At 34.6% G+C, this 144179-nt stretch overlaps 1 protein-coding gene across 2 annotated transcripts; it reads right to left on the bottom strand.

Annotated features, from left to right (window-relative positions):
• Positions 1 to 28463: 28463 nt before the first annotated feature.
• Positions 28464 to 124892, bottom strand: PCDH17 (protocadherin 17). Of its 2 annotated transcripts, none has more exons than XM_081215093.1 (4): positions 121218 to 124892; positions 88866 to 88924; positions 88560 to 88732; positions 28464 to 33187 (listed from the first exon to the last, which is right to left on the bottom strand). In XM_081215093.1, the coding sequence occupies exons 1-4, from the start codon at positions 123786 to 123788 to the stop codon at positions 32505 to 32507; spliced, it is 3486 nt and encodes a 1161-aa protein (XP_081071219.1). In that variant the 5' UTR covers positions 123789 to 124892; the 3' UTR covers positions 28464 to 32504. The 2 variants fall into 2 exon arrangements, with proteins under 2 accessions (XP_081071219.1, XP_081071220.1); XM_081215094.1 differs by lacking the exon at positions 28464 to 33187 and adding an exon at positions 67601 to 67917.
• Positions 124893 to 144179: the final 19287 nt, after the last annotated feature.

Below are 144179 nucleotides of genomic sequence, written 5' to 3'. Positions count from 1 at the left end.
TATGTATTTCTTTAATCTATTTTCTATTTATCCATGAATATTTAGCTTCAATGCTATTTGATTCAGACAGGATACCATAAGATTTCCCTTATGTATGGGTGCGTGTATAAGGAGAAATGGCTGACAAATGTCTCCTTAATAAGGTTATGTGGAAGATAATTCAAGAACATTTGAAGATAATGATCAGAAAATTCTTATGTTCTTTTTTCTAGATGAGGTTTCCTGTGTAATACATGGTAAATATTAAGTGTGAGTTGTCCACTAGCTAAATTAAATACATGTATGAAACCCAAATTTCAGGATTTGTTAATTATTGCTAAAAGATCTTGAATTTCCAATGCAAATTCCAGTGGGTTGATTACATTATGAATCCAGGATTCCCTGACTAAAAAGTGACCACATGTCACTGACCATTGCTTGTACCTAAGAGAAAGAGATCATGGATCAACTCATTATCTTCCACACTTTTTGGAAATGTTAGCTTACTCTTCCTGCCAGTTTTTAGCCACAATTCCATTAAAATATTTCTGTGCAATTTATATCATAAATTAAATCATATAAAAGGTGACAGCAGTGTTATTTCACATCTTGATGCCATGTAAAGATGATCTATGTGAAGATGAGGGTAAAGATCGGGGTATATTTTGATAAGTGTTTCTGACACAATTAATGGTGCCAATTTTTTTTTGAATGGTACATGTTTTTTTCTTTTTTAGATTTAAAAATTTTTAATTCTAGATCTGTTTCCTTCATGTTCTGTTGCTCTATTGCAGTCCTAGTCAGCCAGCTCTCTGCACTGACCCTGGGTAGATAGCCTTTGAAAACTGGGAGGTGCAAGGAGAGGGTTAAAATTTAGGATTTCCCTGGTGGCGCAGTGGTTGAGAGTCCGCCTGCCAATGCAGGGGACACGGCTTTGTGCCCCAGTCCAAGAAGATCCCAAATGGTGTGAAGCGGCTGGGCCCATGAGCCATGGCCGCTGAGCCTGAGCGTCCGGAGCCTGTACTCCGCAACGGGAGAGGCCACAGCAGTGAGAGGCCCACATACCGCACAAAAACAAACAAACAAAAAAACAACTTAGAATTTCAAAAAGACTTCAGAGAAATGGTGTACTTCTAATCAGTGTTGAATAGCACTCCTGAATGTCTCCTGGCCCTTTACAACAGTATTCATTTGACTTTTGATGTACTTTTTTTCTGTCTTCTCTACTTCCCTCTTTACTGCCATCTGCCATGTTGGTTATAAGTGTATGTTTTAATCAATCTGTTTCTTTTCCACATTCCTGGTGTTGACATTTCTCACTGTGATCCATGCTGACCTTCTTACTACCTGTATCTTCTGCCACAGAACCCTTATTTCTCATATAAAGATAAGCCATCCATTTGCTCTGATTCAACCCAAAGAAAGATTCTTGGGAATGCTTACAGAAGCCAGTGGGAAAAATATGTGAGCATCCTGCTTACGGTTTTGTTCCACAGTTATAATAGTTGTCTTGCTAAAATTTTGACTTTGCTCATGTTTTAAAATCTTTACAAAAATGTTAGGATGAATTAAAAGCAAGAGGGAGGAAGTGAGATCATTAGGATGACTCCTATATGATAGTATTCTTAGTTCAACTGCAGATTATTTTGTATGTAAAAATTCAACAATGGTCATTGAAATAATACATAAAATTTCAGTTCACTGTTTAACTGTACATTGATGTTTTGGGACTTTATCCACAGTTTAAAATACATGAGCCTAAAGCAGCCTTTTGCCAGGAAAAATAATTAAGTGTGAAAAATTGCATTTGTAAACTGAAAAAAAATGTAAAGTATTCTTCTTTCTTTATTTGCAGGGGAGCACTGGTAAAAATTTGTACTAGAGATTTACCCTCTTATATTATTTTTCCAGCATGATCTTTTAGCCATGATCTTTCAATTGTATAATGTGGCAATTTTTAATAAGGTAATTCAACTATTAGAATGTGCAATCTGGGGGCTCTTTTGATTTTCTTTCAACAGTTTAAACAACTCTGTAGGCAATGGTATTACCTTTACCATCTCCTCACTAGTTTGAAATCTAAAAAAACAAACAAAAAAGAAAAAAGCAGAATTTTTACACCACAATGGTAAGGTGTGGTAAAGAAACCAATGCAGAAAGCTGAATGAGTTCTCACATGTGCCAAAATATAATATTATTTGAGCCAATGTAACTCAAGCAGACCATAATAACCTGTTGAGGTTAGAAAAGCTCATGCCAAAAACGGATGATTTCCCTAGAGCCAATCAAAATGATGGAAACATTGGTGCAAAATCACAGCTGAGCAGGTTTAGTCCTCTCTTCACTGGCTACAGATGGCATGTAATTTAGGAATGCCCATTTGGTGAAATTTACCAGTTCCTCTAGAGATCACACATATGGGTTTGCATTTAAAAAGAAATTGCACCACGAATAGCTTTTTAAACAACAGATGTATGTATTGACAGTAAAAGGATGTCCAAAAAGTAAAGTATGTCCACATAAGAGAAAAAAAAGAGCGTATACTATACTTTATAGCACTGTAAGTGGCCTTTTAACTTTAAAAAAAAACAGAAAATAATTATGAAATCAATGCATACAATGCTTGCCAAGGCATGAATTAGACGGGAGATTCTGTCTTACACTATGTTACTTTCCAGTATTTTACTCCTTTTTTTCCACACCTTTGTATATTACAACCATACTCTTAAATCCCCAAAGAATACTGAAGTACCTTAAGAGGAGTTTTGAGATCTGTGAGTCAATCTGTGCTCTCTGCTTCTCACAGCGCTGTTGTCTGTAGTTGTTGTTTGTTTGTTTCTTACAGGAATTCATAATGGATCTGTGAAAACCCCAACATCATTTAAAAATTGAATGCACGTGTGTAAGCGTACACAAAGGGAGATACTTTTTGCAGATGTGTGTACTAGTTAGTAAAGGATGTCATTACAAGTTGTGAGGTTTCCAATTGCCTGTCCTTTATTGTTTCCTTTAAAGAAGAAATTAATTGTGTGAAATTGCCTTGCTGGTAAAGTGATACCAGGTTGCAATGTCAGCATTGACCTAATCTAGCAGTAAAACAGGCAATCACATACTCAGTGAACACTCGTAGAAATATTTGATTTCAGAAGTGTGCAAGACCAAAGTTTCCCTGGAGAAACATGCACATAATTTCCATTCTTGTATTCAAAGGTAGTCCTGTTGTGGATTTCTCCCGTACAGTGTAAGTCTTTGTTTTTATTGAAGGATAATGCTTTGTACCTCACAGTACAGTCCCATATGCAAGGAAACTACAATTAAAAGTTTAGGTATGGACATCAGGCATTTGACACTGTTTCTTTTTTTTTTTTTTTTTTCTTTCCCGGTACGCGGGCCTCTCACTGTTGTGGCCTCTCCCATTGCAGAGCACAGGCTCCGGACGCACAGGCTCAGTGGCCATGGCTCACGGGCCCAGCAGCTCCGCGGCATGTGGGATCTTCCCAGACCGGGGCACGAACCCGTGACCCCTGCATCGGCAGGCGGACTCTCAACCACTGCGCCACCAGGGAAGCCCTGACACTGTTTCTTGATTGAATAAAACACAGTGTTACTTTTCTCTCATTCTCTAATGCAATGATGCCCTGGAATACTAACAGCTATGCAAATGATGACATTAACAGGAAGATACTATTTTTCTGGCTGCTTATGACTAGCATCAGGTGAAAAATTGTGGGAGATTGAATTGCTTTTGTTTAGGAAGCAAAGGAAAATTAAATCGCTTGTACAAAGGGATGAACAGATGCAGATTAGTATTCAAATATTTATGTCACCATTAAATGGATGCAGTGAGGATGCAAAATATGGAATACCCATAAAGTACATATTCAAATAAGGGAACTGGTGTTATCATGAATCTTCTTCTATATTCAGCTTTAGTTTTGAACTGGATATTTACAAAGAAACTACAGCATTGCCCAAGCTGTATTAAATTTGTGTATTAAATTAATTCAAGTGTTTTTTTTTTATTTCACATAACTGATGATATTAGAAGTATAAATGATCATATATATTACATATATAACCATAAATGCATTTGATTATTGTATTCCCACAGTGTGCTAACTGCCACTGTACAATTAGACAAAGAGCTCTGACTTTAGAAATTTAGTTTGAGAAAACAAAGAAAATAAATTCAGGCTTTCACAAAATTATCAATTGTTTTCATTAGAAATGGAATAACTTATGTGTGATTTCCTGTATACAAGAATGTGCATTAAAGACAATTTTGAAGGAAGAGGGTGTCTACAGAGAGGAAGCAAACAAATTTCCAGGTGTACAGAAACCACCAAAGGTGAAACCCAGAAACAAATTGCATGAGTAATTGGGAAGGAGTGATGACAGTAGGAGGAAGTATAGTAAAGTTGGTCCATTGTGACCATATGCTGCAAGGGGCTTTGTGGAGGGTTTGTAGATCTGATTTTTCCTGTACTTCTGATTACTCTGGGCTCTCTCCATTGCTTAGGAGCAGGCATTAAAGCAGACCCTCAAGTGATTATGTTTGAACTTTAGACTTAAAAAAATGGCATTTTAGGTGTAGGAAAAGACATAGGTTTCAGAAGTGGCATTCCAGGTGTAGGGAAAGGCTAGAAAATAGGCAGAACAAATATTTGCTACCAATCTCCTTTTCTCTACTCCCCTCCGCCATACACACACACACAAGACACTCCAGGCCCTGTGAAAATCATTTCAAATAGAATGAGAATTAAAGAGAAAAGTAAAACAATGTAGGTAGGTGCTGGGGAGTGTCCTGGAGAAGAGATCACATGTCCACCCACCATGGAGAAGGGTCAACCATGGCACAAAGGGTAGAGTATAAGACAAGGCATGTATAGGGCAGCCTCATGGACTCTCTCTGCTCCTTGATGGGGAATAAGAAGAGCCCACTCTTTCTTATGCCTGAATGTGGCCTGAACTAGCAAACTATATCATTTTAGCTAAGAGGAGGAAATCATGAGTTGATCAGACATCTGTACCTACCCTGCCCCTCCCCCCCCAGGTCGCATAAATATTCCAGAAGCTAGACGGCTTACTAGCGAGAAGTTTGGAAGGTATAAGAGCTGCCATTGATCAAATTTATCCTGAAACAAGTGGGGAAACTCTCAAGCAATTGAATTTATCCTGAATTGATGACATTTTTTCCATTACCAGATAAAATGACTCACTATAAAAATTTACTTCAGTTAGATTTTTTAAATGCTAGACTTTTGCACATCTAAGAGCATGAATGGAGAATTCATACTTGTTATGTAAATTAATCAATAAATAAGGATTTTGGAAAATAGCTGTGATTTCTAATCAAGATTTTTTGTGGAGATAACACTCGTGTACATAAAACAATTAGTGAACAATCCATGATTGTAAGTAAGTACTAAAATATATGACACAGACTACTAGTTGTGCGGGCATTTTGAAAAGAGAAGATAAGTGAAGACTGGAGAGGTCACAAATGGCTTCCCAGAAGTTCTGAAAAGGTGACTATGACCTGAGAGAAAGAACATTTGATGATAGGAGAGGGACAGGAAAAGGACAGCATACAAAGTACACTTTAATCACCATGAAGAAAAGGGCCTTGCCTTCTAAACACTCTATTAATAATACTTAGCCTGACATATGGTGGGCACTCAATAAATATTGAATTGTTGATTCAATATGATCAATATAAATTCCAAATACTATGAGTTTAGTCCAGGGTCTCCCAATGTCTGCAGTATTGACATTCTGGAGCAGATGATTACTTGCTGGGTGAAGCTGTCCTATGCATTGTAGCATATTTAGCATCATCTCTGGCCCCTACCTACTGGATGAAAGCAGCAACCACTCATTTTTGCAAAATGACATTGCCAAAAGTCATTTAGGAGGCAAAATCATCCCCTCTTAAGAACAACTAGATTGGCCTGATTACATCCTGGCAAGGGAGTGAGGAAAGGATCTGTGACAGGTAGAGTAACTGAATATATTTTTATATGTTTACATGTTTTATTGGACTGAGTCACTGCTCTGTTTTCTTAATGTGGCACCATTTGTTGAGTTCATATTCTATCCTGGCATTGTATTAGAAGCTTTAGTAAATATTTAAACTCTAAAATAGGTATTACTATCTTTATTTTGCATGCAATGAATTGCCAAAAGTCAGTTTGTACCCAAATCTGTCTGACTCATATTTAACATTAGGCTATACTATTTCTTTATTTTTTCCTTTTTTTCTTTTTCTTTTTTTTTTTTTTTTTTGCAGTACGTGGAGATCTCACTGTTGTGGCCTCTACCATTGCAGAGCACAGGCTCCGGAAACACAGGCTCAGCGGACATGGCTCACGGACCCAGCCGCTCCGTGGCATGTGGGATGTTCCTGGACCGGGGCACGAACCCGTGTCCCCTGCATTGGCAGGCAGACTCTCAACCACTGTGCCACCAGGGAAGCCCTATACTATTTCTTTATAATGCTGTAAGCTTATGGTGCAGTCATATTCTTAGATAATATGTTTATACACATATGTAGGCATATCTATAGAGAGATGGATAGATACATATACCCATAAAGATACTTGCTCATTCTTATGACTTAAAACACATTGATTACTTTGAAAATGAGATTATCTGGAATGAGATGTGTATTTCAATTATTACCTAAGTCATATTAATCTTGCTTTATTCAATTTGAGTACACTGTTGACTAACACTTCAATTAGTTCCAGTTTGCTTGATTTCACACCCCATAAAATTAATGCTGGCTGTGTCTACATAGGCAAAGTGGAGATGCAGTAATTATTGCAAAATCACAAGTAGCAAACACATTCTGTTATTGAAGAAAGGTAGCCCGATAATTCTGAACTATTCAGATTGGCTTTCAATATTCAGGACATAATATTAAAAGACAGTAAAATGTTAATTGACCCTTAGTGAACCCTTGTGTGTGATATTCATCTCAGTGAAAGATAGAGAATTTCCCATCCTACTTTACAACTAATCTTAAAGTAACACAACTCTCAATCAAACTTTCAAATGAAAAATAAGTATGTTGTGAGAAGTAAAGAAATTTGAAAGGCTCCCCTTAACTGTGTAGTCCTGTTTCCTCCTGCTGCCGCATGAAGCAAGATGGCTGCTGCCTCCTCCAGTTATCTAGAGGCTGCCTTCAAGATCCTCATGCCTCCGAGGTCAGACAAGTTTAGTCTTTTGATGTGGAATGACCACAGAAGACTTTTTTGTGTACATGACACAATGGTCATTCACATTACAAGTTTAAAAGGTGGTACGGGCATTGCAGCTCTCCACCTTGAGTTCAGAGGGTTCAGTTATGCCATCCTTGAGTTCCTTTACTTAATTCTCAAGCTTTGTGCCTCTTCTCCAGTTTTGTCTCTTCAAGCAAAGAATCTAATCAGAATCTGTTCCAAATGCCAAAAAAGTCATGTTATTTATTATTTCTCCTTTCATTTACCTATTAGTCTAAATTGGTTATCATGAAGCCAAATTTATATCACCTCTCTTTTCACAGAGGTAGTGATATACAGCAATTAAGAGGATAACTGCCACACTTTCACTGGGTAGATGTGAATTGTGTTTTCATCCTTACTTTTTTTTTTCCTTCTTTTTTTATTTTTTGTTTTTGTTAAGAGTTACAAAAATGTTAGCTGTTATTTTTTTTAACTGAGGTATACTTGCTTTACAACGTTGTGTTAGTTTCTGCTTTACAATGTTGTGTCAGCTACATGTATACATATATCCTCTCTTTTCTGTGTATCCTGTTGCAAGTTTTGAAAGCTCTGAACTTCAGTTTTACTCATTGATACAACTAAAGTAATAATAACACATAACTACCCAGGAATATTGTAAGGAATAAATAACTGAAAACAAAAAAGCACTTATAACTGTACCTAATAATACATAGTAAACCTTTACTCAGCAATTGCTACTTTATGTTATATCATACTATTAGAGAAATAAAAGTTCCAGGGAAGAGGTACATATATAGCTGAAGGCTTATAAGAGCAAACATTTCATATTATAAGATTACTAAGCTCTAAGCACATACAGCATCATGTCTATTCTTTTATTCCAACAAATATATGTGTGCAAAATCATTTTATAAGCTTCAAATGCTATGAAGGCTGATACAAAAATACTAATTATTTTCAATACTGTGGAAAGCTTTAACACCTAATATTTATTTTTAAATCACCACTTTAGTGGCATAAATATACTTCTTTCATATTCTTCCAAATTCCTTCAAAAGATTTATTTTTTAGGGAAAGTTAATAATATAGGTATTTTATTAAATGATAAACTGTTTTTATTTACAAGGTTGTTTTCTTACTCAACTCACTGTTTCTTGACAATACATTTATGAAGCAGAAATTACAGTCCTTTTGTCTTTATATGAAAGTTCCCAAGGTTATTGGTTTCTGTAAAGAAAAATTAGAAAAAAAAATTATTCATAAAATAAACACAAGAGGTGCTTTCACAGTGCATGGGAATTTGGGTGCCTAGTTAGTAACTCCACGTCGTGACTTGCTTAACATTGTTTGGCCCCCTTATTTCTCATATCCAGCTTTCTTACTGTCTATTCTTTTTGCCCATTTCAAATTTAAAAATTTTTGAAAAACAAATATGTAAGCCAAGACTAAACCAAGACTTTAAATAAGTGAAGGTTTTAACCAAATTGATGTCCAGAAGAAAGAGTTCAATGTACCTGAAAACAGGGGAAGAGGAAAGTACAGTAGTGCGTAAAAGAAAGGCAGTAAAGAGCACACTCACCTTGTAAGCCCTTATAAGGTCTTTGTGTTTTTTTTTTCTCTAAGTGACATGGAGAATTACTTGCAGATTATGATTTCAAAGGATCACTCTGCATTTAGGTTGAGAACAATCACTTAAAAGGACAAAGCTAGAAGCAGAAAGACATGTGAGGAGATTATAAAGTAATTTGAGCTAGAAACAATGGTGTCTTGGACTGGGGTAGTTTAGTGGAAGCCACGGAGAGTGGAAGGTTTATGCCTACTTTGTAAAAAAGTACCAACAGGTTACCTGACAATTTAAATGTATTTGAAAGAAAAAATAAATAAATTAAAGGAGGCCTCTGTAGTTAGGTCCTGAGCAATTGAAAGGATAGAGTTGGCATCAACTGAGATGTAGAAGGTTACAAATGGTTTCTTTTGTTTTGTTTGTTTCATTTTATTTTAATTGTGAAGATCAGAGTTCAATTTTTGGAGATGTTGAGTTAGACATAGCAAGAGGATTTATCAAGGAAGGAATTGGACATATGGAATTGGAATTTAGAAAAAGAGGTCTAGACTAGAAATATAAATTTAGGAATAATTTGCACATTGATTAAAGCCATGAGACCAGCAGAGACTACAAAAGGAATGTATATAGGTAGAGAATATAAGTGATGGAAAGACTGAATTCTTGGTTGCTCCAAAATTAAGAGGTTATGAAGAAAAGGGAGATTCAGGATACTGAAGAATCGATCCATGTCAGAAAGAAAACCAAGGGAGTCCTGGAATCCAAGTAAAGAAATATATTAATGAGAAAGGAGTGATCAACTCCTTGTAAAGTTGTTCATGCAATTGACTATTGCATTCAGCAACCTGGAAATCAGCCTTGGTTTCAGCAACCTTGATAAGAGCAATGTCACAAGAATGAGAAGGGAGCAAAAGCCTAATTGGATTGGACTTTGGAGAGAACAGGGGGAGAAGATTTGAAGATAAGAGTACAGAAAATTTGTTCAAGGACTTCCATTGTAAATGGGAAAACACCACCGCCAAAATATGCAGTAGCAGGTGGGGCAAGTGGGTCAAGAGAAATGTGTGTGTGTGTGTGTGTGTGTGTGTGTTTATAAATAACAACACATTTGTTTGCTAATTGCAATGCTCAACAGAGAGCCAAGCTATTGAGAATTCAGAAGAAGTGACAAGAATTGCCTAGAGTGCAGAACCTGAAAGGATGGGAGTTGGTGCAGAAAGGGAGAAACTGATTTGCTTGGGAGAACAGAGGTCTCATCCACGGTGACATTGGAGGAGGCAGAGGATGTGGGTGCATATGTTATTTTCTCTTTTGATTGCTTCAATTTTCTCTTGAAGTTGGAAGCAATATTATGAGATTTGATAATGTATGTTGATATCTGTAAAGAACTGTTCAGGTTATTATAATTTCCTATCAGGACAATTTGCTCATCAATTCATTCTATTTTTTACTCTATTATACATTATGTTTCTGATTGGCAGTTTCAGAAATCTCTCATTATCATCTTTGGTAAGAAGTACAAACTCAAAGTATTCAAGGTACTCCAAATCTAGTACGTTTTGAGTATCACATTCTAGTTCATTCTTCCCCATTCCATATTCCAATCATATGGATGTACCTCCCAATACCCAAATGATGTATGAAATATTAGCCATATGTGCCTTTGCTCTTGATGCTCCCTTATCCTTAAATTCTCTTCCATCTTCCTACTCATTTAATTTCATGATGGTCTAGTTTGAATGATACAGGCATGCCTTGGATATATTGCGGTTCAGTTCCAGAACACCTCAATAAAGTGAATATCACAATAAGCAAGCCACACAAACTTTTTAGTCTCCCAGTGCATGAAAACGTTATAGTTACACTGTGTTGTATTCTATATACATTGAGTGCAATAGCATTATATCTAAAAAAAAAATCAGACCTTAATTAAAAAATAATTTATTGTTAAAATACTACTAATCATCATCTGAGCCTTTAACGAGTCAATGTTTTTGCTGGTGGAGGGTTTGAAATATTATGAGAATTACCAAGTGTGACACTGATACACATGAAGTGAGTAAGTGCTGTTGGAAAAATGGCACCAATAGACTTGCTTGATGAAGGGTTAAAACAAACATTTCATTTGTTAAAAAAAAAAAACCAAAGCAAAACAAAGCAAAACAACAACAACAAAAATCCCGCAATAGTCGCAAAGTGCAATGAAGCAAAACACAATAAAATGAGGTATGCCTGTATATCCTTCAAAACATGAAGTCATTCCCCAGCCCCTTGAGTGGAATTCACTCAGATGAAAAAACTTATTGGTGAGAAGGCATGTATTTCAAAACTAGATCTTGGTTAAAATCCTGCACGGAATGTGTCCAGGCTTCAGTTTTCTAATGCATTAAAAAGGAGATAGTGATAATAATATATAACAAAGTATTTTTAATTAAATAGATAAAATATATTAAACTAATTGTAAAAAAGTATGTGTCTGTTTTCACCTTCCTTAGAACTTCCATATTCACTCATGTATCTAAGACCCTCTTGTATTAGTTATCTTTTTACTTACACAGGAACTAGCATTTTTATTTCAAAGCCAAATAATTGTCTTACATTTTGAAGTAATGAATAATAAAAGTATTTCTTAAAAATCAGAACTAACATTTAAAGACAAATTAAAATGAGCCAGACATTGTTGTATATACATGTCATAAACGTAATCACTTTTATCTTCACAGTAACCTAATGAATTAGGCATAATTGTACAAATGAGTAAATGTAACTCAGATAATTTATAATTTCCCAAGTTCACCCAGATTACAAGAGTTTGAAGTTGATTTGAACATATATATTTCTGACTTCAAAGCCTGTGCTCTTAATAAGTGATATCTAATTAAGTATATCTCAAATTTGAAGTAGAGAAATTTTGGATGAGAATAAAGGAAAAGAAGTGAGGATTTTAGGACTAATCACATAATGAATTGCAAATATATTCGTTCTCCTTATTTTCTTCTAGCCCCATGTTGGGATTGACGAAATAAATGTATATAGATATGCATGCTGTGCAACATACATAAATAATGCAACCCAATCTTTTAAAACTAATTCTATACAAGAAAACACAATTTAAAATGTGTAGGGCAAAGAGAGAACAAGGCACCATCCAAAATTCTATCTCACAAATGAAATCCAAGAGCACAAGCCAACAATGGCAAAGGTTATAATTTTGATAACATACAAATATTTGGTAGAAACCCTCACTAAATGTAACACAATGAACTAGTTTGGTATAAATATATATATTTTTTCCTGAAATGTTCCCTAAGGGATGGTCAGATCTGTTGTTCAAACACTGCCACCCACATCCATATGTATTGTCTTCCCTGCCAATGTTTTTTTAGTTTTTGCTTTGTTGTGTTTTGCTTTTAGCCACCGTGTAGACCTTAAACAACCATATATATATACACACACATGTACCATGAGACATATGTGTCACATATGATATAACTTGAGGAAAAGTCTTTCAATTAAAGTGTAATTGGGCAATGCTTGCCATACTGAGGACATTTGAATTCATTGCTAGTTACCAAGTTTCTTGGTAACATGAAGACCTTCTAGAATCTAGATAATTAATACAAATAACACATTGGGAAAACAAACCAAATTATCACTTCTTTTTGAAGGAAATCACTTATTCCCTTGGAAAAATATCTGTCTTCGTGGAATAACTCTTTCACTCTAGTTTTAGCATATTGTTTTGGCAGTTTATTAAAACTTCAAGTGGGAGTCATTCAGTCTAATTATAAGGCTATATAATATATATAAGTCTAAATATCTTATTTTGTTTTAACACTAGATTTCTGTTAGAACACTTCATTATGTTTATTCATCATCATTTGACTGTGAGGCTGCTGTAAGTCAAAAATAGTAAACACTTGTGGAATGTATAGTAATTGAGAGCAACAGTAAATTACATTTTAAGGGCTCATCAAGGTGAGAATGAGACACTTCAATGCCACTTCTTGCTTCCTTGTTGGGAACTTTGCCAAAATGGAGAAATTTAAAGACTTGTTAAGCAGTGCCTTATCTCATTGACCTTTCTTAATTTGGAAGATTATCACTCCACCTTACCATGATCTCATGTTGTGGAGGTTCCCTGGATGGCACTGATTTGCTTTTTCTCAAATCATCTGTGGATAAGGGCAGACACTTATTTAGAATCATAAAATCAAATACATTTCTGAACCTGGATCATATGTCTCATGATATTTCTATGGTGCATTCTGGTGCATCTCACAATTTAATGCTTACATTCTGGAGAAAAAACATGGGGAATGGGATAAGGAAAAAAAATATTTTGGACAAAAAAAACCCAGGATAATAAATGACCACAATAAAATATTCTTCTATAATAGTTTCAAATGGAGCCCATATGTTCTCTGAAATATTCAGACATATCCTTGAGTGCCACAACATTTTCTACCAGAGCTTTCAAAGTATAAGCTTTCATTTTTAAAATCATAGAAAATTTTAGTTATTAAACTAAGACCTAATTTATTGCAGTAGGCTAAAGAGAAAAGAATAGAGACAGAATTAATATGTAAATGAAGCATTCATTCAAAAGGTATCAGGGTATGTGTACTAATGAATGTTTTATAAAAGGTCAAAAAGAGATAACTGGTAGGAGATTTGTGTCATTATAAGATGCACAGGAATTTAATGATGCCAAACTTACAACCACCTGCAGTCAGTCCCATACTCATGTTTCTAGCAGCAATTTAGTTTCAGCAAAACACAATCATTTACCATCTTAATTGTGGTTAATTTGAATTATATAGGATTTGTATTCCTGTTTGTATGTTATTTATTTATTTTTTTCCAGTTAAAATGACCAATGTACGGAATTCATATTTAGTTTATATTTAATTTTGTACACAGTTAACTAACATAATAATAAAAACAATTTGTTAATAACTGAGGACATTTGGAAATGTTTTCCTTTAAGGAAGTAGAGGTGCTCCAAGGAGATATTGAGAAATCTTTCTCTATACCATACTTGCCAAGAAATCATTCTATGGGCTGATGATAATTTTGACAGCAATCAGTCATTCTAGTATAAAATTTCCTATCAGTATATTTTTCTAAACCAGTCACAATTTTGGGGGCATTTGCTAGAACTCCATTCTTCCCACCGATTTCTCTATCCCTTTGTTCACTGTACAGACTTCTACTTAACCTCGAGAATAGCAAGGTAGCTATTATTTTCTGTGGCAAGCCTTTTGATGAAGACATTTGGGAGAATCAACTTATACATGCCTTGGGCATGAAATTAATTCAGGCTACATTTCTCAACACGGTCCTTGACTGTCTTAAACCAAACCTACCATTAAGCAAATTGGCTCCAAACACTGACAATATTATGGTACACCACTTGCATTGGTTAGGGTTCTCTAGAGAAGGAGAACCAATAGGATATAGATAGATAGATGATAGATAGAAAGATAGATAGAAATAGATATTGTATGGAATTGTCATATAAAATTAAATCTTTCACTCCATATACATTTCAAAATAAACATATTATGAAAACAGAACATATTTGTGAGATCCAGTACTTATTTTATTATCCCCATAATCAATTTGATTCTTTAAAAATATCAAATATGACAATCACTTTAAAGCTTATTTTTAATTTTATACCACTGCTTTTCTGATGTTCTGAACATGAGCATAGACTATTCACTGGGAGATCCAGGTACCATCTATACCCTCAACTGATCTTCCACATGTAGGTACATTAAGTTCTCAAGTACTTAATATTAAGTTATGAACTGCATGTCAAATTTAGCTGTTATTTATTGAGATCTCTGAAATGAAACAGTAATGAGAATTGAACCGGCATAGTTTCCTGAGAAACACCTAAGCCACCACACTGAAATGAAGTAAAGGAAAAGAGCAAAAGAATGTAATGTTTAATAAGAGATAGTATATGGTTTTGAGATAGTATAAGAGATAGTATATGGCTCTTACATTGTCAAAGTATTCAGTTGAGTTTATTGTGGATATTTAAAAGTGCAATAACATTCAGGTTCTGTTTTTGTCCCGTAAGGTGTGGAGTTCTGATTTTATTTTGACACCCCCTCTACTCCCCTCCCCCAGTGTTCAATAATGCCTAAATGTTTTCTGGTTGGTGGATATGAGAGCACTGTAAGAATTAAAGAGGAATATTTCTGAGACCATTTGTTTTCTTAGGTGGTCATTTTTTTAAAAATCTTGGGGCTTGCCTTGTAGGCACGTGTGCATTGAGACTTTTTTTTTTAGGACAATTTGGTGTTAAATGAAACTAAAAGGACTACTTTTATTGAATAAAAGTATTACTAAAATATGTGTATCTCTTAAACATAAATTATATTTTAAATTTTCAGGTTTTTTTTATACTTGATATACGTTTGTAAAATGCTTTTGAAATTGTATGGTTATATTACATTTTATATTTGGGTTAAAAAATCTTTCATTTAACATTTCATTTTTATTTAAAATGAGTCACATATAAATTGCTCCAGTGTGGGCTATTACCAAGATTTCTTCCTGTGGAATCCTGATGGTTCAGATATGCTAAAAATACAGAAATTTCTCATGAGAATTTTGTTCTTTCTGGATAAGATGTAAGAATATTTTACTTTCTTATGAAAAACACAATGGAACAGGTGTTAGGTTTCAGGATTTGGGGGGAATTAGAAATTAAGTTGCTTTATCCAGATTAGATACTGACTTTTAAAAAAATAATGCTGACTTTTCCTGTGGAAATTTAACTTAATCCTATGCCATTATTTTAGATAGGCATTAAAAGCTGTTTTAATGAGCTTTGAAAGAAAGCTAAACACATTTTTTCCTTGAATTTTCTCTCCTTTAGCATATTTTCTACTTATTTAAAAATAATTTTATTGATCTCCAAGAAAACTTTTTGAGCTTTCTTTGGAGTTATTTTTTTAAGAATTCAAAATATAGACTGATTTCTTTTTCTTCTAATAAATTGTTCTTCTCCAATTGTTTTTACCCTCTCACCCCTTTCAATTCTAAGCATGTCTTTTCAAGTTCTTCTCACAGTTGCCACTTCAGACATTTGTGATTCCCGTTGTAATTTCCAGGTGCTTGGTTTCATGGATTACATACGCTGCACAAAGCTAAAATCACTATAATCAAATGTTTAACACAGTGCTTTCAGTGGAACACAATAACAGATGATTCTGAGCATAATCCGAGGAAAGGTCAATTCACTATTTTAAACCAGAAATACTTGCAATAATGATACATATTTTTCTAAAATTCCATTACAGCAATAGTCTTTTCTGCATGTTGACTTGACTTTGATAAAAGATCCATAGTTTTAACAACTATCTGAGTTACATAACAAGACTCAATTACACCAGCTGGTATTGACTAATGTATTTAGTAATGTAATAAAGATGTCAACCATGACAAAATTGGTTAGTTTGGTATTAGGGCAAAGTGCCATTTCTTCCACAAAGTTGGCTAATAAAAATACGGCCAACTATATGATGAGACCTGTCAAGTAAATTTATGATATGCCAAATTCATAATCTTTCAAGAATTTCTTTGGAGTTTGGCAGAAGGGGCAGCCTATAGTGTGCTCTCTGTTTGTGTAAGAAACAAATACATTGAATGGAGGGTGAGCTGGCTAGTAAGTGGTCCACATTACAAGTGATTAATTGGAAATATTTCATGTTCTATATCCAACTTTTATCAAGAATATTTTTCTTTGGAGAGTTCTATATTTCACATTTAAATTTTATGTTCACTTGCAAGTTTCTCTGGTCCCACAATTCAAAGAGAGTCTGTTGAAGGGAAAATTAGAGGCTGTGATTCAGAATTCAGTGAGTCTAGTCCCTGCAGAAACTTGGCAGAGGATAGAATCAGTTCTTAGTATGCCAAATTGAGTGGCCCTGGGCCAGATGCTAATTTTGAATGCACGGCACACATCACTTTGTGTCTCGATTAAGCCATGTCTGTGAATCACATGCAAGCCCAGCAACACATTTTGTGTAACATATATATTAGCGTTCAGCACATCATAGATTTAATTCTGGCTTTAAACATGTAAGAAAAATCACTTCTTTTAGGCTAATAAATTCTACCTCTTTGAAAGAAAATGAATAAGGAATTTTAATTGACTTTTTGTCCATGATTCCTTATTTAAAATTTAATAATCTCAATTTTGATCATTTCTCAAGAAAGCACATTCAAGAAGAGAGATTTAATCTTACACAAATGTAAAAATGTGAGAGGAATAGCATAAGATTATTTTCCACTTACTTTCTTCTTTAGTATATATTAGACAGAAATGTATTCATGAATGTGGATTTGTTCATTAAGCTAATTCAATCATTTTAGAGAAGACTAATAAAAACTGTGGAGCACAAAAATTAAATGTCAGTGTGCTGAGAAAACCATAATTCAAAAAGAGACATGTACCAAAATGTTCATAGCAGCCCTATTTACAATAGCCCGGAGATGGAAACAACCTAAGTGTCCATCATCGGATGAATGGATAAAGAAGATGTGGCACATATATACAATGGAATATTACTCAGCCATAAAAAGAAATGAAATTGAGCCATTTGTAATGAGGTGGATGGACCTAGAGTCTGTCATACAGAGTGAAGTAAGTCAGAAAGAGAAAGACAGATACTGTATGCTGACACATATATATGGAATTTAAGAAAAAAAATGTCATGAAGAACATAGGGGTAAGACAGGAATAAAGACACAGACCTACTAGAGAATGGAGTTGAGGATATGGGGAGGGGGAAGGGTAAGCTGTGACAAAGTGAAAGAGTGGCATGGACATATATACACTACCAAATGTAAGGTAGATAGCTAGTGGGAAGCAGCCGCATAGCACAGGGACATCAGCTAGGTGCTTTGTGACCGCCTGGAGGGGTGGGATAGGGAGGGTGGGAGGGAGGTGCAAAAGGGAGGGGATATGGGAACATATGTATATCTATAACTGATTTAATTTGTTATAAAGCAAAAAAAATAAAGAAAAAATATTAATTACCTACAAAAAAAAATGTCAGTGTGTAAAACTGGATTAAAAAGTTTTATTTGATTATCAGTATTTTCACCTTATTTGAAGCATACTGCTGTTTTATCATCTGGCGACCTCACCAGAATGTTCCTGTCTGTTTTTTACATTGGAAAAATAAAGCCGTCAGTGTATATAGCCTTTAGAAACATGACCCTTTCCATGGAAGTAGTTTTAGCATTGTTCTTATTTGAAGTCATTTGTAAATAAATAAATAAATAATTTTTAAATGTAAAAAATATAAAGTTACTGATGTAGGTTTCTTGGTTTTTTTTCTTTTTTAAAATGGGAGTTGGAGCTACTGAGTGATAGAGAGGATTAATGTATTGACCTTGATCTTGAGCTGTGCTAACTTGCGCTGTTTTCAGCCAGATTAAAAAGACCATGGTGAATCAGATACAACTGGCTCTGTGAGTTACAATAAAACATAATATTCTTGTAAATCTATTGTCTGAGAAGTATACACAGAAGTCTTCTATCTATACTAATAAGTTTAAAAATAAAACCAATATATGAGAAGCGTTGACCTTTTGTTCAGAGAAAAAAGTCCATTAGTTAAATTATTGATTTTGTGCTTAATTTTTTTCTCTGCAGCATTTTATTTCCTTTCTGTATTCCTTTTTAGTTTGTTTTATGCCACTCTGAGTATTTAGTCACCATTGGATACTTAACAGAGAAAGGAGAGGAAAAGGCAAGGACCAAATTAGAAACTCTTTTTGAATCGCTGGCAATTATTCCAGCCAATCTTCTTCTGGAGTTGGAAATAATGTTGTTTTCTTTTTTTTCTTTCTTTCTTTTTTTTTATTAAAGGGGAAAAAAAAGAGTTTAGTGTAAATTGTATTGTTATTTTACAGCATGCTTGCTTCAGCCTAAGGGAAACACAAATTGAAATAAAAGAAACTTTTGAATCACAGTACGAAAAAATCTTGTTTTTATCCAACACTGGTTGACTTTGAATGGATCTAGTCTAAATTATGGGTACCGTGGTCATATATAATGGAGATGAGATTGAGGAGGTCTGACATCTCTTAATTTATTTATTCTACCAGTGTAATGCTAGCCACCCCCTGTTTTTATTATACCAATTTAATGCCAGCCATTTCCTGTTTTCATTAGACCATTGTAATGCTAGACTCCTACTGTTCTCATTAGTGCAGGACTGTGTAATGGCAGCCACCTCATGTTTTCATTATAACAGAGCTGTATGGTGCCAGCTGCCACTTGTTTAACTTTACTGAGAAGCATTTGACCATGGATTACATATTTCTACAAGCTAGCGGCAAACAAGGTAAAGGCATCCCAGTTTCTGGTAAAATAGTTGTAAGTGCTTAAATGACTTATTAGCTATTAATGTGCAAGGACCAGTTGTTGCTGATGACTGGGAAACTACAATAAACTGAGTAAACCTTTGAACTGTGTTGTTATCATTGTTTTGTTGTGCTTTGTTGTGCTTAGAATTTTCTGTCTGACAATGACCTTCAACAAGATTTTGAAATGATGTATTGTGATTACGTGTAGATAGATTTGTATTGCTCAGATGAGTCCGTTTTCAATAATGGATAGCATTCATTGAGAGTTTTCTATGTGTCCAAAATGCTTCTAGGCTTTTTATGTCTTATTTCATTTATTCCTTACAATTACTTTAGAAGTTACTCTTGCACACATTTTACAGATGGAAAAACTGAAGTATATAGTAGTTATACAATGCAAATTTCCTCTGTAAAGAGCCAGATAGTAAATATTTTGTTTTACTTTGTGTACAAAACATACAGTTTTGTCCCAACTACTCAACTCTACTGTTGTTCTAGAAAACAGCCATAGATGGGCTTCCCTGGTGGCTCAGTGGTTCAGAGTCCGCCTGCCGATGCAGGGAACACGGGTTCGTGCCCCGGTCTGGGAAGATCCCACATGCCGTGGAGTGGCTGGGCCCGTGAGCCATGGCCGTTGAACCTGTGTGTCCGGAGCCTGTGCTCCGCAACGGGAGAGGCCAAAGCAGTGAGAGGCCCGCGTACCGCAAAAAAAAAAAAAAAAAAGAAAAAAGAAAACAGCCATAGACATATAAATTATAGTGTGGCTGGCTTCCAATAAATATTTATTTACCAAAATAAGCTGGGAATTGGATTTGATCCAAAGGCCATAGTTTGCCCACTCATGACATAAGGCCACATTGCTAGAGGGTGGTAGGTGAGAGTTATGGCTCTGAGGTAAGAGTCTATGACTTTTAACCACTATACTTCCTCTCTGTAACTTTGTAAGTGGAAATACTTCCAATTTAATTTATTTGGGAAACTTTATTATGTAATTATAAAAGTTTTCAAAGAGAAAAATGACTGCTTAACTGTGCTTAAAATTTTTTTCTTTATATTTTCATAGTTTTCTCCCTAATGCTTTTTATATGAAGCATCTATGAATTCTTCTGAATAATAACCTAAATATGAAATTTATTATTGAAAATAAAAGGAGTTTTTTCCTATGGATAAAAAATAAACTTTCAAATTTATCTGACCTATATTTTCTTTTCTTTATGTAAAATTGTTATGGAATAAATTGTTTTTACGGCTTCCCTGGTGGTGCAGTGGTTGAGAGTCCGCCTGCCGATGCAGGGGACACGGGTTCGTGCTCTGGTTGGGGAGGATCCCACATGCCATGGAGTGGCTAGGCCCGTGAGCCATGGCTGCTGAGCCTGCACGTCCGGAGCCTGTGCTCCGCAATGGGAGAGGCCACAACAGTGAGAAGCCCGCGTACAGCATAAAAAAAAAAAAAAAAATTGTTTTTAAAAATCCATCACTTTGTCACCCTCAGATTGCTGCATTATTAACTTTACCAAATAGGGTGATTGACGGATGTGTATAAGTTGGTTGAAATGATTAAAAACTCTTGTGACTTGTAACCTGTCAGTGTTTCCTGGGAAACAAAGTCCTATCCACCTGTTAGGGGACTCTCTAAATGACTGTAATGAGTCACTTTTAAAATGGCAGCTGTCACCCTAGGATTTGAACCTTGAAGCCCCCAAAGAAAATGCATGTATATAATGATTCATGTGCTTCAATGAAAAAGGAAAGTATATTGCCAAGTTTCATGCTCTTGATCACAGAAGGAGGTCAGAAAGCAGTGCTTAGTTACATTAGGTTGTGATCTACAATTAGCACCCCCATCTGTCTGAAGCCAATAACAGTCAGATAAGCAGGAGTGATGTTGAAGGTTGATAAGTCATTCTATGTCTCACTTGTCTTTTACATTTCCCAAAATGAATATACCCTCACGATGAACTTTGTAGGGCTCAATATCACCTGTGGAAATTACCTTTATTGAACTGCAAGCACTGTAAAGACAAAGGAAGAGAGAAGATTGAAACAGAAAGTCAGTGCGCTAGTCACAAGGGTCGAAAGCGCCGGGGTCTTTCATGCTCTCCAGACTGCTGCGTTCGGTATTGCTAAGTGAGGATGGGTGGGTGAGAAGTTTCTTATATTCATTCTTTTCTTTAACTTTTTCTATTTCTCTCTTGTTTTGGTGTTTCATCTAAAATAGGGCAGGTGGAGTCATAACATTTGCTGTGAAATAAAATGCAAATTCCACTATGCAAATAAACCATTAGAAAGTAAACTAACTTGAACAGTAGTAGTATTTCAGTGATTATATTGGTTTTTTTTTAATATAGAAAGATCCCAGCATAAATAAAACCCAGCAAGTTTCTGTATGTGCTGGGGTGAGGGTGACTGAATCTCACTGGAAATAACACCTCAGAGGCTGAGGTTATGGTTTTCTCTCACCCCTCGAGTGCTTTTCAACATGTTCCTGGCCTGTTAGTAACACCAGCATTCACTACAGTGTATACTAACTTTCGTTTTAACACACTTAGTGCATATTTAGCCAAGTTGTACCAAATAAAATCTCATGTATGGATTGGCTATGGTAAGTACTGTTTATATTAATTATTCTGTCAATGTGCAGACTTTCAACTTTGCCACTGGAGTTCCTGTCACCCTTTTAACACATTACCATTATTATTTTTAAACCAGAGTCATTTCAAGTTCAAATTCATAAAATGTGCATTGGAATCGCCCACCCTGCCTTACAGATGGTAAAACACAATATGTGTCAAGAGAAATAAAACTTTTAAGAAACCATTTGCACTCACCTTCCCCTCACCTCATTTCAAAAGTCAATCTGAAATTTTTGGCATTCCACATATTACTCTGAAAGATTCAGGTAGGAAGATGCCTAAGAAATCAATAGAGGCATTCATTCTACAGCATCCAGACATATTTATGGTCACCTAGCTTCTGTTTAAACATTGCCATTCCTTGATCTGACACCTCCTACCACCATCACATTTTTTAATACCTCGCCCCACAAAGTCCCAATGTCACGGGAGAGACAGATTTCACATACACGTTAAGGACAGGTGACTTGAGTTTGAAAGATAAATTGATCACATCATTTGATCTCTAAGGCAACAGTAGACCAGACCTTTGAGATAGTCCCAGAGGCAGACTCTTCCCTCCGTTTACAGCTGAGGAATTTTGTTTTACCTTTCCTGCTTAGGAAATCAGCTTTCAACTGCTTCAGGAGGAGTAAACAGCCATCCCAAGCAACACCTTTCCATTCCATGGAGATTCTTCCAATATATGTGTTACTGGTACTGATTACAGTATGAGATAATACTCCCAGCTGCAAGAGATACTGGCCTGCCAATCTCCAGAGCAGAATATATGCACAGGAAATTGGAAATAAGTCCTTATGCTAAGTAAGTTAGGAGAATTTCCAGAACTCTTCTCAAAACTCAGGAAGAAAACATGTCAATCCATTTAATAGTCAATGTCCATTACCCAAAACCTAAGGTTGTTCACTGTTCTTTTCCTAAACACCTCCTTTCTAAGGCAGAATTTCTCAACCTGGACATTAGTGATATTTTTGACAGAATAAATCTTTGTTAGTTGAGGGGAGCACTGTATTGTGTACTGCAGGGTATTTAGTTGCTACAGATGCCAGTAGCAACCCAACTCCCCCACCTCTTACAACCCAAATTGCCTCTATATACTGCCAAATATCCCTGCGGGGCACAACAGCCCCCAGTTGGGAACCACTAATCTAAGGCCATTACTCCTTATTTCAGTGCCTAAATAATCAATAATTTAAAGCTCCTCTCTGATAGGAATGGACCATTATAGAAGCATTAAGATAGTACACCTATATCAGCCTGGAGGGCCCTGGATGAGTGGACTCAGAAAAAAATATTTAGAAATAGAATTATTCTGCCTAACAGAATTCACACAGATACCAGACTGGAAAATCTGGGAATGTTAAAAAGCCACTCTTCCATGGGATGAAAATCACCCATGCACTTGGTCTTCCCCTTTCTCTTTTGTCTCTTTTTGCTTCCGAAAGCTTCAAACATGATTACAGATTTCAAAGGAAGAATTATTTCTGGGAAGTTGGAGACATACACATAAATACTCTGCTGAGGGCCTGAAGCTGAGAATTGCAAGATTCAGCAAAGTTGGCATTGCCCCTAGATGGTTGGACCCAACCCAAGAACAAGGTGCTATTAGGCAGCATCTTATAAAGAATGGATCACCAGGCAGCAGCAAGCTGTCCTAGTGTTATTTTCCTGAATTCACATTCAGCTTGGCAAGTCTTTCACAGAGCTCTCCCAGCTGGTGAGCCTAATTCAGGTATCCTCAAGTTTCTTTTTCCTTGGAATAGAAATTCACATGACACGTCATAAACTCAGCATTCAGTGCAATCCCCATCTTGACCTAACCCACCTTCCCAATCCTTTCTAGCTTTCTAATCAGAAAATACTTTGACTTTATTTAAATGTTTTTGCACACACTTCCTCTCTCTCCTTCCAGAATGCATTTCCTGTACATCTCCGCTGCCAAAGTCCTGTCCCACCTTAAGTGCTCAATTCAAATGCTGCCTTCCCCAAGAAGCTGTTACTGATTCCCTCCCCACCTCTCATTTCCTATGCTGAGAGTACTTGCTCTCTCTCTCTGTCACTCTCAGTTTTTACCCACTGCAACTTGTACTTCTTTCACAGTACCAACTACAAACTGTGTTTGTGTAAATAACTTCATTTCCCAGTATACTTTAAATTCTATAAAGACAGAGACTGCATTTTGTGAATATCTGTATGCTCCATTGTATTCAAAAACACTATACATGCTCCATAAATTAATGTTGAATTGAATTGAAATGTCACATTCTCAGGAAGGAAAATCACCAGAGAGGCCGCTTTTGACCCATTCATTTATTTCCTTTTCTCCTTTGCATTATGAACACAGATTAAATTTTAGTAGTTATCCAAAATGAAAGAAATGATGAAATACATACAATATTTGAATTTTTGAGGTGTTTGGGGAAAAAAGGCAGATTGAGAAACCATAAGCACATCTCAGAAGTAAGGGTCTTTTCTTATCTTCAGTCAAAGCCAAACATTTCACATGATGAGCTTTTAAAATGAGAATTTCTTAACATATAGGAATGACTAATAATAGAGTAAGATAATTCACTTTCTCTCACTTTTTCAACTTTTCAATGAAGTAGCTAGGCACTCTTGCATAAAGATTTTAACTAAGACCCTGCATCCTAACTTATTTAACATTGTTTATACTGTTATATTCTATTATGCATTTTGTCAATTTTAACACTCCATGTAGGTTACATCTAAAAAATAGCTAATTTTTCTATAGGTTAATAAAAGCAGTTTGAACATTTTGATGAGACTATTGGGTGAAACATCACTACCTCCATAATTGATCCATAAATATGAAGACATATGGAAAATACTTATATCTATATGAACATATCTAATGGAAAAACAAATAGATGAGGAAGACTATATAATAGTTGATGTTGAGATAAAATTATGAAATTAAGATGAGAATAAGACACTAGTCACATGCAAGTCAGTAGATAATATTATAAAAATCAATGCTATAAAGATATATATATATATATATATATATCTGATTTATAATGGAAATAATAAAATAAAAATTCAAAAATCTTACATCAAAGCAAATTATTATATTGAAGACATTGTCTTTCAACTGTAAAAGTAAGGAGGAATAATATCAAAATATGATTTAATATTGCTAAAGAGATAGTGTTGAGATATTCAGCCGATCAATAAAATGAATGAATGAATATCTCATATCATCTATTTGAATTAAAATTTTCAAAACATTAAAATTTATTTCTAGACCTCTTGAAAGTCAAGTCAGTTTTCTGTATATTGGAAAGAGAGATATTTAAAAATGTATGAGTAAGCAAAATTCAGGAAGAATCAGAACATTTCACTTTTGATTAACCAGCCTGAAAATGATAGCAATTGCTATCTCTCTTTTTCATCAGATCATTGAAGATGGCAGTGGTATAATATTTCATCAAATGAGGATGAGGTAAGTCATAAATAAAACAACATGTTTTTTATCCCTTAGCCACATTTTTTTTTTTTTTTTTTTTTGCGGTACGCGGACCTCTCACTGTTGTGGCCTCTCCCGTTGCGGAGCACAGGCTCCAGACGCGCAGGCCCAGCGGCCATGGCTCACGGGCCTAGCCGCTCCGCAGCATGTGGGATCTTCCCGGACCAGGGCACGAACCCGTGGTCCCTGCATCGGCAGGCAGACTCTCAACCACTGCGCCACCAGGGAAGCCCAGCCACAATGTTACTACTCAAATTCTGTCTTTTATTTTGTGATACTGGCTTTTGAAAGGATTTGACTCTTACACCTCTATATGTGCATATGAATCCATATATATATGAATGTAATATTTAAATGTCCTTTCAATATTATTAGAGTTTATGTAAAGAAGCCAATGAATAATCTTATTAACTTAATATATGCAAAATTTCATAATATAAAGGAATTAAATAAAGTCTATGGATTTCTTCCAGGTGAGAATATACCAAGTTCATGGAAAAAACAAATCTTCCATAATATCGTTTCAGAATATTTTGGAGATCATACCATCAATGCTGTGAAACATTTTTATAAATGACAGTAAAAAATTGAGGACTATCTTAGAGGCTCAGTTCTTGTGATGTCTTTTCCTTTTCTTGGAGACTACAATCCCTATTCTCTATTTTCAAATTATTTAATGTTGTTATGAACTATTAACATAGAGGGGATCTAAATTATACAATGTGAGAGTCAGTTTTTAAACATCCCCTTTAGGGGAAGGCACATTACTGGCATAATTTAATGTTTTAGGGATGAAAAATTTAAGATATTAGAAAGATAAGATATTAGATAGGGCAAGATTGCAGAATTCATAAAATCTGGAACAAATAGAAGAACTGGTCATTAAGTTCAAGTGTGGGCTTAAGGCTTCCAAGCTCATTGCCCTTGGATAAAAGTCCATTGACCTCCTTGAGCTTCAGAATCCTTAATTCTGTAATGCCTTGTAAATTTGTGAAAGTTCTCTGGGAATTGCAAAATTCTCTATAAACAGAATTTATCAGTATTAATTTAGGCTTGTGTAATTATTCTTGTATTTGGCCTGCTTGATGCTATAAACCCTTAGGGAAATAAGAACAATTTTTATATAAGCAGTGTTGAACACCAATATTTTATACAAAATATCATGATCATCTGTGTAACTTGAACAAAAAGAGGGTTCCAAACGTGATTCTGTTTCTTCACAATTGACAATCTTTGAAAAGTATTATGAAGCAACTTGACTGAGTATTGTAACTTCAGGAAACTAGATTTTGAAATATATATCACAATCAAAATATAGTTCATTAGAATGTTATAGATCACTTATAAGTTGTTCCTCTCAAAGTGAAATGTTTCATTTGTAAGATCAAAAATAGAACACTTATTCCATCTAATGGGGGAGGTCAGCCTGCGTGATACAGAATTTGTAAAATCTCACTAAAATTTTCCCTCCTTTAATCAATCTTTGTACATAAGATACTCATTAACATCTAAAATAGTTTGAAAAAAACTGTTACTTTTTGATAACTTTCTGAAATATTAAAAAGGGGGAACAATGAAAGAAGTTGCACCCTCTTTTATAAATACTGAGAATTTAATCCCTAGTGTATAGTGGATTATCCAGCATTATTAATGTCTAACATGAACAGAAAATGATATATTTCCTTGGTGAACCATGTGCAACCATCTCCAAAAGGATCGAATAAAGAGTTTGAAGATGGCCCATCAACTTAATGATCTATTTCTCTGTGCTGTATTGATGCTATAGTGATGTTCAAGAATTTGTTCTCTTCATATCCTACAAATGATTGTTCTCTTTGATTGTCAAATAATTGTATTTTTGAGCATATCTATTTTAAAAAAATACCATAATTTGAGGGGATTTAATAGTTCACTGACATGGAGTAAGCCTGTGATACATGTTCCACTCATGACTTCGTCCTCATCGCAGCCTGGCCAGGTAGGGTTGTTCATTTGCATGACTCCCTGTACTCTCAGCCCTGGTCAGATGGTTCAGGTGAGTCAATTAACAGCTTGTTTGACTCTCACACTTGACAGCAATGAATGTCATGGTAGGCATATGGTTTTTCTCTTCTTAAAAGTTAAATTATTTTTTCATAAAAAGATAACAGTATCCAGGCAATATAAAGTCAATTTCTATGTTAGCATATATCACCTAGGCACAAGCTATAAATTCTCTGAAGATAAAATGTAATTGGCTTAGTTCTTTTTCCCTGGAGATCCTGGAACGCAACCTGATTCCTCAGTGGTGCTCAATGAAAAAGAAAGACATGGTAACAAATAAATGAGCAAAATAAAGAATAGATAAGCCATTTAGTATATCCCAATAAGTGTAAACCATAAAGATCTTCTTAAATATGGAAAAACAATGTGCTCTTCTTGATTTAATTTATATTGTCAGAAGAAAAGTAAAATTAAAAGAAAAATGATCAGATTGACAGGGGCAGAATATTATGTTGGTTTGTAATTTAGGAGGTGCCGCTCACTGAGTGTGAGATGGCAGACATATGGGGTGTGTGGAGTAGCTGAAGGAAAATGCAAACAAGCAAGAGTAATGTGTATTAGAACTTACCTCTTTGTTTCTCCCTCCAGACTGTGACCCAGGCATCATTCCTTGTTTACTGTTTACTCCTGAGCGTAATAGCCCAGGGAAAATAAACAGAAGGAATTCAATAAACGTTTGTTGAATGGGGAGAAAGAGAGGCTTATTATTTTAAGATGCCACAATAAACACGTACTTACTTTAAAATGCCATTTATAAATATGCCGTTTCATTAGTCATGTAAGCTTATGAGAGGTAAAAATTATTTTTCTGAAATCCTTTAGGGTCTTATACAAAATTATCTTCAAACCAATCATAAATATGAAAAGCCACTACTATCATTAGGCTATGACTCCATGATAATTATCTGACTAACCAACTTATCTAAGCTATCTGAAAGCCAGGTAACCCATTCCCACTGAGGACCTAGTGACAGTATTGTTAAATAAATTTTTCCAAAAGTTTATTTTACTGGCAAATAAAGAACTAGAGCACAAACAGTTGTGATGCCACAGTTGCTTTCCAAAATAATTATGATCAGGGTCCCTGAAGTATGCAGTGTATTAATGAATTCAAGGGAAGGCAACACCACTATTAGTAATAGCTTTTTATTCAGAGTCCTCATTTTCCAGATAGGTCACATTAAACACAGCCATTAAACAATAGCATTGAGATAAATCCATACAATGTATGCTGCTTTGTTGTTGTTATTCTTGTTCACCAATCACTTGGTGCAGCTAAGAACCTTATGGAGTGATGGGACTGAAAAATGAGAATAGCCAACCTGCAAAACACTGGGGCCAGGAAAGTCAGACTTTATTCAGGTCTCATTCAATTATGTTTCGAATCAACACATCTTGATAGCCAAAACTCTCATTTGAATGAGTGCTCCGATAAATGCTGCGTGTTGTCAAAAGAATATAATTAGGCAGTAATGAGTGGGCATATATTATGCCAAACCTCAGTCTACTTGTTGACCTCAGCAACTTCTAGTCCATTAGGCAACAAACAGCTTTTAACCTGGTGGTAATAAAGCATACTGCTCTATTACTACATGACTTTTTTTATGGTGTCATTTTTTAAATTGAGCAGTACCTAGATCCGTTAAAGCGAAGTCATGTTTTACAAGATCTCAACTAATTTAGAAAAACAAAACAAGTCAATTTTCCAAACCGGAATTCAATTAATTTACAGAGTAGTGAGCCAATATTTGCATATTGCCTGCAGTAAGGATAAGTATGTCAGGTTAAGAAATAATATGAAAGCATTCTTTGAAATTGCATGATATGTTTCTTTAATGTTTATTTTCCTATAGGTATAACTAACTGATTCTCACTACTTTTAATTTTGATGAAAAGATCTTTCATCATTAACATTTAATGAAAAAACTGTTGTTACTGATATATTTTTTAGCTCATCAGTAAACAATTTTTAGAACTTTAACTTTCTTATGAAAATTTCTATAAATTCTTTTTCTGTGCTTGACTTCAGTTATTTAGGGACCTAAAAGACAAATCATTCAATATTATTATTCAATTTGAATGTGTGGGATTTTTTTGAGGGGTTAGTGATTGGAGGATGTGAATTAAGATAATTTTTTCACATTCTGAATTGTGATAAAAACACCTTGAAATATCACTGTTTGATCATGCATCACCCCTTAGAGAAAGTTGCTCCCCAAAGGGGTAATTTTGGTATCTCGTAGACTTCCATGGAAGCTGAGCACCAGAGGTCTGTGGTAAAGGCAGTTGACAGCCAAATTAATAAAAGCAAGATTCCCTCAACTCAACTATAAAACTTAGAGTCCTGACTGCTGAATTACCACCAACTTGTAAATAAATAATCACTACTAAATACAGATAATGTGTTAAACAGCTAACACTAGTAAATCACTGCTGACAGAGAGCCTAAAGGTAATCCCTCACACATTGGCACAAACAATTCTTAAAATCTGAGAGTGTTTTAATCTTCAGACACATATAATAAATTGAACAACTGGTTACTCAGCATTAAGAATGTTTTAAAAATAAATCCTACTCTCTTTGTTGATTTCATTTACATACTGCCTTAGATTTTACTACTTGGCTATCTGTCTAGTAAGAGAGAGGCAACACTTGGTAAGACTAAATGGAAATCAATTTTCCATCAAATTTCAGCTATCAAGCTAAATCAACCTGTAGTCTCCTGGCAAAAAAAAATAACATCATATAATAGAGACAACACATTTAATATACATAAGTTGTCCAAAATATAGAGAGTCAATTAGGTTTCACATGTACAAGATCCCTTCTTTTCTGACTTAAACATTTACAAATAATAAAAACCAAGAGTAGAGCTTTGGAAAGGCTGTTACTGGGAACCAAATACAGTTCTCAAGAGAATAAGGCTGATGGGAGTTGTCCATTCTTCCCTTTCGAAGCAGTTTTGCAAACGAGGTGCAGTCTAAAATCTTGACAACATTTGATGGAAATGTTTTCAGTTGGATTTTTTGAGGTTTAAAATTACAAACTGAACTCACTTCAGTGTTTGTTTTTGCTTTTGTTTTTATTTTTAATATAAGGATTTTATGACATTTATGTTGTTTCTACACTGGCTTGGTGGCCAGGAAAGAAGGCACAGAATTCTCCACCAGTTTGCAAATAATGCATTTTTCTGCTCCTGTGCACAAACAGCCTTTATTTAACTCAGCACCACATTTTCTAAGGTATGGGCTGGAAACTGTTTGTCATGAAGCTGTAAAATGCAAAAAAAAAAATTAAACGCTGAAGGAAAATGTCAATCAAGGCATTTTCCCATCTACTGCTACTTCTGCAAGTGCTAATTTTATTTTTCCCAATTCCTGAAATTCGAGGTTTCCTAGCCTCATATGGAAGTAAGTTTGAAACATGTTAAATGTCACAAGGAAAGGTGCAACAAAATGAAGGAATAGACGGTGTACTGTTCTCAAGGGACACCAATAAAAAGAGACAGAAGAGCGTGGGAAAAAAAGGCAAACTTTTTGTTAAGACCCAGACCTCTTGTAAAACACTATACAATGCAAGTAACCAGTGGTGGTACCACACATGCATTAAAGCATTTTGCATGGTTTTGAAATATAATGGGAACACACATCTTGAACCACTTAAGATACTTTTGAGAACCAATCAACAATATGATATCTACATAGGCAGCAGCTCTATGCTATTGAAAAAACATGAAGAAGTTTCAGGTATTGGTACAAATGTAATTCTTGTAATTTAGCATGACTTTAATAAACGCTCCCACGAAGGACTTGCACATAGCCATGACTGACAGATGTATTTTTTGACCTTTCAGTTATCTCCATCAGCTCACTCAAACACATTTTGAACAGATTATGTACTGTAGTACTTGGTAGACTCTACATTAAACAAGAGACTTTGCTCTGAGGCACTGCTTCCAACACTCCATGGGGAAATGGAAGCAGGAAAAAACAAAACTCATAGAGTTCGACAGCTACCAAGGCAACACTTGCCATTTACAATATAAGCCCAAATATTTTTGCAACACAACTATATATTAATTTAATAAAATACACAATATAGCTCTTATACACTCAACAATTTGGCTCATATGCACTGAATCTGCAATAAATCAATAAAAATATGTCATTTGATGTAAACACATTGAATCTTCTTACATTTGCACATTTAAATGGTCATGTGATTTGTGTATGTCTAAGACGTTTTTGCTTTCCTGAGCTATTTTAGTGTCCACAAATGAATAAAACATATCATTCATGTTAATTGTCTCTGAATATCATTACTCAATGGTAACTATTTTTCAGAACTTTTATAGGTCAAATTTAAAACATATCCATCATTATTTATACGTTTGTTGGACACTAAAATGCTAAAGAGGCATTTTAAACCTTTAAATTTTCTTCTCCTTTCATGAAGTGAATTAGTCTACGTGTGTGCAGGACAAAATGGACTATACCTTTTTACATTGAACTTTTATACGATATGAGTTGTTTTACAAATGAGTCAGTTTTTAATTTTTTTTTGACTAATGATATGGAATGTTTTCCGTGTTTCTATGTGTGGCAGGTAACTTTATACAGAAATGTTTACCACAAATATGTGTTAATGTTTGGTGTAGCTTGGACTACTGCAAGGTCTTTTCAGGACTTTCGGTAGAAGCCTGTGGTGACTGCTAGAAATTCTACCACAGATCACAAATTATGACCCTGCTTTGTATGGGGTTTATAGGTAAACAGTTACGTCAGAATAAATCACGGAGGACAGTCTTAGGGCAATGAGAAAACAACTTCCATTCTCACACTGCATACCTTCCTAACAGATTGTCACAAGGTAACTCGCCTCCTCATCCTCCTTTTTCTTCTCTCCTTTTTCTTCTCTGTTTTTCTTTTCTCTTTGAACATCGTTAATTCTGTCCTAATATAAGTTTGGTCAAAACAAAGCCATTGTTATTTCTGAAAAAGAAACAGCAGTGAAAAGAACATACTTGTGGGCACTTCAGATGTTCACTAAAAGCCTTAAAGCAGCATTAGTCTTTCTTTATCCCTGTAAAATGGGGTTTTCACCAGGAGGGGTCATTTTTAAATCAACAGAAGAGACAAGAAAATGCCAATGCTTTTTTTTTTTTTTTTTTTTCACTTTCTCACAGCCACAGGGTCACTTCCCCGGCAGTCCTGCAGAAGCTTGTCGATTTCTCTCACGACTTCCTCTGCATCCACCGGCTCTCTGGCCAGATCCCTGTTGGAGTGGTCAAGCTGCTCCAGGACAGCACCCATCTCACTGGAATCCCGGCTGGCTCTTGAATGCACATCGGCGAAGACCCTTGCCATCTGGTCAGAAGCCAGGAAGGGAGGGTCTCTCGGTTGCTTGCTAGGGGACAGATACTGACTGTTAGTGGGCAAGTACTGGCTGCTCGCCTCGGCCAGAGCTCCTGGCTTTGCTTCACAACCATCCAGGGAGCCTTTCGTTGAGGTGCAAGGCTCGATGCATGCCTTGGTTGGGCTGCTTGATGCTGAGGGGACCTCTTGGAGGAGAGGGCTCAGGGCACGTTTGGCTTTTAAATAAGGTTTCACATTGGCAATGAGAATCGTGTGCTCTCGCTTGTCTTTTCCAAATGTACAAAAAGTCTTTTTCCCAGTGGGATTCACAGTTTCGTAAGTCTCAGTCTCAACATTAGCTTCAACTGTGGGTACAAAGAGATTTGTGCGGTAATCTGCGTTTTCAGCCTGATTGGTTGCAGGGAACTGTGGCATCCAACACCTGTCAGAATGACCAAGCACTCGGCATTCATCTGTGCAATTAACACACTCTTCTGGTTCTGCAAAACAAAAGAGAGGACAGCAAATCCAATCATTAGGGTTGCCTTTACAGTTCTACAAAGGCTGCGATCAGCTCTCCCTGGGTTTGCTTGACCGCTGGTCTCTAAATTAAAAAGGAAAAGAAAACAATAATTAAAACATTTCAGGATGGTTGCATAAACCTGCTGGTTGAGACAACGGTTTTATTTAAGTCTATTCTCTAGGTATTAACGAATTCCCATAGCCTGGGAAGAAGTAAAAAGTGGCCACTGGAGAATCATTCTAAGTAGAGTAGAATATCACTGTGAACTAATCTGGGGATATCAGTTAGTCTTTGTTCTGTATAACCCATCCTGGAAACAGGGAACTTCAAAAAGGATTACCAGGTTTAATTTTTGAAATCAAATAACAGTGCAAAAACTGAATCACAAACTTCCATAACTAGTCCTAAGCTGCTATTTTTTTTAAATGTTTTATCCCTATTTTACTTGTAATTGTTATTTTGGTGACAGTCATGAAATAAAGTTTTCCTTTAAAAGCCTGCTTTTCCTACTGAAGAGTAGCAAATGGAATTTTCTATCTGAACGTGTTATGAATAAGCTTGTCAAAAAGTGCACATTGTTATTGTAGTAGATTGGCTTGTGGATCATGTAATCAGTTTTCTTCACTTCAGCTTTTTGTTTTTGGTGTAAGTAGGTGAAAATGTATTTTTTTCAACAGATATAGTTCAGAATGAATGGCAAATCATGATTTCAAGTCTAAATGATAATGATTTCTGTGAGAATGTTTGCTTCTCTCTTTTGTGATAAACATGTAGATAATCTAAATAAAGTACTGTTTAACGATCACTATTTCAAAGATGCTGAACAAGAAAATATGAAAGAAAATTCCTTCATTATGACAAAACTGCATATGTCCATGAACTCAGTATTTTAAAAGATAACTTTGAACTACATCTTCCTAGTTGACCCTTTCATCTACAAATCGTTGTCTTCCTTATGTTTAATGATCCTTTTTAAATCAGGGACATTTTTTTCAGGAGAGGATATTTACAGTTTAACTCTATGTGATGGGAATAGAATTCCCTACTCATTTGGGAACCCTTGGCATTGGCATTTAATTGGTGCGAGAGGACCTCCATAATGTATAGTGTCCTGTGTGCAAGAGAAAAAGCAGCAAATTTAATAGTGCTGATAAATTTATACAGTTACTTTTCAAGGTCATGTACAAAATCTGATTTTGTACTTGAAGCACACAAAAAATTCCTTATCCAAAAAGAAAAAAGAATAAACCACACCTTAATTATCTCAAAAGGTTTTAGGATAAAATAATTTCTTATGAAACTAAACTCTTTTAGAAAAGAATCAAAATGGTGTTTTGACAGAACAAAAATTCTGTGGTATTTCATAGCATGTATCATTATTCACACTTGAAATGTTAAAAAGAAGTATCTAGGTGGCTTGTCTCTATTTTAATTTTGTCTTGCTTTTAAACATATATTTACCTAGGAGTGAATAAAATATGTTAAGCTTATTATGTAATGCAGGCAAGAATGCTGAAATGTAGTCTCAAACTGAACTATCTACTCAGACTCAAATACTGTCTATGATTTGAAAGGTTGTCAGACAGATGGAAACAAACAGAAGCAGAAGAATCTAGGCATTTAAAATTTTCTTGAAGCCTCCCTGTGCAGATTTAAAGTAGAGCAGAATTTAAACAACAGGGTATCAGGAAAGTTTAATATCACGTATCTGTTTTCATTACCTATTCTGAAAGTGAATCTTCAATATTATGCCTGTGTCAGTAAGTGTTAGAAAAAAATAATACATATCATTTCATTCAACTAATCTTATCCTTCAAAAATACAGTAGAAAACTTTACTATCCATTTCACTTGGTAATATTTTTGTATCTTTTAGATTTGTGATTTTTAAAAACTTCATTTACAACTCATACACTCTTTTTGAAAGACACTAACATAATTTTATTTTTCAATATTGACTGGCCTCAATTTCAGCAATTTCGATAGCCCAGCTTTGAATGAATTCAATATGAATTTAAGAATAGAGTGAACAGGACAGAATAATGCAGATTTATGAAAGTGTAAATTGACCTTGAATTTGAAACCATCAATATAAAATTTTTGTTTGCACTTCACTACTGAAACTCTGCAACTTTTTTTACTTGACTTCATGTCACATCTTAGGGAGCAAATTTTGAGTATTGATTATGACACAGTATATGCTGTTCACCTTGTGATTAGACTGTAATTTTGACAGCAGCAGTTCACAGACAGTGAAGAAAATCAAATGGACCCTTCAGTACAAGCTGCAGAAACTAAGAACATAAAATGAACTATAACTGCCAAGGGTCAAATAAGAATTTTTGAGAGAGTAGAATTATTTCTGAAGTGACATAAATAAATAGATGACTAGGTAGACACATAAAGAGACATAGGTAGTACATAATGAATTACTAGCTAGACTAAAAACGTAGACAAAATTGAAAAAATGAAAGAAAAAGAGAGGGAAGAAGAAAAGCAAAGTGAGGGGAGAGAGGGAAGGAGGGAAGGAGGAAGGGCTTAAAGGAAGGGGAGTCGTATTGGGAGGATTTCTGCTATGTGCACCTTCTATTATATTTTTAATAATCCACTCCATAAACTAAGTGTGTATAATAAAGGATAATAGTGTGGAGGATTTTCTCAATCCCTAGGACTATAAAGGTAAATACTAGCTTCTTTCTGTACCTTAGGGAAAACGAATCCCGGAACAGATATGTTGAATTATGAACTATAAAAATGAAAAAGAAGAAAATTACACAGACAGCCACTATTTGCATAGATTAGATATTTGTATCTAAAAACAAATTTAGGGATCCTGGACAGAAAACAAATTTAGAGACGCTTGACCCAAGATTCATTTTTTCTTCTGGACCAATCTGGGATTACAAAGAAATTATTTACCTTATTTTTGTCCTTTCCTTAGTATAACATGGTAACCTTTTCACAGACTGCACCCCTTGCCAAGAAAGATGGGATAATCCAAATGCTATATAGATGAGAGAAACTGAGAGATAAGCATATTTATATTGCAAAGTGAAAACAACTCTGAAGTCTGACAGCTAGAAATCTGAGCAGTTCTGTCTATAGAGAAAGTTTACAGTGTCTAACATTTTAAGTGTAAAATTCCCTGAAGGGTCATGTGACAATCAGAAATTTAAATACTTGTTTAACATTAAGAATCATTTTCTATACTACTATAGTCACATCTGACTATTATAAAAGCTCCCAAGGGGAGGGATCTAAACACAGTCATCTTAATTAGTTCAATTTTACTTCTTAATTTATATGATATTTTTCAAAAGATATAGCCACTCAAATTACTGTAAGTACTTGCAGTTCAGCTGCCACCATAAATTATACATGCACACACACACACACACACACACATAGATCTTTATTTGCATGTGTGTAATAAAATTGAGCTTTCTCCAGGAAATAGTCCAAACAAAATTTAAAAACTCAAATGCATGTCCAATGCATTGCTGAAAATTAAAAATCAGTAACTACCATAAGAGAAATACAGATGAATGAATAAAACACACAGGAAAGTTATATATTTGTAATATAAAGGATAGCAGATATATATAAAACATATATATAAATATATTTATGAATATAAAACCTTGTATATAATTTACATGTATGTATAAATCTTTTTATTTAAGATCACCAATAAATAACATTTTAATATTTCCCTATGCCCTTCAACTATGAGTGTGAAACCTCTGACTGGATAAACAACTTGACTACTGATTTTAGAATTTTATATAATTCAAGTTGATTTAGGCATAAAGATGTATGAAATCTGCAAATTCATATTAGCCAAGAAATCTGAAAGCTCTCTCTCTTTTTTGTAACCTAGATTATACTGTTTAATAACTTAAAGATATTAAGCAAGCAAACATTTTTTGCCAAAATATACCTTCAAAGGAAAGGCATTGTGAAAGTTACATATATATGAGGAAAAACAATATTTAGGTAAAACATCAAATTATCTGTTCCCAAATTATTGGATTTTAGTGATCTTCCACAAAGGTTACCAGAACTTAATGTGCACAATGTGATTTTAACCTTGTAATGTCACTACATCACGAAGAGTATACAGTCTTTTCAAGATGGGTAAGAGGTGCAATAATTACAATGTAAAAGATTAAAATTTGAAGTCAAAACACTATTTAAACCATCAAAACACTATTTAAGCCATCAAACCACTATTTAAACCCTTAACAAAGATTAAGGGGCCTCTATTGAACATAGCTATTTTGGGAAAAGTCAGGGGAAAACCCTTGCGTGTTGTGACTCGGAACTGTTCACTGCAGAGGAAACACAGTTCGAGGAGCCAGGTCATGAAATTTCTTTAGAGTAAATCTATGTCTTTACTACAGTCTGTCTCACTCTCAGGAAGGAATTTATTACAAATCAAAAGATAAGCTTATTTTCCTTGTCTTCAAAGCACTATACCACATAACCCAAAGAGAGATACTTAGCAACTAATTTGTTTACACTTAGGGAAATATTAGAAAACATAAAAGGATTTCCTCCCCTTAGTTTCATTGCCTGTTTCCTCCAGAGCCCACATATCTGTAAATCTGAAAACATGCATATTATTTCTAGAATAAGAGTTTCAAATATGCATCTGATTTAATTTTTATAATGAAGAAATAGATGTCTGTGTCGTAGAAATCTGAAAACAAAACTCCATTAATCAGAACATCAGTGAGGAAGTTCTAAATTGCTGTGGCTGAGGGGAAGGCTATTTGAGAGAGTTTTCTGTGCTTTACGACTGTCAACAAAATGGTTTTATTTCAGCTCTGTAAATAGCTTTAAATAGGAATAGTGCTCTTCTGTTAGTGTCGTGGTTGCTCCTGTTTCTAACAGCACCTTAAAATTGGAGTTGTTTCCAAGTAGACAGCTCTATAAATGAAGTTCATTTTTTATTTGTTCTCACTTTTCTTTCGTATTTCTACTTTACCTTCTTTCACCAATGTAAGCTTTCATAACACCTAATTAACTGTCTGGGAAAGCAGAGAGCTGGCACCCATCTATAGTTATGGCTGGCCCATATGTTTTGGAGATTAACTCTACAGAACTTAAAGTTGACGCCCATCACAGATTATCTACCAGTAAACAATGACAAGCCAGGACCTTAGACTGACAGTTCGTGTATGCCAGTTTTCTACTGAAAGGTTTTAATGATGTAACCACAGCTTGCTTCACTGCCTTTTTCTTTCTTCAGTGCACACACAAACACACACACAATTTTACACATGTACACAAACTTCTCTATGAGCACAGCAAATTACAATTAATCCAAATATATTCTAACATATCAGAGAAAAAAACACCAATACTAAAATAGAAATCTCATCAGAATACAGTCCAACAAACCTCTAATAAAATGTTTCTTCAGTAAATTGACATAATTCATAACATCCTGCAAACTGACAGTTTTCTACCACATAGAGTTCTCTCCTTTTTTGGCAATGTTGATGATTATTCACTTACTTCCCTTTACCATCCTATAAACCCCTTACACTTGTTATGATGATAGGGTGAGTCATTCCATATAAATGGCACTTTGACAATCTATATTCATTCAAATTATTTCCATTTTTTATTTCTATGTCTCATTTACTAGCATATTAGTTAAAAATAAACCTTCTGATTTCACTCTGACTATGAGGGGGTAAAAATTTCACTTTCAATATTACTTCTAGAGACAGCTTTGGAAAGTTGTCTCAAATGTCTTTCTCTGTGTCGGGGAAAAAAAAGAAACAAGTATCCTAATGTTATAATTTTATCACATGCTTTTTCTTCTGCTAGTATTCACATGACTGCCAGGCTTAATTTTAGCACAATTTTTAATAACTTTGGTGTATCCCTTATTCAGGAAAGAAAAGAGAAGGGTAAGGGAAAATGTGGCATCAGAGTACAATCACTTTATTTAGCCAAGTGATCTTTCATCTATTGCCTTGTATTTCCCATGTTTCTCACTTGTGCACAGTGATCTAGGCAGTTCTACTAATCAAATAACTGATATAGAAATACACAGATGTGGGATATGTTTTTGTTTCTTTTATTTTTTAATGTAAATCACATATCTTGTTACAATATGCTCATTTCATGAGTATGCTTGTTCACGTGCTGGCAGTGATATAATGATAAAACACTTGGTACTGGACTCCAGGAACTTAAAATATTTCCTAATAATTGGTCATAAGAAATCATAATTTAGAAACATAGTTCATGGAATAAAAATACTATGAGAGAAATGTATATATTTTTAGGTGTATGTACTGCTGATTTGGCTTCCAGAATTTACCTCAGTTGCGAAATGCCATTCTATCTGCTTTTGATAGGCAGAGAGCACATTTTGAAGAGGAGGTTATTATAATGCTATCAAATAGTCAAATCGTGGAAGCTTTGAAGTACCAATCCTCTGGCGTGAAATTACATCACACAACGCTTCTGAATGTATCGCCACAACTTCACTCAGACACCAGAAACAACTGGCCTATATCACATTCAACTGAATCTAATTGAGCTGGGTATTTGGAATGCTGGGAGCATTTACACTTACTATTCAATGCACCTGCACACCTTCGGGGATGGTTTCAAGTGTTTCTGACCCTTTGGACATAATAATAGGTCTACCAGAATGAATTTTCTGGCATAAATACTGAGAACCACAGATAATGCTCTGAGATGAAGAAAAATGAAATTAAATGGAAACATATATTAAGGAATGAAAGCAAAAGGATATAAGGAAATCTGATATGGAAGCACCAGGAAAAAAATAAAAAATGAGAATCTAAACCATGCATTGAGAACCTATGGCACAAATATAATTGTGTCCTGTGGTACAATTTTCTGAAATTAACATTCAAAATTTAGCTGCCACCCTTCTCCAATCCCATACTGTAGGTGCAGCCATCACCTGGGGCAGTAGCAGATGCTTAGAAATGAAGGCACAGATAAATAGGGCCATCTCTTTCTTAACAGGTACCCTCAGAACTGGTTCTGCAACTCAATTCTATACTAAATGGAACAAGTTTTTGTTTTGTTTTGTTTTTTTGAGAAAAGGACTCTGACATAACCTCTCATGGGAAAACAATATAACTCGAATGCCCCACCAGAGTAAAGACAGTTCAAATTCATTGGGAGTAGTAAATGTGTGTAATTCAGCAGTTAAAGGAATAATACTCAATCATTCATAAGGTAAGAATGAACTAAACATCAACTTTATGAATTGGAAGTTTTCAAGCAAAGGCATCTTTGAAAGAATGTGTCAAGTAAATGTTTGTGGTAAATGAACCCACGTTTAACCAGCTCTAAAATTCTCCAGTCTGGAAGGCTGTATCTCTTTACCAAGGAGTTTACAGTTTCATTAGAAACTAGAAACTTGATTTGAAACCACCATAAGAGAAATAATTCATGATTAGTTACATTTTGATCTATGTTATATGAATGTCAAACAACAGAAATACAGAGAAAAGTGTAGATTGTAATATTGTGAAAGGCTTTTTAGAAGAAGTGGTGCTCGATTTGCAATTCAAGAGATGATCAGGGTTTCAACAGACAGTGGATAGCAGGGGTAGGGTGATCTAGGTAAAAAGATTAGAAAGTGAAAGGATTACCACAGAGAAATGTGTGTTTCACAGGGTGATAAGAGAGCAGATTTGTAGGTCAAAGACGTATATTGCAATGCCTAAAAATAAAGTAACATGGGAAAAACTGGCTAAAATGTAAAAGAAAATGGAAAAGCTCTGAATAAAAGACTGAATTTAATTTAACGGGTAATGGAACACTAATATAGGTATTTGATCAATGTATTGTACATCTCAGAAGATTCTTGAAATACTTAGGAGCTTGACTGAGCGGTACTGAACGACATTTATGAGCTTAAAAAAATGCTTGGCCACAGAGCAAATAGTATTCAAATCAGCATTACTTCTGGTACAGGTATCTAGCATTTTGGCTCCAACCAGGATTATCTCCAACAAAGCACAAAGGACCTGTCATACCTCTGCCACCATTGTTCCAACTCCAGTCCTACCCCATTCTGCTTGTGTCTCACCCCACTTCTCCTAAACTAAAGAAAAACTTAATGTATGTTGATTCAACTAATATTGTATATTAACAATATAAATCCTGAATTTTATAGTTCTGCATTAGAAAACTATTTTTTTCTTCCTACATCTACTTTATCTCCCATCCTGCTTTCTCAAATTTGCTATTATTATTAACCAACCATAATATTGCATATGATCACGTATCAGAAATATTAAAGGATTCTAGAAGGCCAGAAGAGGGAAGGTCTGGAAGAAAGAAGATCATTATATGTATCTAGAAGAGAAGTAATAAGCACTCCTACAGGCAAGGAACATGGCCACAAATAAGATAGGTAGATGTTGGATCTCAGAAACCTTTCAAAATTTATTCTGGATCTCAAGAAGAATAAATAATTAATGAAAATATTCTCCAAAATACTCATTTCTACTTTGGACAAAGATTATGCCACAATTTTCCAATTGCATTATATACTCTAGCGTTGTTCCCTGACTCTTATTTTTTTTAATCTGTTTGCCTCATCAATTTCCTTATGCCCCTGGAGGATCAAGACTTTGAGGTTCTGGTATATTCTTACATGCTCTATTCCTTGAGAATACACTCAATAGTCACACTTATGAATTTGAACAGAATGCTACCATTGATATAAAGGAAGATGAAATTTAAAAGGTATCAAATACTATTGGTAAGCTATAATAAGAATGACCACCCCTACAAATTACTCAATTCATTTATGAGAGTGTAGAGTCAGTTTTCAGAATGATCCCACGACCTAAACAAATTTATACATAATAGCTCTCTTTTGCTATGAGATACACAGTATTTAAAGTAACATCAGATCTGTCTGTTAAATACCATATTTATATAAAATTCTGAAGTTCTCTATTTATTATTGACGGTACCATTTTCAATAAAATAAATAAATCCTACTTGACATATATCCACAGAAACATGGAGGTCAGAATATTTTCTGCTTAAGGGAATTTTTTAAACTAGGGGCAGTGTTATTGAAATTAAAATCTATGTTTAAATAATCATCTCTTTATAATTTTAAATTATGAAAACAGTGAGTATTCTAAAAAACCTACACCTCAGCATCTATTAAATTTCTTTCATCTCTCCTAGGTTTCTCCTTTTGGCATTTTTTTTTTTGATTCTACTGCATTGTTGGGTCAAATGTGCCAGTTTCTCTCTTTTGTTTTAAGGTACTTGCCTCTGTATTTTATGCTTTATCTGACAACTACCATCAACATATGAATTAATTAATAAGTCCTTGTAATTTTAGATTCTTGAAAGGGTTAATGCAGCTTCCAAAAAAGCCTGATTTATATGCAGTGAGAAACCTATGCTCTGGCATGCAGTAGTTAATAAAAACTGTTTGGTTTACAAGGACAAATTTAAAATTCTAGCAATTTAAATAATTCTGTGAGTTTCAGACCCAAAACTATTTAAATATACTACTATGGAGGAGATGTTTTCCTTATGTTTTTATCACCTGTGTAAGATAACCCCATCTCTGATAATGACACCAGTTTTGATGACATGGATGAATACATCTAAAATTCAAGTCATTCTCCTAGCAAAGTGGTAATTATTAAGGAAGGTCAATGAAAATATGCCTATTAAGCTGAACTATTTGTAACAAGGAAGGAAGATCGTCTTATTAATTTTCTCTCCTGCCAGCTATCTGATTTCTGTCGGGATGTATTTCTATTTACTAGTTTAAATCGTACTGTTCACCTTGTTTCTAGCACTTGTTTGTTTTCAATTGCTAGAGACAAGTAAACGGAATCAGTATCATTTTTAGCATTCTCAGAAAACAGAGTTAATTCAGATACAACTAATCTTCTCTTACTTATTATTTAGTAATCAATGTTTACCAATAGGATTTGGGAGTCCCAGAAGATGGATTTTTTTAAAAAAGATTTTAATATTATAATATTTTAATGATATTCTGGTCTCCAAAGTCTATTCATTAAATTCATAGAACTCTACTCTAGAGATAGATCTAAAGTTTCAATTAAGTTACCTTAAATTAGATGGACATGGTTCCAAAAGAACAGATGGGTGCCTTGCTCAGATGAGTATTTTTAAAAATGTATTTTTTTAAAGAAATAAGTAAAACAAAAGATGCTTTCTTCAAGATTTAAAGCTGTGGGAAAAATATATGAAACTATACTTTTCCATAAATAATTCTAACAAAAATTACTTATATTACAATAATTTAAAAATAAACTGAGGAGAGACCTTCAAGATGGTGGAGGAGTAAGACATGGGGATCAACTTCCTCCCCACAAATACATCAGAAATACATCTACATGTGCAACAACTCCTGGAGAATATACCATTATGAGAGAAAAAAAATAAGATACTTTTATTTAGAACAATAATAGTCAAATTACCACCTATTTCATTAAATGAAATTTTATTAGAATACGGGGCCACAGTCAGTCATTTTTTTACATATTGTCTATGTCTATGTTTATGATACAAGGGCAGAAGTGAATAGCTGTAAAAGAGATTGTATGGCCTACAAAGCCTAAAATGTTTACCATCTGGACCTTTAAGAAAAAGTTTGTAGACCTCTGACTTGGAATAGATATTTTGAGTCTCAAGCTGGATCTTAATACTTTTATATCCCCTCTTTTAGCAAGATAATATCTGTGAAAGCCAGGTGTTGAGGATTTTTTAAGAATTATCTTTAAGAATTTCCTTAAACTTCATATACAAACCAAGATCTAAATCTGCTGGTCTATTATATAGTAGAGTTTGTTCTAATTAGAGCTAAACTATGAACCTTCTTGATCTATGGTAGTAGGATGGTGTGATTTTCTAAACCATGGTAGAGACTCATCAATAGATCTTGAAATCAATTTTCTGGTTGTAACTAAAATTTTTTAAGTGAAATAGACAAAGACAGAAAAAGAGAGAGTAAAGGCAAGATCGCTTATAAAAGCTTTGTTTCAATTTGATAACACACACGCACACACACACACACGTTCTGGTTTACCAAATATCGACATCAATTAGAAAATGTTTGAAAGTCATTGCTTAATGAAATATGAAGCTTGTAGCCCAAGTGTTGTGGAGCATTAAGGGTTATGGAGTTAAGTGTGACTATACTGTTCCCATCTCATCCTTAGGGACCAAAGATTGGGAGAAGGAGAAGAGTAGAGGATATTTAATGGAGGACTTTGGTACCCCTTCTGGTCTAGTATTCTAGAAGGAGATCTCTTTGAAGACTTCTCTGGGCAAAAAAAAACAAGGGCATGCCAAGGAGAGTTAGAAAGGCTGTGGGTATATTCTGCAATTATTCACTTCTAAAATGACCTGGATTATTGTACTAGAGTATAGATGAGTTTGGGAGCTGAGTCTGAAGCAGTATTCTTGTTTCCCCAAGGTCTGCTTTGTGTTTTACAAATTTATCCACATGATTCATGGAGTGGAGGTAGAAGTATAGAGGGGTCAATATACTGTTAAGAAAATAGTCCACCATGTTCAGTTACTTTGAGACTGAAAATAAATGGTAGATATATAGTTCTGACACTCCCTTTCCCCTCTCCCAAAGCCAGATGACAACCGTGATCCCCAAAATGACCAGTGTAGGGGGGAGATCTTCAAGATGGTGGAGGAGTAAGACGTGGAGATCACCTTCCTCCCCGCAAATACATCAGAAATACATCTACATGTGGAACAACTCCTATAGAACAACTACTGAATGCTGACAGAAGACTTAAGACTTCCCAAAAGGCACCTCCCCACGTACCTGGGTAGGGCAAAAGAAAAAAGGAAAAACAGAGACAAAACAATAGGGGTGGGACCTGCACCTTTGGGAGGGAGCTGTGAAGGAGGAAATGTTTCCACACACTAGGAAGTCCCTTCGTGGGCGGAGACTGCGGGTGGCAGAGGGGAAGCTTCGGAGCCATGGAGGAGAGCACAGCAACCAGGGTGCAAAGGGCAAAGTGGAGAGACTCCTGCACAGAGGATCAGTGCCGACCAGCACTCAACAGCCTGAGAGCCTTGTCTACCCACCCTCCAGGCCGGGTGGGGGCTGGGAGCTGAGGCTCAGGCTTCAGAGGTCATATCCCAAGGAGAGGACTGGGGTTGGTTGCATGAACACAGCCTGAAGCGGACTAGCACACCACAGCTAGCCAGAGGGAGTCCGAGAAAAAGTCTGGAGCTGCCTAAGAGGCAAGAGACCATTGTTTCGGGGTGTCCAAGTAGAGGGGATTCAGAGCACCACCCAAATGAGCTCCAGAGACTGTCACAAGCTGCGACTATCAGCATGGACACCAGAGACGGGCATGAAATGCTAAGGCTACTACTTCAGCCACCAGGAAGCCTGTGTGCAAGCATAGGACACTATCCACAACTCCCCTCCGGGGAGCATGTGCATCCCACCACTGCCAGGGTACCGTGATACAGGGACAGCTTCCCCAGGAGAACACACGGAGTGCCTCAGGTGGTTGCAACATCATGCCTGCCTCTGCTTCGCAGGCTCGACCCGCATTACATACCCCTCCCTCCCTCCAGCCTCAGTGAGCCAGAGCCCCTTAATCAGCTGATCCTTTAACCCCATTGTGTCTGAGCGAAGAACAGATGCTCTCAAGTGACAGGCCTGCAGAGGAGGGACTAAATACAAAGCTGAACACCAGGAGCTGTGTGACCAAAGAAAAGAAAGGGAAATTTCTCCTAGCAGCCTCAGGAGCAGTGGATTAAATCTGCACAATCAATTTGATGTACCCATCATCTCTGGAATACCTGAATAGACAACAAATCATCCCAAAATTGAGGCTGTGGACTGTGGGAGCAACTGTAGACTTGGGGTTTGCTTTCTATATCTAATTTGTTTCTGGTCTTATGTTTATCTTAGTTTAGTATTTAGAGTTTATTATGATTGGTAGATTTGTTTATTGATTTGGTTGCTCTCTTCCTTTTTTAATGTGTATATATATATATATATATATATATATATATATATATATATATCCTTTTTCTCTTTTTCTGAGTGTGCATGTGTTTACTTCTTTGTGTCATTTCGTCTTTATAGCTTTGCTTTCACCATTTGTCTTAGGGTTCTGTCTGTCCATTTTATTTTATTTTATTTTATTTTTCTTACTATAGTTTTTAGTGGATGTTATCATTGGTGGATATGATTTTTTTTTTCTTTTTTTTGGTTTAGCCACTCACTTCTTTCTTTTTTCCTTTATTAAGTTTTAATATTTTTACATTTAATATATTTTTAATTCTTATTTTAAAAAAATTATTTTATATTATATTATGATTTCTTTCTTTAGTTTTTCCTCCACTTTCTTCAGAGCTGTGTGACTGACAGGGTCTTGGTGTCAGGTCTGTGCCTCTGATGGGAGAGAGCTGAGTTCAGGATGTTGATCCACCAGAGACATCCTGGCTCCATGTAATATCAAATGATGAAAGCGCTCTCAGAGATCTCAATCTAAATGCTAAGACCCAGCTCCACTGAATGATCAACAAGCTACAGTGCTGGGCACCCTATGGGAAACAACTAGCAAGACAGGAGCACAACCCCATCCATTAGCAGAGAGGCCACCTGATATCATAATAAGGTCACAGATGCCCCAAAACACACCACCAGTTGCAGTCCTGGCCACGAGAAAGACAAGATCCAGCCTCATCCACAAGAACACAGGCATAGTCCTCTCCAAAAGGAAGCCTACACAAGCCACTGAAACAACCTCAGCCACTGGGTGCAAACACCAAAAACAACGGGAAATATGAACCTGCAGTCTGTGAAAAGGAGACCTCAAACACAGTAAGTTAAGCAAAATGAGAAGACAGAGAAACACAAAACAGACGAGGGAGAAAGGGAAAAACCCACCAGACCACACAAATGAAGAGGAAATAGGCAGTTTACCTGAAAAAGAATTCAAAGTAATGATAGTAAAGATGATTCAAAACCATGGAACTAGAATGCAGAAAATACAGGAAACATTTCACAAGGACCTAGAAGAACTAAAGAGCAAACAATGATGCACAACACAATAAATGAAATTAAAAATTCTCTAGAAGGAATCAAGAGCAGAATAACTGAGGCAGAAGAATGGATGAGTTCCTGGAAGCTAAAATAGAGGAAATAACTACCACAGATAAGAATAAAGAAAAAAGAATGAAAAGAATTGAGGACAGCCTTAGAGACCTCTGGGAAATATTAAACACACAAACAGATGATAAACCATTAGCCAGACTCATCAAGAAAAAAGGCAGAATACGCAAATCAATAGAATTAGAAATTAAAAAGAAGTAACAACTGACACTGCAGAAATAAAAAGGATTGTGAAAGACTACTACAAGCAACTATATGTCAACAAAATGGACAACCTGGAAGAAATGGACAAATTCTTAGAAAAGCACAAGTGTCAGACTCAACCAGGAAAAAACAGAAAATATAAGCAGACCAATTACCAGCACTTTAATTAAGATTGTGATAAAAATCTTCCAACGAATAAAAGGCACAGGACCAGATGGCTTCACAGGCGAATTCTATCAAGATTTAGAGAAGAGCTAACACCTATACTTTTCAAACTCTACCAAAATATAGCAGAGAGAGGAACACTCCCAAACTCATTCTACAAGGGCAACACTGCCCTGATACGAAAACCAGACAAAGATGTTAAAAAGAAAGAAAACTACAGGCCAATATCACTGATGAACATAGATGCAAAAATCCTCAACAAAATACTAGCAAACAGAATCTAACAGTATTTTAACAGGATCATACACCATGATCAAGTGGGGTTTATCCCAGGAATGCAAAAATTCTTCAATATATGCAAATCAAACAATGTGATAAACCATACTAACAAATTGAAGGAGAAAAACCATATGATCATCTCAATAGATGAAGAAAAAGGTTTCAACAAAGTTCAACACCAATTTATGATAGAAAACCTCCAGAAAGAAGGCATAGAGGGAACTTACCTCAACATAATAAAGGCCATATATGAAAAACCCACAGCCAACATCATTCTCAATGGTGAAAAACTGAAACCATTTCTCTAAGATCAGGTACAAGACAAGGTTGTCCACCCTCACCACTATTTTTCAAGCTAGTTTTGGAAGTTTTTGTCACAGCAATCAGAAAAGAACAAGAAATAAAAGGAATCCAAATTGGAAAAGAAGAAGTGTAACTGTCACTGTTTGTAAATGACATGATATTATACATAGAGAATCCTAAAGATGCTACCAGAAAACTACTAGAGCTCATAAATGAGCTAATCAATGAATTTGGTAAAGTAGCAGAATACAAAATTAATGCACATAAACCTCTTGCATTCCTATACACTAATGATGAAAAATCTGAAAGAGATATTAAAGAAACACTCCCATTTACCATTGCATTAAAAAGAATAAAATACCTAGGAATAAACCTACCTAAGGAGACAAAAGACCTGTATGCAGAAAGCTATAAGACACTGATAAAATTAAAGATGATACAAACAGATGGAAAGATATACCATGTTCTTAGATTGGAAGAATAAACTTTGTGAAAATGCCAATACTACCCAAAGCAGTCTACAGATTCAATGCAATCCCTATCAAACTACTAATGGCATTTTTCAAAAAATTAAAATAAAAAATTTCACAATTTGTATGGAAACACAAAAGACCCCCAAAAGAAAAAGCAATCTTGAGAAAGAATAATGGAACTGGAGAAATCGGGCTCCTGGATTTCAGATTATACTACAAAGCTACAGTAATCAAGACAGTATGATACTGGCCCAAAAACAGAAATATAGGTCACTGGAACAGGGTGGAAAAACCCATGCACATATGGTCAACTTATCTTTGATAAAGGAAGCAAGAATATACAATGGTGAAAAGACAGCCTCTTCAATAAGTGGTTCTGGGAAAACTGGACAACTACAGGTAGAATGAAATTAGAACACTCCCTAACACCATACACAAAACTAAACTCAAAATGGATTAAAGATCTAAATTTAAGGCCAGACAGTACAAAACTCTTAGAGGAAAACATAGGCAGAACACTCTATGACATACATCACAGCAAGATCCTTTTTGACCCACCTCTTAGAGAAATGGAAAGAAAAACAAAAATAAACAAATGAGACCTGATAAAACTTAAAATCTTTTTCACAACAAAGGAAAACCTAAACAAGAGGAAAAGGCAACCCTCAGAATGGGAGAAAATATTTGCAAATGAAGCAACTGACAAAGGATTAAACTCCAAAATTTACAAGCAGCTCAATATTAAAAAAAAATCAAACAACCCAATCCAAAAATGGGCAGAAGACTTAAACAGACATTTCTCCGAAGAAGGTATACAGATTTTCAGTAGTAAACACGTGAAAGAATGCTCAACATCACTAATCATTAGGGAAATGCAAATTGAAACTACAATGAGGTATCATCTCACACCATTCAGAATGGCCATCATCAAAAAATCTACAAACAATAAATGCTGGAGAGGGTGTGGAGAAAATGGAACCCTCTTGCACTGTTGGTGGGAGTGTAAATTGATACAGCCACTATGGAGAAGAGTATGGAGGTTCCTTAAAAAACTAAAAATAGAACTACCATATGACCCAACAATCCTACTACTGGTCATATACCCTGAGAAAACCATAATTCAAAAAAAGTCATGTACCACAATGTTTATTTCATCTCTATTTACAATAACCACGACATGGACGCAACCTTAGTGTCCATCAACAGATAAATGGTTAAAGAAGATGTGGCACATGTATTCAATGGAATATTACTCAGCCATAAAAGGAAATGAAATTGAGTTATTTGTAGTGAGGTGGATGGACATAGAGCCTGTCATACGGAGTGAAGTAAGTCAGAAAGAGAAAAACAAATACCATATGCTAACACATATATATGGAATCTAAAAAATTGGTTCTGAAGAACCTAGCAGAAAGACAGGAATAAAGACTCAGATGTAGAGAATGGACTTGAGGACACGGGGAGGGGGAAGGGTAAGCTAGGGCAAAGTGAAAGAGTGGCAAGAGAGTTTACATTTGGTATACCAAATATAAAACAGACAGGTAGTGGGAAGCAGCTGCATAGCACAGGGACATCAGCTTGGTGCTTTTTGACCACCTAAAGGGATGGGAGAGGGAGGGTGGGAGAGAGACACAAGGAGGGAGGAGATATGGGGATATATGTATATGTATAGCTGATTCACTTTGCTATAAAGCAGAAACTAACACACCATTGTAAAGCAATTATACTCCAATAAAGATGTTAAAAAATTAAAAAAAAAATAAACTGAATCTAAATATCCTCAGTGTGCATCTACGCACATACACAAATGATAATAAATATGTATTTTCACCAATAATGCCTCCTGTGAAATGAAACCTTTCTGAGAGAATTATTAAAATTGATAGTGTCCCAAAGTTTACTTTAGAATAAAATATAGGCTGTTTGAAAACAAACAATTTGGTCTTCATCTTACTAAAACAAACCCTACCATAGCATATTGTTGCTACTATTATTACAGTTCAAAAATATATAAATAGTAGGAAACGAGAGAGTGACATTTTAATTGACATTTTAAATAAACTTGTTTTCAAAATTACTTCTCGAAAACTCTTCAGTCCTTATTACTTTTACTGTGTTGTAAGTTTATCGGAAGCTGGTGTTTTTTCACCCTGTAAGAGTGGGTCATCTCAAGAATGAAAATTTAAGCAAAATCAATATACTCAATATCCATGTTCTAGAGTAAATACACAGAAATGTAAGTTGTAATGTGTTTTACTGGCCATTACAAGCCATTTTTCTACTAACAGCTTTAACATTTTGTAATCATTAAAACACACTGAAGTATAGAAGAAATTGGGGGAAAAGGCCATGAAACTCATATATAGAAGGAGAGGATGTGAGGCCTTCTGGATCACCCTGCTATATAATGTAACTGAGGGTCAAAACACTATTGGAGAAGGCTATCCTTGAATCAGAGCAAAGATAAAAAGGTGTTTTAAAAAAATATGAAGTTGGGCTTCCCTGGTGGCGCAGTGGTTGAGAGTCCGCCTGATGATGCAGGGGACACGGGTTCATGCCACAGTCCAGGAGAATCCCACATGCTGCGGAGCGGCTAGGCCTGTGAGCCTGCGCGTCCGGAGCCTGTGCTCCACAATGGGAGAGGCCACAACAGTGAGAGGCTCGCGTACCGCAAAAAAAAAAAAAAAAAAAAAAAAAAAAGAATGTGAAGTCTATCCATACATAATGCAGTATAAACATAAAAAAGTGTCTATAATGGTGTTTTAAATACTTTCTTATCTTGGAGAGCACTTTCTGAGCTCTGATAACCATACCCAAAGCAAAGAACAGGTGATAAAAGTAAAGTGCATCTCCCTTGAGTAATAACAACAGGGAAATAAACATAAGTGTATGAGAATTTATTTTATTTTCAGACTTGTAATCTAAACTAATCTAAAAGAAAATCCATATTGACATCACAGGGAGAATTCATTGAGATGGTCTTTTCTAATTCAGGCATGTTCTTGTTTGAGTTTTTCCCTTTAAAAATATGTATGCTCAGTCTCAGAAAGAAGTGATCCTTTGTGCTGTGAAAGTCATTTTTGAGTAGCTGCTTAACATTTCCATGATCATAATGAAATTAGTCATAATCTGGACTATTTTGGGCCTTTTTAATCTGGCCCAAAGATATTTGCTAGACAATAATATCATTAAAAATAATAATAACAAGTCAAATTTGTACACATTCTTTCACAGCAAATTTCTTTGTAATCTTTAGGAAAATGGCAGCAATCTTGTAATTGAAGTCTAAAATTTGTTTAGAGCACTGTAGGATTTAAGTTAGTTGGAGAATGCAGAACCTGTTACTGGACACATAGTTGGGATTATAACTTGCTGCCTGAAGGACAAAAAACTTGAATTAGAGAAAGTATAACTCTAACCTTAAATTTTTAGGTGACTTTTTTTTGCCGTACACGGGCCTCTCACTGCTGTGGCCTCTCCTGTTGCGGAGCACAGGCTCCGGACATGCAGGCTCAGCAGCCATGGCTCAAGGGCCCAGCCTCTCCACTGCATGTGGGATCTTCCTGGACCGGGGCACGAACCCCTGTCCCCTGCATCAGCAGGCGGACTCTCAACCACTGCACCACCAGGGAAGCCCAACGTGACTTAATTTTTGAGGTTCAGATGAGTGTGTTCCTGGATCTAAGACTATCTAGTATTAAAATCCAAGTTCCATGCTAAATTAAAATTAAATTTAACTACTTGATTGGGCAGATTTCTAATAAAATATTTATTTTAATGTTTATTCATTGAATTGGTAAAAATATACATGATCACAAAAGAAAATTACCTAGCTAATTATTGTAAATATGGTCACTGTGGTAAGTACTACTGCATACTGGAAAAACTACTAAGTTAGAAGTACTTGGAAAATAGAACCTTCCTATCTGTTGGGTGGTTCTTTTATTATTAAAAACATATATGTATGTACATAATTATACATAAAATTCCAAATATAAATGATGTGTTGTGAGATTAAGCACTTATTTTAAAAGTACACAGTGTAACATTAACTCACTGAACCATAAACTTAAGAACTGTAGCTATAGAAACCACATATTTTGGACATAGTGATTTAAACAGAAAGATATAGTTATTCTGATTATTTTATAACATACATATACAATGATTATATTATATATAATAATTCTATTATAATAATAATCAAAGATATATATATATGTATATAAATAGAAAAATATTACATTCAGTAAGGTCCAATAACTGAGTTCTAAATTGAAGAATTCTATGACAACATATATGTTAATGGAAAATATTCACTAGGTTCACTAGCTTGATACTTTAAAAAAGTATACAAGTTTGAAATAGTAAGGCAACACCGATATGCCAGATAACTATCAACAAAGAAATACAGCTAAAAAGCAAGCATGCATACACTTAAGCATGCACCCTTTGTACACATGATGAAAAAACACATCATTCTTTTCTTTCTTTTCTTTTTTTTTTTTTTTCGGTATGTGGGCCTCTCACTGTTGTGGCCTCTCCCGTTGCGGAGCACAGGCTCCGGACATGCAGGCTCAACGGCCATGGCTCACGGGTCCAGCCTCTCCGCGGCATGTGGGATCTTCCCTGACCAGGGCACGAACCCGTGTCTCCTGCATTGGCAGGCGGACTCTCAACCACTGCGCCACCAGCGAAGCCCAAAAAACACATAATTCTTGTACCAGACAGAAATGAATAGAAGGAGCCTAGCCTAAGGGCAAAAATCTTCAGGAACTATTTAGTGGATATTAAGCAAAAAAGGCTTAATCCACCTCACAGTACCTACCGGTTTTCCTGGTGCTCAGTCACAGCACCCATATGACTTTGTGTTTCAAGTTGCAAGCTGGCCATAATAAAGCACACGTTTGTACATATATACACACACACACAGGGAACACACACGTGCACATGAACAGAAAATGGATCTCAGATTGAGAGAAAGTTTTAAGACTACACAAAATAATGGATAGAAATTTACATTATAAAAGCTAAAATGCTCTATGGGGATAAATGTTGATTTGATTTTTATAGAATTGAAAAATAAAACTTTTCCCCAACTGATTATAATTTAATGAACGTGAAATCACAACTATTTAAGGGTAATAAGAAAGATTGTATACAGGTGTGTGTGTGTGTATGTATATGTGTGTGTGTATATGTGTGTGTGTGTATGCCTACATTGTCAAACTTCCCAGCTTAGCCTCCAAAATCAGGAACAAATAAAACATTTTTGATTTTATGTATCTAAGGTCTTTGCTTTTATTTTCTCTCCAATCTCCATTCATTTCCATACAAAAATAATGCTACCTCTTCTTTTTCTGGCATGAGTAAAGCTACATAAATAAATATAGCAGTGATTGCTATATTGCTATAACATACCTGTATATTTTTCAAGCACAGCAATATATATGTGTATATATATATATATATATATATATATATATATATATATATGAATCTATATTAGGGTGATGTGCAAAGATTTTACAAAGTAATGTGTAAAGCAGCCTTTAAAATATTTCTGCAAAATAACACTTATCTAATACAAAGTATAATTGCCTGTCCAAAAGGAAAAAATAATTTGGGGACCCAGTTTCTCAGGTGAAACACAGTTCTTTAGGCTATTGAACCGTGAAGCAGTTTGCTCTATACCCACAACATCCAAGAAAAAAAATCAATTCTGCTTTCCTGTCCCAACACACTTTTCATTCCATCTATTTCTTCCTTAGCATTTCCTACACAATCTCCTAAGTGAAATTAATACAAGTGGTAGATATTTTATATTAAATCATTAAGAATTAAGCCACTTAAACTCAATAATAAATATGAAAAAAACCAATATAAATAAATATTTAGATTCTCTTTTGAACCCTTAATATTTCACAGCTTTTTCTGATATACTAACAGTACCAAAGCAGATATAATAGAATAAATTATCAATACTTATTTACTATGCTACTTTCCTTTAAAAATAAAATTTACAAGTTCTACATGGATATATATGTGCACATATATATATGTTTATATATGTATATGTATATACATATATATATATAATGTATGTGTGTATAGTCCTCTGAATGCCATCATCTAACAAGTAAGCTACAGATCAAAGAGAAGAAAGCTAGCAGTTGAATAAATTGCTCACCTGGAGGAAGCAGATCAGCAGACTGAAGTCTACTTGTGATGGTGTGTAGGGTGAGGATAGCAAAGGAAAGCAAAGTCAGGAATGCTTGAAAAATAAAATATTTTTAGTTAACAAATAGAAAAACCAAGTGAATGATGAATCCTTCTCTATTGATTTCAAATTTTATATTAAAATTCTTTAGATTGATCAATCCCTAAACATGGTTTTTGGCATTCCTCCAGATAAAAAGACTTAGTCTTAGTCTTCTTAGAAGAAGATTACTTGTTTAGAGTATTCCAGTTTAGATGAGATAGAAACAATGCAAATTAACTATATGAATGCCTAGGTCAATGAGGAAAATAATCTCATGATGATGATGGATTCATTTTTCCTAAATAAAGTACTTTTCTTCAATAGTGAGTAGACGATGTAAACAAGCAGGACCAAAATTAAACTTGCAAGAGAGCAAGGCTTTAATAATTTTTTTACTGCATTTTTTTCTCCATGTTAGTTACACAATGTATATTGTCTGAAAACAACATACTATTTGTAATTTATTTAACGCTTTACTCAGTTGCCTATAATCATTCAATTTTTAAAACTGCACTGACAGTATTAATGATAATTATATATATTTCTGTAACAATTTCTGCTCCTTTTCCACACAGCATAAAAGAAGTTATTTAATATGACATTAAGGACATGCGACATTTTTTTGGTTTTGTTTTGTTTTCTCTGAAACTTTAACTAACTTAGGTATATTATGGAAGTGTATAGTTGATCAATTTCTTACACTAAAAAAAAGAACATTTTGCTGGCATTAATGTTATTGAAATATGCAGTGAATATTTGAAACCGATTGCTTTCTAAAAGTTCTGCCAAAAAAATAGTCTGTTGGTGAGCAAACGTTGCTTTACTTTCAAAGTAGTCTCACTTTCTTAGTTTTAGCCTTTATTCAACCTCTGTCATTTGCCCCTCCCTGGAATGTAATTATGCAGAATTCCAATGTAAAACAGGTTGAGTTGTTAATAACAGGCAGCTCAAATATTTTTGTCACACTGTTGCCCTGCCGATGTTTCTTTTCTTTTTTTTAAATTTTTTTTTCCCCTGGCTTCGTGTTTAATTTGTGTATGTTTCTCTCCTTTTTTTTTTTTTTTTTTTTTTTTTTTTTTGAGGTACGTTGGCCTCTCACTCTGTGGCCTCTCCAGTTGCAGAGCACAGGCTCCGGACGCGCAGGCTCAGCGGCCATGGCTCACAGACGTGGGATCTTCCTGGACTAGGGCACGAACCCGTGTCCCCTGCATCTGCAGGCAGACTCTCAACCACTGCGTCACCAGGGAAGCCCTCTCTCCTATTTATAAAGTATATTCCCACAACAGATGGAAACACCTGAAAATAAGTCTGCCTCTTGCACACGTTTAAATAATGCCTATTGTGACATTTAACACAGTAAAGAGAACACAGAACGCACAGAATATTTGTTTAGGGGAAAGAAAATAATTAATCTGTAAGTCATCTTGTTACTATATTCAATTTAAAATTCTGAAGAGACAATCTGGTTCTTGCCGAAGACATATGAGAAAAAGTTAGTCTACAGCCTTCATTTATTCTTATTTTGTTACCAGATTCATTTGTCTTTTATGCATTTGACATGATTCTCTTAAATTTTCAGTCCTACAAGAAACTGAACTTTTTTCTATCCACTGACCAATTTACTATGTAAAAGGCACTTTACATTCACTTGATAATAATCTAAACTCAGAAATCAATATCTAACATTTTTGTGGTATATTCAAAATATATCTTATATTATTGAAATAGTATAACCAAAGCCATATAACCTACATATAAGGTGTAGGATTTTTTTATTCATAAAAATACATTTCATCCAAATTGGAGAAAAAAACAGCTATAGGTTGTGCACTAGGTTGGAAATTGTCCCTCAAATATTCATGTTTACCCAGAACATATGACCTTGGGAAAATTGGTCCTTGCAGATGTAATTACGTAAGATGAGGCCATACTGGATTAGAGTGGGCCCTACTCCAAAATCTGGTGTCCATGTAAGAGAAAAAAGAGATACAGAGACAGTCACACAAGGGGAACAGCATGGGAAAGTGGAAATTAAGGTTAAAGTACTGTGTCTAAGATAGTTGGCGACCACAAAAACTAGTTAAAGACAAGGAAAAGTCCTCCCCTAGAGCCATCAGAGGACATGGTGCTGCTGACACCTTGATGTTAGAATTCTGGCCTCCAGAAATGGGAGATAATAAATTTCTATTATTTTAAGCCACTTTGTTTATTAGTTTTGTTATGGCAGCTTTAGGAAGCCACTTCTGATTCTGGTACCAGAAGTAAGGTGTTACTGTAACAAATACCTAAAAATGTAAAAGTGACTTTGAAATTGGGTGATGGATAGAAGATGGAAGAGTTTTGAGATGTGTGTATTTTAAAAAGTCTAGATTACCTTAAGGAAACTATTGGAAGAAATATGGACATTAAAGGTGATTTTGCTGAGAGCTCAGAAAGAAGCCAGGAGATCTCTAGAGAAAGTATCTATCATCTTCGAGGATACTTATATGGTTATCACGAACAGAATGTAGATAGGAATATAAACAGTACAGTTGCTTCTTGTGAGAGCTCAGACGGAAATGTTATTGGACTCTGAAAGGCAATCCTTGTTATAAGTGGCAGAAAACCTGGCCAAATTATTGTGTGCAAAGTAGAATCAATGAACTTGTATATTTAGCTGAAGAGATTTCCAAGCAAAGTATAGCAGGTGTGGCCTGGTTTCTCCTTGCTGGTTATAGTAAAATGTGAAACGAAAAAGATTAACTGAGGAATGAAATTTTAAGCAAAAAGGAATTACCACATGATTTAGAAAATTCTCTGCCTATCCAATAGCATGCTCTGGAAATAAGGACAAATGTGGACAGTCATTTGCTACAGAGATTTGGTATATGGTTTATGGATCCAATCAACCATCTCAAGAGAAGTCAGGATTAGAGATGGGATGGGATTATCAAGGAAGAATCTGTAGATGCTTATCAAATGACATGGATCTCCTCAACATCCACAGGAGATGAACAAATTTTTTTAGAATTTCATTCTAATAGAAACATTGCCAAATTGAACTGAAAGGGACAGATATGGGATGAAATGAAAGGGCAATGACTCCAAGAACACAGTCACAGATGCAGGGACCGGGAAGGGTGAGCTACTGTGAGGAGGGTCAGAAAGGCTTAAAGAACAGAGCATCGAGACACAATTCAGGCCTTGAAACCTAATGGAAATTGCTCTGCTGTGCCACCAACTTCCTTTAGACAAGTAACTCCTTATACCTTCTATTTTCTCCTTCAGAAGGAGAATGTCTAGGTTGCGCCTCTTCCACCACTGTATTTTAGAAGCAGATAACTTGTTTTCTAGTTTGATAGGTCTGTGGAAAGAGAGGAATACTGCTCCAGGATGGACCATGCCATGCCTGATTTAGATGCTGAGATTTGGGACTACTTGAGTTGATACCTATAAGAGATTTGGGAATTAGAGTTCATGCTGGAAAGGGTTAAGACATTGGGATGATGTTGAAAGGGGTTGAATGGATTTTGTAAATGTGATGGACATGAACTGGGAGCCAGAGGGTAGACTGGGTTAAATTATCATCCCCTCAAAATTCATGTCCACCTAGAAACTCAGAATGTAATTTTATTTAAAAATAGAATCTTTGTAGATATAATTACTCAAGATGACCCTGATCCAGTGATAGTGTCCTTATAGGAAGAAAAAAAGAGACACAGAGACAGTCATACAAGGAGAACACCATATCACCATGGAGGCAGACATGGGAGTGATGTGTCTTGGATTGCCAGCAACCACAAGAAGCTAGGAAGAGTCAAGAAAGGTCCCTGCTCTAGAGCTGTAAGAGTGCACGGCCCTGCTGACAGCTTGATTTTGGACTCTGCTTTCCAGAACTGTAAAAGAATTAATTTCTTCTGTTGTAAGTCACCCAGTTAGTATATTTTGTTACAAGAACCCTAGGGAACTAATACATACCATCAAAAAAATAAACAAAAATATAAAGCACCCAGATAGCTGTCGAGAATGACAATGGGGCAAATTAAAATGTAGATTCCAGAAAAGTAAAGCAAGATTGATATTAATAAATTAAAATGTCTTCAATATTATGGCTCATAAATAAACTAAATTTAGCATAAGAGATAAGTACATAAGTCAATAAAATTGATGCCAGGAGTAAAAGACTAAATTGAAATCACCCAGGAAAAATGTGTGTGTGTGTGTGTGTGTGTGTGTGTGTGTAAGATTGTTCCAAATCTTACCAAAACTTTGAAACAGAATATTTTTTAAATGCTTGCAAAATAGTAGCTTTTTGTGCTTATTTCCTAAGATTGCTAAAATTTCTCATCTCAATTTGCATTACTTTTAATTTGTATGTATAATAATCACATTTTAATACCATCTGCATGGCAACTTTGCTTAAAATTTCTATGTATACTAGAGGACTATTAAACAAAATGTGTGACTGTATGTAGGTGCACATATGTGCATGAGTATTTGGATTAACAATGAAAAAAGAAATAGTCTCTTACAAGAAAATATATCTCCATATTTGTAAATGTAGCTTCAAAACCATGCATATTTTTAGTGAGAAACTTACTATGGATAGCATGAATAGGTGATTCAAATCCACAGATACTCAGCATTCTCTCAAGCCATATATTAATATATTTTTCTACTTCTTTGGGAAATGAATATGTAAACATTAAAATATTCAATTTTTATACATTTCTCAAAAGGCATTTGACTGCACTTTTCATCTAGATAGAAAAAAGAAGGAAGAACTATATTTCCTTTAAGAAATATGATACTGAATTTCACTAAACTATACTGTACATTAGCAATAGGCATATGCATTATTAGCAAAGGCATTTCTTTTTAATTCAGTACACACATGCATACTCTGTTTCTTTAGGGCTTTATGTTCCAATATATTAATATTAAATCATTTTTTAGGGAATTCCCAGGTGGTCCAGTGGTTAGGACTTGGCGCTTTCACTGTCATGGGCCCAGGTTCCATCCCTGGTCAGGAAACTAAGGTCCCACAAGCTGCATGGAGCAGCCAAAAAAAATTTTTTTAAAGAAGGAGAATTTTAAAATTTAAATAAATAAATCATTTTTATAAGGCGTTTGTGTTAGGCTGTTTGGGCTGCTACAACAAACTGCTATAAACTGGGAACCTATATAAAACATAAATTTATTTATCACAGTTCTGGAAGCTTAGAAAAGGTCCAAGATTAAGGTACCTGCAGATTCAGAGTCTGGAGATGACCCACATTCTGGTTCATGGAAGGCTGTTTTCCCCTGTGTCTTCACATGGAGGAAGGGGGCCTCCGTTATAAGAGCACTAATCCCATTCACCAGGGCTCTATTCTTAAGACTTAACACCTCCTAAATGTCCCACCTCCAAATACCATCACATTGGAGATTTCAACACAGGAAGTTTTTTGGGGGTATACAAACATTCAGTCCATAACAGCATTCTACTTCATGAAATAAAATAAATGTTTTGGAAGGGGTGAAGTCTAAAAGTCATACCTCTAAAAAGAAACTGAGTAAATTTTTCAACTGGTCTGTTGTGGAACTAACAAAGAATTTTTAAAAAATGACACATTATATATATTATATATTATATATATATATATATATATATATATATATATATATTATATATATATATATATATATATATATATATATTATATATATATATATATATATTATATATATATATATATATATATATATATATTATATACACATATAAATGTGTATATACATATACACAAGCATGTATATGTTAGTTATTGGGTATTTATCTGCCCTTTGCAAGTGCAAAGACTAAGTATTAATCCATCCAAGTTACGTAATATCTCTCAAAGTGACTGAGTCTAAGGATGTGTAAAAAGTGACATCAGTATCTTACACACAATGCAAGAAAATATCTCATCAGTTTGTAATATTTTTCACAGTAGAATCTTTCTGCCATGTTATTTCAGTTCCTTTCAATGAAAAATCAATGCTGGCTTTTTTGTAGCATAGCAAATTACCCACTGTCACTTTGTTTCAAATAATGTCTTCCAAATACCATGACTACATCTTAGGTTTCAGTGGGCTGTTAGTAGGAATTTGAGTCACCGAACCAGGCTTTACAGTAGGAAACAGCTATTAAATTATTTTTTTCCTGATATTTGGCTCCCAATCTTTATACTGACATGGAAATATAATACAAAATTAGTTTTTAAAAACAGACTTATATTATCAGAACTATAATGAAAGGGGAAAAATGTTCAGTATACTTTGGGTTTCCTACAAAATTTCTGCTGACTACTGGACTGCTTTAGTGAGTAGATTTTGTAATCTGTAATGCCTACCAAAAAGTCAGGAAGGCATAATGGCCAGATAACCATCATTATCCTTGACGATGGCTAAAGGGAAAAGGGAAATCATTTAATTCATATAACTTTGATGATAAAACAAAATGGCACACTGACAAGTACAGGTTGGGTTGTGATTAAATCTCAGAGACCACAAACTTACATGGCTGAATTCTCATTCATTTAGCCTTGAAATCAGAGGACAGGTATCTAAGAGTATTAAAATATCTAAATAAAGCAGAATAAATCTTATCTGAAAATTTCTCTGTGAATTTCCCTAACTCAAAAACAATAACAATGACATTAAAAAGAAAAAGATAAGTCAGCATTCTTATGACAGAAAGCAAACATCACTACTGAATATCCATGTAATAGAAAATACTGAGCTTATATAAATATTCCACGATTGCAAATGAGTTATGTTCTGAAAGCTTATTCATTATTCTCACTTTGGGAATTCAAAATGTATTTTACTATGTTAAAAAGTCATAATAAAATATATTTTAGTTTAGTTTACAAAACCTACTAAAATCACAGGGTGGCTGAACTATAGTACTATGAATGCTAACTCTGGCTTTAATTTGAAGTTCTAGCAATAGGGAACAATAAAATATAATAGGAAGTGGAGGAAAAACAGCTATTTCCCTCCTTCCTATACACAGAAGTGATTCCATGAAGATGTATGAAATGAGTTGGTTTTATTCCAATCTCCTTTACTCTCCCTGCTTATCTTTCCTCCACTGAACACTATTTCTCTCATCCCTAAATTTATTAAACTTCCTTTATTTCCCCAATTGGGAAATATCACCTTGGCCAATTTACTCTCCCCATAAGTTCACTATGCCCGCAAATTACCTATAGACATTTCCTTCCTCAAGAGAATTCCTTTCATGTCAAGCAGTTTATACCTCATGTATGTTATACCTAAAAGCAATACAATTAAATTATATCCAAATTCATGTGACTTAATAAACTTCTAATTCTCTCAAAACTTAGGAAAAAATAAGACACTTTTATTTAACTGTTTAACAGCTTCCTGGCCAAAGAGATTACATCTTTACAAAAATGAGAACACTTATAAAACTAGTTTAAATGTCTCAATTGTGAAATTTTAATAAAAGTAAACTGGTGATATAAAAACAAAATCAATACAGAACACACAAATACATATGTGCACCTGCACACACATGCATACATAGTTCTGCAGAGACACAGAAAAGCAATGTCACATGAGAGTCGGCCAGCAGTCCTAGTTGTGTCTGTTTCCTTTCCCCACTTTCTGAATGCAGTCAGCAGCAGGGGTTCAGAGTGTGGCAGAGACAGTGAGGAAGAGAGAGTGTTCTTACGTGTGTTTGGGTCATTTTTTTTAAAACATCTTTATTGGAGTATAATTGCTTTACAATAGTGTGTTAGTTTCTGCTTTATAACAAAGTGAATCAGATATATCTATACATATGTCCCCATATCTCTTCCCTCTTGCATCTCCCTCCCTCCCACCCTCCATACCCCACTCCTCTAGGTGGTAACAAAGCACCAAGCTGATCTCCCTGTACTATGCGGCTGCTTCCCACTAGCCATCTATTTTACGTTTTGTAGTGTATACATGCCCATGCCAATCCCTCACTTTGTCCCAGGTCATTTATAAGTCAGAGACAGCCTGTCTTGCTACACGCAGCTGCATATATACCGCTGAGCACGTTCAGTACTCAGAGAGCATAACGGAGGCTAAGAGAGAACAGTCATACAATCCCTAGGGGACTTGAAGATTTCAATCTCTAGAGCTGGATTCTTACAAGTATAAATCGTGTTTGGCAGCTGTACCATTAAGGAAGGGCAGAACTTGAATTTGGCAAAGACTATAGCTGGATCTGAGGACTTACTACATGTGTTCCAGGTCAGATCTCTTAACTTCTATATTCTTTCACTCCCTCATCTGTAAAATGGAAATATCTTCATAGGGTTATTGTGGGGATTAAATGAGCAGATGCATGCAAAGCACTTAGTTCATGAAAACCACTCAGTGAATGCTACGAGTAGGTTATAACGCTACGGCAGGATTGGCAAGTCAAAGAAAGTACAATACAATTTGTACACCTCAGTTTGAATGCAGAACCTCTTTCAAGTACTTTCAAGTACTACTCATTTTGGGACTCTGTTTTAGCATCACAAAGCAAAACATATAGTTGTTGTTGCTTTTGTCTTTAATACGCTCAATATAACCCTTACCCCCAATTTAAGCATACAATAAGTAAAACACATAATTTTGTGAGGGTGATATTAATTTACAATTGAGGTGAAAAGGTCATAAAGGCACACTATGCTTTCCTTCTAGATGATTTTTGTAATGATGGAATCAGAATTCCAGAGCTGTTGATCACCTATCTCTATGCTTCTCTATCAGAAAAGTGTGTTCAAGATAAGGAAAACAAAAATAGGCAAGATACATGTTCCTGAAGATAAATATTAATAGATGTAAAATAATTTAAATCATTACTTCTCTGTAAAGCAAATATTATCGTAAAACAGAGGGTAAAATTACAGGTATTTTAAAATTAGAACATGAGAATTAAACACCCCTAGCAGTCATTCGATGACTCATAATTATACATTTACTGTCCTCTGCCTTTACTGTCCTCTGCCTTTAGAGATCCTTTAATGGAAACATCTGAAAAATACCAGAAAGGTGAAGGATTTGACATGAGCCACAAGCAAATTAGAAGCAGACCTTCTGGAAGTTAGAATGAATGTCCCATGTCTACAATACAGGGTATTTTTCCCCCACCCTCCACTTTTACAATTTAAAAAAATTCAAAAAATACAATTCAAAAAAATCAGGGAGTCAAAATAGATAAAGCAATCCTGTGGCAAGGTAATTTAATAAACTAAAGAAAAAGTGATGCTAGCTTTTACGTTCTTTGATTTTTTTTAGTAAACTGAATTCCATTTTAACAATTCTTTTCCACTAGATCTTTAGTACTGGAATTAAATAATGAGGGAGGTTTATTTTTAGTTTGGCCTCTATTCATTGTTTACTTACGGTTTATTGACATTCAAAGAAATGGTGACACAAGAAAATTACATCTCATTAACTCTTTTTTTTTTTTTTTTTTTTTTGCTTGGCCTCAACTTTTCCTTGGATCTAGTTCAGGTTTCCATGTGTATGACTGACTGCTCACATACAGAATGATAGTTACATTAATAAATTTATTTTATATTATCCAAAGGTACTTGGACAATATCAACATAACTCTAAGCAAAAGAAAGCAAATATTCACTCCTACAATTAGGCTATCTCTTAAATCAAATATATTCATCTTAGCTTCTTTCATTGCAACTATTTTTTATATGTATACACAATCTTTGCACAGTTTAAATCTCAAAGGGGATGTAATTATGTGTGCTAATTTATATTTTAGGAATGAGATGAATTCTAGAGATCATTCAAAAAAAGTCTTCATTTTCCAGGCAAGAAAACTGAGGTCCAGAATAGGTAGTGGCAAAACAAAAATTATTCTCCTGATCCCAAGTACAGTTCTTTTCCTAGGGTATCTCTGAAAGTGACAGAGTCCACTATTAATAATTATGCCTGAACAACAAGTATAGACAGAGATTTTTTTGAGTAAACCATGACATATGATAACCTACCCAGAAAGTAAAGAAAGGACAAGTTTAGAATCCCTTGATTTGTTCCAAGAAGGTTATTTAAAAATATGACAAAAATGTTATTTGAGATCTGTAATCAACATTTCGTCTAGATAATTATATGAATCTTTATCCTTTAAAATTGGAAGATATTTGTACATTTCTGACTGCATTAAAATATGTTTCATCCATGTACACAGAAAAACGCAGTAGAAAAATCTTTATTGCTTTTGTGAGGAACAATAGGCACCACCATGAACAAAAACAGGGGAATGTTTGAAAAACTCCGTATAAAATATTAAACTAATCATAAATCTTTAAATCAAATTAAAAGTTATAAAAAGTAGTAATAAAAACATGTCTTGTAAAAAATCTAATAGAGAAGGCAGCTAGTAAAGAACAACATATAAAAATAAAAGAAGGATATAAAGGCATCAGATCCAGAATAAAAATGCAAGTATGCAAAGAGACGGTGTCAATTAATCATACAAAACAAAGGGAGAAATATAATGTGCAAATTTGATGAAGGAATTCTGATGGTGCTCACTTGAGTAATCAAAGAATAACAGATCAATAATTAAAATTAGAAAGATAGCTAAGAGAATAGTTTCTTAAAAATTTAGAAAATTAATAGGAAGAAACTTTCACCATTTTTTATTAATTTGAGGAAGAAACAAACCAGAGATATGAATTATTACACACACACACACACACACACACACACACGCACGCAGACACAAACCTTAAAAATACAAATCAATGAAACATAACTAAATATAGACCTCTAATATCTCTTTTGACATAGCATCAATGCCTGCAAGGGAATGCACACATTACAATTATACAAGCTGAAACCATTCAGCTGTACCATGGTCAGTAATCATCTAGGACACTAAAAGATTTGGCAAAAGTTAATCTAATAAATCTGCCATTATGTCTAATACTTCAAATCTGTGCCTTGAGCTAAACAATTGTCAAAATGGAACTCTGTTTACATAGAAATGAATCAGAGTGGGGGAAAAAAGATGTCAAGGCTTTTCTAATTATTCTTTTTGCATTTCGATTGTTGGCATAAAATGGTTAGCTGACATATTTCATTCTGATTTTCTACAAGGTGCCAAAGATCACTGTTTTTCCTCAGAAATATATGCTCTACAACAAGAAGGTGACCACTCATTTGAGTTCTTTAGATCTGAAAGCCGGCTTTGGTAGTATTCAAGGCATTTCTGCAAGGCAACAACTCTGATAATTTTATCTCTATGACCTAAAAGAATCAGCTTCAGAATGAAAGAGAATATGTAGTATTTTTCAAAAGGGTCACGTTATTCAATGATTTCTGTAAAGCAGATAAATTCAATTCACTACATAGTGATCAAAATTACTAATTGAAATTGTGGATAACATAATATGCTGTTGGTATTTTCAATAACATGGGCAGGAATAATTACCAGAACCCTGTAATCAGCATCAATTTATCAGGAAGATTAAAGCAGTATGATATTTATAATCCACTAAAGACCAATATTTGAACCTTGATTTTACTTCAAAAATATGACTCTATACACCTATATGCTCTGTAGCCTCAATTTGCCTAACAGGTCAATAAGAAAAGTTTGTTCCCACAAGTATCTATCTCCCAGTAATGGTACTGAAAATAAGCATATGAACAAAGGATCTTCTGTTATTTAAAAGTAAATAAAATAACAAAAATAAAACCCTCTCCTCTTTTTATATGTATCCCTCTATATAGTCTCTCCAATTTTTATATAAGAAATGCAATAACTCAATCAATTCAGAACATTTTATTGGTCTAAGATGTCACAAAATACATCAGGTCAAGGTAAAAATCCACTTGATGAAATCTTTGTGTACACTGTTACCCCAAAATATACATTTTACTGCTTTACCAAGATTACGTGTGTTTAGTGTCATTGAATTTAGATTCTCCATTGCTATGACTCATTTATCCATGGAAGAAACTGAAGAATATATGGAATACTAAACTATATTTTAATATATTTAAAAGAATGATGAAAATCCAAAGTAGAATTATTATCTATTTGATTTCATATAACAAAAGATATTTTAAATTCATTTAATCTGAAGTACCCCAGACAACTCTCCTTGTAGACTTAAAAAAAAAATCACTTTTGTTTTGAGCTATAGGATGAGGATGCTAAACATATAGACTCTGTGTTTCATTTCATTATTAGTATTATATGACTTTAAAAAAAACAATCTAGAGTATTTGACTTTTGATACTATGTAAGAGAATATAAAGGCAATCATTCTTATCACCTTGTAATTTGGTAACAACTTTTTCATAGTTCACTTTTGGTAGAAACATGTTATAATAAACCTAAATATATAGCATAGAAGATAACAGAGCTATTCATGTTAGATATATGAGACAACTAGCTTTTTAACATGATTTTCCCTATTTTGCTTGTTTGGCAACATCTTTGCATTTTCTTCTAAATAAGTTTTATATATTAGATGTTAAACATGTTAACTAACATAAATCTAAAAATATAGGTTAAAAAACTAGCATCTCTTCAGGAATAAAAAAGGTATCTTTGATTTCTAGCACAAAACACTCATGCAAAATTTTGCTAAATTGCAGTTTTGCAATATGGCTAATATGCATAAAAACCATTTCATTTCATGAATAAATAAGAACTACTCTGTATAGCCATTACATTCTAGAAAGAGTGGAAAACCAGCCTGTATTCATGGGGTTTTCACTTAATAAAAATAAGTACATACAGCTCAATGGGGAGAGAACCATCTGAAAATGTAAACAGGTGCCTAAAAAAATGGAAGACTGTCTCCTTAAGAGATGGATTCTCCCACCCTAAAAAAAAAAAAAGTCAAATTATTGCTCTAAAAAAGTAGAATTTTAATAATAAATAGATAAATAAATAAATGATAAAATATCACACACAAATGATTACACTTGATGCAAGTATTTCCTAATGATTTCTTCAAGTCTACTTTAAAATCCAAAAAAAATTAAGAATTATTTAAACAAATAAAGTGGGCAATTATCAGTTTGTTGAGAGTGTCAATCAACTGTGAATGTGGGAGGAATTTAAGTAGGTAAAAGCACTGCCAACCTTCATATCTGATTCCTCTCTCATACTAACAACATAGAAAAACCTTAGCAGTTTTACTGCCGTTTAGAAGGAAATATTTTTTTCCTCATGAATTTCAATTTATAATTCCTATCTAATCTTCATTGTTAATACACAAAATGTGTAGCACCTTATACTTTGCTTGGAATAGAGAACTGCTAGCTTCCATTACCCAGTGTAAATGAGAAAAATAAATTTAAATGTCACTATTAATGTTTTGAAATATGTAGTGTATTTTGGTGGATACAGTTTAAGATAGAGTGCAAATAATTAATTCTAAGGCAATTAAAAACAGTCCAATTATTTTCGTGTTTTTGTTTACAAAAATTATATATGTGTATTTTCCTTTGTTAAAATAATCTATTTATAGTAACATTGACATTTTCTATTGATATTCTATTTTCATATGTTTCTCTATTCAGTTTTTATGGTTTATTTATTAAAATTTTAGGACTAAATACAATTAGTTTATATAAAATTGCAAACTTACTGTTTTGAAGATGTATAAAGTAAGGAGAATCTGGCCCTCTAAAACTGAAGATTTAAATAATTTTATACAATCTGTGGTCTTCTTTTTGTATTCTAGAATCAAGATAGTATTTTCATAAAATGCTAACAGGTCTGGAAAACCAAAATAATAATTAAAATAAAATATAAAGATCAACCATCTATTCCTATTTCTTGCTAAGAACAGTTGTTATAATAACATCATATATGTATAGAGTTTAAACTGTGTTTACATACATCACTACATTAAACTTCATCTTTAAAGAAGTTGGGGAATTTGTTATTATTTCTAAATTTCAAAAGACAGTCCTGAAATCTAGAGTTAAAGGGGCAAGTGGCAAAAATAAGCCAGAACCCAGGTTTTCTGCTTCATGTCTATTTCTTCATGAAACAAAACAGCTATCTTGAGCAGACTTAAGTACAAGAATAATTGCTGAGCCATAATCTCTTCTTTGGTAACCTGAGATTTACATTTAAATTACAGAGGTTTTTTTTTTTTTTTTTTTTTTTAATCTGTGAGGACAGTGTTGATATATGTAAAGGGTTGGATACAAAGTAGAGAAGGTGGTAAGTGGCAGATATGTATTCCAATGCACTGAGGTTAAATTTAACCTCATTTTTCTATCCAAAATTAACCATAATGCAGAGAAGATTACTTTGATGGACAAAATAATAATCAGCAGACTATAACTTAAAAATGAGTTATTTTCCTCAAAATAATTGTAGTAAATACAATTTCTCCCGAAGACATAATTTACTTTTAGAAACCAATATTTCCCCTTCCTTTCCCTCCCTCCCTCCTTTCTTTCTTTCTTTCTTTCTTTCTTTCTTTCTTTCCTCCTTCCTTTCTTTCTTTCTTTCTTTGTTATTTTTCTTCTATTTGTAATCTCAACCTTATCTTGTATGTTTTTACATAAAAGCCCTGCTTCTGGCAGCGTGTCAGATTCTAGGAATTAGGCTAGAATTGCTAAATAAGAGGCAATGATTTACAAACAAACTAAACCCCATCGTGTCCCTCTTTGTTATGAGTTAGTTAATTTTTTAAGATGTAAATTATCAACATACTTGGAGCCATTGTTTTATACCAGATATTCTATAATAGATAAAAGGGAACTCAACTTTCCCTTCCTTTCCATACACTTGATTTTAATGTATTTGGAAAGGAAAAACATAGTTTATTTCACTTTTTTGCAGCCAGTGGGAAACTTTTCTAAAAATTATATTCAACTGTACAATAAGACTTTCACTTACTGGAAAAAAAAAGTTTGTCCTACTTAGCAGGTACACTTAGCAGTAATCAAGCAGTTAATAAAATAGAAAACACTAAAATCTATATAGCACAAAAGGCCAATATCTTTCTATTCCACATCAGGGAATTACAGAAACATGCTGACCCAGCTCTTTCAACACACAGGAGTTGCCATCCTGATTCAGATCCTTGATTAATATACTTTAGAATGATACATCTGGCAATGGCCTACATAGGAGCTCTCTGAGGACTGGGGAAAAAAATAGACTCTATTAAAATGGAGCAATTATACTACTATATATTGTTACTGTTTTTCAGTTTGACGCAATTTTTTTTTAAAAAGGTTAAAATTTTTTAAATAATCAAATGCTGAACTCAAGAGGAGAGATTTCATTTCAGGACATGTAAAAATATAAATTTACCATTTTAGATTTTATTTTAGGGACAGAAATTAGTATTGTGTGTTTATTCAACAATAAATGAATTTGCACAGATTTCATTTTGGAAGGTTAAAAATTTGCTTCTAAATTCTGAGTTAGCTAATGCTTCATAACACTTTTTCTAATACTGGACATACACTTTTCATAGGATAAATCCCGGCATGTAAGAGCAAGATTGAACAGGAAGAAAGTTCTTCATTCTCACTGAAACATTTTCATATTCATTATTTATTGGATTCTAACAATTGCTCTCTATGGTAAGGATGCAAGGTATTGCTGACATAATTCTACAGATAAGAAGGTAGCTATTATAATGTAGCAATTAGATTTGCCCTAAAATCTATTGCAGAGATAAACGCTCTCCCTTAGACATTTTTAACAAGAAACATCTTTTGCTGAGAAAACCTAGCATATGACTTATATACTTGAACTTGTTTACCTATTTCTAGCATTCCCATCTTAATAATTGAGTCAACTTTTGCCACATCAAGGTAGGATTGATTTCATTTTGCATCTACCTTGATCTGGAAAAAAAACCCTTAAAACTTGGCTATGAAATATCCAGGGCTTCCCTGGTGGCGCAGTGGTTGAGAATCTGCCGCCTAATGCAGGGGACATGGGTTCGAGCCCTGGTCTGGGAGGATCCCACATGCCGTGGAGCAACTAGGCCTGTGAGCCACAACTACTGAGCCTGCATGTCTGGAGCCTGTGCTCCGCAACAAGAGAGGCCGCGATAGTGAGAGGCTCGCGCCCCGCGGTGAAGAGTGGCTCCCGCTTGCCACAACTAGAAAAAGCCTCACACAGAAACGAAGACCCAACACAGCAAAAATTAATTAATTAATTAATAAACTCCTAAAAAATGAAAAAAAAGAAAAAAGAAATATCCAAGACCTGTTGCCATCAATTATCTGGACCTCCCTGATATGCCATTCTTTATGTAGATTGCCTAAAAAAAAAAAAAAAAAAAAAAACACACTGAATGTTGCAATATGATCTCTAAAATTTATGTATCTACAGTTTATAAATTGGAAGTATTCTTACAGACTATTTTGGCTTTAATTGGTCTCTGAAGACATGGCTTGAATTGTTATAAAAGAATATTGGATATAAAACTGCAAAAACAATAGTTTTTTAAGGTTTTCTTCTTAAATCAGGGATATATAAAACTGCATTAGTTTTTCTCTGACATGTACACTTTCCAAAGACAATAAGAGATCACAAAATGTGAGAAAAGCAGCATAAAATACCTTATATAATTAAGAAAAGTACTATTTGACTGGAATAAAGTTCCGTATAATAGTTTAACTCTTCTTAAAATATTTTTCTGTGTAGCTGCAAATTTTAAAATAAAGCAATTACCAATGTTGAATTATTGTGTTCCTCACTGTAATATTTAAAGTAATAAATCCAAGTGCTTTTGAGCAATTTGATTTCATTCTCTATTGCTGAATATAATACACAGAATCCACTCTGATCTATCTGCAATTCCTCTAGTAATGTGCTGAAACTTTAGAAAATAAAATATGAAAAAGCAATGCAAAATTTTTAGTAGGTCTGAATCTTGAAATTTGAATATTATTTGAGAAAATATGAAAGTGAATGTATGTTTCCTTTTAAAAAAATACTTTAAATATTATTTCAGTTAGCAACGAGTTATATTGAAATAGAAAAAAATGTCGATCTGTATTCCAGTGTTCACCTTTACTACTTTAAGAGCACTAGCTTTCTTGGTACCTGAAAATTGTGGAAATATCTTAAAGTGGAAGTGCTGACAACAGGCACATCCCTTGAGATGAAGAGTCAGGAACTGTAACCTCAATCCAAGCTGCATCATGGATTTCTTTTTGGCTATGGGAAAGCTAATAAATTTGAATGACATCATTATTTCTTCAACTGAAGAAATCCTTAAAGTTCTTAAAAGTATATCTGTTTATTTATGAGAGAAATGAACATAAAATAATTTGACTGTAAAATAAGTTCATATAAATTCAGACTGCATCATATAGATCACCTTACTGCCAAATATATGTTTATATATATACATATATATGTATATATATATTTTAATTTGAAATAGTCATTTTGAAATTGAGATTTAATTTTATAATCTGAGTTGGAAAAATTAAAGGTTATTTTTTTCTCCTCTTTAAAAAGGGGTCTAAAAAGAAAACAAAATAGAAAAGTAATAATCTAGAATAAGTGAATGTTAAAATAAAATTTAACCTGTGTTCTTCCCCTCCATTCTAGATTATTTCATCTAATACTGCTATTTTTAGAGATGTTCCAAACAGATATGAAATACATACATCGTTTTAGAATTCCCATTAATTCTTTTATATTACATAAAATATTATATTTAAGTTACTCTAGAAGTAGCTGAACCAGTTCATGGTTTATTTTAACTCATTTTAATAAAAGGCTTTGAACGTCTTCTTTCAATGTAAATAAGATTACCAAATATCAATCTAGTTAACCTCAAATGATATTACAATACTAAAATAGTAAAAAGTAAAAGTAAACTAATACAAATAAATTTAATTGCTGATAAACCAAGAGAGCAGCTAGTTAAAGAAACATTCAATTGATGTATGGAAATGAAAACTGCCACCATGCTTCCTGGGCATGGCAGAGAATGGGAGGATCTATCATTTATTTATCCATAAAATTGCAGACAATTTAGCAATAAGCATAAAACTGTTATTCAAAACATAAAAATGCTAAATATCAATGTCTGGATACAATAAAATAGAGGATGAAGCAAAATGATAAGATAAAATTTTATCAGTCTTCATCATGAAATATTATCAAGTTGAAATTATCTTCCTGAATTTTATAAGCCTTTTAACTTCCTGTTCTCACTGGTATTTATTAAACCATAAGTCACCTTAAATTGGTTTATTTATATTAAAATTTAATAAGCTCTAGTATATATTGAAAGAAAGTCTCATGCATTCAAATAAAGGTTTGCCTTTAATTCAAAAATAAATTACCCTTATTAGTTGGCATAATATTAATATGTGTATTGATTTAGGCAAAGGCAAAATATGTAAGGACAATATACTTTCACTTTGATAGCAGCTAAAATTATTCTAGACACGCCATTTTATCTATGAATTAAATTCTAAATTTTTTTTCTCACAGATTCCCTTTTAAACCACCCATTTTCACTTCTAAATACATAAGGAATGTGTAAAGCTTTTTGTAAAGCTATTAAACTTTTAATTGATGTGTACACATTCTACATCTATGAGTAACGAAAAAGCTAGTATTCTTATTAAAAATTAAAATGCAAATGTTGAAAACATGAACATTTGAAAAATAATCATAGAGGAGCCAAATACAACAATTTTTACTTCTCAATTTTTTATCTCTCTATTCTACTTATATTTTGATTTTCCTACACAATCACTTTTTATCCCATTATTTTAAAAAATCCCTGTATATTAGGCTGACCATAAATTCGTATTTGTCCTGAAAAATCTTGTCAGTGAAGTAATAAAAGTGTCCCTTTCATCCTAAAAATTATGAGCCATATTGGATAGTAAATACTATGGTCATGCCATTAAATTCTGTCACTATGCTCTATTAAAATGGTTATGAATCAATGAGTGAATGAAGTTCATTTCAAATGAAGAAAATATTTTTTTCATTTTCTATTTTATTCATTTAACAGAATTTTGCTGTAACATTTAAATATTTGCCCATAATTTCTCAGTATTCAATTTGAGAAACATTTTTGATTAATGATTTGGCAAATGTCACCAAAGAATAATTAATTTATTATAACTCCAATAAGAAAGAGAAGATGAAAATTAAAAGTGTATTGAAGACATTTTTTCAGAAGATGTAATTTTTAACTCAAATGCATTGAAGTTAGCTGACTACAAAATGATTCTCCCAAAATACTGATACTGAATTTAAAAATCACAAGGAACACCATTTTCAAAGATTATATAGTTATATTATACGTGTAATGAAGGACATACAATATAGCTAGTTAGAGTAATGAAATTAGTGAACATGCTTTGGTTAAATTATTTTGAAGACTGTATCTGGTAAGAGGTAAAGACTTCACAATTTACACATCACACATCATCACGCATAAATCATGCTATTTAGATATGTATTATAAGGATTTGTATTATGGCTCATTCATTGAATCACTTTTTAGTCTACCAATGAGTATTTTCAGTTTTACTCGGAAGTCAAATTCTCTGATCGTAGATACATCATACTAAATATATTTCTCACCTACTAAAAATTAATGATTTTAGTCATCTTCACTTTTTTCATCCAGTTTCAGTTGCATAATTTGATAAAACAAGGTATATTCCTTCATGAACATTACGGTAACAATTTTACGTTTCATAAACTGCCGTATCTAAAAACTAAAGTCTCTTTTTTCATTCAATGATCTCTTTACATTCTATTTGGATAAAGAACCTTTGAACACAATCCCCTAAACTCTATTACACTAAGCTGATATTATAATAATTCTTAAAACTAATTTGTGAAAACATTTTTGCCCAAATAATACAAACAATATAATAAAAACCCAGCAGAAATATGGTTAAGATGCTGGTGTAAAAATTAAAATAATTATTTTTTCATACATGATTCCTAAAACCTAGTTAAACATGAAATATGAAAAACTAGTTATATTTCCTTCAGAATATTTCCTTCATGAATATCATGGAAAATGGGCAGGTTTTGCACATGAAAAATTTGAGAAATCTATAGCTTATTAATTTTATTTTAAATCCTATAAAGTTTTATTTTTTTATCAAGAACTTTAAGAAACATTTATATTCTCTGAAACAATAATTTGTTCCTAGGATCACTTCTTAGGAAAATAATAAATGATATTATTGTAAAAGATATCTCCAACAGTATGTTGCCCGTGAGATCACTGGAATAGCCCATTATTTATCAAAATATTTATAAAATATGTGTGTATGTGTATTACATACAATTTTCCCAAAATAGAATTATGCTTCAATAAAGAATTGTTCAACCAGAGTTTTGAATTTTGAGTTTAAATGCTGAGATGAATCAGACTACTTCTTTTGAAGAAATTAAGTGATCAGGGATTTGTTCAATATATATTGCTAGGTGTTAAGGGATATAGGTATAGATACAGATATAGACAGAAATAGAGATAGACAGATACATTCAAAGACACCTAATGAGAAATTATGCAAATATGTTTACAAAGTTTATCTCCAAGCAAGTTTGATTATAATCTATAATTCCCACAAAAGTTTTGTATTTTACTATAAGAGAACTCTATTTCGATGATTCTTTTAATAAACAGATCATAAGCATCATCAGTAAGATAAATAAGAAGGAATTGTGTCCTCTCCATTATGGTCCTAATATTGCCCATCTACCACGTTCTTTCCTCCTTATCCGACACCTCCTTTGCCTCAAACTCACCTCCTCTGCCGCAGCTGTGTTGGAATTTGTGCTTTTTATTCAATATGCCAGACTAGCAGGAACTGCACCAGTCATTCTCTCTGCTTGGAACTCTTCTCCAGAGAGCTACCTGGCTGTACATCCTCATTTCCTTCATGGCTATACTGCCCCATTTTTTTCGTATGGTGGCTAGAAAGCCATATTCTCCATGAGGACTCCTGTCTACTCTTTCTACAACGTATCTGGCTTATTATAGATACTCAGTAAAAACGTGTTACATAAGTGAACCTTATTGCTCAGAAATAATTATTAATATGTCATCATCCTTATCATTCAGCAACAACAGGGTTGCTGAGAATTTGGGATGGTACAAATAAATTATCTCTCTAATGAATCCTTATTGCTATTACCTATGTAAAATTAATCATATTTCTATACTGAGAAAATAATCATCAGAATTCAAGTAGAGGCTGCAAAATCAGTCTTACAGTGGCAAAACTTTTCAGTTTCCTTATGTCTGTGTATACTAGAATATTATAGGGTGGTAAGGTATATTAGAGATAATCTGGTTTGGTCCTTCCATTTATAGATAAGGCATTTAAGAACCAGCAAGTTAAGGTCAGAGTCAAAGACAGATATGCAACTGGTATTACTACTGAACCAAGACTAGAAGTGAGTATACTGATTCCTGACCTAACATCCATTATGAAGTTGTAGAAAGTTTCAAGTCTTCTGTGTGTTTGATGATATATTAAGGCAACTTTATATAATATACAGCATTTCTACAAATATTTAAGCAACTGATAATTAAATGTCAGTAGTAGTTGCAAAAAACAAAAACAAATTTTGAATTAAAGAGAAAGATCAGCCTCAGATATAATAGTCACTAACCTTGCTTTTTCCCTGATGAAAAAAATAGATTGGTTGTGTTATTATGTGTTGATTAGTACAGAAATGGAAAATTTTATTATACTTGCTGTATAAAAACACTTTTCCCAAAGAACTTTTAAATGCATGAATTACTTAATATATATAAAATAGATAACTAATAAGAACCTGCTGTATAAAAAAATAAAATTAAATTAAAAAAAGAATAGTTAACTAATATAAAATTTTGAACTGGGTAAGTGAAAAAGCAGTATCAGCCATATTCAATATGAACCATATTGAAGCCTGATGCAAAAGGAAAGGAAAACTTGTGCACCCCAATATACACGATTTTATGTATTTTTAAATGGTGAATTTTCCCAGAACATTTAAAGTAGTTGAAAAAATAATGAAAAATTGAAAAGTTGGTATGTTAAAATTCACAGTATTATTTTTAATTTAAATGTTTTATTTAAACCCAAACCTAATTTATTATAATTTTATATCAGCTTAAGCTAATTCAAAATTATTCAAAATTAACCCTTGGACAGGAGAAATGGTCAAATATGGTAATTCTCTCAATAAAAACTGAAATAAGCAAAAAGGTATATTTTGAATATACTACTGATGAGTTTGTGTCTATTAAAAGGAGCACATGTTTTTCCTTTAGCCTCAGGCTCTAAGATGCCTCAGCATGACATTGACCTCTAAAATTTTGATATTTTGTTCATCATGGTTTGTGCATTGAATTTTGATTTTTGAAAAGTATTCCATTCGAATATAGTTTACCTGGATTCTTGAGAATTTTGATGCCCCCTTGAATTCTATGCCTCAGGCAACTGACTCACTGACCTCACCCTGGGCCCTGTCCTATGAAAATGTAGAGGAGAACTCTAATCCCCATATGATCCTGCAATCCCACTCCTGGGCATATATCCAGACAAAACTATAATTCAAAAAGATACATGCACCCCTATGTTCATAGCAGTACTATTTACAATAGCCAAGACATGGAAGCAACCTTAATGTCCACTGAGAGATAAATGGATAAAGATGATGTGGTACATATATACAATGGAATACTACTCAGCCATAAAAAAGAATGAAATAATGTCATTTGCAGCAACATGGATGGAGCTAGAGATTATCATACTAAGTGAAATAAGTCAGACAAAGGCAAACACCATATGATATTACTTATATGTGGAATCTAAAATATGACACAAATGAACTTATTTATGAAAGAGAAACAGACTCACAGACATAGAGCAAAGACTTGGTTGTCAAGAGGAGGGGGAGTTGGGGAGGGATGGATTGGAAGTTTGGGAATAGCAGATTCAAACTAATATATATAGGATGGATAAACAACAGGTCCTACTGTATAACACAGGGAACTATCCTATAATAAACCATAATGGAAAAGAATATGAAATACATATATATGTATAACTGAATCACTTTGCTGTACAGCAGAAATTAAACACAACATTTTAAATCAACTATACTTCAATAAAAAATAAATTTTAAAAAACGAGAAAAAATAAATAAATAAATGCACTAATTACCTAATTGTGCAAAAAGAGAAGCCCATGACCTCTAAAGATTTCAGAGAAAATGGAAAGTGGGTCGGGGAGTGAATGGACTAAGCTTTTTCAGCAGAGGAAGAATTTCCAAAGCTGTCTGTACCCCACTGCACTATAAGTGAACTAAATGAACAATCTCTCCCTACACAGCTTATCCTGACCAAATACTCTCATGGGATTCTAAACATCCTGATTATATTTAACCTGATTAGGGAAAATAATTCCCTCCCCTGAGGGAGTTCCCTCCACAGATTCAGCCTTAGACATACTAATGGTGGTATATAAGGGAAAAGTGCACCACAAGAGAGTCTGTAACCCATCCTTTTGTGTGGACAAAAATCCCATTAATCTTTTCAGGTATTCATGGTCAAATTAGCATTCAAATGTATACATCTTTTATCCATTTTGATCATAAAATTTTGTCACACTTTACTGAATCCAAATGAAAAGCACAATACACGTCAACAATGAATGTGAGCCCCCTCCCCCACCCAGAGAACTACTGCATAGCTATTCTTTCGATGAAACAATTTTAGAATTTTTGTTAATTAAGAGTTGGTTTCTTTCAATAAGAATGACCTGAAAGAGTCAGTCAAGTCTATAAAATGCAAATTTAAATCCAATTGAGATTGTGTTTAATCAAACAGTTATTTCTAATTTGAAGACTTCAAAAGGCCTACAGAAACGTTCTAGGAACCTTCGTGGACATCAAGGGGACAGTTCCACACAATGGGAATATGTTTCAGTGCTCTCTCTCAAGTCATTACTGGTGTTTTGTGGATCACTTTCAAATTTGATAATTCCAACCATTTACCCTTCTTTAAAAGTTTCAGAAGTAATTTATTTTCCACTTATGAAATACAGAACATAAAATTACCTTTAATATTCAAGGGTAGAAATGTAAATGAGAATAAAATAAAAGTTAACCAGCGAAAATTTCATTCTGTCAAATGAATTCGGAATTGGAGCAATGTGCCATGCATACACTTCTATTATAACCATTAATTAATATTCTGAATACCTTTTAGAGATTACTGATTAAGAGATATCTGGCAGCTGGAAATTTTCCTATTTTACTCTTAATTCTTAGTTTATCCATTAAGAGGTTACTGTTCACTATGTGCTTCTGAGAAAATGTTAACATTTCAAATAAAAGCACAGTCATTATCATGACAAAAAGAGGTTGTGAGGGCTTCCCTGTGGCGCAGTGGTTGAGAGTCCGCCTGCCGATGCAGGGGACACGGGTTCGTGCCCCAGTACAGGAAGATCCCACATGCCGTGGAGCAGCTAGGCCCGTGAGCGATGGCCCCTGAGCCTGCGCATCCAGAGCCTGTGCTCCGCAACAGGAGAGGCCACAACAGTGAGAGGCCCATGTACCGCAAAAAAACAAAAAAACAAAACAAAAAAAACAAACAAAAAAAATAGGTTGTGAAACAGACCACAGTGACATTCTGGGCTCAAAAACTCCAGACATTCCTTGTTCATTGCTCAAAAGATTTCAGATTATTTAAACATAAGACATTCCCGAAGGAAATGATTAAACTTTCTTTTAACCTTGGGAACTCAAACATATCTTCTTTTACCCTATCTAATACAACACCAGCAACTGTAGTTTCTAAGTCATCTAAACTCTTTTTACTTCCCAAATGTTTCCCCATGATGACCTCACCCTGTTTTTACCATTTAGTAAATTGAACTCAGTTATCCAAATCACAATCCTAATGTTTATCACAGAAAGTTTTATACTACCTTACTGCTTCCTGAAAGTTTTCTCAAAGATCTGGTTAACTGAAGTTTTTTGCTTGTTTGTTTGTTTTTTCCCCTGCATCCTTGAATGGTAAATTTCTTTATTAAATCGATTTCTATGTAGAAATAAGCATTGGTCATTTAGAGAAAATGCTAAAAGTTTCAAATATTTATGTGATCATTTAATATATGTGGTCTATATTACATAAAATCTTACTTAAATGCATTAAAATGCATTAAATAATTCAAGTTCTATTAAATTTACTTGGGCATCAAATGATTTTTTTCTAAGCAATTCATTAGAATCATAAAAGTAGTGGTGTGTATTAAAATAAGTTTTTAATTTTTCACTTTGTTCCATTCCTACTACCTCTTCACCACTCTAAGCCTCATTTTGCCTGCCATGTATTACTTGCCCAGCTTCCTAATTGTATTCCTATCTCCCAAGACATTGTCATAAAAATCATCCCTTTAAAATGAAAGTTTGAACTGCCACCTCCTGAACCTTCAAGGGCTGCCTTTCAGTGGTCCCATCATTGGGCTTCTACTTACCTCCCCAGTCTCTACCTTCCATTCCCACTCTCACATATCACTACTCACATGCGTCTAACAGTAGCTTGCCATGCACTGCTTCCTTTCACCTATGTTTCTGAGAGTGGCCATCATCTTCCCTCTCCCAACTTCACTCGGCCAACTAAGCCAAACATTTTTTGAAGGGTCAGCTCAGATGTGTTCTTCTCCAAGAATGTTCTTTGAGCCTCCAAATCTGAGCCGGGTTTCCATTCTCCTGACTCCATTAATACTCAGGACATATCTCTCTCTCACTGAACCAAACTCATGGTTTTTATGTCAAATTCACTTAATACAGTGTGAGCTTCTTGAGGACCCAGCCTGCGCTTTAGTGCATCTTTGTATCCCGGGCACAGTCATTTATTAGAAGAAAAATTAAGTGATTGAATATATGAATGAATGACTGAAAATCTCTCTTGGCACCACCATTCCTCAGCACACTAAGAAAGTATCAAGGACGCACAGGTAATAAAGGTATAGATACTGTGTCCAGATTGAAGAAATATTTACATCCTAGTGCTTAGTGACAAACAATCCAGTAGTGTCAGTGTCTAACTTCTGGAATGATACATTTAATTGACCTTTTGGAGGTTTTATTCAATATATATTACATATATGAATATGTGAAATACTTATTCAATATATATGAAAGAATCAAGAATGAAGCTCTAAAGCTTGGCAGTTGACATCTTCAAATTAATAAGGAAAAGAAGTGTGATGATAAATCTGAAGTACTTGTTCAGAGGCTTCGAGGTCTCTATTAATGTGTCACAGAAATTACACAGAAGGATGGAAAGGGCTCTAGACAGAAAATAATAAACCTGGAACTAGTGCTACCTCCGTCACTAACTTGAAGACCCCATGGAAATCACTTAATCTGTTTTCTTATCTATACAATAGGGGAATTATACTTCAAGGATTCTTACCCTAACGTTTTGTAATACGGCTTTCAAAAGAATAGAGAACCTGTAATATTAGACATGCTATTAAAGTGAAATAACAGGAAATTGCTGGGAGAAGTTTTAGACCTAATAACATTATATTCTTACAATTCTTAATTAACGGATGAGCTGATAAATATTTTATATTTTTTAGAATTTGTGGACACACTCCTGCTTTCATAAAAAATGTATGTAATATTAGTATAGAATTTTATTTATAAAAATGAAAAAAATATTGTCATTATCTATATTAAAAAAAAACACAAAAAGTAAAATCCTCTGGTTGTTTGGGAATATTTGAGAGAGTGTGTAATTCTAAGGCTGGGGAGGGTTCCCCTGCCCCAAGTATAAGGCAAAATGAGTGTCAAAAGTTTGGGAAATACTGTTCCAGCATTTCCTAATTGGAATGTTTCAGGAAAAGTCATTGCCGTGCTTACTAAAAGCAAGAGAATCTCAAAATCACAGTGAGTCTATAGTAAATCATGCAACACTTGTTAGAGAGGCTTTACGATGAGCAACAAATGGGAGGGTGATAAAATCTCTCTATTTTCATGATACCAGATGCTGGATTCTGGAAGCAGATGTTTGCACACGAGAAAAAGAGATGTCATTGAAACTTTTAAAGTTAGGTGAACTGTGGGGTGGTTGCAAAACCTGGTAAGCAAAAACAAAATGAAACTGCTCACAGTTTGAGAAATATTTTGTCTAGTAAAATGTAAGGCCAGATGAATTGGGAAGGCCCTAATAGATAGCACAGGGAGGTGATAAAATTGATATTGCCCTGCTCTTGGATAGATGTAGCCTAATAAAAACTTACAGGACTTGAAAATAATATGAATTCTTGGCAAATAATACAATTTGTTAAATACCACATATGCAAATCATAAAGTAGCAGTGCTTCTAAAAATTTGTAAATGATTCCTCTCTGGCATTAAATATTCAAAGTTCCTTCCCACCCTCAATATATGGCAGTAATTTCCCATTTCCTTCCTAAGACAAATTTCCTATTAATAAGTTTATAGCAACATTTCTTTTAAAAATGATTTTCATAGATCGCCAGATGGCTGCTGGGAGGATGGACACAGTCACCACCTTCATGTTCTTGCTTCCGCAGAAGTGGATTTGCTGTTGCCTGTAACAGGTAGGCCTAGGAAAAGACACTGCTTGATTGGAAGGTTCAGACTGCAATAACCATAATGCAGAAGAGAAAACAGAACAAAATCTTGAGAATATAAAAGTACTATGCTAGTACTTTTCTTCTTTTTTTCTTTCTTTTTTTTTTTTTTCGGTATGCGGGCCTCTCACTGTTGTGGCCTCTCCCACTGTGGAGCACAGGCTCCAGACGTTCAGGCTCAGCGGCCATGGCTCACGGGCCCAGCCACTCCGCGGCACGCAGGGTCCTCCCAGTGTGTCACCTGCATCGGCAGGCGGACTCTCAACCACTGAGCCAGCAGGGAAGCCCTATGCTAGTACTTTTCTATTCAGGGTCAGTTCTAGGGGAAATTGAAAGGTAGGTCAAGTTTGTGTTCAGCATCCCAACTCTCTGTCTCAATAACCTCCTTCCAAATCCTAAATGTGTGGCTCCATCCTCACTTCAGTGGACAAGGACCTCAACATATATTCTCCCATTTCCTTACTATTGCTTTCATAAATATCTCCTTCATGTAAAGTATAGGTTGTACAAACATTAAACTGTTTTCCTTTCACATAATTAGAAATATGGTGAAATTGCATTCATTATGCAGTGAATTAGGGAGGAAAATTAGAATAAGTGGAGGTCAGAGCCTTGCCATACTCTGAATTCCTATAACAAATACTAAAATCCTTCCAACTAGCCTAATCCTGTTTTGAATATGGGGCCCACAAGCAAAATTCAAACACTGACTTAAAGAAAGAAAGGAACGACAGCAAAAAACAATTCTTTAGCTTTAGTTTTTGTAGTTTTCTAGAATGTCCTCTGGGAAGAGGGAAGGCAACCCTTAAAAACACAATTTAGTTTTAAAACTGAATTCACTGGAGAAAACCTAGCTTATTTGTTATTTCCATTATTCTCAACTTTCTATTGATTATATTTTATTAGATTTTACTCAGTGATTCCATTGTGAAATATTTTGAACCCAGAATGTAATTTAAGAAGTCAGATTTTTCTAACAGTAGAGAGAATGGGGGAGGCACAGAATTGAATAGAATAAAACAAATTATAAGGCAATTAAATAAGATGAGAACTGAAAAATAATTTGACTGGAGCAACTCCTGAGGCTCAGAAATGTCCTGGAATCCAGTCACTAGGGAAGGGACCAATATCTGGCCCCCATGGGGCATTACATCCTGTGTTGGTGAGCTTCCAGTGCAATCGCTAGCACAGGCCATGAGTACTCACGATGTACAATGCTACTCCACTAGCTTCAGAGTTCAATTCAAAGACTTAGTTTCAGTTAATTATAAAGATATCAGAAGACTGATTATCCTTGGAAAATTGAGAACAGTCACTCAGTTATCAATAACAAGCTCAGAAAAATTGCCAGTCAGCTTTTATAAAAACTGCTCATTTATTATTTGGGAATCAACAGAGACTACTGAATTTTGGGGAAAGCTTATTATGCCTTTTAAAAGAAAAAACAAAACACTTATTGCTAACAATCAAAATACTCTACAAGGTTTCTGATGGATAAAAATAAAGAAGTCAAAGTATAAATAGTATTCTGAGGTATAAAGAATAAGTTACCCGCAAAAATTTTTGAAAGAGTTTTGTTCTTTATAAAACTGTGTATAACTCTTCTTTACAGAAGTAACATTATGTATTTTATTAGTTCTTGATATAAATTAGTTTTTGTCATTCCAAAATATAAAATCAGCAGAATAAGATAAAATGTATTTTGCTCAATTTTCTGTGTCATTTTCTGATAAATAATGACTTACTAAATAGAAATATATATGTATATCTATATATATATCTATATATATATATAGAGATATATATATAGATATATATATATGCCTTTCTAGGGAATTTGCTACTATGGCACCATACACATTCCAAAACATATGGATTGTTTTACCTATTATCTCCCTCTCTCCCTCTCTCTCTCTCTCTACCCACTAACCTACCTGCCTACCTTTAATATTTGATGGGGAATGTATGGGGAAAAATCTAATTGACAAACAGAGAGGCAGAGCACAAAACTGAACTCAAATAGAAAAAAAAAAAACTAACTACATTCTTTGAGATTTTTTTTTTAATCACACTGAGAGAAGCTAAAATAACCTGTTTCTATTATAGGTTTTATTAACATAAAATCCTTAAAGCTATCTTCAGCTGTAGTGCAGTACATCACACTTTCATTTAACTACTGAATCGTTTCAAATATTTTTTTTTTCTAAAATAATGGGCAACACATACTAGTGCTATATATTTGGGATGATTAAACTGATAGTAGCAAAAATACACAAATATCAGGAACAGAACAAATGGAAAAAAATCTAACACCACAAAAGAGAAGAAAAACAGTAAAAATTGAGCTAATAAAATAAAATCTCAAATGGACTAAGTTATTTGCAAAGGAAAATCATTATTAGCATAGAAACTTCCATTGAAAATATGAAGACTATTTTTTAAATTGATTTTCATTTCTAAGTTGAAGTATTTTAATTTAGAAATAGTACATTATTTTTCTTAATAGAGATAATTCAAACAGGGAAAGAAGTCAATTAAACTAATATAAATATAAAATATAGTTATGCTACTGATTTTTTAATTGAAAACTATTAAGGCACTACTATAAATTTTTAGGACAAGCAAAAGACTGATAAACAGGTTTCTTTTTGTTTAGCTTTCGTTTTAATGGAAATTTATTTATGTTTTTTAGGAGATTTTTAAAGGCATTAAAAATTAGGGTTTAACATATGAAACTTGGACATGAGATAATTGTTTGAATATGGCTGTCATCTTCTTCCATCTGTAAAGAAAATTATTATTTGTAGGTGTGCATTAAATTAATTTGGAATTGGTTCTCATGATGCTTTTCAAATAAATTAACAGAGGACATTGACCAAGACAATGGCTGATTGTTTCTTCAAACATTTTAATTTTTTTTTCTGAGTAAACAATTCATGATGTGAATAGTATAAAGCATTGGTTAAGAGGGCAGACCCTGAAGGCATCCTATTTTATTTCTAATGCTGACTTCACTACTTACAGCACAGAACATTGAGAAAAATTCTTAACAACTATTGAATGTGAGAGTAACAGTAGTCAGCTATCTATAAGTGCAATGAAAACTAAATAGGATATTATGTTTTAACCACAGAATAATTCAATAATCTATTTTGATGTTTTCTCTCAAGGTTCACATACATGAACTCAAGTTTTAACTTACCCTTCAATGTTTATTTGATATCTAGTCATAGCAATGAATCAGAAAGTATATGTGAGCTAATTCTCCCATTTGGGGATAAAGTTGTACAGAAAAGACACAAATTTTGAGCATATCTAGACCTAAGATAAAATTCCAACCACTTGGCAGGTTAATAAAATTCCCATAAGCTCAGTTTTCTTACATGTAAGATAAAAATGATAACTATCTTAGAGTTTGCAGGTTAAATATGTTAATGCTGAAATGAAGTTGGCACAGTTTATGGTAAGTAGGAAAAACTCAATAAATACTAGTCTCCTCCTCTGAATCTAGGTAGGTAGATAGATGGATGTATGCATAATATACATAGAAGAAAGAGAAAGAAGGAGAGAGAGAGAGAGATTATCTAGATATGGAGAGAGAACGACAGATTGGAGGTAGACAGAGAGATACATAGGGAGATAGATGGCAGATAAAGGTAGATGAGAGAGGAGATATGAGAGAGACAGCCAAACAGAGAAAGGTCTCCCATCTCAACTAGTTACATACAGTTTCCTGAAGGCAGGCTTCAAGTCAAATTTATTTTTGATATTCCCAAAGAATCTAACTTTCCTTACATATTGAAAGCAGTTAATAGATATTTATTAAATAAATGAATTAATGAATCAAATCTGTCGATCAATCAATGAAATACTCCTTCAAAATCATGTTTTAAAGTAGAAGTCAGTCTCTCTCCTATATATTCAGAGATTACCTTCTAAGTATGGCTTTCAGATTCATAACTTTCTCATGTTTGTTAATAAAGATATGTGGAAACTACTTGTTTTACAGGAGATATAGCTATTGGCATTCTCACTCATAGACTAGCAATTATTTTATGTATAATATTAATTAAAATATGTGTCAACCACATTTTCTTTTAAGAACAATAGCCACCTTTCTATGATATTACTTTTTGATATCAAAATAGGAAAGAACAGCTTTTCAGTATAAACTACATTTTCAGACATATATTTCACTTTTCTATAGGGGTCTTTTTCTCATTCCTATCAAATACATTGCTCAGTCAGTGGATGGAAAGGAATTAAAAAGTTAATAGTGAGCAGCAGGCTTTTTTAATTAACAAATTTTCTCATGAAGATGGGACAAAATGCAAACTCTTTACTTACTCTATGCATCTTTACAAATAGTGGCCAGTGAATTACCTGTAAATCACTTTATCACACACATAGATTAGTCTGTTAGGCTATGCACTCACATATCACGATCCAACAACCCATTACTTAAAATGTGCCTAAAATATTCATATATTATAATATTGCATAGTCAAACCCATCAAGACCACTTAACTCACTTCAGATAAACATTCAACTGTGCAGGAACTGTGAATATTAGATAAGTATTCAAACAGCTTTTGTTTAAAATAATTTTTAAAACAATATTGCATTATTACGCAAAAAGTTGCTAAGACATATCTGGCACTTATTACTTAGAAAAGAAGGCTTTTGTGAGGTTATCCTTAAAATAAAGCCAGCATAATTATATGTAGTGCAGAAACTTATATATATATGTATATATATGAATTTATTTCCGTATTGAATGTATGTATGTGAGTGAACTCAATTTTCAACATGAAGAGAGAAATTAAAAAACATTTTATCTGCTGATGTGTATGTGATAGGACTGACTGCAGTAGAGGCAAACATTTACTATGAATCACCAATCATTAAATGACTTTGAAGAATAAGTAAATATGTCCATACAGCTTAAATGTAGTCTCTCATAAAAACTTAAATAAATATTAAACATATTTAAATACTATTAATATTTTGAAAACTAATATTAACTAATATATTATGCATTTGTAATTCTGAAATTCAATTTATACAACAGTTCTTTTCATTTCCTATAATTGGACATTAAAAAAAGCTTATTCACATCTAAGTCTCACACTTAAGAGTAGCTTAATTCTCTTTGTGTGAATCATTAGTAAATATTCTATTGTGCTTGAAACAATAAAAATATCAAAATTAATTTTAAAAAGTATATCAAACTAATAAATTGAAGATAGACTTTTAGGAAAAAAATATGTATTTATGAAGAAGCATTTCTTTTTTAACTCTATAAGGGTAAACAAGTTCATGTTTATTTGATATCCAGGAAGAATTAGACATAAATCAAAAGGAGCTAGAACTCTGGCTGAGCTGTTATTTGACTCTTGAAAAACTATCTTGAAGCTAAAATCCACACTAAAAATACACCAACACTGATAAGAGCCATACAATTCCAATCGAGTTTTCATTTCACCTAAAAGCATTGAATTTATTCATCTTAATCTGTATATTAGTATATTAAAATGTGCATATCTAGCTAACATATGCTATATTTTCCTTTAATAAAATGCAAAATAGCAAAGGATGGAAAATGTTCATAAAGATAAGTACAATCTAGTGACTTTGGCCAAGTTCTCATCTGAAGAAGATTACAGACCAAAATCCATGGTCTTCCTTTTTCTGTGGTTACTGAGGTATTGAATAATTGCTTTTTGTCTGGGGCAACCTCAGAATTTGCTGCTTCTTTTGCTCTATCGTCCATGGTCCATTCCAAGGTGATAACTATAGCTCTAGTACTATGAGGTTTATAATGATTGCTTAAGCTTTACACTTTGTAAGCATTGGAAGACTTCACTCACCTTGTTCAAGTGGTTGGCTTTTAGTTGAAGTAGTTTTCATCTTGAGTGCCTCCCTAACAGACATGTCACAGCAGGAGCCTTTGTTAGTGTCTTGGTCACTGTCAGCCTGATCACTGTCCCCGTGCCCACTGTCTCTCAGGCTGGCTCTTTCTGGGTCCTTAAACGTGGAGCTACTGAAATACATATAAAGAAAAAGAAGAGAAAGTGTTGTCTCTACGAGTTTGAATCTGAAGTGTAATCTCTAGCAAAGCAATTTTGACATGAATGCAAATGGGGAAGCTGAGAAAGTTATTTAATAGGCCTTACCTTTGAACAAACTGCTGCCTGCTGCCCATGTAATTGGGCTCTGCGGGAAAATTGTCTGTCTGTGAAAGAGAAGGAAAAAAATACGTATAGTTGTACACTGGACAAATCTCCTGCAGAGCAACAAGATTTCCTAGTGGAAAAATGATTAATAATTCAAAAATTCCCTTAATCTTCAAATTTGTACATTTTAATTAAATTGGAAATTGCTGACATGTAATTATGTACTCAGAACAATTAAATGATTCCGGTCCACAAATTACCTGTTAAAGTAAACAATGAGCCTGTCATAACTGGCATTCTCTGTTAGTACCAGGATGGATAACACTGTCTGTGTTGTTTCATTACTTAGATATTAAGATTGGATATTTGTGGGAGGAGTGGAAAAATGACCTAATTTCTCCATATTAAAAGCGTGAATTATTTAATAATACTCATTTTTAAGCATAATTACATCATCTGCTGGGATTCTTTGCCCTTCTTGATATAACATCATTTAAAGTAATCCACTCCTCAATTAAGGGATATAAGACCTTTCCTTCAAATTTTACCAGTAACAAATACAGGCATGGCACCTACGGTCATACTCATCTCTATAGTGAATCCTTATCTGCATCCCTACTATGGAAATTGTACTAAATACAAGGGAAAGGGCTGTTACTTCCTGGTTATTAAAAACAAAGTAAAATAAAAATAAGAATTAAAATGTTACTTAAAACATTGGGAGTAAAGACACTGAGAAATGAGGCTTGTTTTTGTGTTTGTTTTTGCTGCTTCCAAACTGACGTGGAGGTCTGCCAAATAGAACTGAATTCTCCTTGTACCATAGAACAGAGTCTTTTGCGAGAAAGAGAGTAGATCTTTCATAGGTTTCCCTATACTGTACATTCATACATGTTACTACTTCTTGCAGCTGACTCAGCGACAAAGGTTCTCCTGTTTTCTGCCTCACTTCATATCACACCATTGTGCTCTGAAGCAGCTATGGGTTCCTACAAGATCATCCAGCATGCAAGTATCAGTGACACAGGAGCATGAAATTCATGAATCAGAGGGACCAAGGTAAGGTTTAATGCAGAACAGTATGTATTTTCCTTATAAATAAGGCTAATTTAAACTAACAGGACTTTTTTTTATCCCATGTAATAATTTAAATTATTTGTCTTTTTAAACTATTATTGGAAAAAAAAACATATTAAGAGTAATAGCTTAAACTACTATGTAAGTTTCACTGTCTTTTAGAAGTTGGGGGACAGGAAAAATCCTCACAAATTTCTTAATCTATGATCTTTTCTTGCTGTTGTTCAAATGACCTTTGTCAAAATAAATGCAAAGATGAAGGTAAACAAGGGAGATTAATTTCTCACTTCTAATCCACTTGAACTAGTACTTGATAGCAGACATTTTTTATTAACATGTTTTTACTAATTTCCAGATTCTGTGAAGCACCTTAATTGTTTCCATAACAAACTATCTATCTTTAAGGATAACTTTATCCTCTAGTAAAAGTAATAATGGAAACCAACACCAAGAGCAAAAATGTTTGCAAAAGAGTTTTGCCAATTTTCAAAACTAAAATTTCATAGAAACTCCACATTTAAACTTAAAATCATCTAGTTCATTTTTTGAATTGGTCAAAAACATGTATCAACTCATTACTGCTGTCAGTTAAAAGCTAAGACTGAGTATCTGAGAACACTTCAGAAAAACAGAATCTGGGGTATTAAGGAACGAGTAAAATGTAAAGTGAAAGTGTAAACTCTAGTTAGAAAATATAAGGGCTACTATAAGTAATCTTGTGATTTTAATGGCTTTGATTAGGGGGGACCTCATAGGATGTGGATCCCTATTCAGTTAGACACAGGGAGACCGACTGGGAAAACTTTTCTTCGCTTGTTCTAATAGGGACAGTATCTAAAAATTTTTTCATAATATCAAAATTCTGGGCAGTTCTTATAAAATAAGATACTTTAAGTTCCTATTGAGTGAAGAGCTGTTTTAAATTATATGTGAGTGTGTGTGCATACGTGTCTATGTATGTTTCTGTGTATGTATCAGCGTGTTTGATGAGCACTGGGTGATGGTAATGCTACCAAATATTGTTCTGATGAAAGCAGAAAGACAATAGGAAGTTAGAAAATAAGAATTTTGGAAAGGAAAGAAAGGCAGGGAGAAAGGCAAGGGAAAAATAGAAAGAGAGGAGGAAGAGAGAAACAAAAGCATATACAAAGGAGGAGAAATGACAATGGAGAGTGGTAAAAACAGGTGAAAGAAAGTTGGTTTATTATTATAGAATTTCACAAAGTACAATTTTAGAAGTCTGCAAATTAATCAGTAGCAGAGTATCAAGAGTTTATTAATAATGTCTGCCAGCATTCATCCATTAAAATAGGTAGGGATGTGAGAGGCTATGTGGGTTATAATTACCATAATTAAATAGCCACTTGGCCTTTAATAAACATCTGACTAATTCACTATAAAACCACACTTGTTTTAATATAGAAAATAACATTTTCATTATCCAGGCTCCAAGCATGTCTGAAAACTCATTTCAAATAATCTGAAATGAAATAACAGTATTTACATAGAAAAAAAACAGAAAATAGATGAAAAAGCTGAATGTATTACAGCATCATTTAATTTAGAAATAGAATGGCTTTCAGCTATTTTCCAACACTGTATTCTAAAAATCAAATTCTATCTTGTACATTTATACTTCTTAACCATTAAGTCTAGAAAGAAAGTAAAATTTGAGGTCAGACACTTGTAGATTTTTAGGTCTCAGCAGAGTAATTAAAATATTCATATGAGTAATTAAAATATTCATATGAGTAATTAAAATATAACTCTTGAAATTTTATACTTTTCCATACAAGGATAAAGTTAGAATGTTTTCCTTTCAGACACAACTTGAACACAGGAACAATTAACTTTTATTTTTAAAACATATCATTTGTTTATTATTTTAAAAAATGGATCCCTGGAATTGATGGCTAGTTACAAAAAAGTTCTAAAGTGGACACTTTGAAATAAACTGTAGGATATGATTATCTTTTTAATCTATTTCACTCAGAATTATAAAAGACAAATGTTTTGCTGTTTTTTTAAATGATCATTTGCTCATAATGATCACTTACATCTGAACTAACGATCTTATAAAACTGAATGGCCCTCCTAGTTTGATTTTTTTTGTTATTTTTTGAATGAAGATAAAAATTTAGATTTTCTTTCCTTTGTTCAGAAAAGATAAACAAATAAACAAGTAATCAGGTAAACAAACACACAGTGGATAAAATCTGTATGATATGAATGGTTTCTTTGATTATTTACCTTTATGCACTTCTCTTCTAGTACTCAGCAAATTGTAGTAAATTTATAAATGATACTTGAAATCATAATTTTTATCAACAGTAGTCAATAATAAACTATTCCTAAGATATGCCATTTTCTACTACTTGCTCATCTATTAGGACCCTCAAAAAATCATGATTATAAAAATGAGTGTCTCTGAAAAAGACCAAAAGAAAGAACCTACTGAAGCTGAACCACATTGCCTGAAATTGGGAAAGCTCTATTTGTGGAAGTAGATTAATTTGACATGACCACTTACATGTATCTAGAGAAGTTGATCTGAAAATGGATAGCAAAAAGACTCAAAATAGATTTTTTTACTCTTAGAATAGTAAAAATAGAAAATTTTAAAATATATCCAGCATTTGACAAAACTCAACATCTATTAATGATAAAAATTCTCAGCAAATAGGAATAGAAGGAAACTTCTTCAACTGCATAAAGAGCATCTATCAAAAAAGAGTATAACTAGCATCACATTTGAAAATCTGAAAGCTTTCACCACTTCTATTCACCACTGCACTGAAAGTCCTGATATGTTCAATAAGGCAAGAAAAATAAGTGAAGGACATACAAATTGGAAAAGGAGGAAAACAAATTTTCACAATGTTATTGTATTCTCAGATAATAGTATTGTTCAAACAGAAAATAAGAAGGAATCAAGACAAACAAAAACAAACAAATAACACTTCTCAGAATGAGTAAAAAAGTTAAGCAATGTTGCCATGTCCAAGGTCACCACACAAAAATCAATCATATTTCTATATACTAGCAATGAACTAGTTGGAAACTTAAATATCCAAAGCAATACATTTATAATATGTCCCTAAAAGTCAAATACATAAGCAAATAGATAATTATAAAAAAATAACTACAGAATCTGTAAACTGAACATTACAGAAACTGATGGAATAAATCAAAGAATGCCTAAATAAATGGAGAGGTATATCATGTTTATGGATTGAAAAATTCAACATGGTAAAGACATCAATGTTCCTCAAATAATCTATACATGTAATATAATTCCATTCATATTCACTGCATGATTTTCTATAGCTATAGACAAGAGGACTCTAGAACTTAAAACAGAAAGAACTGTAATAGCCAAAATAATTTTGAAAAAGAAGATTGAATGTGAAGGAATCACACTACCCTATTTAAAAAATTACTATGAAGCTACATAAATCAAGACAGTGTAGTATTGTCAATGGAAAAGACACATAGATCAATGGGACAGGAGAGACTGTTCAGAAGCCCACAGAAATACGGCCAACTAATTTTTGACAAAGTTGCAGAAGGCAATTCAACAAAAATGAACACTTTGTAAAAACAAAACAAAAGCTTAAAAATTCAAAATTGACCATAGATCTAAATGAAAAACATAAAACTTTATAAGAGAACCCTGCAGAAAATCTATGTGACCTAATGTTAGGCAGAGTTCTTAGACATGATACCAAAAGTATCATTCATAGGAAAAAAAAGAGGAAAAGACCAAAATTAAACCAATAATTTGGTATTTACCTTAAATAAAGGAAGACTATGATCACACAGAGATTTGTATATGAATATTTCAAGAGCTCTCTTTGCCAAAACTGGAATCATCCCAGATATCTTTCAATAGGTGAACAGAGAGACTGTGGTACATACATACAGTGAAAAACTATTTAACAATAAAATAGTGAACTATTGAGGCTACAACTTGGATGAATCTCAGAAGCATTACATTGAGTGAAAGAAGCCAGTCTCAAAAAAAAAAAAAGCACAGTGTATGATTCCATTTATAAGATTTATCAGAAAAGCAAAAACTATTATAATAAAGAATAGATCAGAGGATGCCAGGGGTTAAGGTTGACTATAGAGATATAGCATGAGGAAGCTTTTTACAGTGATAGAACTGTCCTTGATTATGGTATTAGTTTCATGAAGCTACATATGAAAAAATAACAAAAAAACACAGAGCTCTACATTCCAAAAAAGGTTCATTTTACTGGGTGCTAATAAAAAATAATTCCAAACATTCATATAAGGTGATCATCTGCATCTCATATACACTGAGGATTTTTCTATCCCACAGAGGATTATAAAACTATAAATTCTTTCATTAGTCTCAATAAAGAGTATTTCTGAACTTTGTCTTTTAAAAGTATACAGAGCCAACTTTCAAAACACTATGTAGAAATACCATATTCATTTGTACAGACTACAAATGGATTTGAGATATAAAGCTCTATTTAGCCACACTAACAAACCCAAACAGAACTCTATAAGACAGTTGTCTTAAATATGAATTATTTAGCTCAATTTTCATATTTTTTCAAAGATGTTTTTCTTGCATACAGTTCTCATTTACCCAGCCATAAAATAGATACTTTAAATAAAGATTTCAGACTGCATTTATTGCAAAGAAGTAGCTTTTCCTTTCAATGCATGAAAAAATATGGCTATATCATGAAGAACTGGGAACCATCCTTAGAAATACTGAGTTTTTTAATTTGGAGAATACCTCATGAAATTGATTCTACATTTGTAAGTAAGTGAATAGAATATCCTTATAAAGACTAAAGACATTGAATATGAAATTATTAGCATCTAAGATGCACCAAAGTGTATACAGATTAGTCAAAATAATTTTACAACATTGATGGTAAAATTTGGATAATACTATCTAAGTTGTGCATTTTTATATTTTATATGAGATAATATATGAAAATGTCTTAGTTATAAAATACCACTCCTGTTATAACTTTTAAATTTTTTACTTTTTTATTTTTTGGCTGCACCACGCAGCTTGCAGGATCAATCCCCAGGCCCCCTGCAGTAGAAGCACAGAGTCCTAACCACTGGACAACCAGGGAATTCCCACTTTAATTTTTTTTTTTTAATCTTATAAGCAGCACTGTAAAGATCATGAAATAAAAATAACTGGATGAAAGTCTGGTAAATTGTAAAACAATACTTGAATTTCTAAAAAAATGAGAAAACTATGGGATGACAAAAACAAAGACCTCATCTTTTTGAGTCTCATTTCTAAAGAATTTCTAAGAAACATATCAGAGTACTATTCTCCAAATGTATCCCTGCAAAAGGAACAGAGAAAAATATTGTGAGCATTAGGAAACTGGATTCTATAGTTATTTTTCACCATCATAGATACTGTTTAAATAAATGTTTCTAGAATTCAATCTGTAGTTAGTGCAATAACTGTGATAAATATATGCACAATATCTCGGCTCTATTTAACAGGATTATTTTATATTTCCCATTATAGTCATGAGACTGTCAGGAAATTTCTTATGGACAGAAAAATGTTGACAAACCAAACATCTCTGGCATTTCCAGAATCGTTGTTGTGTAAACACAGAAGACAGTAGTTTATAAACTGCTGGTATTCTTAATATTATTTTGCTTTTCTACATCTGTTTCTTTACCAAAGAGGAGAACTTTGGGACAGAGACTCAATAGGTAAATTCATTCCACAAACACACATTTAGTTCAAACCATGCACAATATAAAAATCTGGTATTCACCAACGTAAAATTCACAGTATCTGATATTCAATCAAGAATTACAAGGCATGAAGTAAACCAGGAAAACATAAACCATACCTAGGGTATAGCCCATCAATCAATAAAACCCATCAATCAATAAAAACAGACCCAGGCATGAAAAAGATGACAGAATTAACCAATAAGGGCCTTAAAATCTATTAGAATTTTGAAAATATGATCAGGAATGTAAAAGCATGACCCTGAGAGTAAGTGCCTCAGATTTTGAGCCCCAAGAACTTCCCTTGCAGTACCCTAATCTTGGGCCTAAAGGTGAGAAAGAGATGGCCCAAAAGACACGAAATGAAACTACCAAAAGTGAAAACTATAATATTTGAAATTGAAAATACAATGAATAATACTAACAGATTAGACAATGATGGACAAAAGATGTAGCGTTTTGCACCAAGTTCTAGAAGCATCTGTCTCAACAATTATATATTTAATATTAAATGTCTACTTTATGTTTATCTGTATAAGCTTTATATATTTGAGTCAACATCCTGTTTATAATTTTGTAATATATAAGAGAGCAGACAGATATGTCAAATACAAAAAGTCTCTCCCAGAGGTTGCAATACAAATACGAAGAAGGCTTTCATTCTAGAGGTATTGATCTAGAATTGGAAATATTGAAGAAAAATGAAAGTGTATGTTTTACTCTTTGAAGTCATCATTAAGATAAAACTTCTCACAGAATAATTTTGGGTAGGATGTGTAGTCATGGTGTTGAATCACATCATTATAGCTTCAGTTATACTTAGATGATCAGTGTTTTCCTAATCCAGAGGAACAGGGGAGTGAAGTTTTTAAAATTCCTTTGAATTAGGGAGAGAAGATTGATTGCATATATTGATGCCACTGGGTTGCAAACAAAACGAAACAAGTTGAACTTTTCCCTTAATTCAAAGGCACTGCTTTTCCCATTGATAACAGTATTCTCTTTGCAGCACACTGAACACAAGGGAGTGTTAAGAGGTGAATTATTCACTTTAAGCTTTTTCATACCGACATTGCTTCTGATAGCTCTGCCTTCAACAGAATATATGGTGTGGTTCTTTCCACATTGCTGAAGCAGCCAACAGCATTTTAAGCCACACTTATAAAATTATCTGACAGCACCTATAACTCTGAAATTTCTAAAGTGCATGAGGTATGGCAATAACTGTATTTATCAGTGATTTTCAAAATAATACATTTTATACAAACATAGTGTGGTCCACACTTATGTACTAAAGGTATAAGAAAAAAAGTGAGAAATTCTTACCAAATTTAGCAAAAACTGACATTAAGTTAAAAATGGGAGGACAAGAACAGCCATATCCTCTTAAGTGAGATTTGCAAGTCTACTGCTCAATTCGGATGACTTAGATGCATTTTTACAGTGATGTGGCTGTATCTGAAAATCTCTTGCAAATGTTAACCCTTTTATAAATGGCACTGATAAGTTCAGTAATAAATGGTGTGCCAGAATTTAATTATGTAATCTGTGAATCTTAAAGAAAATCATCTTTGACAAGAAAGAAGAGAATCCAAATACTCAAAAGGTAAGATGGGAGCTATTTGTTATCTATAAAAGCACACAAAATAAAGAGTGCTGCACATTCTTTTTATATATTTGCTGAAGGGTGGAGCCCAGAGGCCACCGAGACACCACTGAATGCTAGCTATACTTCTCCACTAGCAACAGCAGCACATTATGCCATGAGCGGATATCTTAGGAAAATAATCCAAACTTACTAGAAGATTGCTAATTTCAACATCCCTAATTAATCCATTCTCTTCCGTGTGGTAACCCTCTCCATCTCAACCCTATCCAATACCCAGTCCTCCCTTTTTGTTCCAAGTGGCGGGGGAAGTTTGGAGTTCTTTTCTGTTTTCTTTCTAGCTCTTAGCCAGACATTTAGTCTTAGAAAACTCTCCTCTGCTTTCCTCCTATCATATTCTTTTCCCATCTCTATTAAGAATGCAGAAGGATTTTCCCCCTGGAGGGAATATCTGAAACTACATTCTCTGCAGTTAGGCCTCTAAGACTAACAACTTAAAGATTATACATTGCCAATAAAAGTTCATTACAAGCCTGAACTTCTGGAATACTCCACATATGAAGAGAAAGAGCGAAAAAAGAGGAAGACAAATTAGTGACACATTATTCGAATGTTCCCTTCTGCAAAATATATTTCCTTAAATTCTTATTTTATTAATTTTAAGAAACTTGCTAATAAGCATATGGGAAATTTTTTAAAATTGGATTATTTAGATTTAAGCCAGTCTTTAGTCCAATTCACTTAGCTAATATAGACATGCCTTGACACTATACCTCACTGAATCTAAATACATGTAAATGGTATAACTGTGTCTATACTGTACTTGGAGATTTGGAGTATGCTGTCCTACATTAGGATCTACAAAGCGGTATTATTGGTATTTATTATTAATTCTTCTCAATTGCCCTAGGAGACACAATACTATTACTGCCCACATTTTTTTTAAACAGAGAAACTACAGCTGACTTTCATAGGGGTGCTTGTCATATACCCAATTCATTGTAGAACAATAACACTTGCCAGAGACTGCCAGGACAAGTTGGTTGATATACTGCCTCTAAGAGAAATAGAGAAAAATAATGATCCATACCAATATTTTCAGAAATACGTTAATGAGAAATTAATGTGAATTGCCTTGAAATGATCTTAAAAATTATTGTTACATACTAAGGAAAATAGTACTACTATTACCCCTAATAACAAGATGGCTCTTTATGCACTCTACCTTTCTTTTTATACTTCCACGTTAAATTATTTTAATAAGCTTAATATTATATTTAACTCTAGATTTTTCCTTTGGTCAATAACATAAAAATGTAATAATGGCCATTTATTATCAAATATACTAATGCATACAGTAGGCTTAATTGTATAATTATCATCATTATAGTCATATATTATCAATTGCCAAAATAGGCACTTCTGAACACTCACTTTTAAAGTGCAAATTTAAGGTATTACATTCAGTCGATCATCATGTGAAATTCCTAAAAGACAAATAACTAATTTAAAAAGTAAATCAAACTGTATGCTTGTTATCCATTTCATCAGTTTATTTTTTCACAATACACTAAAATTAAAAACTTTATGAATGTACTGATTTTGGTAAACACAATTCACCAGTCTTGCTACTCAAAATATTAAATTGGTGATCAGAAGATAGTCAATTATTATTTAAATAATGATTACATTTTGCAAATGCAACAAAAAGTGATCAACAAGATCTGTTTTTTTTTTTTTTTTTTTTTTTTTTTTTTTTTTGCGGTATGCGGGCCTCTCACTGCTGTGGCCTCTCCCGCTGCGGAGCACAGGCTCCGGACGCGCAGGCTCAGCGGCCATGGCTCACGGGCCCAGCCGCTCCGCGGCATATGGGATCCTCCCAGACCGGGGCACGAACCCGTATCCCCTGCATTGGCAGGCGGACTCTCAACCACTGCGCCACCAGGGAGGCCCCAAGATCTGTTTTTTATCTGAGTTTGCATCAGCCTTTCAAGTCATCAACTGTATAGGTGCATTCCAATTCTTTTTTTTTTTTTTTGTAGTATGCGGGCCTCTCACTGTTGTGGCCTCTCCCATTACGGAGCACAAGCTCCAGACTGCAGGCCCAGCGGCCATGGCTCACGGGCCCAGCCTCTCCGCGGCATGTGGGCTCTTCCCGGACCGGGGGACAAACCCGTGTCCCCTGCATCGGCAGGCGGACTCTCAACCACTGCGCCACCAGGGAAGCCCCCAATTCTTAATAGGAGAAAAAAAAGGAGGAATTCAAGGTGAAATTGAATAAATCAGCAGCTTTCTAATGTTTTCCTTCCTCTAAATCTTGATAAACATAGAGAATTTTTAACTCTTTATATGTAACGATTCAGCCAACCAGATAAACAGCCAACATATTTTACAATAACTAGTTTATACTTTGGGTGAATTTTGAGGCCCCGACCTTTTGCATGAGTTTCAAAGATAATTTACTAACCCCTTCCAAAAAATAAAAATTATATAAAATTATAAATTAAACAAAATAACCCTTTAGATTTGAATTTCTCGTTTAAAAACAAGAGTAATTTGAAAGCACAGTTATGAAAATTTAGGAGATAACATACAAGGAATTTGGAAGACTTGTCCTCAGAAATGAATATTAAAAAGAAAAAGAAATTCCTAAATTTGAGGAAAACTTAATTATTAATCAAATTTGCAAGTATTAGATTATTAGAATATTTTTCATTTTCCCTCTGAAATATAAGTATCACATTTAAAATGCATGATTCAGTGGAAATAGCTATTTCAGGTTGGCGTTCATACCCGAAATTAAAATAAAGTGTCTTTACTAATGCTAACATATTTTTAAACATTAGCATAAAATGAAATGAAATATCTCTACTCTTTATCAGACTGTCACTTAATACCTAATTCAAGAATCCCCAGTTCTTTTTTTGCTTGAAGACTTTAATTCTAAGAATTTTTCTCCTCTAGTGAAAGAAGCAATGTTATCTAGAGAATCACTTCATGAGACAATAAGCCAGCATTCCTCCAATAACTGGTTTTGAAATAACAGATAATCATTTTGATTTTGTTAGAAACTCTTTAAAGTCTACATAGTGCAGTTTTTTAGCAAACACTCAAATAGAAAAAAAATTAAGAAATATTATTAACATTTAGTAATGACTTACAAAATTGCTTGGTGAACCCTGGCTGGCTGCGGGGCTCATTCTCTGTTTTTGAAAAGTTTTATTGGAAGTCAGCCATGCCCTTTCATTTATATGTTGTGTATGGCTGCTTTCATGCTTCAATAGCAAAGTTGAGTAGTTGTGACTGAGACCATACGAACCCCGAACTTTAAAATATATACAATGTGGCCCTTCATAAAAAAAAAAAAAAAAAAAAAAAAAGTTGCAGGCTCCTGAGTTAGAAAGACGAAGTTTCAGTTCTTAACCATATAATTAATTTTTTTTTTACTCTACTCACTCCTGTAGATAAAATAGTAATGAGGCATTTTTACATATGCATTAGGCTTAATTAGGTCATGGTTTAGGAAAAAAAACACGTCATTTTCATCCTTTGAAGGACACAGGCTTCCTCACAGAGTATGCACTTGGAAGGTACCTGATTGAAAAACGATTTATATTTTTAAGTGATTTAGGTTTTAGGTGATTTATAATATGTTTATATTCAATTCCAAACAACTTAAAACTGCAGAAACAGTACCATCATGGGAACACCTAAAACAAAATGCACTCAGATGCATGAAGTTTCCTGAATTGCATTACAAGCTCCTCTAGAGTGCACTTAGAATAAGAGTAACTAATTCATTCCCAGAGAAAAGAACTCTTCAGTTCTGAGAACTCTGTCTCCTGTGCTTCCTTACATATTTTAGAGTTTGATGTCGTCACAGCATTTCAACTCTTCCAAATGTATTATTTCCTTTCAGCCTCACTGGATGGGGCCATTATAATTATTTCTATTTTATGCATGCAGAAACTGAGGCCTGTGGAATTCATGAAAAGCTAGCTGGAGGGTCAAATATGAGTAAGTAATATGAATGAGTTACTTTGACTCAACATTTTGCACTCTTTCAAATAAAAAACCTGCAAGTACTATATGATTCATCTTGCTTTTGTGTGTATTGTCCTTTGCTTTCTATTTTATTCTCTTTATCATTGTCTGTCGTGTTTTACAGATTATTTTCATTCTAATCATGCTTGTTAATCAACACTCCCTACAGAGCTCTAATACCAGGTCACAGCCCCTTGAACGGCTTTATTCCTATAACTGGGCAGCTCTGAATTAAACACAAATAAAAGCAATGACGTCTACTGGAAAATTTTGATTAGAATAAAAGAATCAAAACCAGTTCTGTGATCAAATCTGAGAATCCAGGGCTGCTTCTGGAGTCTCCAAAATTTGGAAGTATTTTCACTACAAATGAAAATACTATAGGAACAACTACAGAACCTCTTGACATTACTGCTGGTTTCCCATTTGAAAGACCCTGTGACAACATGTTGTACATAGGCTCCAGCAGAGTTTTTGATGCTTCCTCTGTGGAAGCCTTAAAGAATTTTCTTCTAAATTGACCTGTAATCTAGGGACTAAGTTGTATTACGTTATTGCAGCAATTTTCATGCTATAAAATGTTCCCATAATCTATAGGTACCTCAATAGAAATGAATGTCAAATATGATATCCCAACTGGTGTAGGAGTAAAAACCCTAAACTCTGAGTCAGATGACATTAGTTCTCTATTCCTGGCAAGCTGCAGTAACATTTCTGTGCTTCAATTTTCTCACATGAAAAGAAGTGTAAATGAAATCAGGCGCTGTCAAATGTCTCTAACTTTCTAGTATTCATTGCCCTAAAACAGTTCTTTTGTGGAAAATTCTCTTCAGTTTCTACCTAGTGTGAGTTTTCTTCCTACAGGGTCTCCCTGCATAAAAAGAATAATTCTTAAGGAAGACTTAAAAACATCTTTCCACTTCAGAGTTAACTTTGGTAGTTTAAGAATGTTTAGGGGCTTCCCTGGTGGTGCAGTGGTTGAGAGTCCGCCTGCCAATGCAGGGGACACGGGTTCGTGCTCCAGTACGGGAGGATACTGCATGCCGTGGAGCGGCTGGGCCCATGAGCCATGGCCGCTAAGCCTGCGTGTCCGGAGCCTGTGCTCCACAACGGGAGAGGCCACAACAGTGAGAGACCCACGTAAATGTTTAGACATCTAGAAACCAATTTTCCCAAGATAGTCTATCAAAAATCAGTCACATTTTAAAATGTCTATTTAACCTTAAAACAAAAGTGATCACTTCTGGTTCCGAGAAGTCAAAATAGAAATGTACAGTAAAATACATTTGCATTCCAGGAAAATTACTTTTTTATAAGCATAAGTAATCTGGGATAAAACTATACTCTTGTACAAATGCTAACGTTGAGGCCAACAGAAATTTTGTTTTTATAGGGAATGTGTCTACATATCAGCACCCTAAAGTTTAACTGCTCCAGAATATTTTGTCTTTTGCTGTTAATGAAAATAATAATATGTTAATATTTCTTCAGAATTTAGCATCATCAATATTATTTATAAGCACAATCATATTTCATTCTTGACACTTATGACAGCTGTATGAGTAACAAATATTATTACACCTGATAAGAAAACAGAAAGAAAGAAGTTAAGCAACTTGCTCTGGACTGAAAAGCAAGATTTTTTTTTTTTTTAACCAAGTCATTGGGAACAGAATCTCAGTGTAAAGAATCCGTCAGTCAGAGAGTAAATGATGAAATGAACTATAATATATCCATTAATTGGCCAAGAATCCCACCATTTATATGAAACTATATCATTGACATAGAAAGATATCTATGCTACATTTATATAATTTTGAGGAAAAAGCAGCTTTAATATATTATGTTTTGTATGTACCACTTTTTAAAATTGAAATATAGTTGACTACAATATTGTGTAGTATATACCACTTATTGTAAAAATATAGTTATGTGTGTGTTTGCGTGTGTGTGTGTATGTCACATATTACTCATCCCAGCGGGGACAGGTATAACACCTTAAAATTAAACATATTAATATTTCTCTAGTAAAAAATATTGATATTAACACTAATTGAAATAAATAAAAATTTTAAGTAGCCTTAAATCTGTTCAGGCCTGAGTCCTTTAGATTTCATAATTAGAGAAGGGATTGTGGATCTGAACCAAAAAAGTTAGCAATAGCTACCCCTGAGTTCTAAATTATAAACAATTATAACATTTTAAATTCAACTTTATCTTCAGTCCACAAGTATATAATGAGTTCTAACTACATACCGGACTCTGTTTTAAGTATGGCTTTTTTAGTGGAATTTTTGCAATAAATAAGAATTCCTCTTAATATTAGGGACAAAATATAGCCAGTATAAAAAAAAACCAGAAACTCAAAGTCACATATACTGGAAAATAACTTGAAGTTATTTTAATGAATAAAACAATTTTTGCATATCAGGCTTTTGTATATAACTGTTTTTTCCCAAGAGTAAAGTATCTTCTTCTAAGAAAACCGTTGACTTGCTTAAAATCAAGCAGGAAGGGAGTAACTGGCCCTGTGGTCAAATGTAGCCAATTCATTCCTGGAGGCTGACTACAAATTCCCAATTTGATGGTACAGTAGTTGAAATCCAAAAGACACTAGACCAGCAATGACCACACAGGTCTAGAGGCACAGTCTCAGTGGAGCAACTTCATCTTTGGGATATGTCACACAAAAAAAATAAGGGTCCAAAAATCTTATTATTCAATACATAGTTACATATCAGTTGTCCTTGAAGAGCTCTTCTTTAGAGGTTACCTAATTCTATGTGGGTTTTTTAGTAGGGATTTGCATGCCTATTTTATTAAAATGTATAATTATTCTTACAACTTTATTTAATGTCATTATCTGAATAATTTCTGGGTATGCCAGGTTTTCTGGACAAATATTCTCTGGTTTACCTTGACAATTACCAGTTCCTTAGCTTTTCAGAATACCTGTTTTCAGACTTGTGCCAATTAATATGGAAATTAATTTTCAGTATCTTTGGCCATGAAGAATGGTTAGGTGCCTTTCCTGGTAGAAACAGTGATTTTCTTTTCTTCCAAGTCCTTTTGATTATTTTTAGAGCTGTAAGGTTTTTTTTAATACAATTTTTAAAGGTCACTTTCCATTTACAGTTACTACAAAATATTGGCCATATTCCCCATGTTGTACAATACATTCTTGAGCCTATTTACACCCAATAGACTGTACTCCCACCTTTATCCTGCCCCCACCCACCCACTGGTAACCACTAGTTTGCTCTCTGTATCTGTGAGTCGGCTTCTTTTCTGTTATATTCACTAGTTTGTTATATTTTTTAGATTCCACATATAATTGACATCATACAGTATTTATCTTTCTCTGACTTATTTCACTTAGCATAATGCCTTCCAAGTCCATCCATGTTGTTGCAAATGACAAAATTTCATTTTTTTTATGGCTGAGTGGTATTCCATTTTATGTATGTGTATATATATATATATATATATATGTATATATATATATATATATATATATACACACATATATATATATATATATAACACATCTTTATCCACTCATCTGTTGATGAACACTTAGATTGTTTCCATATCTTGGAAATTTTAAATAATGCTGCTATTAACACTGGGGTGCATATATCTTTTCAAATTAGTGGGTTTTTTTTTTTTTTTTTTTTTTTTTTTTTCAGATATATACCCAAGAGGGGAATTGCTGGGTCATATGGTAGTTATAGTCTTAGTTTTTTGAGAAATCTCCATACTGTTTTTCACAGTGGCTGCAACAATTTACACTCCCATTAACAGTGTACAAGGGTACCCTTTTCCCCACATTCTTGCCAACATGTGTTATTTGTGTTCTTTTTGATTATAACCATTCTGACGGGTGCGAGGTAATATCTCACTGTGGTTTTGATTTGCATTTCCCTGATGATTAGAGATGTTAAGAATATTGCATCTCCTTATTTTGGTTCCGTTAGACATATTTTTGTGTAAATATAAAACACAAAGTAGATAATTCTTCCAGAAAAAGATTTAAAAAAAAGCAAAATAATTGTTATCGTCACTGATAGTCTGTTTTCCTTTTCCTTCTTTACAAAACAGAGGATCAGGTTGTAATATATAGTTTGAAAAATAGGTTTTCCCTTTCTCTGAAGGAGTATGAGTTTATTCAATCAGAGTCAGGTGGTTTATAAAACTATGAACTTAATATAAAAAAGACAAAGTATGAAACTCTTCCCAGTCTAATTTGATTTAAGGATCCTGATACCCTTTTTCCTGAGAAGACAGAACATCAAAAATATGAAATGGTGCACCTAGTAGCACGGTGCATAAAGAGCTCAAACTGAAAGCATAAAAATAAGCTCTCCATCTATTACTGCAGAACCTATAAATAAGCATAATGAAAATCACGACACATTATTACATTATTCTGTATTGCCTCTATTCATTAAAAAAAAGGATGAGTGCATTTAAAATAAGTTCACATGTCAAATGACATGCAAGGCCTTGCAACTGAGATAATGCTGAAAGGAATATTTGTAAAGGACAGACGCTTGGTCTTATATGGCTTATCAAGAGTATGATAGAATTATGAGAAATCCGAGTACTAATTGCTTCACACCAAAGTGGTGGTAGCATAGTATCTAAAACTTTTACATCATTCACCTGCACCATGTGTGTTCTAATATTATTGTCAAAAAAAATTAAAAAGCTTTAGAGAAAAGTTTCCCTGTCAATGAGCCCCTAAATGGATTCTTTTTTCAGTTTCCATTTCAACTTAACATACTAGATTATTTTAACAGCATTGTATTGCAAATAAGGAAGATCCAAACCCTATTAATGGAACTATGTTGCCAAAATAATCAGCTTCATACTTAACAAGTTTCCAAGTATTTGGAAAAGCTGTGAAATGGGATTATAAGGTTAAGCTGTGTACATCTGGCTCATCACTATATAAACATTTTAGAAATCTGATCTCATAGGCTGAAGAAACACTCATCTAATCATGATTCTTTTCCAAGTCACATGGACTTCAATGAGCAGAGCAGTACACAAACGCTGACAAGAAATCATGATCAATTTACATAATGTATTTCTCCTGTTAGGCATATAATTTTGTCATATATCACCCTTCTGAGGGAAGACATAAGAAATATTTTAGGAGGGTCCTCTGGTATCATACTTATGTTGGTGAAAGTGGTTGGGGAGTGCCCAAATTTCTGAAATTAAGGATAATCACCTGTAATACGAAATACTGCTTTTTTCTTATGTCATGGTAAGTAATTTTAGTGTAATTGGATGTTGTAACTATAAATGTAGTGCAATATAGATCCAGAGAATAATTAATGAGAAGCAGGAGTTCGTGAATAAAACAGCAGTAAAAAGTTTGCCAGTCCTTCTAGTTAATAGAAACCTTAAGTTGAACATTAGTTGCTTTAACCAGATTCAGGATTAAATAACTATGCTGATGCTTTGTCAAATACACACCAGCCCATTAAGCCTGATTTTATTTTTTGAAATTTTGTTCAAGAAGATAATTGGGTTAAAAATGTACTGAATATGGTTCTATCAAATTAACCTCAAATGTCCAACTTGAAAACATTAGGCTTTGGAACTATGATCCAAAATGGCAACTAAAGGTCAATGAATCAAATTTCCAATTACAGTTCCTGGGAGCAGATAGGTGCAATAAAACCTAGTGATTGAATTTTAAATGCTTTCATGCACCTTTTATCTGTTTCCCAACATGTTGATTCTACCTTAATGATGTAACAAGATAGGTTTATTACAATTAACCAACTGAAATAATATCTCCTTTTTCCAATTATTTATATCATATTACCTGGGGATATTGAATTAGAGCTCCTTTCCTTCTCCGACCCCTAGTGTCTTTCCATCACCATCCCATGCTTTCACCAAACAAAACCCAAACTGTAATATAATTAAATAACAGATGTGTCCTTGAAGATTTAATTTTTCTAGTTAAACGATGAGTATTTAAATAAAGCTGAAGTTCACTGAGGCTTAATGGAAAATTTCAAATGAAAATAATTTTAATGAATTTGTTGACGAAGTTTAACTATAAATTTCCCTTCCTTATGTTATGAACTGATATGTTAGTCTATTTCTCTGACCTGCATAGGCATAAATATATGAAGAAGATTTATCCAGAGGTAAAAAACTAAGCATTCTATTTTCGGGAGTGGCAGATGGAGGATTCTTTCTCTACTCTATATCAATAGAGAACACTCTTGCCTGAAGAACAAAAAGAGGGAGTCATGTGGAGAGGTTTATTTTATTGTTTTTACACAAAAAAGAACATCAATAATTTACTTCTTAAAATATATACTCAAGTCTAGATTAAGGGAAATCCAATAAGCTTTTTAGTTTTAACTAAATAAATATGTTTCTTGTCTATTGCATGCATTTTAACAATGTTAAACATAATATTATCAATCCAACCCATCTGAAATCCAACCCACCCCATGTAGCTCCACTATGTAAAATAACTATAAAATCTCAAGTCCAAATGTACATGTAGTCAAGCTCTCCGTATCCTCAGGTTACACATCCTCAGATTCAACCAATCTCAGACAGAAAGTATTTGGGGAAAAAAAATCCAGAAAGTTCCAAAAAGCAAAACTTTAATTTGCTGCAAGCTGGCAACTATTTACCTAGCATTTACATTGTATTTAGAACTATTTACATAGCATTTACATTGCATTTGGTATTGTGAGTAATCTAGATATAATTTAAAGTATATGTGAGGATGTGTGTAGGTTATATGCAAATATTATGCCAGTTTACATAAGGGACTTGAGCATCTTTGGATTTTGGAATCCACTGAGGTCCTAGAAAATATCCCTCACAGATACTGAGGGAAAACTCTATAGTTAAATATTAATCTGGTGATAAATACCACCATGGTCTCATCAACCTATATATCTACATTCTTTTAAAATATTTAAGCTATATACTAATGTGTAAGGCTCTTAAAGTATCCCTGTAAAAATAAATTTTCTGAATGGATAACACAGAAAAGGGACCAGAGGGCAAAGATAGGAAGAAAAGAATTAGAACAGGTCAGTATAAGACATAAATAATAATTCCTTTCCATTTGCTTCACTCAAATTATGTGTTTTGATGATACTTTTCAGATATATAAATAACTTCTGAAAAATTTAAGCAGATGATACATGTGCTTAGATTATACAGTTTTATGTGAAGACTAAACTCATGAAAACTAGGATATTTGCAAAACATTCACATTCTATCAACATTATCTGAAAGCCACCTTTCCAGAAGATTTTTCAGCTGTATTCTTTTTCTAAAAAAAAAATAAAAAAATAAACATGTATGATAGTTCAAGAACAAGCATATTCTGATAAAGAATTAAAATGCAGACAGATTATGAAGTATTACAGGTCCAGTTTCTGATCCATTATATCTAAAAGAATATCTTTCCCAGATACACAGGCCTCTTGTAGTGCCATGAAACCAAGACCCACCCTGGTTTTCCTTCTGGAGAGAGCAGCTCTGACTGCTGATGGGCCTTCTTTCCCCAAAATGCCAAATATTCCAGGGTGAATTTACAGATGGACTTAAACTATAATGTTTAGATAATTGTGGATATATATGTCTCCATTTAGAACTTGTTATTTGTAGGCTAATCTTATGTAATATTTTACACTATTAGTTTAATCTTTCCAAAAGTCCTTCTCTTCTTCATAAATGGTAATTGACAATGAATCTGAAACTTCTTAAATTTATATTTCTAGGCTCCTTTCTATTGTTTTTTTTTTCCCCCATCATTTTGAATCTCACCTATTCTGGCAAATGAGGACAATTAAATTTTGAATATGGTTTGAAAACTCATTCTGCTTGAAGCCTTTATTCTACCAAGCCTCCTTATTGTTTGACTTGAATTTTGCTATCAAAATTTAAAATTCAGATAAATAGTGATTAAGTCCTATAATAGCTTAAAATTAGAAAAGTATTTCAATTGAGTTCTCTTTAAATTATTTCATTATTTATTCTTGACTTAATGATTATGGATTGAACAATTTTGCAGGTTGTGGATTTTTTTTTTTTTTTTTTTGTGGTACACCGGCCTCTCACTGCTGTGGTCTCTCCTGCTGCGGAGCCCAGGCTCCCGACGCACAGGCCCAGCGGCCATGGCTCACGGGCCCAGTCGTTCTGCGGCACGTGGAATCCTCGCAGACCGGGGCACGAATCCGCGCCCCCTGCATCGGCAGGTGGACTCTCAACCACTGCGCCACCAGGGAAGCCCATGGATGTATTTTAAATAACAATACTGAAATGGGAAATTACTGTTTACATGAACATGTAGTTTATGTTTCCCCAAAATGTGCACTGAAATTTCATATTACCTATGCAAGATAGATTCTGAAATTTCAAGAAAAGTTTTGTAAGTTGAGTTTGTATTATTACATACATTTTAAAACTGCCCATGGTGATTTTCTTTTCCCGTCATCAAATGGCAAATTGCTGGTACCAAAGTGATTAAATCATAAGAAATACAAATAAACGTATTTGTCAACAAATAAAAATAACTGTAATCAAAATTACTATTTACAGTTTATCTATGATTTCATTAAAAATTCATATAGAAAATAAGTGTATATTTTATGGTCTATAAATATAATTATCTTAAAATTAATTAAAACATAGAAAAAAGGATCACATTAGTTTCTTATTTTACTAGAGCTGTGTGATTTTCAAAGCCTTAATATAACACCTGAATTTCATAGTTTCAATATCTTATTAACCATACCAAGGAACAGAACAAAAGATGAAAGATACTCTCTTACCAACACTATTTCTCTTGATACAATGTAAATATATTTATGGATATATATATGGATTTACATATACATGCATAAATATAAACACATTCTGAAAAGATTGATGCTCATAATTGTGAACCTTGATCACCTGTTTTTTTTCCATGAATTGGTAATATTATCAATAGAACTGTACAGGAGTTTTCATTGTAGTTATTAAAATGGTAACAACTATAAATAAAAATTATCAAATTGGCCAACTTCAAATAGATTATTTAGCAACAGATCCTTATTTCAGCATGTTTCTCTACGTAATATCTTAGGATTGACCTTAGTAATTTCTAATTCTGAATCCAAGCTCCTGCTCATATCTGATCAGTGATCACAAGACATTACAAATAATTCATATTTTAACTGCCCACTATGCAATAGAAACCATGCTAGTTTCCCTCAACTATAATGACAAGCAAGGTGGATGTGGTCACTGTCTTCAAGCATTCTCCTATCTAGACCACTTTGTGACAAATTAACTTTACTAATAAAGAGTTACAACACTGACCCAGAGGTTTAAAACTGTTCAGACTTAATAACATTATTTTGTGTGTAGATCAATTAGATCTTTATTAAGAATAGGGACGCAGACATAGAGAACAGACGTGTGGACACAGGAGGGGGAAGGGAGGGTGGAATGAATTGGGAGATTGGGATTGATATATATACACTACCACGTGTAAAATAGATAGCTAGTGGGAATCTGTTGTATAGCACAGGGAGCTCAGGTTGGTGCTCTGTGGTGACCTAGATGGGTGGGATAGTGGGGGGAGGGAGATTCAAGAGGGAGGTGATATATATATATACATATATATATATATATATATATATATATATATATATATCTGATTCACTTTGTTGTACAGCAGAAACTAACACAGCATTATAAAGCAACTATACTGCAATTAAAAAAAAATAGAGTTAACATATCACAATCAAAAGAAGGAATGAATGGAAATTGACAGAGTGTTAAACATTGTTAGCTATCCAGCCTCAATATTTTTATTGTGGCTCTTTAAAATTCTTATGCATTGAGTAGCTTTAGGATCAAGCACATAATTAAAATACTTCCATCCACTTCTTTTGACTAGATATTATTTTATAGTTCAAAAGAGTGCACTTTTCTTTTTGCTTGCTAGACTAAGTCCTGCTTTCTCAACACTGCCAAATGGTCCTACTACCATTTACTTCAAACTTAACCAGACAACAGAGGAGTGTGATGGAAAATATCATCTACTCCTTTGCTGAAACATTACATGTCAACTTTTCACCTAAGGCAAAATTTAATGGCTGACTTGTGGATCTTCATTTCTAGTGATTTACTATGGAAACACTGACATAACCTTTAACCAGAGCAAACAGAGCCACTCTAATAAGCAGGCAACACCAAACCTAAAAATGCACAAGGAACAGAAAGATCCTGGCAGGAATTAATCTGCCATTTTCACACATCTGCCCAAGGGAAGCATTGTAATTGCAAAAATTTACTCTAAGACTGCTGAGACTCATAATAATTATGTTTCTTTTTTTAAGTAGAAATAGCTACAGGTGGTAACAAATAGCATTTTGAGATAGGGAACTGGGCATGCATTCTAATCCAAATAACTATGTAATTGCCTTAATTATATAAAAAAAAATCATGGAAAGTCTATTGCTCAAAGTCAGAAAAAAAATGTCTCCTTAAATGTATTTCCTGTCATTTACTTTCTCCCAACTTAGCCATTATGCTTCATTTGTTGGTATTGGCACATCTGATATGAGGGCCACACTGCAGAGTAGGCTTTTGTCAATAACTCTTATCTTGCCTGTGAGTGGGATTTGTTTAGTAGGATAGTCCTCTTATTTCTTGCCTTATTATTATCTAGGACTAAATAGTAGCTTTCCTAGAAGTTCAGGATCTGGAAATTTAGCTAATAATTACTATCCGTGCATCTGACAACACTAAAAGTGCAAGGTTATAAACTATTTTTTCAATATATGTGTTGTATTAAAATATTTCCTATTTTTCATACAATATCTGCTCTCAGTCATCCTGTCTTTATCTACATTTAGGTTCATGCATTAACACCAAAATATTTTCATAGTTCCTAAAATTACAAATGCATTCCATGCATATACCATGCAAAGTAAGAGTCAACTGTATCTCCAAAATTTCTCATTAATCAGAAATTTCTGAATTAATCAATGAAGATTCAAATAAGAGAGTAAGGGTTGGCTTAAAATAAAAAGAAAAAACAATTCATTAATGTTACACAAGGTCATGAAAAGCTAAAATATTAATAAAAATTAAGAAATCAAGTGTCTTGCCTTCAAACTACGTGAAGGCAAGTTTGCATGTAATCTTTAATTCTGTCTTAATGGGAATCATAGTAATGATGTTTGATTTCTCTTTCATTTTGCATGACTTATAACTCCTCTTATTCACATTCTTAATGCAATAAGTTAATTTTGGATAAACTATTTTAAAATAGATGCAAAACTGCCAAAGCAAAATCGAGAGAATGTTGTGCCTCAAGAAGACACAGTAATAGAATTCACCAATATTTAGATAATCTTCTGGGTTTTTGCTGATAGAACTACTGAAATCAAAGCTAATTATTTTTCAAATTTCAGAAAACTTTTATGCCTCATATTTATATAAAGATGTATCACTAAGAAATTATCAAGTTTGAAATGGAAAATATTCCCTTTTAAAGTTAAGTCCTGTTTTTCCAAATACTAAAGGATAACATTTTTTCTTAGTAAGTTTTCCTAAGATTTTAAACATATTTTTTCTCAAGCATTCTAACTTCTTACTGTTACCTCATCTACTGAAAAGGGGACATCAGTAAAAGCGCATTTTGGTCACTTTACACTGTGGTTAGATAATCCTTCTCATGGTAATTATAGGTGAACTGCCTTTATAAATATTAGCTCTGCATATGCAATTGCTCTGATGTTGTGGAAAAATAACAAAAGTCTACTAAATATGCAGTCCTAAAATAATCTCAGTATATTCTGGTAAAATATTCTGTGGTAAATGAAATGAAGAGCTTTCAGCAAAGGTATTTATATTGGGGTCTGTGAAGAGAAAAGGAATTAATAGATCTTCAGAGTGAAAACTGTAATTTTAGGTTTCAAAACTGATACAAGGGTTCATACTGCAAATAAATAAAAATTAAAGAATTTTTCTAAGACATTGTCTAAAATTGGATTATAAAAATAAAAAAAGAAATTTTGACCCCGTGAACATGTCTGCCTACAATAAAATACTTGTTGTGTTTCTGCTTTATACAAGAAAGATATCAAAATTTAGGATATATGTGTATATTTCAATTTGAGTTTTACTGAGTTGGAGGACATAAAAATTCTGGGTATAAGTACAACCCAATCATTGCTTAGCAATGATTATTAAGGATTCAGGTACAAATATTGTAAAGAAGTATACCAATTGATGACTTATGCTTAAATTACATTTTTAAAAAGTTACCACTAAATGAAGCTGAAAAAAACATACCTAAGCACCACAGTTGTTGGAAATAAATTAGTTGAGTCATCTAAGTTAAATCTGTTATTTAAACATATATATGCCATCAAAATAGCATTACAAAGTTTGAGAACATAAAGTCATTATCTACATTAAGTATTAATATAATTTACAAACATGTATCTAGTGTTTCTTAAAATCAGTATATATCTACAAAACAATTATGAATATATAGCTTTGAAAACTTGAAATAGACTTTTAATGCTCACACTTTCATATTTTACAAAGGCTGCTTTTAGCTGATAAAGGAAGTAAACAAGAAGCTTTCCTTTAAATGGTCCCTTTAATGTGTGCCACTAATTAAAAATCAATCAAAAACATTAAAAATCTAAAAAACAATAAATATTGTTCAGACAGCGTGTATTCTACCAAACAGAAGCTTACAAGATAATAGTTATCTTTACTTTGCCTATTTTTCATTCAACACAAATATGGTTCATGACCATTTCATCAAATAGAAACATAAAGAAAATAACTCAAGTCTTTAAATATATCATAATGTCTGAAATAAAATGTATTTCTAATACCATTAAATTATTTTAATATATTCCATTCCCCTAATCAGACCAAAGTCTATTTATGTAGATTAGTTACATCTAAAGTCTAATTTATCCAACCTGTATTTATCCTTTGATCACAAAGCTTGTTAACTTAAATGGTCTTCTATTGTTATGATTCATTTTCTCATAATTATGCTGTTTAACTGCCTTATTTTTCGAATAAATATATGTAAACGTGCCAATCATATTTAGTACATTTATGCTAGATGCTCAATGAACTGTAAGAGTCATTTCACTACAATAAAGCTCCCTGGAATATATCCAGGGCAGAGCCTACAAATACCAGTAATCAGAATGTCACTAGGACCAGCACAAATAGAAGTGTGTCACATGTATATCAATAGATTTTCTCAAACACTGTCTGAAACCAATTTTACAGTCTATCACTGGAAGACCATGGGGCACACAAGTGAAAAATGCAACCTACACTGCCACAACTTTGCATTTGTATTTTGTTACTTTTTTTTTTTTCGCTTTACCTTAAAAATATTGAATTTATACTTCTGCAGTAGCAAGCAGGTGAGAGCAGGGTTCTGCTTAGTCACAGTAGGGAATGTTGATGTCATTAAGGACTCCTTTATTATAGATTCTTTATTTCAGGAGACCAAAGGATAGCAATATATCACCATAAAAGCTACTGGTGAAAGCTATGACTAACTGTAAAATGCTGTGTGCCACTGAAGGGAATTCTTTTCAGCGTCTCCTCTTCTAAAATAGGTTGACAATAGATTAGTGTAGGCCTGATGAAGATTTCAAAGTGTTTTCTAGGTGGGTGCAGAAGTCACACTATCTTCAAATTGATAGGCAAAATGACCTTGACGCTATTCTCTAACAAATATACAGTCATTGATTGAAGGAATTCAATAGAGAAAAAAAAAAAAAAAAACTGTCCCTAATGGCTTTACTAAAATATGGCTTTAAGATAATGCCCTGTGGGATTTATTAAACAGAAGCATCACTGAACGGAACACATTCTGGAGCAATGACTAATATCATAATTAGCAGGTGCATTTGTAAGAATTGAGTGTATTGCAAAACTTCTCAGCATAGGGGTGTTAAGCTTCAGTTCCCGACTGGCATGAGCCCAGTTCTAGTGGCTTCACCTTCGTCCTGTTGTTTCATCATCAGACTCCCAACATATATTCTCCAGTGCCTCGAACCATCCCACCATCCTCACCAAAGAATCAGAAACTTGCATGATTTTTTTTCTCTTAATCTACATAAACTCCAACCTATTGTTCACTGAAGACCAGGTGTTCCTTAATTTCTCTGGCATAACTAGCTCTACTTTAAAGAACTTCAAAATGTTTGAAGCTTTAAAACAGTGAGTTATCAAGTTTTAAAATATTTTCAAAGAAAAATAAAGGTTTGAATTCATCCTTAATAAGAGGAGAACTACCTTTGAACTAAAAAAGTATAAAAATAGGCTACTATTTGTGCTTGAGTATTTATGTACATTATACTGAAAATATAAAGGCATATATATGTTTACACATATGTTAATTTTGCCAGGAAGTTTGATTCCTCACATTTTCATAAATGTGGGCAGAGATGACCTTCACTGCAGTAAATGCATGTAAACCTTTATTAATCTTAAAAAAATAATATTTTCTTAACTTACATCATTTATAGATATATTTTTACTGCATTATATTGCACAAGCAGCAATAACAGTGTAAAACCTGAAAACTAACAATGGTAGTGTCAGTTTTTTTTACATGATAAAGTATAAACACTGTATTTTTCAACAATATTAAATATTTATCTGGAGAATTTTAAGGTGTTTTTCTTTTAAACTAAGTATATTTTTTAGTCTTTTAGGGGATGATATTTGGGATTATTTTAAAAATAATTCATTTATTTTAACCTCATATATAAATGTGTATCTGTGTACCATAAAACAGTGAATAATATGCATTATAATATAAACATTATAAAGACAGTTTCTAGAAAATGTATTTATTTTATTTTATTTTTTGGGTGCGGCTTGATCAATATAGTTATAAGCAATAGATAAGGTTTTAGAACATGTACATTTTTTTTCATGACTAAAAAAATATGTTCAAGAAGTTGAGATAGGAATTTTAGGGCACAGTTTTCTATGATCTGATATTTTTCATGATCGCACACAGCCTTAAATAACGTGATGAGGCCAAGAATAAAATTTCAAAGTCATCCGTGCAGATTTCTATATGACAATATTTATTGATATTATAAAATTCATTCATAGAATTCAAGTAAAATTATACAACTCACTAAGACCTTAAGTAAAATTAAAAGTCATCTTACTCTTACATTTTTAAAAGACTGATAAGAATGTAAGGATAAGACTGTAAGGATGATAAAGTACTATTTAGCTAATATTTTGAGAATTGTATTGAAAAATAAAAACTAATCGGTAAAGAAGTTAATACCTCATGAGTAGTTAGATCAACTAATATTAAAAATGAGATTCTCAGGTTTCTAATTCATATAGTAAAAAGTTATACGTTTTGTGTTTTCATATTATTATAAAATAGAGAAATGTACAGAGATTTATGTTGAAGCTGAGATTTTCATGGGTGCACACAAAACTAAGAATAAAAATAATATATTAAGAATGATTATAATAATTTGGATTTTAAACTCTTCTCCAAAGAAACTCAAACCACTTTAATCATTATATTTTTAGTTATACTTGCTTCCACTTTATTTGTACTACTTTTAATACATGGTAAAACAGAAATATATGTTTTATGATTGTGTACTCATGTTAATTTGAAGTAGAAATTAATCCTATCTTTTAAAAAATGTAAAACAAAACCAAGAAAAGTGGGCAAGATAGTACTAGAGGCATGCAGTACGAAAGGGATATCCCCTTCCTTCTCAGCTCACCAAACCCCTAGAAATAGAGACGTATATCAAGTTTATGGAAATAAATGCATGTAATTAATCAAATTGTGCCGTATTGGAATAACACTGTAAAAACTCTTTAAAGTCATAAATGAAAAAATTGTTCATACACTTTGTGTTTGTTACTGAAATCACTAATATACTAGAGTATGAATTTTTGAAGATCATGGCCTTGAAAACTTATCTGAGTCTCAAGCCAAGAATCTCTTGTATTAGAGAAGTAGTAATAAGGCAGACAATGGTTAATGTTGCTAGGAAAGACTTTTTCTTTCACCTTTTCATTCTAAAATACTGAGTTTATAGTCTACACTATGATACTTTAGCTCTCTATTCCTCAATCTCATATTTATATATTTGTATTGATTATAAGTGTTTATCATGTGTTTATTTTGCTTTTATTGAAAAGGCCATCCAGGGATATCAAAAGGATTTCCTCTTCCAGCATAAAATAATCTAATGTCAACCAAAATGTGAATCTTTTAAAACTGAACTGTAAAACACTGTGTAAGAATGTATTCCTTTAAAAAATTTATTTCAATAGATCTTATTCTACTGGCTCAATATATTTTCTTCTATGACAGCATATTAAAATGACTACATTTTGCGTGCTACCAAAAAAAAATCTGAAAATACAGATGTTCCAACAAAACTGGAAATTCCTCCCACCAGTGAGAATTCCGCAGTCTCATCCCTCTTCGCAGCATGACCTTCATTGAAAACACCTGTTGAAAAGTTACCCTGGGACAAATACTTCTTGATAAACCACGATTAGCAGTTACTCGTGACAATTAGTAATGACCTCTACTTGATTTCAGATTCTGATATTAACCTATGAATTAATTCACATGGAAATTGCTCCTATGAAGAGTGCTTTTATAAATTTGCGTAATAATATACTTGCCTCACCTATCACAAAATCTGTGTTCCTATTTTTCACAAATCACTTTTGTAGCTTTAAAATAAATAAAATATCTCATTATAACAATGTATATTATGATTCACACTACTGAGGACATTTTAATCAATAATCAATTGTTTAAACACTTCATAGACTGACTTTACTTGGGCTGAGAAACTTGAAGAAAATCTGCCATAAAATACTTTCTCCTGAACCACTGTTTCTACTCCAGTTTACAAGACTGTTCTGTATCCATTTTCACTAAAAATACTCTTATGCCCCCAAATCTATATATCTTAATCTTAAAATTTTAGACCCTGCGATTCACACAAAGTTTTTTGAGAAATTTGAACTTGAGCTGTAACATGAGTCTTTTAAGTCCTAAAGTTTGTTTCATAACACCACTCTTTACCATTCTATCTCAAAACAATTATGATATTATTTTCATTACATCAATAGAAATACACTGGGAATATTCTAAACGGCACCTAAGATGCTGGAAAATAAAGATAAACCAGACCTTTTAGCTGCCAGCCCAGTTGCACTGTGAATTAAAATTCTTCCTTCAGAAATATACACGAGATTAATAGTGTGTTTCCTCATCAGGCTGTGTTAAATAAACACACGCTAATAAATGCACTTGAAACAAGAATATGAGATACCTGAACACTTTAATTTGGGCATGTCACGTCAGCACAAAGTGCAGCACACTAGTTTAAAAAAAAAGAAAGACAGCAAGGTCACTGTAGTCAGCTTATTCTGTTCTCCATAATAGGCACTGAGAAAAACCGTACACATTTAAAAGGAAATTAACATACTAGGAATTTAAAAGACATCCCTTATAGGACAACAAAAACTCAATAGAAAAAAAAAAAAGAGCCTGTTTTAACATTTTTTATTGAGGATATTTCCAGAGCAGAAGCAGTATGGGCAACTGAGCCACTGTGGAAACAATTTCAAGAACTTAAATATTTTCTGTGTCTTTATGGCATGAATTAAGATTCCAGAAGAAAGGGAATAGCAAGGAAGTTTGTCTCCTTTGTTTGCTGTTTAAACTCTCTCTCCGTGTGTGTGTGTGTGTGTGTGTGTGTGTGTGTGAGAGAGAGAGAGAGAGAGAGAGAGAGAGAGAGAGAGAGAGAGGGAGAGATTTGCTTTGGCTCAAGTTTTACTGCTATTGAGAGGAATCATCATCATCCATCCCTTGGGCAATGACCAGCTTCAAGAACAGTATGGTGTAAACACTGTATAGGGACCCCTGTCCCTCAAAACCTCCTGGATACTTCTATCCAACATTTTTCTTCACTAATCTGACCAGGAATCAGGCTTGCTGAGAATCCTACTGCACAATCTTCATTTTTACTGGACCCTAAATAAGAATTCAACTCATAGTACTTGAAGTGAAAGATTAAGCATTAACTCTCTGTGATATATTTTTAACTGTCAATGGTAAAAAATATAAGAAAGGTATATAACAAATGTGTACTTATAAAATGACTGCAAAAGATCTATCTATCTATCTATCTATCTATCTATCTATCTATATATATATAACATATATCCCTCTAAAGAAATTATCATAAATACCAGTTTTACACACTCATAGACTTTCATAGAAACTACAGTTTTTATGGGAGGAATATCTTGTTCAGTTTTATATAGACCTCCAAAAAATCATGATTACTGGTGTGTAGTAAACACTGTAAAAAGTGGGATTTAATACTACAGTGGATACTCTAGTATTTGGTAGCTTCAAGTACGAGTCTGTTTTACAAGGACATTACCCTATTACAGGAAAATGTTTTGCTGAGTTTTAGTATTTGTTACACTTATGTTAAAAAGTATAAGATTATGAAATTGTACTACTCTGTTTTAATAATAAAAACAGTATTTGCTTTTTCAAAGCACAAAACTGTGAACAAATTATTTTCATTTGCCCGAGACTAATCTTCCTCCCCAAATGTCACTTTTAGTTAAACTCAATTTTGTATTTCAACTATTGTTCATCCAGAGTAATTTGTAGCAACATGCATTCATAATAAGCAAGAATTAAGTTTTTTTCATAACACAACTCAATATGTGGAGAGAAGAAACTAGGTAGTAACTAGACACAGTATAGTCACCTGCTGTTGTTCGAGTCTAGTGTCCATGTGGGTCATTTTTTTTCATATACCAATAACCTTAAATTATACTATCTAATATATATTAAATATCACTTAGATATACTGAAAATACTCAGTACGAAAACTAAATGCATCCTTGACTTCTTTTTGGCACAAGTGCCTTTAGTGCAACTTTGCCTCCTGTTTTCAACAGCACAGAGTGAGTACACCCCTCTATTGTACTCTGTTCATCCTTCAACGACTCCAAGGAAGAAGACCAGGAAAAAAAATCACAGGACAAAATAAATATAAACTTTTCATAGATAGATACTAGTCATTATCCAGAGCCTATATTTTTTTCAAACTTTTGAAAGATCTTCAGAGCATAATTCACATTTCCAAACCTTAAGCTACACTAATGCATTGTGCTACAGTTTCAGCTGAAGAATAAATGAGATTCATAGCACTTTTAAATATAAAACACTTTTTAAATATAAAAACTGATATTTTTCCGGGGGTGGGGAGTGAAACCTTAGCTCAAATTGATTCATGCTCTGGAATTCGGACCGGTTGCTATGTTGTGCTTCAAGTAATTTACTTCTTAATATTGGGGTATACATTTTTTTCTTTTGCCATCAGATTTTTTAAATGAAATAAAAAAATTTTAAAGTCAATTAACTGAAGCAATTTTTTTCTCTCTCTAGTAATCCTCTGTTGTGGAGAGAAATGTAGACCAACAAATAAAGTAAAATAAACTATGAGATACTGAACCCTGGTAACATTTTAAAACCTATAAAAATAAACTTTACAAATGCAAAAGTAAGATATTTACATCTTGTAGATTTTTGACTATTTATGTGGGAGGAGTTATGTATAGAATATGTTGTACACGGAGTGGCGAAAGTGTAAATCCTTTTCATTTAAAAAAAGTTCCCTGCTCACTGCTACTAGCAGTGTGGCTAGTCCTGTTCCAAAGGTTTCAGGACAGCTCTCAAACCAGCAAAATGTGAAGTCTCAGTTATGTTAAGAGTCTCCTACCTGAATTATGGACATCCGAGTGGCCGGGGTCTCGCTCGCATTAGTCCCTTGTCCGGTGAAGCTGGTGTGGCAGCCCGCGTGCCCCTGAGGGACGGTCAGGTTGTTGGAGGACGGTTTGAGATACATCACCTCCGACCGGGGCGAGCTGAGGGGCAGGCGGGTCTGGTAGTCGAAGTACATGGGGGAGGTGGCCAGGGAGGGGCTGCTCACCACGTTCATGACGTTCATGGCGTTCCTCTCTTCCACCTCGCTCTGTACCAGCATAATATCGTTTTTGCTGATCTTCTTTTTCTTGCCTTTGCCCCCGCCCAGCTGCGGGTGGCTGTACTCTGCGATGCGGCAGTTGTAAGTGCGGATCTCCTTGTTCTCGCGCTTGCACTTGACGGCGATGGTGATCATGGCCGCTAGGAGGATGATGGAGATAGTGCTCAGAGTCACTATGAGCGGCAGCGACATGTCCCAGTGGTGCTGCTCGCCGTTCACCCGGGGAACCCCCTCGGGCAAAGAGCCGCTCACCGAACGGATGATGAGCTTGGCCACCGCCGACAGAGTGGGCTTGCCGTGGTCAGTCACTTTCACTACCAGCTCCACCACCGGCGTCACGTCTTCCCAGAAAGGGTGCAGCGTACGGATCTCGCCGCTGGATGGATCGATTTCAAACAGGTGGTCGTCGTTACCGTCAACGATCTCGTAGGTGAGGCGCCCGCTCTCGCCGAAGTCGCTGTCAAGGGCGCGTACGGTGCTCACCAGGTAGCCTAGCCCGGCGTTGCGCGGCACCTGCAGTTCAGCCGTGTCGTTCTGCAACGTTGGCAGCACGATCACCGGAGCGTTGTCATTCACGTCTAGTACTGTCACCCTCACAGTGGCGTTGCTCTCCAAGTGCGCGGGCGCCCCGGAGTCCTTAGCAAGCACCTTGAACTCAAAAGCCTTGGTCTGCTCGTAGTTAAAGGAGCGCAGGGCGTAGATGGCCCCGTTGGTGGGGTTCACAGACACATAGGTGTAGATGGACACGTCGCCGATGTGCGAGGGCAGGATGGAGTACGACACTGTGCCGTTTTGGCCCAGGTCAGGGTCCTGGGCAAGCACCGAGCCCAGGTACTCTCCTGGGATGTTGTTCTCGTGCACCTGCAGCACATAGAGTCCCTTGGTGAAGCGAGGCGGGTTGTCATTCTCGTCCAGAATCTTGACGGCGAACGACTTGGTGGAGTTGAGTGGAGGCGAGCCACCGTCCCGTGCCACGATTGTCACGTTGTACTCGTCCTGTGTCTCGCGGTCCAACGGACGGTCAGTCACCACCGTGTAGAAGTTGTCGTAGTTCTCCTCAAGTTTGAAGGGCACGGAACCTCCCGGCCCGCCCAGGCCGCCGCCGCCGCCCGCCCCCCCTCCGCCCAGGACCCGGCACTGCAGCTGCCCGTTTTTGCCCGAGTCTCGGTCAGTGACCCGCACCAGAGCGATGACGGTGCCGGGCGGAGCGGCCTCGCTCAGCGCCCCCTGGCGCACGGAGACAAAACCAATGGACGGAGCGTTGTCATTGCGGTCGATGAGCTTGACAGTGACCTTGCAGTGGGCCGGGATGGGGTTGGGACCCAGGTCTCGGGCCTGCACGTCGATCTCCAGCATCCCATTCTCCTCATAGTCGAGGTTGCCCTTGACACGGATCAGGCCGGTCTTGGGGTCGATGGAGAAGAGCTCCCGCACGCGGTCGGGCACATAGCTGCTGAAAGAATAGAGCACTTCGCCGTTGGGACCCTCGTCAGCGTCGGTGGCATTCAGATCAATGACCACGGTGCCCAGAGGGGCGTTCTCGGGCAACTCCACCAGGTAGGACGGCGCCTCAAAGACGGGGCTGTTGTCGTTAGAGTCAATCACCTTCACGTTGATCTGCACGGTGGCCGAGCGCGGCGGCTCGCCGCCATCCAGAGCGGTCAGCACGAGCGTGTGGTGGTTCTGCTGCTCGCGGTCCAGGGCCTTCTGGATAACCAGCTCTGGGAACTTGGTGCCGTCGCCGCGAGACTTGACGTCCAGCGCGAAGAGGCCGTGGTCGTCGCGCGTAAGCAGATAGGTGCGGAGCCCGTTCTCGCCCGCGTCGGGGTCATGCGCACTGGTGAGGGGGAAGCGGGTGCCCGGGGCCGCGTTCTCTGAGATGTCCATCTCAATCTGGTCCGACGGGAAGGAGGGAGCATTGTCGTTGATGTCCTGGATCTCTACCTTGATCATGCAGATCTCCTTGTCGTTGGCAAACACCTCGAGAGACAGCTGGCACTTGGCGTTGTGGCGGCACAGGGACTCGCGGTCGATGCGCTGCTTCGTGTAGAGGAGTCCGCTGTCGGCTTCCACGTCCAGCAGGTGCGGCGCCGAGTTCTCCAGCACCCGGTAGCTACCCGACTTGCTTCGCCCGCCGCCACCGCCGCCTCGCTCTGCGGGCGGAAGCCCCGGCTGCAGCCGAGCATCCTTGCCGATGTTGCCGATCACCGTGCCGGCCCCTTGCTCCTCGGGCACGGAGTAGTTCAGGTTTTTGAGCGTCAGGGCAGGGGCCCATAGGAGGAAACAGCAACAGATGGAAAGGTACATCCCAGACCGGTGGGGTGCTGTCAGGAGCAGCCGGACTGGAGGGGCGGGTGGATGGGTGCGCGCCAGCTTGGGGCCCAGGCGCAGCGTGCGCCCCCGACCCAAGCCACAAGTCTATGGATCCTTCCTTCCTTCCGCTCCCGGGCTGCGGCACCCGGCGGTCTCTCCTTATTCCGCTCAAGTTCCCTGAACCTGTTGATCTACAGCATCCGCACTGGGCGAGAAGCAGCGGCGCAGCAGAGCTGCAGGGGCACTGAGCAAGGCGGCGGCTTCCTGCAGCTGGGGGCGAGCCCGGAGCTTAGTCTCTCCCGCCCGGACTTCGGGCGACTTAAACTTGAGCGATGAGACTAGCGATAAGAAGGAAATCGCGTTAGGGAAGGATGATAATGAGCTCAAGAATCCGTAGGTTTTCCTCGCTCCCGCTAGGGCGCTGCAAATCCACTCCAGCTTTTTGCCTCCGGAATACTCTTCACATTGGGTGGGGGAGGGAGCGGGGAGGTGTGTCTCTAGGCAGATCAGAAAGTGAAATCCTTACTTGTTTCTCCTCTCCTGTGATGAAATTGTTGGGGATGAGGAACAACGAAGAGACAGTCAGATATATTTTGAAGCTTCAAAATATCCGGAGCCCTGTGAATTGTCTGCTTGCTTCGCGCGTTGGTCTGTTTTCAGGCGGTGTTTTGCTGCATTTAGAGATCTAATCTTGCATTGCTGGCTGAGGCAGCGGTGGCGGCAGACTGCATCTCCCAGCCAAGGATATATATTTTTTTCCTCTCTCTCTCTCTCCTTTCCGAGCAGCCAAAGGGAGGGGAGGAAATGCAGCGCAAAGAACTAGTGTCCCGATTTGTAGTTTCCTCCTTCCACGAGGCTCCTCCCTCTCTTCCTCGGAAAAGGCTCTTCCCCAAGTCAAGAAAGCCACAGCCTGATCAGCATTTGCGGTGTGAGTCTACTGGGAGGGGGAAAAAATGTATAGATGTATCTCCGCCTCTGTTGGTAGAACACACTCTGTAATTTCTCTACGCTGAGCCAGTAGCCGCCGCTACCATCCCATTCTCTCCCCACGAGCAAGGACTTCTCTCGATGCAGTTTAATTCCAGTTTGCTTTTCTTCCCAGGCGAAAGGAAATCAACAGGCAACTCATGGTTGGATGTGCAGATTTGAAGGGGAAGGGAGAGGCGGAATAAAAAAGAAGGGGGAGCCACCCTCCCAGTCCTCGCACACACACTCTCCCTGTCTCTCGCTAGAAGGGAAACAGTCTCTGCATTCACAGGGCTGGGCTGTCAAGTGCCTCTCTTTTCTTTCTATTCAGCATCTCCTTCCAATGGCCCTGCCTCCCAGTCCTCTTCATCTAGAAAGGAAAACCTTGGCGAGGAATAAAAGTGGTGAATATTTGAAGCGAATAAAGTGCGGGCTTTTTTTTTTTCTTTCTTCAATTTTTTCTATAGTAGGAGGAGTGGGCTGGATGAAAGGAACGCATCAGGGTTTAGCGTGATGCATTCTGCAGTCTCGCTCTCGCAGTCTCTCTGGGCGACTCGCGAGGGCAGCGGGCGAGGAGCTGCGGCCGCGGCGGTCCAGCCAGGGGAGCCCTCCCCGAGTAGCTACCGCCCAGGGGATGCTAGGCACGGGTCTGTCTACACACTATTTCGGGTTGTCGAGGCGCCTCGACAAACGGGAATGACACATCCAGAAATGCAGGTGTTCCGATCTGCCGGATGAGTCAGAAGTAGCGGAACGAATCGTATTCACTCTAGCCTCATGGTCCTCCCTTCACAGATATTAGTTGTGGCTTCTTCCTAACGCTTTCTCTGACTCACTCAACAGAAAGAAAAGCCAGATTCATGTTTTGGAGAAAAAGAAAAAGCGAGAGAAAGGGAGGGAGGGAAGGAAGGAGGTGAAGCTGAATCCAGCAGCACTTTTACTCTACCTCTTTCTGCCGGAGTCCGAGGCTCTGGATAGCAAGGCGTCTGTTTTGCAAGGTGTATTTATTTAAAAACAAAAACAAACCAAAAACAAAAACACAAAACAACGACAAAAACCTTCCCTTTTGTTAGGCGTAAGGAACCCCCAAATCTTTCAGAGTCTTGGGGGAAAAAAGGAAAAAAAAATCTGGATTACAGTGACTGTTCACAGCTTAGCCCCGCATCATATTTCACGATTTTCCTCTCAATGTTCTCTATTCACAAAGTCCAGCACCGGTGTGCGTAGTTAATTGTGCAGTCCGTTGTGGAGGTTTTTGGAGTTTTTGTTTGTTTGTTTGTTTTGTTTTTTGGGGGGTCCTCCTTTTTTGTCACGGGTGGTCTCTTTCAATCTGGTGCCTGTCACGATCAGCTCACAGCCTGCGAAAGACGTGCGGATTTCAAAGCAGATATATCCATCTCCGCAAGCAAAGCATCGGTGGAAATGAAAGGTGAAAATTCAACAGTTGGAGTAGCGTCTCCCCAGCCGCCCTCCGCGCTGCCGCATCCGCGGGGCTCGCAATCCCTGCTTTCTCCCCAGCGTCTCTTGCTGACTGAGTCTATTCACCTCACGCCGCCGCTTAAACATTGATACTGATTTCCTGCCAGCCAATCCGCGCGAGGAGCAAGGCTGTGCCTCTTCGGCCCGCGCCCAATGGAAGGCGGAGGAGAGACTGGCGGGGGAGGAGCCCGGAGCCCCAGAGCTTCAGAGCCATTGATTAGATCAGTTACGTGGGAGACCGGCCGGGCTAGCCGAGCCCCGTGTGTGCTGTGGCGACTTTGCCCAGGGCCTCACCGCAGGGTCTCCCGAGTCTTTAACTACCGGGAGAAACGCCTCCACCATCTTCCTCTGGAAAAGAGAAAATTAAAATAAAAAAAAGTCTGGCAGCGATTTATTTATTGTTTTATCCGTTGTACACGGAAACCGGAATCGCAGCGAGCTTGCAGAATAGGGTAGCTGCAGTCTTCCTGATGGGTTTCTGTATACACACACACACACGCGCGCGCTCGTGCGCGCACCATACACTCACTCACACCGAGGGAAGCGCACATCTTCTGCCTGCGCATGGACCCATCTAAATGAGGTGCAGAGGGATGTGTGTGTATGTATGTGTGTGGGGGGGTGTTTCTGAGGTGGGGTGTGTGTGTTGTGTATTTCAGTGAGTGTGTGTAAATGCGAGGGTGCTAGCGCGCCTGCTTCTGCCCCGCGCTGGTGCCAACACACCGTGAGCAACAGCAATCAATATGCAACTTTCTTTATCCTCGGAGAAAAATCAGCTGTCCCCAGGCACCGCGACAAGGAAAGTCACTTGATTATATAGTGTTTCAGAAGAAAGCAAAAGCCCAATGAAAGAGAGACCGTGTCTCCCCAGGGGAAAAGCGCCTCTCCTCTGAGGAGAAAGGCTTACGATCAATTAAAGCTTTGTAGCTTGTTAAAACTCAAATCTAGCTAAATAATACTTAGAGCTTTACAGTTTTCAGTCGCCAACATTCTCAGCCCAGATTCAAAGTAAAGCGGACATCCATACACGTACTCATAATAGTTTTCGAGGGGTTTTGTTTACCTCGATCTTATTATTAAATGTCCATATGGAAATTTGAATGTTATATCCTTAAGACCAAATAAGTGTTGATGACCACGTTTGCCAAAGCTTCTTTGTGTAGAAACTGAACCATAACCGTGAAGACCGATCAGTGGGAGGTCTGTTAAGATTCATGCTTTCTAACTTGGTAGTTACTGATAATGCACCTTAATAAAGAAAGAAAAAAAAAGATTCATGCTTTCTAAGTAATACCACCACCACTACCACAACACACACACACACACACACACACACACACAGAAAGAGAGAGAGAGAGGGAGAGAGAGAGAGAGAGAGGGAGAGAGAGAGAGAGAGAGGGAGAGGGAGAGAGAGAGAGAGAGAGAGAGAGACTCCTGATTCATCTACTTCTGCAGTTCTTAATCTCAAAGATTCTTTCTCCCCAAACTATTATCACAAACATCCACAAGCGATGACTGCTTTGTTCGTGATCCAGCCATTCTGGGAAAGAACGCCAAAGAAAATTGAAGTATTGAAATAGAAAAGGTGAGTGTTTTGATTGCTAGAGTATTGATCGCAATTCATAAATACTGAAGTAAAGTTGCCATTTATAACTTGTGAATGACTAACGTATAAGTCTGTAACATAAATCATTCAAAATTCAAAGAAAATCAAACCCAGACCAATTACAAGAAAGTTCTGATGATTGTTGTTGGGATAATTGCTTAAAGATTCAGGTAAAGGAGCTATTTATTTCCCAGAGGATTCAATGAGATAACCTACAGTCTGAATTTGCAGTGTGACCTGGATCCAAAATTCACCACTCCCTTAAGAGACTATCTTTAACAGTTTAAAAATTCAAAGAGGTGCTCTTTACAACCAGACCTTCAAATCATAAAATGTCTTTATATAGTTTGTCATGCACATACTTTTGCTAAACAGGGGAGCTAGAGCTTTGTAGACATCTGGATTGTTTTGCTGAGTGGGTGCCTAACCGCACTGTCGCATGAAACCTCACCGTTACATTTCTCAGGCAGGGGTTAGTATTTCTGTCCTAATGCATGTACCTTGAAATCTGAAGTGTAGAGGCTTTAAAAGCAGCCGTTAACTTAAATCAAAAGTAGAGAATGAACACTAATTTTTAATCATTACTTTAAAAATTTTTTAATTTATTTTTGGCTGTGTTGTGTCTTCGTTGCTGTGCGTGGGCTTTATCTAGTTGCGGGAGCGGGGCATTCTCATTGCGGTAGCTTCTCCTGCAGAGCACGGGCTCTAAGCCCTCAGGCTTCAGTAGCTGTGGCACACGGGCTCAGTAGTTGTGGTGCACAGACTTAGTTGCTCCGCAGCATGTGGGATCTTCCTGGACGAGGGCTGGAACCCGTGTCCCCTGCACTGGCAGGCAAATTCTTAACCACTGCACCACCAGGGAGGCCCCTCATTATTTTTTAAATATGCAAATGTATGATTTTTATTTTTGCAATACCTACTAATTCAAGGAAAGTCATAAAATATCCTTACTTGAGGTTTACAATAAAGCAAAAACAAAAGGATGAAAAACTTCCAAGGAAAGGGTAATATGGCTTATTGATTATTCTTAATTAGAAGTGCTGTTATGCAAACGAGGGGAAAACCACAGTGTCTAAGAAGAGACCAGTGAGAGATATGAAACACATACTCATAGACACCAATTTGCCCACCACCCCTCCAGAGTAATTGTAACACCTCCCCCTAGTGTATATAGAGAGAACTACCATGATTATGGTGAATACCCCAGGGTTTCAGCCAAGGGGAGCAAAACAGAACTACTACTACATATTAGATATCTTACTCATATATTAATTTAAAGTATTGAGTTCTGTTGTTAAAGATCGACATGTATCCACAATAATTAATTTTAATCTTTATGTCTCATCCCTATTTCATTTTTAAAGGAAATGAAATCAGCTTCCAATTGTTTGACTTCCCTTTAGCCAGATACAATTTTTAAAACTGTAATCACTCCTAATTTGTAACCCTTTCTTAAATTCTATTTTTTCCCCAAACAATTTTTTTTTGAGATAGCGTTTTTGAGTAATTTCTTTTTAACTATTCTTAAAATATTGAGCTCAATCTTTTTTAAGTGATGATATAAATATTGTTAAACAGTTCAAAGATCCTATTGGTTTTTATACCATAGTAGGCTATGTACATAAGCGTTCTAGCTGAGGAATCCAGAGGACCACAGAGTTGAGTGTAGCTCACGATACCTCCAATCTCATATTTCAAAGAAAAGACTGGTTGATTATCATGAGTTGTAATTACAAATGATAGTCTCAACCTTAAACCAAAATTATATTATTCCTTTATTATTATACATATATTGAACATCCAAAAATCTTGTGTGATTCCATCAAAATATAAATATATGCACACTCATTGAGAAAAAGTACTGAGAAATACTCATATAAATATAACATTATTTCATTAATAAGATATTATGCTATTCTAAGTGAGTTTTAAAATAAATTGATTATGTTGGAGCAGCTTCAAACAAAGAAGTATTAAGGTCTATTTTTATAGACTGATAAAGGCTGATTAATGCTATTATATTAAATCAATAATTGAATAACATTAATAACCTTAAAATGCGATTTTATGACTTTTTTTTGTTATATAAGTATTTAATTTTGCCTCTAAGAGACTCTTTAAAATTCAGATTGACTAGTTGTAGTTGTAGTTCCAAGAGTTTATGCATGTAGCCTCGAGAGTTTATGTATGTAGCCAAAATGGTAGCAGTAATAACATTCTTCCAAAACTTGTCCTGTTTGTTGTATTGTCGAATTCAATAAGATACAACTCCTAAGAGAAATTTATGTTGCTGATATTTTCAACACAGCCACTGTTTATATGACTGAAAAATTATCTCTCCACTATTTCCTTTTCCATCATTTTTACCATTATTTCACTACTTGATTTCATATATTTTTATTTAACAGATAATTTTCAAAAATAACTTTAACAGCTAAATGTTTTAGATGTAATAAGTATCAAAGGTTGCCATATCATATTTAAATCCACAGATGAAGGATAGTGTTTCATTCACAGCTAGTTCTAGTCCCCATTGTCTTTCAGAGATATTTGAGGTTCACTTCTAACACACAGCTATTAGCCAACTGCTGACTTTTAATCAAAGATTCCCCTTTTAACAAATGGCAAATTCACACTACTAACAGGACAATCACTAAAACATATCTTTCCCCTTTATGATAAATATGAATTTTAATAAAGTAATGTAAATTAACTATAATTTTTAAGTTTCAGGAGAAATGGTTTATAATTAAAAATATTTTTGAGAACTAAATCTCTCCTATATAACAACTAAGAAAAAGTGTAAACTATATCCATAAATAAACAGTATATTAAATTACATGCTATTTTTTTCTCATTTTTATTAAAATTATTAAATCTTGCTATTAAAAAATATTTCTCAGGAAATGATATATTTCAAGTCCCTTCTATATGATATGTAAGTTATGTTACAATATAACATGTTCATATACATGTTCCCTCCTCCCACACATAGGAAGTGAGTTCCCAATGAACAGTCAAAATTAAATACAGGATTAGCCCTACAAAAGCATGGAAGTTCTATTAATTTGAAATTCACACAGTAGATAAACTGAATTTCCAACTGGTGCTATGTATTATAAATATATGTAAATCAGAAGGAAACACTCATAAATTAGTCACCAAAGATCAACTTTTGAACTGGGACACATATCAGGATGTTTATTTTAAATATGATTTTTTTTTTTTTTTTTTTTTTTGCGGTACGTGGGCCTCTCACTGTTGTGGCCTCTCCCGTTGCGGAGCACAGGCTCCGGACACGCAGGCTCAGCGGCCATGGCTCAAGGGCCCAGCCGCTCCGCGGCATGTGGGATCTTCCCGGACCGGGGCACGAACCCGTGTCCCCTGCATCGGCAGGCGGACTCTCAACCACTGTGCCACCAGGGAAGCCCCAGGATGTTTATTTTAAAATATTGAAAGTTATTCTAGAAATAGTTCTGCTTGCAACATATATATATATTTTTTCCTGCCAGATAATACGTTCCAGACTTTTCTTATCACTAATTCTCATCTCATTTTTGTGTTTGTTTGTGTATGTGTTTCCAATGATGGAAAGTCAGTGAGGCAATCACTTAAAGATTGCAACAATTTAATTGATTGCATACACTATTTGTTTTGTTTTTGTTGTCTTTTAGCAAAAAAAAAAAAAACTAATAAAACTACCAAGTACTAGAGTAAAAAAAAATTAAAAATTAAAAACAATAAAATAAAATATTGAGAAAAATTTGAGGTAATTTAAAATTTTTATATTTAAGTTTTACAGTTGAAAATTACTTGGTGTGGTTTATAAAACTGTGTGCATGTAATTGTGTGTAGAGTACCTGAGAGTTAGGCCATGCAGAAACAGGAATTGTCAGACTAAAAAATGTTACATTATATCTAATGTGTTAGTATATATTAAAAGGGGGAGTTGGATAGCATTGTGCAAAATGTAATTCTGAGAAAAATTATCTTGAGCTTCATAAATTTCAAATGGCATATTTATATCTTCTCCTGCCTTAGCCAGGAATAAAAGGGTTCAATTAATTATGAAACCTCAACTCTCCTGCCCCATAAGAAGTTGCATGCTAGCTCCCCCTTGTGGCCACTTCGACAATAAAAAAGACAGGTGTTTGTTTTGGAAATTCCCTTCATTAAAGAACAAAGTTAGATTTGTTCAATCTTTGTATACTAGTTTTCAAAACAAATGGAAAGTTTCTGAATGAAATGGTCAATTTATAGATGTGATGGGTGTATTCTTAAAATAAATTGACTGAAGCTGGAAACAAAAATAATAAGTATTTCATGCATGGTCCAGCAATCCCATTACTTCTTATAGTTGATCATTTTAGACAATTCTAAAACTGAGAGACCAGCCCTTGGAGGGAACCCGGGCAATTTGATTCAGTAGGTGGCACTCTTTCCTCAGAGTCAGTTTTTCTGTGATGACCTGAAGTGATGTTTCAAAAAGCTATGTCATTGGAGGTCCTGCCTTTCAGGTGAGGCAAAACCCAAAAGATTATAATCATTTATGGTTATAACAGGTCAGACGTTTCCTTCCATTATTCTGAGGTCTTTAAACATCCTGTTGTATAGCTATCACACAGAGATCAATGAGAAGAATAGAATATATGAGAAGTACCCTGAGCTCTTCAGAAAGCAAATAAGTGCTCTACAAATCCTCTGCATTTTAATTATCATCATAATCATTAACCCTCCCACGTCTCAGCAACAAGGTCTTACTTGGATAATTATGATCTACTTATGTAAATGCCTCTTTTCAGTGAGCTAGGCATATTATTTCCTCTTATCTTTTAAATATTCTGAGCTGTTCAACTGAAAATCAAGCACTGTTAAAAAGCTATTGTCTGTCACCCTGGAAATAGCAGACTTTTGCTTTAGGTAGAGCACCTTTGTTTAGTTTTTTTCCCTCCTAAATATACATAAACAAGTACACATCCAATAAAATTATTTCTGCTCTTACTCAAGTGGTGTTTCTGAAATCATGCTAACCGTTAAGTAAGAGGAATCACTGGGATGAATCATCTTTAAAATTACCATGGCTGGGTTGATTTTTGGAGCTGCTGAAACCTAGTTTCAAACATCAGATTCTCAGAGAGTGTCCACGTCTTTATGAGTCAGTGTTAACTGTTTCTAGAAAAGGTGAGAGAAAAAAAGGCCATGGTCACTTACAAACTGCCAATACTAAAATAGAAATATAATGATGTGCAATATTTTAATTAAACATTGAACAACTTAAATCCAACTTTGGCAGTAAATGAGTACTATATCTTTATTTCTCACTAAAGTTGGTTATCACAGTATAAGTTTGTTATGTGACAACCATAAATATAGTATTAAACAAAAGGAATTTAAATGCTTGAGTACTTATTTAAATATTGGCCAACTTGTCTTAGAAAATGTGCAGATTAAATTCTTCAATGTATTGGCTATAATAATTAGATGAGTTGAGATTATCTATTTTTTTCCTTCTAAATGATTTGACTGAGGCATAGAAACCAGAGAAAAGCATAAAATATAAAAAATTTAAAATTATTGCACTGTTCAGCCATTTATACAAATATAAATTAACAATATTCTGAAAGTGTATCAATAAGGTACAGTGTTACTTAAATTCTTTTGTGACAAGGATACTTTCGAGAATCTGCTGAATGCTATAGACCCCCTTTCCAATAAGTTTGGTAGTGATCTATAAATTTGGTTTGTACAAATATTTTCACAAACACTTGTAGGAATTTTATATACGTGATTAGCAAACTCACTGTGTACAAATACTGAAATAATTCTGTTTTGGAAAGACATCCAAAATCAGCTTTGCTCTGCTAAAATTAAAATTTTAAGAGAGGCGAGATGAATTTATGTGATGCACTGCACTATATGAGATATATTTTAATAATTGAAAAATCCATTTTTTAAAAGCAAAAGCTTCCTGTACTTTGATCAGAAGCCTCATTTGCAGTGGAAAGCTTAATTGATTATAACTATTGTGATACAAGTGAATCTCACAAGCAGCAGGGAAGTAAAAGTTTGCCTAGGGAGCAGCCTCTTCATTTTACCACTCAAGTTTAGCAACCAAAAGGCCATTGAGATACAGAGATCTTTCTCACTCTGACTGGTGAAAGATGGACATATAATTCTGTCTAGTTAGAGGTAAAAGGCATTGTTTCTGTGAACAGGCAAAAGCAGTCAGAGAAGGCCATGTACATAGTGAGGATTTAAAAGTTTATTTTATGACAACCATTTCAACAAGTATAAATTACCAATATTGTTGGTAATATAAATTACCAAGACTGTTGAGTCATGGGCCCTTCCAAGAATTTGCTGAATGCTTTAGAACTGATTTCCAGTACATTTGTATATAAAAACATACACTGCAAATAGAACACAATTTTTAAGGGAGCATTTATGAATAAGCAACCCATGGAATTCCTTGTGCTCCATGGACTCCAGATTAGAAGACTCTTGAGCACTGCGGACAGCATAGTGTGTCACTCCAAGTAGTTTCAGTTAAGAATGAAAACACTCAAGAAAAGGTAATCAAAGTACTTTGTTTGAAATGCATACATACATTAAAAGAAAGAAATATTCTGATTAATCCAAGTCTAAAATCTTGTTTAATCAGAAATATTAGTTTCAAAGTGAAGTGGTGACATGTGCAGATGTCACTTATCCCTCCCTTGCTTCAAACCTTGCTAAATTGTCATTGAAAATTCATTAGAAAAATAAAGAAAATTGTGCATCATGTGGAAAGGGCAATGATGACATATTTGAATAATGAGGAGTGTTTTATGGATACAGTTGAGATGGAGCTAGATGGAAGGAAACTTCTCAAATCTTAGCTCCCAAGAGCCACTTCCCTGAGAATAAGAGGAAGAGATTTAGGAAAAAAAAATACAAATATCTTATACACTGGAGAGAAGAAGCCAAAAGAGTAGGCTGTGGAGAGAGGGTGGCTGCATATTTTGTTTTATCAGTAGTTCTGGGACGTGCAACAGATGACTGAGCCTTTACTTTTGTCTGGATCTGATCAAAATCTGAGGATCTGCTCATTCTCTTGGGGAAACTGTCTTTACCCTCAATCATCTCCCTCTTTGAAGGTGAACAGCGTAAGTGTATCATCCTGAAAGATAGGTATTGAGGAGCAGTTTCAGGACCACATTCAGGAAGCACATATTCTCTTATGAAGTGCAATTAATGAAGAAAGTCTTTCCAAAATTTTAGTTCATATTCTCAAAAATATTTTGGGGGATAGTGAATCCAAAATTGAAGAGGTAGCCATGAAAGGGAAATAGTATAAAATTTGAAAAGTCACAACTGCAAAATGTAAAACTACAGTAGGTGCAGTCAATAGCAGAAAGAATATTGCAGAAAAAATATAGAGAAATACATGAAAAAAAATCAGATATTTTTTCTGTAACTCAGAGGAAAGGGACCCATGGAGAGAAATAAAATCAGAGAAAACTAAATACCTTGACAGGTGCAGGGTATCCATTAACAGAACACAATAATAAATAACAGAACTTGTAAAAGAGAGAACAGAATAGAATGGGAAAACAAGGAAAATCTATAACCATAAAAATATGAGGGAAAAAGTTTGGGGGTAAACAACGACCCAGTTTTGTTAATTAAAATAGCTTATTGACTACCAAGCAAAATGTAAAAGCCAACACAGAAATAGTCCTTTAATTTTTGAATTTCAGGATGATGAAAATATATTGTTAAGTGTTAGCTCCAAGTGATGTTCCCCCATTCTGCTCTGGGTGGGCTCCACCCTGTGGTCTAAGAGAGCAAATGAGCAGCAGCTGCTACATTTGTTCAAGTTCCAAACCCACTGGTCAACATAAGGGTGGGTTTCTGCTATTTCTAGGTTAAGTGACATTTTCGGAGAGCAAGTTGATGGGAAGAGGAGCAAGACAACAATGGAAAGCAGAATTCCTTGACTTGTAGGCAAATATTGTAGCTCAACGGTAGTAGAAAACACAGCTCTACAGAATCCCAGAAGCTATTCAGCATTTGGACGCAATTTAAGTTTTTACAAATGATATACATTTTTCTCCTCATGACTTCCTTTATTACACAGACTCATTCTACACTCCTCCCTGTAACCAGGAGTGACTCTTCAGTCTTGAATAAAACCTTGACTCCATATATTCATACTCGCCGTCCTGCATTCTTGCTTCTTCCCTCCTGTACCAGAGTAAATGGGCAATTTCCACAGTCTGCATGTTTCTTCTCCTTATTTTGTTTCTCTTTCTGTAAGTTTAGCTAAAGAGTACAGTGCTTTCCTGATTTTACTAAATGAATTCTTTTTATTTCTAGTAACTCACTTTGTTGCATTTCTTTCCTCCTACAAAATAGATTCCTCTTCTAAATTTCTCATTCTAACAATACTACATATTTAATACAGAACTTCTGGCTCCTTCAAATCAAAAAAAAAAAAAAGAATCATCGCACAAGAGGCCAAAAAATCTGTAGAAGTGATATTAAAAAACAATCTACAAATGCAGAAATATAATTCATTCATTGATTTAGCAAACGAGATGTACATTTTAGGTTCTGGAATCATAATAGTGAAGAAGGCAGACAAGTAAAATACTTCTTCCATGATTTAGGGTTGTTGGACAAATTCACTTCTGTGTGACTGTGAGAATGAGGTCTCTATTTCCTTGCTAGTGTCAGCCAAGAGTTTTTCTCAGTTCCCTGAGACTGTCTGCATTCCTTGTCAAATTGCCCTCTCCATCTTCAAAGTAACAAAGCCAGCTTCTTCTCAAGCTTTGAATCTCTCTGACTTCCTGTTTTGCAGCATCTCTTTTGCATCCAGCTGGAGAAAATCCTCTGCTTTTAAGGGATCATGTTAGATTGAGTCCACTCAAATAATTCAGACAATCAGGCCCAATTAAAGTCTGCAACCTTATTTACACCTGTGAAGTCCCCTTTTTCACATACTATAACATATTTTCAAATTCCAGGGATTAGGAAGTGAACATCTTTGGGAAGAGTATTTTGCCAAAGGGATTTATACAATGGGGTTAGATAAATAATTTACAGAACAGCTGTATGTTAGCATTCTACTCAAAAGTTAGTATAAGAAAAAGTAATAAAATAGAACAACATAAAAACTTAAACAGCATTTAATAAGGCTATATATATATATATATATATATATATATATATATATATATATATATAAATATTACAACTTTCTTAAAACGTGTATATACACATTTGTACATAAAATTAAGTGGGGAGGTAAGCATTTTTGCCTGGGTGGTAGGGTGGTGGGTGACTTCTTACTATCATCAATTTTATAAATTTTCTATTATGAAGACATACTAATTTATGTTAAAGAAAATACATTAATAACCTAGTAGTACCATTTCCCCTCACCAGTGTCTTAATTTCAGTCACTTCATTCTATCTCATATACAAAATATTGATTTCTATGTTGCTTTTGTTCTTCTTCCCACCTGACAAGTCTTTTACTTACAGAGATCACTCAGTTTTCCAAAACACTGGAGTTCCACAAGAAACAATTGATTGCTTGTAATTACTTTCTTTTGTTTTCTATTGTTACATTCTTCATAATTTATCCTTCAAGTAGAAAAGCATCATCCTTGGGGTAGGTCCATGACAAATATTCCATTTTAATTTAGTGTGTTGTTGGGAAGCCAGTCAACATTAAAGAGAAGAATTAATTTATAGATACATGAAATAAGAAGCCATTGACTTGGTATGCTGTAACATAATATTTCAAATGGAAAAGATTTATTGGTACGTTCCACTTTTATTTTTGTGACTTTAGTCTTCAGATAAGGCATCCTAATTGCTATGTCTCAATATTGTTGTATGTGTAAGGTCCAATATTTGATAGGTTTCTTTAATGAATCAATTAGACGAGTGCCACATTAATAAAATACTATTTTTCTTATAAATGTGTGGATTAAATTATTGAAACTCAAAGTTGTCTTCATTTCTGCCCTATTAAATACACCTATCATTCATCTTGATGGGTTTAAGGTATCTATGACAAAAGAACTAAACAAAGCTAATTGCTTGATGTACTCTTAGTGAGCATTTTCAACAAAAACATTAATAAATAAATTTATTGGGTTTCCCTGGTGGCGCAGTGGTTGAGAGTCCGCTTGCCGATGCAGGGGACACAGGTTCGTGCCCTGGTCCGGGAAGATCCCACATGGTGCGGAGTGGCTGGGCCCGTGAGCCATGGCCACTGAGCCTGAGCATCTGGAGCCTGTGCTCCGCAATGGGAGAGATCACAACAGTGAGAGACCCGCATACCTCAAAAAAATAAAATAAAAATAAATAAATTTATTCAACAAAACACTCATTCATAAATATAACCAAAGTGAATAATAAAATACATGGGATCATTGGCAGTCTTAAATGTGCCTAAAAGTTTCTGAGAGCCTTGGTGTGGTGTAAGGGTGGGCTATTCAGCATAGGCTGCATCATTAATGATGTTGCAAGTGTTACTGGGAGATTTTGGTTTCATCTGGTCCAGTAGGTAAATCAGTTAACTTCCCAGAGATTAAATTTTATCATCTCAGAAATAGTAGTAAAATACCTGATGTTCCTGCTTCCCAAATTTTTGAGGACCAGATGATATTTGGGAAGGATTTTACTAACTCTAAAAAACAGTTGTCACAACTATTATAGTATTAGTCCATTTTGTAGTTAAATTATAACAAAAACGGGTATAGTGAGCATTTAAGAATTATATTTGCTTTAAAATAGTGTATGCTAACACATATATATGGAATCTAAACAAAAAAAAATGCTCATGAAGAACCTAGGGGCAAGATGGGAATGAAGATGCAGACCTACTAGAGAGTGGACTTGAGGATAATAGGAGGGGGAAGGGTAAGCTGCGACAAAGTGAGAGAGTGGCATGGACATATATACACTAGCAAATGTAAAATAGATAGCTAGTGGGAAGCATCCATATAGCACAGGGAGATCAGCTCGGTGTTTTTTGTCCACCTAGAGAGGTGGGATAGAGAGGGTGGGAGGGAGATGCAAGAGGGAGGAGATAGGGAATATATGTATATGTATAGCTAATTCACTTCGTTATAAAGCAGAAACTAACACACCATTGTAAGGCAATTATACTCTAATAAACATGTAAAAAATAAAGAATTATATTTGTTTTAAAAATCCAGAATTTTGTTTATTTATGATTACTAATCTCTTGACCATCCTATATGCCATTTTTTCGCAAATGCTCCAAAGGTTTAGAAATGTGTTTTCTAGGTCACTATTTTATTTGATTAATCTACTAAATATTTTACATATTTGAAATTAACTGGCTTTTGATCTATATGTTTATTGGTAAATAGCTAACTAGATCATATTTTTACTTTTGTTTACTTTTTCATTTATTTGCTCCTGGATGTGTAGAAGCATAAACACAACTGTAAAGAGCACAGATAAGCTCCAAAATGTTATAAGCATTTTACCCAAACATCTGTCAAGTAAAAGGTTAGAATTTTCACTTTTAGAAGAAAAACATATACCAATTAGCAGCAATATTCTGTTGCCTATTGCATGATTTTGGTGAGTGTGGGGGGGAAATTATCATGCTTCTTGATTATGTGAGGGTATTTCTACATGGGGCTTTCTCTGCTGAATGTCTACAAGTTGATTCAAAAGATATCTTCAACACATTATTTGGATATTTAACACATAGACATTTATCTTCAGCATGTAATTTGGACTATATTCTGGACATGTTGCCAAAATTTTTTCAGTTAAATTAATTAATAATGACCTTACATGTTCCAAAACACCAGTGGATACAGTTTTTCTGAATTTGTAAAGAGAATTACTATTAATATTTGAGGTTTTGATAGTATTTTTAGATTTCACTAAAATTCTTATAGATATCTAATGTCAGAAAACTGTTGAATAGTAAGATTTCTAAATTTTTTTTTGGTAAGAGAGGTTTTAATTTAGATTAGAGGTAAAATATAATTTGAAAAATACTCTACATTTGTGTATTTGATATGAAAGAGTATTTAGTACAAAATAATAGTAATATAAAATTTTTCAAAATGTGGTTCAGTCATAGTATTTATAAAAGCAGCAGCACCCTACCACATAGGTAAGATATACCACATAGGTAGGGTATGTATGTAATTACAGTATTAATCACTCTTTTATATAATTTATTTTTCTCCCAGTAATGATAAATCAAGCACATCTTTCCATACTAAAACATTAAACTTTTGAATAAATATGTAGGGTTTCATTGTGTAGACACATAATCATGTATATAACTAATTCTTTCTTAATAAATATATAGATTTCTTTTTATGTTTTATTTTAAAATGTTGAAATTTACACAATTATTAACATATTTTTCTATACATGTGGAAATATTTTCACATAAAATTAATTTATGAGAAGTTAATTAGCTATTAACTTTTAATAATGAATAGATATAATGTACTAGAAAGTTAAGGGAAATATAGTCTTCACAAATGTCAATGTCATAAAAGACAAAGAAAGGCTTTGGAAATAATTCAGATTAAAGCAGACTAAAGAAACATGACAATTAATTGTAATACCTGATTCTAGACAGAATCCTGTTATTTTTAAAAATGCTATAAAGGGCATTACTGGATAAAGTGACAAAATTGGAATACACATAGTCAATCAGATAAAAGAAGTATCAATGTTACATGTTTTCATGCCAATAACTGTACTTGGGGTTATGTAAGACAATATTCTTATTTTGAGAAAATATACATTAAAATATTTAGAAGTAAATGGCTATGGTATATAAAACTTACTTTCAGGGCTACCCTTGTGGTGCAGTGGTTTAGAGTCCGCCTGCCGATGCAGGCGACACGGGTTCGTGCCCCGGTCCGGGAAGGTCCCACATGCCACGGAGCGGCTGGGCCCGTGAGCCATGGCCGCTGAGCCTGCGTGTCCGGAGCCTGTGCTCGGCAATGGGAGAGGCTGCAACAGTTAGAGGCCCACGTACCAAAGAAAAACAAAAACAAAAACAAAAAACTTACTTTCAAATGATTCAGAAAGAAGTATGTGTGTATACACAGAGTCTTATGTATATACAGATATGCTTATATAGATGCATGTGTTTATATACGTGTGCCATATAGAGAAGAAGATGAGAGAGACAGAAAGAGAAAACAAATGTGGCAAAACATTTACAACAGGTAAATCTAGTAAAGGATTTATAGGTGTTCTTTTTACTACTCTTATTGTTGCAACATTTCTGTAAGTTTGAAATTATTTCCAAGTAAAAATTTATAAAAATCAATAGACATTTACAAATAGCTCTCACAAAAGCAGGGCTAACTGTTCCTGTTCTTCTTTTGTCTGCATTCCCTCTTTAAACAGCATTTACCACTTTCCTCACTCTGTCTTCCACTCTGTTTCCTTGTTTCCTTCCTTCTTTCCATTGACAAAAATCCATGAAGCAAACTCAAACTCAAAAATAGTTATTATTGTTAATACATAACATTACAATGGCAAAACCTGGTTGATCTATTATCATCAAATGACCAGTGTCAACATAACTAATAAAGGGACAAATAGATATTCTGTGCTATGCATTGGTATGCAATAAAATGAAACAGCAGCTGTGATATTCTTGCTGAAAATACTTGAGGAAACATTGGAAAAAAACAAAATAGGAGACTGTGGTAATCAGAATAATGGCCTCCACAAAGATGCCCATATCCCCAGAATATCAGTATGTTTGGGTACATGACAAAGGGGAATTAAGTTTACAAATGGAATAAAGGTTGTTAATCAGATGACCTTGAGATGGAGGGATTATCCTGGATTATTTCAGTGGTACCAATGTAATTATAAGCGTCCTTATAAGTGAAGAAAGGAGCCAACAGAGAGAGAATGATAGAGGCAGCAGTATGTGGGAAGACTTAGCCCAACGTTGCTGACTTCAAAGATGAGGGAATGGGACCACAAGCCAAGAAATGAGAGTGGCTTCTAACAAAAAAAAAAAAAAAAAAAAAAAAAGGAAAGAAGCACTCTCTCCTAGAGCTTCTAGAAAGAAACACAGTCAGGTTGGCACCTTGATTTTAGCCTAGTGAGACCCATTTGGTTCTGACCTCTAGTACTGTAAAGTACTATTTTAAATTTGTGTTTCTTTAAGCCATTAAGCTTGTGGCAAATTGTTACAGTGACAATAAGAAAGTAATACAAATAAATTTAAGAAGTGACTGACTTGTAATATTCAAACATGCCAAATTTGGGAAAGTGAAGGAGAAATTGAGGGACTGTTCCCAGTTCAAAGACAGTGACACATAACTGGGGTCTATTATGATTCCAGATTGGATCTTTTACTACAAAGGACTTTACTGGGAAAACTGGGCTTGCTGGATGAAGGATACATGAAAGTTCTTTGCATTATTTTTGCAGTTATTCTTTACATTTGAAACTGTCAACATTTATAGACATAAAGAGGACCAAATTAGAATCTCACCACAGTATATGCACTGTCTATTTCTGTGTATCTTCCCATTCGTGGATATTATCAAATATTTTTCTCAGTTGACAAACTGACAAATTAAAAATAATTTGATAATTAATATAATTTATATTTTTATTTATAAAGGCATGCACTTCTAAAGATTAATTGTATGCCTGATTTTTAGGAAGCTTTTCTTTTATTAGTAAACACTTTTGTCTATGTAAGACTGAGTACTTCGGTAAAGCAGCAAACCATAGCTTAAATCAAATGCTCTCCTTATACAACAATAAATATATTACATTAAATAAATAAATCTATTGAGCTTAAAAACATGAAATAAATGTAGGAAAAGCTTAAAGGGCTCAAAAATAAGTTTTTTTAACTTAAATATATGTTTAAGTGCACTTATTCACTTTTTAAGGCTAAAATGAAGCATTTCTCCCTCAATTGAAAATTGGGGGTTAAATTGTAACTTTCTGGGTCTACCAGACTCATTTTTATTTTTATTTATATATTTACATTTGGAGGAGAAGGTAATGACAAATATGATATTAACTATAACTTGTATTCTATCTTTCAGTTCATAAAACACTTTTATGCTTATTTTAATTATGCAATTCTCTTCTAAAATAGGTATGTCAGAAATTATCATTCTCATTTTTTCAAAGAGGAAACTGAGGATCAGAGACATCAAATAACATTCTCAGGGTCACAGAGCTATCAGATATATAACGAAAAGTTTCATGACATTTTGAATCTATTTTATTTTTACTCACTGTGTATTAATAACATAAAACTGGGAATATTAGATGAGGCAGCTGAGCTTTGCATTTGAGGGTGAAGGTTACCTAACAAGGTTTCCTCAGTTTGAATCCTGTTTTCACCATTTATTTGCTGTGTTACTGCAGGCCATTTTCTTATTCTTTCTGTGCCTGTGTGTTAAATAGTAAATGAGCTATTAGATGTAAAAGTTTGATACAAGTCTTGACAAGTAATAAGTGACAAATAAATGTTTTTATTATTACTATTATTATAATATAAAATAAAAGTAAGTGGTATTGATCTAATGAAATAAATCAAATCAACACTATTGGGAAAAAAAACAGCTCATGATGATATTTCAATGTTAAATCAGCTACTGAATGCAAATTACCTAGCCCAAGAGTTGTAATAATAAATTCAGTTTTTATCATAATCATAATCATAATCATAATCATCCTATAGGGAAAGGTACATGACATGGCCTAATGTAATATGTCAAATCAATATAAAGGAAAAATTTACATACACAGAGTGCTATTTAGATTTTTCTACTTTCTGTTTTCCAAGGCCAAAAACCAAAAAGCCCCAATTCTTCTTTTTAAATTGAAGTATAGCTGATTTACAATATTATATTATTTTGGGGTGTACAACATAATGATTCAATATTTTTTAGATTATACTCCACTTAAAGCTTTTACAAAATAATGGCTATATTTCCATGTGCTGTATAATATATACTCATTTCTTATTTATTTCGTACATGGTAGTTTGTGTCTCTTTAATCCCAAACTCCTATCTCACCTCTCCCCACTTCCCTCTCCCCACTAGTAACCCCAAATTTGTTCTCTATATCTGTGAGTCCATTACTGTTTTGTTGTATACATTCATTTTTGTTTTTCGATTCCATATATAAATGATAACATAAAGTGTTTGTCTTTCTCTTTCTGCCTTATTTCACTAAGCATAATACTTTCTAGGTCCAGCCATGTTGTTGCAAATAGTAGAATTTCATTATTTTTATGGCTGAGTAATATTTCATTTTGTATATATGACATCT

This window comes from Mesoplodon bidens (assembly GCF_964165515.1).
Source record: "Mesoplodon bidens genome assembly, chromosome: 17".
NCBI classification, from domain to species: Eukaryota; Metazoa; Chordata; class Mammalia; order Artiodactyla; family Ziphiidae; genus Mesoplodon; species Mesoplodon bidens.
Note: the sequence above shows the minus strand (reverse complement) of the source record. Positions and strands in the feature narration are given on the sequence as shown.

Excerpts from the sequence above, each read along its gene's own strand:
- PCDH17 (XM_081215093.1), bottom strand. The coding sequence starts at position 123,788 with ATGTACCTTTCCATCTGTTGCTGTTTCCTCCTATGGGCCCCTGCCCTG. Across the intron at positions 88,925-121,217 it reads CTCGGATGTCCATAATTCAG|ACAGACAATTTTCCCGCAGA; the intron begins GTAGGAGACTCT and ends TCTCTTTCACAG. Across the intron at positions 33,188-88,559 it reads AAGCCAACCACTTGAACAAG|AACCAGAAGAGTGTGTTAAT; the intron begins GTGAGTGAAGTC and ends TTTGTTTTGCAG.